This window comes from Chlorocebus sabaeus, chromosome 21 (genome assembly GCF_047675955.1).
Source record: "Chlorocebus sabaeus isolate Y175 chromosome 21, mChlSab1.0.hap1, whole genome shotgun sequence".
Lineage (NCBI taxonomy): Eukaryota > Metazoa > Chordata > Mammalia > Primates > Cercopithecidae > Chlorocebus > Chlorocebus sabaeus.
In genome coordinates, this window is record NC_132924.1 from 115,152,516 (window position 1) to 115,277,785 (window position 125,270).

Below are 125,270 nucleotides of genomic sequence, written 5' to 3' on the forward strand. Positions count from 1 at the left end.
AAAAGTCAAGGACTCTACAGGTGTTGGATGTAAAGCTAGAGTTAATGAGGGACACTGATAAATAGAAACAAATATTCTTTAGATTACGTAAAGAGGATGCTGATAATCAAGGTCATCTTGCAAACAATTTCACATCTTGCAAACAATTTCACAATCACAATGATTATGTATCCTCTTAGATTGGCGGGGCTTTGTGATTTGTTTTAACCCAATTATCTGTGTCTATCTAGATGGCAAGGAAGCTCAGTGTATTGGAACTCCTTCTGATCATCTTCTGCCTAATTGTGGTGGTCATAGATATCCTCTTGCTGCTTCTTGTGTTGGAGGAACCTTCAGGTAAAGGAGACGCTTGTGGGTTGGAAGGCTGGGTAAAGGAAGTCCCCTCTAAATGCCAAAGAGATTATTTTATTCTTTTACTTTTCAATATGCCACTACATTGTGGTATTCAAAATTCACATCCCCAATTAGTTTAAGTTAAACTCCAAAAGATAAGTGTTCTTTTTCTACACTGAAACCCTGAATGGTAGTGATATTTAGGGTCTCCCAAGCCCCATTTGGTGCAATTTTAACAAAATGCAAGATTAGGCTCACCAGATGCCTGCCCTTCAACCCAGAGTCATGAAGTCATACTGCCTTCAATGAGAAAGGACTGTTAAGGTAACAGTGCCTCCAGCCCCATTATATTATGGAAAAGGAAACTAAGGTTACAGGGAGGTTACATTAAGTTGGCTTGGTTATACCAACATACATAGCTATAGTTTCTTCATAGGTGCCTTTGAAACTGTTCTATCTGTCTGTCTGTCTCTCTCGCTCTCTCTCTCAGACACCCGGAAGCATCAAACAGAATGCCTTCTCTTTCATGCACATATTGTACTCTAAATAATAAAATGTATGTAATTCAAAAATGTATTTTCAGTAAAGCTGAATTTGGGCTTTGTTCTGCTTGACAAACTCACTTTACAGATGTGAATTGAGCCTACAGTGAAAAGAAGCTGTCCTGATAGTAGAACCCTACCTGCTCCATCTCTTTTCATCTCTCTCCACAGTAAACATTAAGACACTTTCTAGGGACTATTTATAACTTTGAAAGATGATCTGAAAACCATTGATATAAGCCATTTTGAGCTTATTCCTACTTCTCCCCTCTAAAACATTTTTTAGATTACAAGTCTCATAAGATTGCTATCCAGTGTATATGAATAATTGGTTTCTTTTATTTGACATAAAACTAGATCTTCACACTTGCATTCACCCTAAACCACATTCTGATTTATGCAGAGTAGTTATGCTTTTAACTGTCTTACATACTGAACTTTTCTCTGGGTTTTTTTTTTTCTTTTTTGAAGATATATTTCCATGGGTTGAAAGGGGGGCTATAAAATCAATTTGTTTTTATTGTGGTAAGAACAGTTAACATAACATCTACCCTCTTACTGGATTTTTAAGTGTATAAGACAGTATTGTTATCTATTGAAACGATGTTGTACATCAGATTTCTGGAACTTATTCATCTTGCATAACTGAAATGTTATACATGGGGATTAGCAACTCTGCAATCCCTGTTTCCCCTAACTCCTGACAACCACCATTCTCTTCTTTGCCTCTATGAGTTTGACTATTTTAGATAATTTATTTAAGTGGAATCCCAGAGTATTTGTCCTTTTGTGACTGGCTTAATTCACTTTGCATAATGACCTCAAGGTTCATCCATGTTGTTGCATATTGCAGGAATCCAGTTTTAAGACAAATTTTTACTGAAATATATACATATATACACAAACAAATGTAGAGCCATAAAGATAGTGATAGTGAATATATTTGGGGGCTTTGTTTTGAATCAAAACAAAAGCATTAAAGGACACCTGCTAATGCCCACAGTAACTGTTTCCTCCAAATTCTGATGAAATTCTAGATTTCAGATGGTTCATGGAGTCCATGAGCCAGTCCTACTTCTGCTGTTGTTATGGGGAGAAGATTCCACAAAGTTGATAAAGGCCAAAGTATGAATAGCTAATGTTGAGTGAAGGTGTTTGTTTCCAATGAGGCCAATAATATCTTCCTGATATGTAACCTGAGTCATCTGGTATCTTTAAGCAGCTGTGCCTATATATAAGAGACTAAAGAAAAAACAGTAAGAAAAAAGACTTCCCCAGCTATTTAATCAGGTCTTCTCTGGTAACAACAACAACAAAAATAATGTTGGATCCCTACCTGACAGCATATATAAACATTAACTCAAAATTTATAAAAAACCTAAATATAAGAGCCAAAACTATAAAACTCTAAGAAAGCATAAATAAAAATGTCTGTGACCTTGGATTAGACAACAGCTTCTTAGATGATACCGAAAGCACAGCAACCAAAGAAAAAAATAGGCAAATTGGACTTCATCAAAATTGAAAAAAACTTTGTGCTTTGAAGCACACTTTGAAGAAAACTATCAAGAATGTGAACAACAATCCACAGATTCAGGGAACATATCTGCAGATGACATATCTGATGTTAGGCCCTTATCAGATACATCATTTGCAAATATGTTTCTTTATACATTCTAACATAATACATTGGAATATAAGACAATATATTCTCTTAGGATGTATAAAGAAATACTACAAATCCAAATTTTTTAAAAAAGGTTTCTAAATGAGTAAAACATTTAAATAGACATTTATCCCAAGGAAATCTATAAATGGCCACTAAACCCATGGAAGTATATTCAACATCATTGGTTATTTGGGAAGCGCAAGTCAAAACAATAACATGTCGCTTTCACACCCACTAGGATGACTATAATTAAAAACAGATAAAAACAAGTGTTGCTGAGGTTACAGAGAAACTGGAATTGTTCTACATGGCTAATGGGAATGCAAAATGGTGTGGTTACTTTGGAAAACTTTGTCAGTTCCTCGGAAAGCTAAAGATAGAGTTAACCACATGTCCTAACAATTCCACTTCTAGATATATAACCAAGAGACCTGAAAACATAGTTCACAGAAAAACTTTTGAATGCTCACGGCAGAATTATGTATAATGCTCAAAAAGTAGAAACAACCCAAATGTACATGAACCGATGGATAGATAAACAAAATGTGGTATATCCACACACAAAAAATGTGATTCAGCCATTAAAAGCAATGAAGCACTGATACATACTACAACATGGATTAACCTGCAAAACTGTACGCCAAGTGAAACGAGCCAGGCACAAAAGGCCACAAATTTTAGAATCTTTTTATAGGAAATGTTCAGAATAGGCAAATTCATAGTGATAGAAAATAGATGAGTGTTTACCAGGGACTGGGAGGAACTGGGAGAACATGGGAATAGAAAATAACTGCTAATGTGTATGTCATTTCTTTTTGGGGTGATGAAATTGTTCTGGAATTCGATAGTGGTCATAGGTTGTACAACTTCATAACTAAAAACCATTGACATATACTTTAAGAGGATGAATTTTATGGTATATAAATTGTATCTGTATAAAAAAACAAACAAAGTAGAAATAAACGTGTTTAACCTTGGAGAAGTGTTAAACATCATATGCAAATATAGATACCAGCTTGGAGAAGTGTTAAACATTGTATGCAAATGTAGATACCAGCTACTGGTGATCTGTTGTGTGGAGAATTGACTGAAAGTCTGTAACTTTGCTGGCTTCCTTCCTGGAGCTGTGATTATACTACACATTTTCAACTTTACCCTTTAATTCCTATGCAGATACTTCATTTACTCCAGAGTGCCCAGATATTCCCCACTCGGAAAGGATAGACTGCATACCTGACCAGGAGGTGACCGAGGTGAGAGAAATAAGGTACCTTTTGGTAGCCTATGGGGTGTTATTGAAAAGAGATGAATATGCGAAGTGGGGAAAGGGTGGGGGTGGCATGGCTTCTGGGCCTCTGATTTGTTTGGAGTTCTTTCTTTCTTATCTTATTAAAATAACAATATTAAGATCGTGAGGGAAGCAGGGTTGAGAAAAAGGAAGAGTAGGAAAAGCTAATAAGAATGTTAACCTGTGGATTATAAGTCCAAAGTGGAGGGTGATTACAGGTGCTACTAAAGGTACCTTAGGTGTGATTCCAAGGATTGTGGTAGAAAGGTTAAAAGTTTGTGGGCTAGACTATGTATTCTTTGAGAATAGAGGCCATTAAGCACATACAAATAGAGAAATCCATAGTGATAGAAAATAGATTAGCATTTACCTGAGTCACTGGTTGAGTCACTTACAGAACTCAGGCAACTTGCTACAACAAGCGCCCTCTGGAATTATGTTACTGGCAATAGAGGTCCCAGTGAATATGTACTAAAGAACACAGGTTTTCTCCCTGAGTAGCTTCCATAAACTATCAGCTACTTGAACGCTGATTAGCTGTGGCTTGGGACTTTTTCATAAAGGTTGTATGTATTTATATATTTAAATTTTATTTATTTGCCCCATATTCTAAATTAAATATCTTCTTGAGATATTAATTAGGACAGTATTGAATTTCAGTTAAATTTTAAACAATATTGACATTTTGATAGATTTGAATCTTCTTGTTATAAAAACTTAGAAAGCATCTCCATTTCAGTTCTTTTCATATATACATATAATTCTTTCTTTTCTTTTTTTTGAGACAGAGTCTCACTCTGTCACCAGGCTGGAGTGCAGTGGTGCGGATCTTGGCTCACTGCAACCTCTGCCTCCCAGGTTCAAGCAATTCTTGTGCCTCAGCCTCCTGAGTAGCTGGGATTACAGGCGCCTACCACCATGCCCAGCTAATTTTTGTATTTTTAGTAGAAACGGGGTTTCACCGTGTTGGCCAGGCTGGCCTCGAACTCCTGACCACAGGTGATGCACCGCCTCGGCCACCCAAAATGCTGGGCTTACAGGTGTGAGCCACCGCGCCCGGCCCATGTGTACATATATTTCTTAACTGAGTTTTGTGTTTCTCTTATATGTTTTGTTGCATATGAATTATGATGTTTTCCCTAGGTATTTCACATCCTTTGTTTCTATTGTAAATATAATCCATTATATTTTGTAAGTTGTGCTTCTTTTATTATAATGCTTCTTTTCTTGCTATTACTTTATATTTATTATTTTTACTTTATATTATGTTTATACAGTATATTTATTTCTATTTATTGTATAATTGATCAAGTTAAATCTCCTATTGTTTATAAAAAATGTTTTTGTAGTCCCTTCTCTGGATATTAAGTATAGAATTACATTATAGGAAAATAAGGATAATTTTTCTTTGTATTAATATTATCTTATACATTCATATGTCTAATTGTATTGTCTATTTCTTCCAGAATAATATAATTAAAGTGATGATTGTTGGCAACCCTTATTTTATGCTTGACTTTAATGGAAATTCGTGGTCAAAGTATCAAGCACAAAGTTAGCTACTGGCTTAAGAGAATTGTTTTATTGATATATATTAGCAACCGCCTTTATATTCTTACTTTAACTTTTTTTTAAAAGAAATGGAAAATGGATTTTTTCCAACAATTTTGTATTGAACTTTTCAAACATATGGAAAGACTGAAATAAGTTTACAGTAATACCCATTACCTACCACTTAAATTTCACCGTTAGTATTTTACTTTGCTTTCTCGTATTTATCACTTATCCCACACTCCATTCATCTGTTAAACTATCTGATTTCTATGCATTTGAAAGTAAGTTCTAGAAATCAGTTCACTTTTTCATAAATTTCTCACCATGTATATTATTAGCTACAGTCCAAAGTTTGATTATAGTTATTTATCTTCAGATATTACACTTATATACAACGCACATACAAGGAGTTGTTATTAATACATTTTGCACAATTCTTTGGTGCACATTTGTTGAATTATGGCAAATGACTCTACATGTGTAAGCTACACCATTCTATATCCAAAGATACAGAATGTTACCATCACTACAGAAAGTTATCTTACGACATTTCCCAATAGTTATTCCGACTTGTACCCCTTAACAGGTAATCACCAATGATTTATCTCCACCTTAGTTTAGTTTTGCTTGTTGCAGAACTTCATATGAATGGAATCATATAGTGTAGTGTAAAGTCTCTTTCATTCAGCACATTTTTGAGATTCATCTTTATTGTTGCAAATATTAGATAATTCCTTGTATCATTGAGTGATATTCCATTATATGAGTATGCCATAGTTTAACTGTTCTTCCCTTGGCATATAGTAGGATGGTGTCCACTTCATCCATATTTTCAAATTTGTAAACTTCAAGTTCTATTAAATATGTCTTTTTTTTTTTGGACGGAATCTCGCTCTGTCGCCAGACTGGAGTGCACTGGTGCGATCTTGGCTCACTGCAACCTCTACCTCCCCGGTTCAAGCGATTCTCCTGCCTCAGCCTTCTGAGTAGCTGGAACTACAGGCATGCACCACCATGCCCAGCTAATTTTTGTATTTTTAGTAGAGATGGGGTTTCACCTTATTGGCCAGAATGGTCTCTTGACCTTGTGATCCACCCGCTTTGGCCTCCCAAAGTGCTAGAATTACAGGGGTGAGCCACCGCACCCGACCTCAAAATTAAAATTAATTTTATGAGATTTAGCCTATTGTTAGGGGGGTGTGTGTGTTTGTGTGTGTGTGTGTGTGTGTGTGTGTGTGTGTGTGTGTATATATATATATATGGTTTTTTTTTGTTTTTTTTTTTTGCTGTATCCACCTTATTCTTGATAGTCATTTGTGAGTTTTCATCTAGAGTTTTTTTTTTGAGTCGTGCTGCTATGAACAGCACGACTCAAAAAAATTTACATCAAATTTTTGGGTATCTTTGGGTGAACAGTTGGAAGAATTTTTATTGGCTCTATACCTAAGGATGGAACCTCCAGTCTATAGGATATGTACATGTTAAACTTTAACTGACACTGCAACATCATTTTTCAAAGTATTTGTATCAATTTGCATTTCTTTTAGTAGTATATAGGAGTTCATTTGCTCTACATCCTAATCAACGCTTGGTGTTTTCTCCTTTTTCAATTTAACCATTCTATGGTTTTAATTTTCATGTTTCTCTTGACTAATAAGGTTAAATATCTTTAGAAATGCTTATCGGCTAGTTGGTAATCATATTTATGAAATGTATTTTTAATTTTTTGTCTTTCTTTTCTACTAAACTGTTCATCTTTTTTCTTGCTTTGTAGTAGTTATTTATGTATTCTGGATACAAATCCTTTGTTAGACATATATCTTAGTCTATTATTTGTCTTTTAACTCTCTTAATGGCGACTGTTGATGACAAATAGTTCATAATTTTAAAATAGTTCACTTTATCACTTTTTCAGTGGTTGATTCATTTCATATTCTATTTAGTAATTCTTGCCTACTCCCAGGTCAGAAAAATATATTACTATCTTTCCCTTAAAAGCATTATTGTTTTATCTTTCAAATTTAGATCTTTTATGAATATAGTACTGATTTTTGTATATGGTATCAGTAAAGAGTTCAGACACTTTTTTTTTTGTGAGATGGAGTCTTGCTGTCTACAGGCTGGAGTGCAGTGGTGCGATCTCGGCTCACTGCAACCTCCACTCCCAGGTTCAAGCGATTCTCCCACCTCAGCTTCCTGAGTATCTGGGATTACAAGCACCCGTCATCATGTACAGCTAATTTTTTGTATTTTTAGTAGAGATGGGGGTTTCACCATTTTGGTAAGGCTGGTCTCGAACTCCTGACCTTGTGATTCGCTCACCTCAGCCTCCCAAAGTGCTGTGAGCCACTGCACCTGGCCAAGAAACATTTTTTTTCTTGAATTTTTAATCGATCCGTCACCACTTATTGAACTGACCATTTTTTTCCCTCTGCATTTTAGTGGCAACTTTACTGTAAATTATGTCTTTATAGGTATGGATCTGCTTCTGGAATGCATTTGGTTGAGTTATTAGTTTGTTCTTTTGCCAATACTGTACTGCCTTAATTACTATTGCTTTATGATAGGTCTTAATGTATGGTTACAGAAGTCCTCCAAATCATTCTTACTTTTCCTCAAGATGGCCTAGCTTATTCTTTGCCCTTTAGGTTTCTGAATACATTTTAATTTTAGTGTCTCTCATACCAGCCTGCCAGTTTTCTCACAAAACTTACTAGAAATTTTATTGTGATTGCATAAAATTTACAGGTTAAATTTGGGAAAATTACCATCTTTACAAGGGTGAATATTTCAATTCCTAAACATGGTATTTATCTTTCTATGTACTGAGATTTTAGCTTCGAAATTTTTGATAGAGAGTTTTTGCACATGTTTTTGCTACTTTTTTTCTATTTGATTCTATTCAAGTCTTATTCTTAAATTTTAATTTTCTGTTTCTCTGTTGTTGATATATAGATTTAAAATGGATTTTTGAATACTGATCTTGTAACCAGAAATCTTAAATTTACCTATTATATTGTCCTAGTTTGTAGACGTTTGCTTTTTCTGATATGATAATGTTACCTGCAAATAATAACAGTTGGAAGTTTTTTCCAATGTGCATTCCATTTTCTTCCATGTCTTTTAACTCATAGGTTACAAGATTCTCTTTTCTTTCTAAATTGTCGATATAGTTTGAGACAGTTTATCCGAAAAGCAACATGCAGCTATAGTAGGTTTTAGAAAATGGAACTTCCTGGAGACTGATTTTAACTAAACCTAATAAATAACATTGCAATAAAATACTAATTATAGAAATGGAATTTCCTGGTTTTGGAAGAAGTTGGTTACATATCATTTACAGATTTTAAGCATCTATCAGAGACTCTATTGAAGAAATCCCTGCATCAAATGGAAGTTGTACTAGACAATTTCCAAGTTAATTGTTAATTTTTAAATTATATTAATTAACAATTTCTAATGAAAAATGACATAACATCTATTTGGAAGATAACTGAAGAATACTCAAGTTTGGTGTGACAGAAAGAATAGAGACAGGGAGATTTGTTGTGAATCAACTGCTATATCCCAGGCATCAGTTCATTAGAGTCTGTGTTACTGTAACTCATGCCTGGACTATAGTGGAGACTCACAAATGTCCCTGTCTCCATTCTAAATCCGTGTGGAAGATATGCGGGGACTGAAAGATTGCCTCTGGGGTTTGACTTTGGTGTCTGGGATATTGGTAATGGTTGAAAACTGAAGTAGGGGTGTTAGGGCAGACCGCTTACCTAAATGTTTATTGCTTTTTATAGAGGTCTGTGGACTTTGAAACAATTTATGACAATGGAACTGACCTTTTAAATTACACTGACCCCAGTTTCAGAGGGAGCAGAGGTACTTAGTGTCTGCCTTAGGAAAATCAACTATCCACAGGCCATCCACACCCCCAAATTCTTTCTTCACTGATCCCTCCAGCCCTTTTTATTATCTGAAGAGAAAGACTGAGACAGGAATGTCAATTAGATCTACGGAGAATTAATAAGTACATTTACAAAGATTGTATGGTTATAATGTAATTACTTTGTTTATAATAAGTGTGAAGCACTGACTTAAGTTATATTTACATTGTGGCTTTTCAGGAAAATGACATCAGATGTTAGCATCTAAAATACTTGTCAGCACTATGCCTTTTTCGAATGAGTAGTGTTGTGATATATTCTCATTTTTGGTGTCACAATCTACACTGAACACAGTCCTTTAACAGGAAAGATTCAGACATTATAGTTATATAGAGAATAAAATGAGAAAGTATTAATGCTTCCTATCTCCAAATTAGCCCCCCAGAATCATCCAGAATCAAAGCAATAGCTTAGTGTATATCCTTCTCTTGATCTTTATAAGCTTTTGCATCTATATATTTGTTTTGTTTTAACAAAAATTTGATCATACTATATAGTTTTCCAACTTGCTTTTTAAATTTAAGGCATTTAAATTTACTACATTATATTTTTAAAATAGATTGCTTCCGTTGAGATTACAATATGATTTTCTTTTGTCGGTGTTGTGAATTACATTAAAATATTTCTTAATTTGGAACCATTCTAACTTTTGCTTAATAAGACCTATTCATATATTGTGTATTAATTCTTTTAATATATGAATGAATTCAAATTGCTAATATTTTATTGATATTTTGCATATCTATGTTTTTAAAGTGAAATGGGCCTATATATTTTTGTTTACTTGTTTATTTGGACTGCCCTTTTTTAGTTTGTTACCAGAACATTCTAATTTATAATTACTGCTTTTGTTTTTATTATTTTACACACTTTTTGTGGGTTTATTTTGTACTTTTCTAGTGTCTTGGGTTGTACATTGAGTTGTTCATGATCCATGACATTTGATTTGCTTTTCTTTCCCTCATCTGTCTTCTCCTTTCTCCTTCTGGAGTGTTCTTAGTTGAGTGCTGCTGTCTGAGTCTGTCAGTCACTTCACCTACTCTTTCTTTCATATTTTCCATTTCTTTATTTTTTTATATTATTTTCTGGGATAATTGAAATTTGATTTTTAAAGTTTTTTTCATAACACTTCTCTTTCATTGTTTTCTTTTGTAATTCAGTTCAAATATTAAGGAGCTTTAAATCTTGTTGTTCTAAATCTTAACATTACACATTCCTCATTGTTTTTTTAAACGGAAATGATATGGTTTGACTCTGTGTCCCCACCCAAATCTCACCTTGAATTTTAATACTCCCAATATATCAAGGGTGGGCCCGGTGGAAATAATTGAATCATGGGGCGGTTTCCCCCATACTCTTCTTATGGTAGTGAATAAGGCTCATGAGATCTGATGGTTTTATAAAGGGGAGTTCTCCTGCACAAGCTCTCTTGCCTGTCACCATGTAAGACATCCCATTGTACTTCCTTCATCTTCCACCATGATTGTGAGGCCTCCCCAGCCATTTGGAACTGTGAGTCCATTAAATGTCTTGCCTTTATAAATTACACAGTCTTGGGAATGTCTTTATTAGCAGCATGAGAACTGACTAATACAGTAAATTGGTACCAGGTAGTGGGGTGTTGCTATAAAGATACCTGAAAATGTGGAAGCGACTTTGGAATTGGGTAACAGGCTGAGGTTGAACAGTTTGAAGGGCTCAGAAGAGGACAGGAAGATGTGGGAAAGTTTGGAACTTCCTTGAGACTTGTTGAATGCCTTTAACCAAATGCTGCTTGTCTCAGATGGAGATGAAGAACTTGTTGGGAGCTAGAATAAAGGTGATTCTTGCTATGTTTTATCAAAGAGACTGGTGGCATTTCACCTCTGCCCTAGAGATCTGTGGAACTTTGAACTTGAGAGAGATGATTTAGGATATCTGGCAGAAGAAATTTCTAAGCAGCAAAGTGTTTAAGAGGTAACTTGGGTGCTATTAAAGGCATTCAGCTTATATATTCACAAAGATATGGTTTGGAATTGGAACTTATGTTTAAAAGGAAAGCAGAGCATAAAAGTTCAGAAAATGTGCAGCCTGATGATGCAATAGAAAAGAAAAGCCTATTTTCTGAGGAGAAATTCAAGCCAGCTACAGAAATTTGCATAAGTAACAAGGAGCCAAATATTAATTGCTAAGACAATGGGGAAATGTCTCCAGGGCATGTCAAAGATCTTCACAGCAGCTCCTCCCATCACAGGCAAGGAGGCCCAGGAGGGAAAAATGGTTTCATGGGCTGGGCCCAGGATCCCCCTGCTGTCTGCAGCCTAGGGACTTGGTGTTCTGTGTCCCAGCAGCTCCAGCCATGGCTAAAAGGGGCCAAGGTACAGCTCAGGCCGTGGCTTCAGAGTGTGTAAGCCCCAAGTCTTGGCTGCTTCTACATGGTGTTGAGCCCGTGGGTGCACAGAAGTCAAGAATCGAGGTATAGGACCCTCTACCTAGATTTCAGAGGATTTGTGGAAATGCCTGGATGTCCAGGCACAACTTTTCTGCATGGGTAGAATCCTTATGGAGATCCTCTGCAAGGGCAGTGTGGAAGGGAAATGTGGGGTCAGAGTCCCCACACAGAGTCTCCACTGGGGCTCAGCCTAGTGAAATTGTGAGAAGAGGGCCACTGTCCTCCAACCCCAGAATGGTAGGTCCATTGACAGCTTGCAGTGTGTGCCTGGAAAAGCCACAGACACTCAATGGCAGCTCGTGAAAGCAGCCAGGAAGGTGGCTGTACCTGCAGAGCCACGGACACAGAGCTGCTCAAGGCTGTGGGAGCCCACCTCTCACGTCAGCATGACCTGGATGTGAGAAATGGAGTCAAAGGAGATTATTTCAGAGCTTTAGGCTTTGACTGCCGCGTTGGATTTCAGACTTGCATGGGGCCTGTAACCCCTTCATTTTGATCAATTTCTCCATTTGGAATGGATATATTTACCTAATGCCTGTACCCCATTGTATCTAGGAAGAAACTGATTGCTTTTCATTGTAGAGGTTCATAGGCTAAAGAGACTTGCCTTGTCTCAGATAAGAATTTGTACTTGTATTTTTGGATTAACACTGGAATGAGTTAAAACTTTAAGGGACGGCCGGGCGCGGTGGCTCAAGCCTGTAATCCCAGCACTTTGGGAGGCCGAGACGGGCGGATCACGAGGTCAGGAGATCGAGACCATCCTGGCTAACACGGTGAAACCCCATCTCTACTAAAAAAATACAAAAAACTAGCGGGCGAGGTGGTGGGCCCCTGTAGTCCCAGCTACTCGGGAGGCTGAGGCAGGAGAATGGCGTGAACCCGGGAGGCGGAGCTTGCAGTGAGCTGAGATCCGGCCACTGCACTCCAGCCTGGGCGACAGAGCGAGACTCCGTCTCAAAAAAAAAAAAAAAAAAAAAAAAAACTTTAAGGGACTATTGGAAGGGCATGATTACGTTTTGAAATGTGAGGACATGAGATCTGAGAGGGGCCAGGTGCAGAATGACATGATTTGACTCTGTGTCCCCACCTAAATCTCACCTTGAATTGTAATGGAACTTCAATTGTAGTTGTAATTATAATTGAAATTCAATTGTAGGCCAGGCACGATGACTCACGTCGGTAATCCCAGCACTTTGGGAGGCTGAGGTGGGTGGATCACCTGAAGTCAGGAGTTCAAGACTAGCCTGGCCAACATGGTGAAACCCTGTCTCTACTAAAAATACAAAACTTAGCCAGGTGTGGTGGTGGAAGCCTGTAATCCCAGCTACTTGTGAGACTGAGGCAGTAGAATCACTTGAACTCAGGAGGTGAAGATTGCAGTGAGCCGAGACTGCACCATTGCACTCCAGACTGGGCAACAAGAACGAAACTCTGTCTCAAAAAAAAAAAAAAAAAGAAAGAGATTCAATTGTAATTGAATTTCTGAATTGCCACACTGCATTTTATTTTGCTGTGTTATAAACAGATTTGTAATTTTCTTCTTAAAATCATTTCTGTCATTTCATGTAAGTTTAGTTAGGTGAGGAAGGTGAATGCGTATGTTCTAACACATCGGTCTCAGTTGCCATTTGTTTTATTTATCATAACAAAATAATTTTATGTAAATTAATGTGAAAATTATAAGACCTTTACAAAATAAATCTTGCTAAATAACACCAAAAAATATTTATAATCAAGCCACTCTGAGAAAGAACCACATGTGATTTGTTTTTGCCTTGGACATAGTAGAGACATTGTGAATTTCTATGTTGCCCTCTGTCCTAGTTTTATTTTAATCATCTCTAATTTTCTTAGCTTCCCTTTGCTTACTTTTTGGAAATGCATTTCTTTTTTTGCTGTATTGTTAGCCACTTGCATGACTCTTTCTCATGGGAAAGTCCAAACGTCTTGGTCTGGCTTCCAACCCACTCCTGATAAAAATACTATGTGATTTCCAGCTTCATTCTCATACTCAATGTTTTCAGCACAAGAAATGTGTGGTTTTTCTGAGTCTGTCATGCATTACTGCCTTCTCTACTGGGAATACTGTTCCTCTGTCTAACCTCCCCTAGTGCTTCATGACGGGACTTACCTTTCACTTACCTGGAAGCTCTCCCTACCCCACTCCAAGCCTACTAGGCTGGATACAGTGACTGTGTGTTCCCTCAGCTCCTGGACACACTTGGTGGAGACCTCATATCATCATGCTGTATGTAATTGCTTTTCTAATTGTATGGATTTGCCACTAGACAGTAAGTTTGCTGAGGGCACAGGCTCTGTCTTGTTTATCTGTATTATCAGTTCCACGTCTGGTAGATAATAAATACATATTGGACAGTTGGATAGATGCATGAATAAATAAAGAACAAATAAATTAGTGAATGTAATTATAACCTATCTTAAATTCTCCTTGGAATAAAATGGATTATAAATAAATAGACAGGTAATACTTTCTTTCCCTCAGTTGATATACTGCTAACTCTGTGTCATTGTTACAGGATATCTGCCGATGGCAATATAAGTGCTGCTGGTCACCTGTGGAGGATGCCAATGTCCCTAGGTGCTTCTTCCCCTGTAACTGGGGCTATGAAGCCAGCAATGGCCATACAAATACAAGCACAGGTGAGCACTGCCCTGATGTTGTGCCTGGGAACAACTCCTTATGGCCCAGATACATCAACTGCAAAATAAAATAAAAGGTAAAAGTCAGGCGGGCACGGTGGCTCACGCCTGTAATCCAAGCACTTTGAGAGGCCGACACGGGTGGATCATGAGGTCAGGAGTTCAAGACCAGCCCATCAATGTGATGAAACCCCGTCTCTACTAAAAATACAAAAATTAGCTGAGCGTGGTGGCGGGTGACTGTAATTCCAGCTACTCGGGAGGCAGAGGCAGGAGAATCGTTTGAACCTGGGAGGTGGACGTTGCAGTGAGTTAAGATCACACCTTACACTCCAGCCTGGGCTACAGGGCAAGACTCCGTCTCAAAATAAAAACAAACAAACAAAAAACCCCTAAAAGTTAGTCTCCTTCTCTTTCTCTCTCCATATCTTGCCACCCATAGGATTTACTGCCCAGCTCAAAAGGTTGCCATCCCCATCTCTGTTTGGAAATGATGTCGCCACCACCCTTTTCACAGCTGAATATCAGACATCCAATCGGTTTCATTTTAAGGTTGGTTTGGGAGTGACTGCTAAATACATTTTGAAGAAAGCAGTGTGTCCACATTGGGCTTGAAGTGTGGAAGCAGAAGGTACTTCTCTTCCTCTCTGCAGGAATCTCTGGATGGGATGGGCAGGCTAATTTTTATTTGATGGGGTGCACGTAATTGGGTGATTTCACAAATCAGGAGCCACAATGTCAAGAATTAGAAGCTATTCTCATGGGGTGCTATTTGAGATGGAACATCTTTTATAGCTCTGTCTACAAGGAAGTGGTCTTATCTGCAGTTGTCCCTTCTGCTTTTCTTTTGACAGATCACTGACTATAATAACATACGCTATGAAGTTTCCCATGAAAATATTAGGCCGGTTGATGGGACTGCTGATGCCTCCAATTTGAGCTATTACGTGGAGGTTACTGATAAACCTTTCAGCATCAAAATAATGAGGACAAGCAACAGAAGAGTCTTGTGAGCTTTTCAACCCTCTTGGTGCATCTTTGAACACACAGTTCTGATATTACTCATTCTGATTTACTGTGGGTGGGCAGTTAAATATTTAAGTACAACTAGAGAAAATGTTTGAATATCAGAAAAATATCAAAGAGTTTGCTGTAAAATAACAGTGTTAGCCTATCGTGCTTGTAAAACAGAATACTAAAACGTAATACTAAAATGCTTGCTAAATTATATAATTATATATAACATATAGATATATTTAAATCATATATAAATATATAAATTAATATATTTTAAATATAATATATAACATATGTATTTAATATACAAATATGTCATATTTATACACTGAATATATTTACACATATTTATGTTTATATTAAATATAAATGTTTAATATATATTTAATATACATTAATTTATGTTTAATGTAAATATTTAATGTATTTAATAAACATTAATTTATAGTAATATAAATATTTAATATGTTTAGTAAACATTAATTTATATTTAATATAAATATTTAATATATGTTAATATACATAAATATATTGAATATAAATATATATTTTGCATAATATAATATATTTTTATTTATCTAAATATTTATATAAAATTCAATAATATATATTTATATATTTAAATATATAGTATATTTAATATATTTATCTATTTGTATAATATAATATATTTATATATACACAGAAATATACTTCTGGCTTACATACATTATAAAATAAGGGATTTTATTGTTTTAAATTATTATTCATACTGGAACTCAAACTTCATTTTAAATTATTATTCACTGTGAATTTTGCTATCAAGCAGTGACTGACCAACAGTTTGAGTTTAATTCACAAACTGTACTGGAGTAAATAGAAGTATTAGTGTCAGTAAAACCAGTATTCATATCCTCGTACCGGCAAGTCAACTGTGTTATATATCAGTCAAAATACCTCTTCTTAACAGTATCAGTTTCCTTGACCAAAAAAAGGGACTCAAAATATCCACTTTTGCTAGGGGTAATGAGACGTTGTTTACAAAACACCCAGAGTGGTGGTGCCCGGAATGTAGTAGATGCACATTAAATATGAAGTCAACTCTGCTCTCTTTCCCCAATTGTCCAACCTGAGCTCCTGGCATCCTGCCACTAATGCTGTCTTCCTCTCGAATCAAAGAACCAGAGGTGCCCTAGAAAGGCCTTCAAAGGTAGCGTGAAAATTGATAACACATGAAACAACAGAGGTCTAAGTGTATGTGGAAAGGAAAGATAGCTTCCTAGCAGAGGAAAGTGCTTTTTGGTGATGCTTGCTCTACTTACCCCACGGCCCAGGTTGGACACTAGCATCGGGCCCCTCCAGTTTGCCCAGCAGTACCTGCAACTGTCTTTCCGACTGCCCAGTGCCAATGTGTATGGGCTGGGAGAACATGTGCACCAGCAGTACCGCCACAACATGACCTGGAAGACCTGGCCCATCTTCACCCGGGATGCCACCCCCACCAAGGTGAGGTGACTTTCCTCCTCAGTATCGCCTACAGTAAGGGATACCCTCCTTCCTTTCCTAAAAGTAGCCTACGGGAATACATCTATCTTACTTTGCTCATTTTAGACGTGTTAGTGTTGAGGAATATTTGTTCTTGAGACCTATACATTCAGGAATATTGCAATATTCGAAATAAAAAAAATAAATTAGAAATTTTCTAGCAAATTTGAAATGTAGCATTTTTTAAAACAAATTTCACTTTTAATGGGAAATATAATTTCATGATTATATTAGAACCTAGTATACTTCTGCCAAATTACTATGTCTTGGTTTAATAACTGAGGAAAGGAGGGCTTCAGTAGGAGCCATGCTCAGTAGAACTCAGTGGACTAAAAATGTCTCTTGACAGCTTTCATACTGTTCTAGGTGTTTGCTAGTGAAAGTATGTTTCAGAGACGTCAGCGCTGGCATCACCTGGGAGGTTGTTAGAAATGCAGAATCTCAAGTCATAGCCCAGACCCACTGGATCCAAATCTGCATTTTTACAAGATCCCTCGGTGACTCACATTCATATTAAAGTGGGAGAAGGACTGCTCTAGTTTAGTGCCTCTCAGCTTATCTGGAGTGAAGGACTAGTTTCTTTAAAAAAATTTTAAAAAAATCCAGCATAGGCAATATTTTTGTAAAATACAATTAAAATATATTACTGAAAAAATGAAATAAAAAATCCAAAGACATACCAAAAAAGCCTAAATTTTCAGCTGAACAGACATAAAATATTACCCTTTTCAATTGCTGTGAAAGGATTTCTAAACTTTGACTTTTGGTTTTTGTACTTGTCTTGTGACTGACTGATAACAAAGGATTTGAGGAGGTATTGTTCCGTGGACAATGCTTTGAGTCATGTAGGTTTGTAGAGCATGTCTTGAAGCCTCCATTGTGCTGAGGATATTTCATGGATCTGTGCAAGAGCCGCAAGTTGAAGTATGGTGCAAGGGAGACAGAGAGCTGACATTTTGCAATTCATATTTGGCAGGAGATGAACAAAGCAAGTAGCACATTAACCTGTAGCCTAGCTAACAGCATCTGATACAATGGAGGGAGTAACCTTGCAGAGCAGAGCAAAGACAAAAAACAATAGCCAACACATGTAATAAGTGTTTGGTCAAGGACCCTGGCAAATATTGAAAACTATGAATCGTACTACGTTTGACTTTCTATAGCTGACATTCCTAAATTGTAGTCACAAATTAGATGTATTGCCTTCCACCCTTCCTGTTTTTCTTCCTTTCTTTTCTTTTCTTTTTCTCCTGCTTTTTTCTTTCTTCAAAATGTATTTTAAAAATTTTGTCTGTATGCTATCCAAGTGTGATGCCATTAGTTTTCCTGGCTATAATTTTACATCTAGTCTTGGCTTATTGGTCTTCTCAATTTTGCAAATTATGTTGATTCTTTTTTCCCCTTCTCCTGGTATTTACCATTATCAGTATTATTGCCTTATGCTGTGGCTAAGATGATGATACTGTCACACAGGGAGCTTGTAAAACATTCTCCGTATTCTGATCTCAACTTCTTTTATTCTTAAGGCACTTAGAGTTATACACACACACACACACACACACACACACACACACATTATCTCTTCTTGTATCAGTGCTCATCACAGCTTTGTCACAGATTTAAATATGTTTTCTTTCTCTTTTTATTAGTTTTAAGCTTTTTTTCCACTTAAGTATTATATGTTAACTACAGAAACATTAGAAAATACAACTAGGCATAAAAAATTCAAAATTACTCATAATACCGTCACTTTCTGCTAATATTTTGGTATACATCATAGCAAATATGTTTACAAAATAACTTGATTGAGTTATAATGTATAGGCCATAAAATTCATCTGTTTTAAGTGTGCAATTCAATGACTTTGAGCACATATACTGAGTTGTGCAAGCATCGTCATAATCCAGTTCTATAACTTTGGCATCACCGCACTAGGATCCCTTCTGCCCTTTGAGATTTAAACTCCAGAGCTTGCTTCAGCCCGAGCCAAATACTAACCTACTTTCTGTCCCTATAGATTTGACTTTTCTAGATATTTCATATCAATGAAATCATACAATATATGGTTGTTTGTGTCAGTTTCTTTCCCTTAGCATAACACTTTCAAGGTTTATTTATGTTGTAGTGTGTATGATTATTTTATTATTGTTGAATGGAATTCTATTGTATAGATATACTGTATTCTGTTTATTCATTTTCCAGTTGATAATATCATTTCAATGCCTTTTTGATACAATGTTATACTACATGAAGTGTTGACCAAGTATATGTTATAGATGGCTTTTGAATTTATTTTAGGGTGAATGAAAACTTTCTTAACACATAACACTATTACTGTTCTTCTGTTTTGCTGACAGGACATGATTAATCTGTATGGAGCTCACACATTCTTCTTGTGCCTTGAAGACGCCAGTGGCTCCTCTTTTGGAGTTTTTCTGATGAACAGTAATGCCATGGGTAGGAAGCATCTTTTTGTCTTCTGTAGGTAGGAATATGTTTTAGGATTCTGCTTTTATAAAAACTTACTTTTATGGTGAGATCACTGTTGAACAGAAAGCATTTTGAACCTACAATACTTTTGCTGAAACTGGAACCTGAAAGTAGGTTAACCTGTCTACAAATCCAGGTCATACTTGACATTATTTTCATTGAAAACCACTGCAGGGGTCTTCTTTGATATAATGTTTCCCCTTATAGTCCATAGAAAATAGGATCCACTGATAGATGCATTCCAAAAATACCTGTAGATTTCAACGTATAAATTGTGCTTTCTGCCTGTAGGCAACAAGGTTGTGTTTTGTAGGCTCTTTCTCATAGGCCAGCCACCCTTTCCCCCTCCAAATCTTCCTCCTCCAGCTTCTGGATTAATGGTACTCCAATAAGCATTTTTACTTATTTTTAAATATTTAGTTGTAGTCAAACTCATCTAATAAAATTTTTAAAAGGTTTTTTTGGGTGAAGCCACTCACAAAACCCAGAAGCTTGTATTTGTATGTGGCCAGGTTAAAATAAAATTTGTTCTTCTTTCTCTTAAAAAAAAAACAAACAAACTCAAGTCTTCATTGGTGTCTTACACATTAAATATTTTGACAAACTCCAACAACAATCCTCTCATAAAAAGAACAGTGTGATTTCCATCCCTTTCAAAATGAGACTGAGACTCTTTTAGATAGCTCAGCTATTTATACTGCAGAGAAGAGTCTACTTCCAACCAGAAGATTCTAATAAATCTCATTATAATTTTTTCAGAGGTTACCCTTCAGCCAGCTCCTGCAATCACTTATCGCACGATTGGAGGCATTCTTGACTTCTATGTATTCCTAGGAAACACTCCAGAACAAGTGGTTCAGCAATACTTGGAGGTATGTTTTTGCATTTAGATAGTCCTTATTTACTGCTATTATCTCGTATACTCATTATAAATTAATAAAAGGTATTAGTAAACTATGTGGATTATAAATGCTGGGATAGTCTTTCATCTATTGTTTATTTATTTTGATGACCTTTATTTGGTGCTTTCTGCATTCAAAAGGACACTGTGCAAGGCTTGAGAAATGCAAAATAAGTCAGACACCATCCTGCTTTCAAGTAACTCATGGTCCATTCATGTATCCCACCAATCAGCAAAGCTTATTCATTCAATAAGTTAAAATTCAGTGAAAAGGAGCTACCTAAATAAACTTTGCTAGCTATTCATATTTGACTCAAATTATAGAAAAGGAAGAAACTTGAGGTTGGACACAGTGGCTAACACCTGTACTTCCAGCACTTTGGGAGGCCAATGCAGGTGAATCGCTTGAGGTCAGAAGGGCAAGACCAGCCTGGCCAACATGGCGGAGTTCTGTCTCTACTAAAAATACAAAAATTAGCTGGGCGTGGTGGCATGTGTCCGTAATCTCACTCCTAATCTCATCAGTTCTTATTCCTTTACCCTTTGCACATACCACTATCTGAAATTATATTAGACATTTATTTATTTCCTCTAAGCTCTGTGAGGACAGGACTGTTTGTTCTGTGCCACCATATTCCAAGCGCCCATCTTAGCCCTTGCCACACTGTGAACAAATACTCAGAAAAACACTTATAGAATAATGAATGTCACTGGTTTCCCCCCAAGGTGACACTATTATTGAAACATTTTCTGCAAATTTTATCAGTGTCTGATGTTGGGAATACATTTATGTACTTAGTAAAGAAGGATGTGATTGTGGGATTTCACAAATTATTCTAGCAGATTACTCTCAGCTCTGACATTTTCAGCTCTGGGAACTTCACAGAAAATGAAATGGGGCTAATGCCTCCAGTGTTAGGCATGGGGCTACAGTGTTTATGCTAAAAGTCTACACACTTACTTGCTTATCTTTTCAGCTTGTTGGACGGCCATTCTTGCCTCCCTATTGGAGTCTTGGGTTCCAGCTTAGTCGCAGGGATTATGGTGGCATCAATAAATTGAAAGAAGTTGTAAGCCGAAATCGTTTAGCTGAGATACCATATGTAAGTTGAAACTTCTTTTAGCATGCATTTGACACCAATTCCCATTTTTATTTTTTGCATTAAATTCAATTTATTAGGAAAAATGTAGATAATTCAATAGATTGACAGGCACACTTGCTGGCAGAAATTTGCATGTTAAGTTATGTATCTGAGCATGAAAAGTATACTGTTAATGAAGTCAGATAGATATGGCTTTCAATTTTGGCTTTACCTCTTCCTAGCTCTGTGCAATGTTACGCTACTTAATTAACATGTCTGAGTCTTAGTTTCCACCTTTATAGAGTGAGAATGTAAGACTTGCTTTGGTGGGCTGGTAGTAAGGAATGGGCTGGTAGTAAGTACTGTGCATGTAAAGCATCTAGCACAAAAGGTGAACATCATCAAAGTTAGCTGTTATGATATTAGAGAAAGCAACACTGGAGGTGACATGAGTAACAAGAGATGATGATTATAATGACTTACAGTAAATGAGTTTCTCACGGTGACCTCGTATACTCCTCCCAGATCTGACAAACTCTAATTTTGAAGCTTCATGGTTGCATCAGTGTTTATGATGTTCCATGTCCACCAGTAAGTCAAGATAATTATTAAGTGTGTAATATTTGATCATCTTCTCCAGGAGATGCATAACATGTGGCTAATGAATTTATCAGAACAACTTATTTGGGGTAGCTCTTTGGGATTTTGAAACTTTGATGTAAGAATATAGTGTTGGCCCAGTGTGGTGGCTCACACCTGTAATCTCAGCACTTTGGTAGGCCAAGGTGGGTTGATCACTTGAGGTCAGGATTTTGAGACCAGCCTGGTCAATATGGTGGCACCCCATCTCTATTAAAAATACAAAAAAATTACCCAGGTGTGGTGGCATATGCCTGTAATCCCAGCTACAAAGCAGGCTGAGGCAGGAGAATCACTTGAGCCTGGAGGCAGAGGTTGTAGTGAGCTGAGATCGTGCCACTGCACTCCAGCCTGGGTGACAGAGTGAGGCTCTGTCTCAAAAAAAAAAAAAAAAAAAAAAAAAAAAAAAGAATAGAATGTTAACATCCTAAGGAAGACTGAACATGTGGAAACGGCTTTGGCCTGCTTTCAGGGTTCTTCAATCCCCTCTCAGAGTAGTGATAAGGGCAGGCAGGAGGATCAATTTTTCCTGTGAAAAAAATAGATGGTCAATGTGTTTTGGTGTCAAAGGGGAATTGATTGTGTTTAATTTTACTTCTCCCATATCTACTATCTGCAAACATCCAATTCGAGGAAGAATTTTCTTCCACAGATAGAATCTTTCCCTGTATGTGTTTGTGGAGGACACCTGGGTCCTAAATGACTGCCCAGTATTAGAACAGTTGATGCCACTTTGGGCAACAGACTACAAGCCACATTTTCCTTCAGGCCTGTAAGGTCGAGACTCCTCCTGTATGATACTTGAGGAACACTTAGAAGAACACTTCCTTTGTCTTTGAGGAAAGTGGCAGATTGGGGAAAAAAAGAGCATCTGAAGCCAAAGAGCCTGTCCCCAAAGCCCTCATCAGTCACCCCACCTCCCAGGGCACGTACTTTGGGAAATGTCACTGAACTCCCTCACATTTCAATTTGCTCACTAAGCATAACACCTGCTCCCCATAAGCTGGTACGCAAACACAAGGAAAAATGTGTGCTTGTGAGTTTAGTTGAGTAAGGCTTTATCTTTTTGTCATCGATCTTTGTTAATCATTACTCTAGCACTTTCATAGGGCAAAAGATCATTTTCTCCCCATATGATATATTCTGGCTTGATGCTTGGGTTAAGTTAGTACATGGTTATAACATTAATAATATAATTCATTCAAACAATCATTGAAAGAGCATCTGTTTTATGTCAAGCATCCAAGCTCTCAAGTTGCAGAGATGAACAAGATGTAATTCCTGCTCTTAAGTCCCTCCCAATACCTTATGACATGCACCTGTCAGGACAAGGAGGTAAAACTGCAACCAAACAGCAATCATGTGTTTCAAAGATGGCTTATTTACTCCTAAGAAGTAGCCAAGCCCTGGAAGTTCCAGGATCAGTAGGAAATGTGGTTTCATTTTCAATGGTCAGGAACCAGAGCTGTAACACTTTCCATCAGCACAGTGCTGTTTCCTGGGTTCTGACTGGCCAGAGCTCTCTTTCAGGACGTCCAGTACTCTGACATAGACTACATGGATGGAAAGAAGGATTTCACTGTTGATGAAGTCGCTTACTCTGGTCTCCCAGATTTTGTCAAGGAGTTACATGAAAATGGACAGAAATATGTTATTATTATGGTATGTTCAAACACTTGTTACTTTATTTTTTCTTTCACAGTGCAAAACAATTTATAAAAATAATATTTGTATCATATTTCTTTATTAGAATCCTGGCATCTCCAAAAACTCTAACTACGAGCCCTATAATAATGGAAGCCTAAAGAGAGTGTGGATCTTGGGGAACAATGGCTTTGCTGTTGGGGAGGTAATTTCTTAAGAAAATAAAAATAAATTATGATTGTTTTGGAGAGTTTGTACTTTTGGTACGAAGATGGGTGAAAGGCAAGTTACAATATTGTTACTGTTTTCGTGGCTTTAGAGGTTTCTTTTATTACTATTTTAAACCAGTAGATATAATGATAGAATGATTAAAAATCTGAAGCATTTAAAAAGCTAGCCTTGATCCTCTAATACCATAGATAATTGAGAAGCAATATATAATTAGAAGAAAAATCAGTTCCTAAAGCCCTCCCATCTCCAAATTTCTCTTTCCCAAGACATAAATTCAACTACAAAAATATAGCAAGATGCTCATAGATTAATATGGAACTGATCTCAGCTAATGTATTTTATTTTTTTAATTTTTAATTTTTATTTTTTTTGAGATGGAGTTTCACTTTTGTCACCCTGGCTGGAGTGCAATGGCGTGATCTTGACTCATTGCAACCTCCGACTCCTGGGTTCAAGCGATTCTCCTACCTCAGCCTCCCGAGTAGCTGGGATTAGAGGCACACACCACCAGGCCCGACTAACTTTTGTATTTTTAGTAGAGACGGGGTTTCTCCATGTTGGCCAGGTTGATCTTGAACTCCTGACCTCGGGTGATTCGCCTGCCTCAGCCTCCCAAAGTGCTGGGATGACAGGTGTGAGCCACCGTGCCCGGCCTATGTTTTAAATTTACACAAGACTTATAGATATAGCACGGTTTTGATTCTAAGGTAGCAGACTCAGGCATTGGAATAGGCTGAGCTGGGGCCTATATTCAGGATAACAAAATTTCTGAGAGGACTTTAAATCAAATCACATAGGCAATTTCAATTATATGTAGGGTCAGCCCTAGATAATTGGATTCTGTAAGATTTACTCAAATTGGTGCTTCATCTAGAGAGTTCAGGTGACTGCAGAACTTGTTGCTCCTGAGTGGTTTATTTTGCAGAACTGTCTTTTCAGGATTATGGATGATCCCTTACCAAACTCTGCTCACTTAGTTCCTCTCATTAACTCTTTCGATGCTTGATTCTATTTACTTTTTTTTCATTGATTCTAACTTTTCATAAAGCAGTAGGAAAGTTTTCTTCCTTCTGCACACCAAGTCTTTGCTTTTACTGATTCGTTAGAAGCTAATTTCTAAAATATTAGATAAGCCCATATTTATATACTGCATTTAGAGTCCATAGTCAAATAAAAATAATTTTGCTCACCTAAAATTTTATCCACACGTATGAGTCATTTCAATAGTACTCATGTTTGAGTGATATATAATTAAGAATTTGCATATAATTACAAAGAATGAATTAGATGGTTGACTTCATTGACCAATAAATGGCATGAATCATTTAATCTAAGCTGTTGGCAGAGATAGCAGTAGTGGAGGTGCATAGTGGTGCATGTTTTTTGTTTTGTTTTCTTTTTTTTTTTTTTGAGATGGAGTATTGCTGTCGCCCAGGCTGGAGTGCAGTGGCACAATCTCAGCTCACCGTAACCTCTGCCTCCCAGGTTCAAGCGATTCTCCTGCCTTAGCCTCCCAGGTAGCTGGAATTACAGGCGCCTGCCCCTGTGCTTGGCTGATTTTTGTATTTTTAGTAGAGACAGAATTTCACCATCTTGGCCAGACTGGTCTCGAACTCCTGACCTCATGATCCACCCGCCTTGGCCTCCCAAAGTGTTGGGATTACAGGTGTGAGCCACCGTGCCTGGCCAGTGGTTTGTTTTAAACGCACTTGGTTGAATCAAATTTGCTGGCTTGCTCTAGATTGAATGTTGCTGTAGGTGACTGTTTTGTGACACCACCTGTTTCCTGGGGGGCAAAGTTACATCTACTGGTTAGTTGGTGCCCATCACCTAAAACAAAGAGCCAGGAGCTCAATCCATTTCCTGTGGGTACTTCAAGCTCCCATCTTGAGCTTTGAGAATTATCCACATTTTAAAATATGTATTCATTATGTTCCCAGACTGTAAAGTTATTCCCAAATTATAATCTATAAATATATGGGGAAAATGAACAAAATTTTTTCACAAAAACTGGTATCCTTTTAATTCCGAATTTTCAAAAATTTGGCTATGGTTATATCTTTGTGGTGGAAAATCTTTAAAGCTATTGTTTGATAGACATAGACAGAAAAGGGAGGTAGAAATTAAAAAATGACCTGAGTAAGAAGTGCAAACTTCATTCAACCATTTATACAATAGTGTTTATATGCCAAAAAGATCAACAGGTTATTTATAATCATAATTATTCAAAGTAGACTTTATGTGACCTTTAATTAAGAACACTTGGAAAAAGTTCATTCTCTTGAAAAATATTCTATAGACTTTCTAGTATTTTAAACAATTTGTCTCCCAACTGGGCTGACATAATGAAATTGTACTTTTCAAATTTTCTTTTTGCACAGAAAAGGACTTATGGTGGCTTTTCATCGATTTACTCAGTTGCTTTTCCTTTTATTGTTTCTTCCTCTTGTTCCTTGTATGCATTTTATTGTTTAGTTTCTGTTGGGGGAGTCACACATTTTATTTCTAAAATGACAAGCAAAATGAGGCTCCTAATAGAAGAAATCATTGTCTGTAAAAATGAAAAACCTTCAACCAAGCTGATTGCCACAGCCTTCCTCTTTGTGTCCTAGGGATATCCGGGACCGACAGTCTTTCCCGATTATACCAATCCAGTATGCACTGAGTGGTGGATAGATCAGGTCGCTAAATTTCATGATCGTCTGGAGTTTGATGGAGTGTGGATTGTAAGTTATTATTGCAGACTCAAATTTCATTTGGAAACAGATATGCCAAATTTTCAGATGAGTTTTGACTTTGATGTGTAGTAAAAAATAGTTCGCTTTACATAGTAGTATTAAAAATTATTTTACTTAATGCTGCGTCTATATCCAGTGAATTAGGCTCCTAAGAGCCTTAGGTTCTTATCTTGCATCTTTCATCAACTGGTTATTTCATTTTGATAAAGTTTTTGCTTTCTCCATTAACTGGTTGTCAGTTTAAAAATACTGTTTTATTAAAATGGTATTGTAATTGCTACTATTTGTAGCATTCATTCATAAAAATTTAAATTAATCATTAGATAATAATTTAATGAGGGTCTATATTTTTGTGGAAGAACAGTAGGAATTTCTTCAACAAATGTTCTCTGAGTGCCAATGTGCAAGGCATTGGAGCAGTCATTTTCAGAAGCACTCTGATGACTAAGATATGCAATGATTAAAAAAAATTTGTTTGTTACCAAGATTAGACATACTTATTTTTAATTCATGTAAGAAAATAGATATGATCTTAATTATATTCTCTTATTGTTCCTCACTCAGAGGAATAAAGGATAGGGACAGTTATACAATAGAAATGTTAGTTTATCTTAGGTTCTTAACAATAACAATAAAATCTTTACAATTTGTAGGCAGGGATCAACCTTTGAAACAGTATTTCTGAATTAGCTCATTGAAATCAATTGATGAAAGGTAAAAATGTCGTTTAGAAGTGGAACATACTGTACAAATATGTAACCTAATCCAATAACTCAATTTTGTAAAAGATGAAACAAAGGGTAAGAAAAGTTAGGGAGATTATTTAAAATCCAAAAAGCGGTTAATAAGGGACCCAGATATCCTGGCTCCTAGTTCAGTAAGCATTTCTCAACAGCTAAATGTAGCTCAATCGCATTTTACACTTGGTGTGTTTTGTGTCTTTGAAGGAAATGAATGAAGTTGCTAGCTTACTCCAAGCTTCTAATGACCAGTGTGAATCCAACAACTTGAACTTTCCTCCTTTTCTTCCTAGTAAGTTTTCACCTGTTTGCTGTGACATAGGAATAAGCCATGTTTAAAACACCCTCAGTAACACTCAGTATGGTCAGGAGCAATTTCACTTCCCAGTCCAAGGGGTCTCCTAAACATCTGAACACTCCTCTAGCGATGTCTCTGCAGCAGTGTCGGGTCTCTGATTACCCTTTTGCTGTCATAACTCCAGGGCAAGCGTGTGACAAAGTCTGAGCCTGCCTACCTCCCCTGGTTGCCCTTCCAGTCTAGAGTTCAAAATGCTTTCATCCTGTTCATTTCCCCCAAATCCCTCAGGTGTCAATTTAAAAATCTATGAGAATTTCAGGACACTTTAGGATACAAACTACCTTACATTGAAGCAAACCTGTAATCTTCTTAACTGTTTTCTTTATTCTTTCCTTCCTTCTTTCCTCCTTACCCTCCCTTCCTTCCTTCTTCCATTTTTCTTTTTTCCCTCCCTTCCTCCCTCTTTCTCTGATCATTAACAACAGTTTAAAGCATCAGTGGTGCCTTCAAGGTCCTATTTATAGGTGCCATTTCTAGTCAAGGTCAATTTTCTAGTTTCTGATTTTGAAAGAATATGTGTGGAGGTGGTGGGTGGCGGTGGCAGTATAGAATAGACTATGCTCTGGCAACAAATAAACCCCAGTATCTCAGTGGATTAACACAATGATCGCTTACTTTTTACTCACATCATAGTCGTTTGTTTTTTGCCCACATCATACTCTGGTGAGGGATGGGTAACTTGAATCCAAGTGGTGACTCAGATCTATGTCTGGTTCTTCCATCTCCTCAGAGACCTTTGTTTCTGGCTTCCTGGGTGAGGGAGAGAGAGGGTGGAGAAGATTTTATGGGCAGGCCTAGAAGGGAGGTGTACCCAATTTGCCCATATTTCTTTGCTGGAATCTGGTCACGTAGCCTCAGCTTAACCTCAAGGGAAGGTATAATCTTCTTACATTTCCAGGAAGAGAACGCGGGCATGTTGGGCACCTGAACAGTCAGTGTATTCTGATTTGCCCACTTTACTTATACCCCTGAGACCAAGGTACAGCTGTTTCTTTAACTCCTTTTGGTCACTTAAGGAGTAAATAATTTTTTGGAGGAAGTCTTGACCTCTTGCAAAATCTACTGTTTGCTTTTTCGACTTACTCTTTGTTCTTCTCTGCTCTGTCTGTATTCCCCCATTTTTTTTCCACTCTGGATTAGTTTATCATGTTTTGTTTTTTCTTAATCTCTCAATCCTCTTTTTGGCCAAAACTAACTTTTGTTTTTGATTTTTTTTTTTTTTTGCCCTACAGAAAACCTCAATCCTATCAATTTCTGCTTGCTTCTGGTGGGGACCCCACTCGCTACCCTCAGCATTTTGTCTACTCACATATGACCAGCAACTTTTGCTCATAGCCAGGCAGCCTCTCCCATTTCCAGGATTGCATAGTGCACATTAATTAGCAAGAGAAAGAGCACTGAAGTGGTTGTGAATCTCATGCCACACGCCAAGCTGTGCAAGAAATAGAATTTTCTTCCCATCTTACATTTCTACTTAATTTCCAACTCCAAACCTTGCTTCTGTTATAGTGGGTAGGAAAAACTCAACCTCAATCTTTACTGGTCCCACCACTTTCTGGAATTGCACCTCACACTCAGGTCCTAGGTATGGGCAAGACTTGGTGAAGGAAGGTAGATATGGCCCCAGTGAAGAGTTCACAAGGAGAGGAAGTGGCAGAGAAGACTGGCCCTTTTAGGCTTGAGGAAGGGAAAACGCAAACAATGAGAATTCTCAGAGGCAGGATTTGAGTACGTACACATCAAACTATCAGACTACCCAAATGTCACATCTTATTTTTCTTTTCTTTTCTTTTTGGAGATGTAGTCTCGCTCTGTCGCCCAGTCTGGAGTGCAGTGGTGAGATCTCGGCTCACTGCCACTTCCGCCTCCCCAGCTTAAGCAATTCTCCTGCCTCAGCCTCCCAAGTAGCTGGGATTACAGGCGTGAACCACCATGCCCGGCCCCTATTTTTCTTCTAAGTGTGACTGTATTATAAAAAAGAAAAAGTTCCATTTCTCTGCCTTCATACCTATACATTGTACACTCAATTTCTCTTGATTAAATATATGTAGATAAACATTATATACTTTATACTTAGGCTCACATCCACTGTGTTTACTCTGAGCACGTTTCTCAGTTGCCTCCCCTCACCAGGATTCTTTGTGAGCTTGAGGGAATGCAGATTAATTTTAATAATTCATCTCCTTGGAGGGCTCAGTGTGAGCCCCAGGCAGGACATAGCATTTAGGATAGAATTTAAAATCTGGAATGGATTTGGTCAGGTGGAGATTGGTGGGGAAGGTACTGTAATCAGGAAGAAAATAATTGGGCTGCTATTTTGTTAAAGATGGTTAATGAGGAAGTGCCTCACTAATGAGTATTTCCCTCCAGGAGTTCTGGATCACTTACTTTTTGCAAGAACTCTCTGCATGGACACGGAGTTTCATGGAGGCCTTCACTATGACATCCACAGCTTGTATGGCCACTCCATGGCAAGAACCACAAACTTGTAAGGACTTGGTTTTCACCCTAATTCTAGATATGTGGAGGTGGGAGGTGGAGGTGGAGGGTTTTTCTTCTGTTCTATAAGTAACATATTGTTCAAATAATTTTTGCATTTATAGAAACAGAGAAACTCTGTTTTTAGAGAGTATTTAAGAGTTCCTCTCAAGAACCAAGTTCCTTGGTTTCTGTACAGGATTATTTTTGATTGGCTTATGGCTAAAGAGCTTATTTCAAGGATACCAGCAGGCAATACTATGTAAGGCATTTAGAGTCCTCAGCTAGAAGTCAGCTCTCGCTTGGATTCTTTTACTGAATGCACTAGGATTGCTTGATTTTAGTAAATAAATATACAGGACACCAAATTAAATTTATGTGGGACATTCTCATACTAAAAATTATTCATTGTTTACTCGGAATTTGAATTTACCTGTATTTCCTTTATTTATCTGGAAATGCTACACCATAACCTTCTATTTCCTTCCCAATGTCCTGCTTGTCTACCTCATAATCCTCCCTTCTACCCCAAGACACACATACACACGTGCACACACCATCACCATCACCACTGCCATCATTACCTAACACCATCACCATTATCATAACCACTACCATTACCACCCCTACCACCATTATTGCCATCACCACCACCATCACTACCGCTACTATCACCATCACCACCACCACAGTTATCACCACCATCCCCCACCACCACCACAATCACTACCACCATCACCACCACTCACCATGACCACCATTCACCATCACCATCATAACCAGCACCACTATCACTGCCATCACCACCACCACCATCCCTACACCACCATCACCATCATCACTATCCCCATCACCACCATGACTATCACCATCACCATTACTGCTGTTGCCACCACCACCCATTATGAAAGTCTACCAAGGAGACAAATGTGTTCTTCAAACCATTACATCCTTTATATCTTGTCATGTAGATTGTTTACTTGTGACTTTGTAAACTGAGAAATAGCTCCTCTTCTCACTGTGCAGCTTCTTCTGTGGAAGATGGTATAATACAATCATTATACCTAAGACGGCAAGAAAATTTGGGGCCAGGCTTAAGATTTTAATTTGAATTTGCAGCACAGATGGGGAAACTAAAGTATTAGAAGAGCTGCTGTGGATCCTCCAGTGGCTTTGGAAAGACCATCTTTGTCTTTCTCGGCTTCTCTCCTCCTGTTTTGGTGTTTCTAGAGCACTGTTGTGCTCTAGAAGACAGGGAGACTTTGATAGGCTTATGGGACGTGTTTCAGTCCTTTTCTTCCTTGACTTCTCTTTCTCTGTGGTACTCAAGGCCATAACCACTCCTTTAAACTCAGCTCCTTCAGTCCTTAAGATACTGCTCTGTTGGCTGGGTGTGGTGGCTCACGTCTATAATCCCAGCACTTTGGGGGGCTGAGGTGGGCAGATCACCTGAGGTCAGGAGTTTGAGACCAGCCTGGCCAACATAGTGAAACCTTGTCTCTACTAAAAATGCAAAAATTAGTCGGGTGTGGTGTTGGGTGCCTATAATCCCAGCTATTTTGGAGGCTGAGGCAGGAGGATCATATGAACCCGGGAAGCGGAGGTTGCAGTGAGCCGAGATCACACCATTGCACTCCAGCCTGGGCAACAAGAGTGAAACTCCGTCTCAAAAAAAAAAAAAAAAAAAAAAAAAAAAAGATACTGCTCTTCCTGGTGCCTCTGCTCTCTTTCCAGCTGTTCCCTCTCATCTGTGTGCCTGGATCTTTTCCATCAGCTCTTTCACTGTTGATGATTCTTAGGAGTCCATCCTCTGGCCTCTTCCCTTTACAGTTTATGCCAACACATAGGTAATTTATTTCTTTTCATGGTTTTCACTGTAATTAATTCTAATGATTTTTAAAATCTATAATTCTTCCTGGGGTCTTTCCCCAATTTTTGGACACAAATATCCAAAACCATCTTCTGATGTTGTCTACTTGGATGTTTTGTAGTACCTCAAACACCATTCACCTTGCTCTGTTACCTGTTTTCACCTAATCTTCCCACTGTAGCTGATCATTTTTGAAACTGTTAAATTCTTTTTTTTTCGAGACAGGGTTTCACTTTTGTTGCCCAGGCTGGAGTGCAATGGCGTGATCTCAGCTCACCGAAACCTCCGCCTCCCGGGTTCAAGCATTTTTCCTGCCTCAGTCTCTCCAGTAGCTGGATTACAGGCGTGCACCACCACGCCTAGCTAATTTTATAGTTTTAGTAGAGACAGGGTTTCTCCATGTTGGTCAGGCTAGTCTCAAACTCCCGACCTCAGGTGATCCACCCGCCTCGGCCTCCCAAAGTGCTGGGATTACAGGCATGAGCCCCTGCGCCCGGCTGAAACTCTTCAATTCTGTATCTTGGTTGGTAGCAACAGCATCCCTACATCCCAGACTCCCAAGTGAGAAGCGTGACACCATCCATTATGGCTTCTGTGCCCTCACATGCAATCAGTCCTTGATCTTTGCGATGTTACTTTTGAAACATTTCTGTAATCACCTCCCTTTTTCCCCACGAATACTTCTTAATTAGGTTATCATCATCCCTCACACAAATCATTACACTAGGCCCAGAACTAATCTCCCTGACTTTACCCTTATCTCGCAATAACCTGTCCTCTACCCTTTCTACTTGAAGCATAGTCCAAGGAACAGCTGCATCAGCATCACCAGAAAGCGTTAGCATCTTGGACCTCAACCCTGAACTTAGGAACCAAAACCTGCATTTTATCAAGATCCCTGGGTATATTGAATGTATGTTAAAATTTAAAAAGCACTGCTGTACATTCCTGACAAAGTGACCTTTCTAAAGCACAGTTTGCTCATTTCTCTCCCCAGTGTAAAATTATTTGTGCCTTGCTATTTTTTATACAGTAAAATTCTTAGCATAACCTGTAAGGTACTTTATAATCTAACCCTTTCTTACAATTTTTCTCTCACCTGTGCAGCTTCTTGTTGTTCCCACATCCAAGGGCTGTTCATTCTTCCATGCCTTTCATGTGCTATTTGCCCTGCACGAGATGGCCTTCGTGACCCTGTCCATTTTGCACAATATACTTACCTATAAAACCTCACCTCAGATCTCAATTCTGGAAACTTTCCTGACAGTTCTAGGAAAAGATTATTTCCCATTTTCTGTGCCACATTTGTTCATATTCCAATATGCTTAGTATGCAAAAAACATGGTATCAGGTTTTAGATGCTCATTTTCTCTCTGCTGGACTGTACGTTTTTTGAGGGCAAAGTCACCCCATATCATTAGCTTTATCAATAGTGTGTATACTGAAGACACTTCGTTGGATAAATGCCTGGCCTGAGAGAGAGAAGAAGGGCAGGACCCAGCCCCTGATGACTTCGAGGCAGAGACTGGCTCGGTGTTATTTTCCAGCACTATTTTGTCCTCATGACTTTGCATTATGTTAGATTGTCCAGATGAGAGTTCTTGTCCAGAAAATGTGAAAGTTTGTATTTTGGTTAAAAAAAAAAAAAAAAAAAAAGCTCTAGGAAGGACGACATATATTTCTGATTCATTGTCTTCTCTTTCTTTGTCTTTTCTCTCTCATTCTATTTTTTCCTGAGAAATAAACTGGATAAATAAGACTCAGTTTCCTCATCTCTGAAATGAGAGAGTTGGGTTGGTATTCCCATAGTCTTCTGTTCTGATGTATTTTTATTCTTAGATGCTTCTATGTAAGAATGAGAAGTGGCAAACAGAGTGAATAGTCAGGGTTAGAAAGAAAATGTAAGAAAGGGTTGGAGGAGGGGAAGAAAGTTTCAAATTGCTTTGTTGCCAGTGACTCCATGTGGTAAAAGTGCTATAAAATCAAGAATGGGTTGGTTAATATATTCTAATAGTTATGGTTAATAGTTAAAAGGTAATTGTGATTGAACAAATAGTAGGTGTTTTTCTAATTTCTCTGGCCAGGCATAATGGCCTATGCTCCCAGAGGACAGTGGAGATAAGTGGAACTTGGTCTTTGGGCCTAAGGCAGAAGTAGATCAAAAAATGGATAAGATTTTCATTCAATGGGATCTGGACATCAGAAGAACTAAAGTCATTGGTCTCATAAATATTTGGCTCAACCTTAAATGGAAGCATAGTTTGGGGACAGTGGGTCAAGCAGGAATAAAATTACCCCCACCTCTAGGCTGAAAGCCGAAGGAGACTAGATTCTTTCAGTGATCACAACCTGATTATAAATTGGCCAGACTTGGGGGATAGAAAAAAGAAAACTAAAAGATACAATACAAAAGACAGAGTCCCTGAGTAAGACTGTTCCTTTCAGATGTAAAACAAAACAAAAAACCCCCAGCAGTTATCTAATCTGTTTTACCATAGTAACAGCCTGCTTCTAAATAAACTGTAACCACAGATATCTTCAACCCTGTTTCGGTTTCACTCTCTGTAAGCTAAATGTGTTTCTTTCGTGATTGATGGTTGCAGAGTGTAATAAACCTGCAGCCAGTGGTAATAAAAGCAAAGTGTCAGCCAGTCTACATTAAAGTAGAAGTGGGGATAGGAGTTGAGTGAGTCCTCTCCTCCAACCTACTCCTATTTTTGACAGTAAATTGTCAGAATGAAGCACTTTACTTTCTTAGAGCAGTTCTCCATTTCAAAATTTTCTCCCTTTTGCCATTATAAGCCATTCAGTATTTATAGACTCTCCAAACATCCCTAGGAAAATGAAGTGAGGAGGCCTAAGTGACAGTGATAGTGTCTTGAGGAATTGCCTGGTACCTGGTGATAAAGATTTGCAGAGAGAGGTTTTAGGAAAAGATACACTTGTCTCAGACCATGTATTAGAAAGCAGGAAAGAAGAGCTTGCCTGTGAAGAGCTAGCAGCAATTGCGGCTCAGGTCTTACTGTCCTCTAATTGTATTATTGTTCAATTTTATAACTCTAATGGAAGATGTGGGCTTTTTACCATAGGGAGAAAAACCAAAAGAGGAGAGTCATTTCAGTAAAATGCCTATTCAAAAGGTGTCCAGAATGAAAGCTAAGCAAACAGCCTACATCCAACCATAGGTTACCCCACTGTATGTTCATCTGTGCCCCTGAAGTAATTACCATTCTGAATGCTGTGCTTTTAATTTCTTTGCTTTCATTTCTTTCTTTTTTTTTTTTTTTTTCCTAAGACGGAGCCTTGCTCTGTCGCCCAGGCTGGAGTGCAGTGGAACGATCTCGGCTCACTGCAACCTCTGCCTTTTGGGTTCAAGCGATTCCGCTGCCTCAGCCTTTTAAGTATGAGTAACTGGGGCTACAGGCATACACCACCATGTCCGGCTAACTTCTGTATTTTTAATAGGGACGGGGTTTTACCATGTTGGCTAGGTTGGTCTCGATCTTCTGACCTCGTGATCCACCCGCCTCAGCCTCCCAAAGTGCTGGGATTACAGGCGTGAGCCACTGCCCCGGCCTGCTTTCATTTCTATATCATTTTACACAATATGTAATATTTTATATATAATACAATGAAAATAATATTTTCTATGTTAGTTGTTTTTAACTTTATAGAAAGTATCAGATGTGATCTTTTGAGACTTACTCATTTCAATGACTCTTATTTTGCATAGATTAAAATTTGCTAACATTGAGAATTGCTAAGACTAAGTCTGAAGTTTCAGAGGAACCCAGGGATAAGTTCTGAAGTTTCAGAGGTGTACCAGCTGGTGCATGAACTCTCCTCTCAGTCCAGCAGAGGGTGCAGAGCTCCCATCAGAGCAGGTGCTGTGCTGAACAGGATTATGCATGACAGAAATTCGTGGAACCAAAGGACATTAGAAAGAAGATAGGACAAATGACCCAAATCGTGGTTCCAATGTACTGTCAACCAAAAGGACCAGATCACAACCAGATCCAACGAGATAGAGAAAACAAAATCGGGGGATGGAAGCCTAGAGAAATTGCTGTGGGGGCTGGAATATAGAGGTTTGTACTGTCTTATATGAGATCTGAAACCTTACCCAAAAATAGGAAAGAAGCTCTTAAATAGTGCTAAGTTTATGACACCTGGTTTAGGACACCCTCATGTTGTTTTCTCAGTTTGGTTAGAAAGTCTATTGCTGCTCTTGTTGTAAGGTGAGTCCTAGACAGTCAGTCACAGCCCACCTCACACTCCACTGGCTGTATTCCTTTCCAGAGCCCTGGAGACCGTCTTCATGAATAATAGGAGCTTCATCTTATCCCGTTCAACTTTTGCTGGATCTGGCCAATTTGCTGCTCATTGGCTGGGGGACAATGCGGCCACATGGGATGACCTCCGATGGTCAATCCCCACTATCCTTGAGTTCAACCTGTTTGGCATCCCTATGGTGAGCCTTATTTCCAACCAGGGAACTTTAACCCTTTGTCTGTTGACATTCTTTTAATTAGCAGTCTTAGAGATTATCTGAAAAACCAAGGAGCATGTTCCAAGGTGATATGTATTGGAAAAATCAATTTTTATGTGCTACCTGAGCTGCCTTCTGAAGATAGAATGGTAGTACTTTATCACTGAGTTGTCATCCGTGGAATCTCTGAAGATAGGAAGGAGATAGCATGACTAAAATGTATTAGTATCACAGGAAAATTCCATCAAGAGAGCATTAGTAAATAAGAAAGTATGAAATTGGGAACTGAATATTAAGGAACAGCCTCAACACAAAGACCATTGTTTGCACTATCAGTGAGTCTGTGATGGATTCTATCTTGTTTCTCTCCTGTGGCTGGGAGTGTGCCCTGTGACTCTGGAATCTCCTTAAGCATGGAATGATGTGACTAAGAGGTTCTCCTTTCCCTTATCATATGAGTACTCACTACATGCTTTCACATCTCATTGACCACTGTGCTTGTATGTGTGTTAATTCTACAGGTAGGTGCCAACATCTGTGGTTATACCAACAATGTCACAGAGGAGCTCTGCAGAAGGTGGATGCAGCTTGGAGCATTTTATCCACTACCAAGGAATCACAATGGGCCTGGGTTCAGGGTAAGGTCACCAAGAGAAGTGATGGAAACTTTTTGGATTAGCTAATCTACTGGCTCTTAAAGAGGATTTGAGGAAAATAGTACTACAGGTTGGCACTAACTGCAAAAGAAGGATAAAAAAGTCTTGTATCATAGCCTTAAAAAGCAGGGTATCAATCAAGGTGAGGGTGCATTGGAAGGGGTATGTATATACTGAATGATTTTATTCTTGGAAACTCACCAACAAAGTGAAAAGATTTGTTAAAGTTTCTATGGTGCTGCCATCACTTCTGTTACTACCTTATATAAGATAGGGCAATTGGAATTTGTTGGTATTTTATTTCGATTAATACAAGGGAAATCCCTCATATGTATGGAGGAGCAAGGAGAAAGAATTTAAAGAGGCTTAGGCCAGTGATCTCAAAATTTCTTTCACCTTGTTAAAACATTCTACCTTTCTATGAATAGTTGGAGGACTTACCAACTATTTCTCACGACTCATTCCACCTTTAGGATCTTCCACCCAAAATAGTAGTTTTGATGGGCAAGTACATAGAAGTGGGTTCAAAGTCCCCCCTAAGGAGGTGGTTATGATGATGGCAGAAGCAAGTAGGGTGAGATGTCCTTTCTTTTAGTAAAGTAATTTTAAGTTGAAATATTTTCAATTGAGTGGTTTAACTCTTAATAGGTTCATTAGAATAACTTCCTAATGATCATTTTAGCTCCAGCTCTTGACTTTGTCTTTAACCAAGGAAGGGTTAACAGTCAAACCTTCAAAGTATTTTATCCCTGGGCTATTCTGGCCACTTATGATCTAGAGAGAGATGAATTATTTCTAAATGTCTAAGCAGGTGGCTGGGAGCAGTTGGGTGGGTACTCTTCATGCAGCCATGTCCTGGAAGACTTACATAGATGAAGGCACTCAGATAACCCAGGAAGCTAGGTTTAAACACATGTTTTCTTTTGACTAAACTAGCTCTATTCAATAAAATTATAAGGACAGCCACATATGTCAGTTTAAATTTAAAAAGTACAAAGAGGCTGGGCGCGGTGGCTCACACCTGTAATCCCAGCACTTTGGGAGGCCAAGGTGGGAGGATCACCTAAGGTCGGGAGTTTGAGACCAGCCTGACCAACATGGAGAAACCCTGTCTCTACTAAAAATACAAAATTAGCCGGGTGTGGTGCTGTATGCCTGTAATCCCAGCTACTCGGGAGGCTGAGGCAGGAGTATCTCTTGAACCCGGGAGGCAAAGGTTGCGGTGTGCCAGGATCACGCCATTGACTCCAGCCTGGGCAACAAGAGCAAAATTCTGTCTCAAAAAAAAAAAAGTACGAAGAAACAGGGACGTTATTTTTAAAATACTTTATATAGCTCAATATGTATATGTGTGTGTGTGTGTGTGTGTATGTGTGTATTACATAGCATTATCATTTCAACCTGTGTTTAACACAAAATATTATTAACGAGCTATTTTATATCCTTTTCATTCTACTCGGTCTTCAAAATTTGGCATACATTTTACACTTGTAGCATATCTCAATTTGTATGCTAAGATTTTTTTGTATGCAGTTGAAGTAAAATGCTTTTCTACCAAAGCAATAAAGTTGGTTTAATGGAAAAAAAAGATTATATTGATTCAGTTTTAAGATTTATATTTAAAGTAACTATCATCAAATAAAATGTCAAGTTTACTTCCTCAGTCTCAATAAACACAGTTCAAGCGTTCAGTAGCTTCATGTGGTTTGTGGCCACCATAGTGGGCAGCACAGCTCTGGACTTTCTCAGTTGACAACCAGGGTGATGGAGGCTGTGGAGTGTTATTCTCTTTAATATTTGGCCTCCGAGTTTTCATGAGCCCTACACTGGGTGCATAGAGTGGTCTCATGGAATCATTCTATTTAGAGGGGAGAAATGGGCCTCTTAGGGAGCAAAAGAAAAAAAAATTTGGGTAACTTTATCCAAAACTCATTCTCAGTAACACAGTGTAGGATGACAAGTCAAAAGACGACGTGTATATCTTTCGTATCTTCCAAATTACTTGGGAAATGAACAAAATGAATGCTGACCATTGATGGAAAATTTCCATCTCTGGGTCCAAGGAAAATTAGATTTTTCTTCTAAAGGGTTATTATTTTACTCTTGGATAAAATCTGCTAAAAAACATCTTCATAATTTATTTGCACAATGTATGTCAAAGAACAAATAGCGGTCACTAGTCTTTGGGATAGGGAAAATAAAACAAATGTTGGTGGTGGAAACATTACAGATAAAACTGGACATAAAATGTTAAAATTAAAATTCATACAAGCACATGAAAAGGAAATGGTGGATTACAGACCATGGTGGCAGGCAATGTGGCTTATAAGGCAATGGATTTTTTTTTTAGTAGTTGTACGACTTATATTATTTTCCAAATAAAATATTATGAGAAACCTCAACATATAAAATAAATTGGAACAACCCTGGAGGGAGCAGGTCCCACTTTATCTCCATGGCAACCTCTGTGGGGCTTCCATTTCGCTCTGGGGATGCTGCAAACTGCCCTCAGAGGACAGACATCAACCTTTTTTTTTTTTTTTTTTTTTTTTTAAAGACTGTCTCGTTCTGTTGACAGGCTGGAGTGCAGTAGTGCGATCTCAGCTCACTGCAACCTCCTACTCCCTGGTTCAAGCGATTCTCCTGCCTCAGCCTCCCAGGTAGCTGGGATTACAGGCATGTGCCACCTCACCCAGCTAATTTTTGTATTTTTAGTAGAGACAGGGTTTCACCATGTTGGCCACGATGGTCTCCATCTCCTGACCTCGTGATCTACCTGCCACGGCCTCCCAAAGTGCCGGAATTACAGGCGTGAGCCACCTCATCCGGCTGATAGACACCAAATTTAAACTCTGCCACTTGCTTGCAATTCTCCATTGGGAAAGTCATATAATCCTTGATATTGTTTTCTCATGTATAAAATAAAGGAGTAGGATCAATATCTTTTCAGTTCTAGAAATGCTTTAATGTTCTCCAAGTTGGAGGAAGTGGCTACTTTCATCTGGGAAAGCTTCTTATTGTAAAAGAACTTCTGAACTATGATGGAAAGAAATATTCAGCCCTTCCTTCCCATTTTCTCATAGGACCAGGATCCTGCTGCCTTTGGTGCTGATTCCCTGCTGCTGAGTTCCTCCAGACATTATCTGAACATCCGCTACACCTTGCTGCCCTATCTCTATACCCTTTTCTACCGTGCTCACACCCAGGGAGAGACGGTGGCAAGGCCCCTTGTACATGAGTGAGTTTCCTGATTCTCAAAGACTCCCTTTCTGATTTGTAGTTTCACTTGACTTTCTTTGTGGTAGCAAGCTTAGTTAGGATCTTGTTCCATAATGTGCTGTTGTCCTGTATTGGAGACTTCACCTGCCTTCACTGTGCTCCCTCTTTACTAGGTTCTACCAGGACTCAGCCACGTGGGATGTGCATGAGCAGTTCTTATGGGGACCTGGACTCCTCATCACGCCTGTTTTATATGAAGTATGTTTATAATCTAAACAATGAAAGGGGGTATTGCGCTTGTCCTCGTGGTTCTATAGCTGGATAAGTTGGTTTCTGAGTATCTGTGACTGCATTTATATCAAAATATGAATATAAATGAGAGAGATCATGAAAGTTGGGAAATTTTTTAAAAACTAGTAATCTTGGTCCTACTGCCCCCACCAAACAAAACAATTTTCATGTTGTAAAATTGCCTTAAAATTAAAGCCTAAGTCCTTAGGCGTATATATGGCTGCAGCACTAACGATGGCTTTAAATGCTTCGGGGGGTGTGTGCTGAACATCTGTCTATATTTTCCTTTGTCCAGAGTGGGTGTACTCTTGAATTGGGTTAGGCTGGGCTGCGAAGAGAGAATACCTGTGGAGACGAGAAGGGAGGGAGAGAGGAGTGCTGGGCAAAGGGAAGGTGATGCTCTGAAGTCCAACTATGAAGGACTATGTGTATCCTATTAAGTGTGATTGGAAGCAGGGGTGAGTGGCAAAGTGTGGGGCAAGGATCAGAAGGATGATGCTGATCTGCTTGTAAACATGAAATATCGCCAATGTACCCATATCAAAGGCCCTTTGAGCTGGTGTTTTAGCCACACCATCTGATGACAGGTCTGCTAACCAACCAGTAGCTCTGCTGGGAGACTTTTCTGGGGCCTGGCTGGTTCACTGTCCTCCCAACTGTCAAATTATGTGACTAACTCAGTGAATGGATGTTCTCTGCTTCTCTTAGAAAGTGCAGCAGCGTTGAGCAAAACAAATCATTTTTAGCTCCATTCTGCTTTGGGTAAATTGCTCAACCTTTAAGTGTCTGTGTTTTCCTTTGTAGAATGGGATGATCTCAACCATCTCTCAGGATTGTTCAGATAAGCACATGCAATGATGCTTGGAGGTGTTTTGTAAACTGTAGAGTGGGGTATGCTAATGCTACTCATTGTTTACCTAGGGTGTGGACGAAGTGAAAGCATACATACCTGATGCCACCTGGTATGACTATGAGACAGTAAGTAAGGCAGCCCCGGTTGGCTCAGAGACCTGCCTCTAGCAGAGGGCAATTCTAAAGCAGCAGCAGTCTTGGCAGCTTGCCATAGAATAATAGTACAAGATTTACAGTTAGTTGATTGTGGTCCTTTTTCTGTGAGAAACGCATCTTAATTGGTTCAGGATGGCGCAACAAAACACCTTACACTGGGTAATTTATAAACAATACGAGTTTATTGCTCACTTTTCTGGAGGCTGGAAAGTCCAAGATCGAGGTGCTGGCAGATTCCGTGTCTGGTGAAGGTGCTCTCTGCTTCATTGATGGCACCTCCCTGCTCCTCCCTCATGACTTAATCACCTCACAAAAGGCCCCACCCCTTAATACTATCACTCTGGGTATTAAGTTTCAACATATAAATTTTGGAGGTACACCAGCATTCAGACCATAGCAGAAGGCCTTTCCAAATGTATGATGAAATAATTTGAATAACTGGAGTAAGTTTATGGAAATTCATTATATCAACCTGGCTACTGTGTAGCTATCAGGACTAGGCTTTGCCATTTGGCTGTGATAGCCTAGAAACTGAAGCCCAGGTGTGGAATGACAGCTTGATGTAATGTAAATAAATAAAGGGGGTTGGAGTGTCAGCTCTGCCCTCTACTACCCATATGCTTTCAGCAAGTCACTTCGTTTTAGGGGTCTCTCTTTGTCTCTTCTTTAAAATATGTCAACTGAACGACATGATATCTAAGGCCCCTCCTAGCTGAAACAACTTATTACCTGATCTATTGTTTTTGTTGCTGATTAGGGAGTGGCCATCCCATGGAGGAAGCAGTTGGTGAATATGCTTCTCCCAGGTGATAAGATAGGACTTCATCTGCGAGGGGGCTACATATTTCCCACTCAGAAGCCGAACACAACCACAGAAGCCAGGTAAGCTCCTCACTTTTCTAAGGTATGACTAGAATCTGGTGCTCTAATGGAGCAGGGCATTATGAGAAAGACAAATAGGGATTTTTGTGGATGAGCCAAGGGGTAAGTCACCTATCAGTAATCATCCCCCACTCCTTTCAAAGCTGATCCAAAATTGGCATTTTAGTCCTTATTTAGTAGATGGTAGTCTACTAAGGACATCTGCAGAGTCCTTCACTTTGGGATTGAATCAGGTTATAGGACTAGTCAAGATAATCACTGAGGAGGATTACCCTATGGCCAGAAACTGTCCTTAGGTATATTCCCTACTGTGTGAGAGAATTTGAGCTAAATAGGAGATAAAAGTTATCACGTGGAAGTCAACATTGTTTGGGGGTCAAGAGCTCAGATTCTACAGAACCTGGGTTCAAGCCTTGGTTTGGGCTACATACTGGCTGTGTTTACCTTGGGCAACTTACTTCTCTGTGCTTCTTTCTATTTTTGGTAAACTGTAGATGATGACAGTTTAACTTTGTAGAGTTATTATGAGGGTTAAATGAATTAATATAAATGATAATGTGTGTGGGACACTTGGAAGAGTGCCTGGCACATGCTAAGCACCTAATAAGGCTAATTGTTGATATTGTGTATTGCAACCCAAACAGTTTTCAGTAGGAACTGCCTTTGTCCACCCTTCCCTTTATGTCCACTCACTATCAATCCCTGCTGCCTGCCCACACCCAGCTCCTATGTGTCCACCCAATATCAACATCTACTTAGTTTCTGGTATAGACTCTTGGATTATCTGTCCCTGGGGCATGAAGGTGGCTGGTTTCACATAGTTCCATCTCATCTACATTTACTGAAACTGGGAATTACTCTTTTACAGCCGGAGGAATTCCCTGGGACTCATCATCGCCTTGGACTATAAAAGAGAAGCGAAGGGGGAGCTGTACTGGGATGACGGTGTATCTAAAGGTAGACTTTCTCAAGACACCATTCCTGTGGATCACTGTGGTTCTCCCTGAAAATTAGTCATCACAGACTGCCCAATATGGCACTAGCCCTACTAGCACTGTCGTTTACATCTGTAGCTTAGAATCAATGGGTTAAAATCCATTCTGAAAATTCCATTAGCCAAGCACAATGCATTAAAATAGACTTCAAATGCACAAATTATGTGTTACTGACTCTACCAAGGCAACTGACATTATTGCATTTAGCTTAATTATTCTCTTTCTTGGATATTATTATTAATAACAGATAATACACTTTTTTAACAGCTTTGGAAAATACTGCTTTGGTTTGTGGAAGAAATATCTGATTTGTATAGTGTGTCTTTTCACTCTAAGGTTTCCATGTAAACACCTCAATGAGCTTATGTGGTTATACAAAAATCCTGTCCTACATGGAATTAGTATGTATTGTGTTGACCTTGAGGAACTCATGATCCAGCAGGTTAGATACAATGCATACGTAGATAACTATAATGCAAATCAAAATGTTTTACATGCCAGTGAAATGGTGCCACAGACTGACATGTGAATTTAGAGAAAATGGTCCAGGAAATATTTGCAGATGTTTGAAAAAAAAAAAAAAATGCACAGAACTCAGATGAGCAGAACTAGATGGTTGGTAAAGGAATTCCAGAAGAAATGAAGTGAAGAGCAGGACTTCCCAGCTGCATGGCTTCTCATAGTAACGGGTACTCCTCTTTCTTTTTTAGATGCTGTCACTGAAAAGAAGTATATTCTATATGATTTCTCTGTTACCTCTGTAAGTACTTTTTTTGAGGAACACACAGCGTATGTTCCTTGCTGTGATGGCTCTTTGCGTTTTTAGTTTAATATAGACACATGGTTATGTGCAACAGAGACAGGGTTTTCCTGTCACGATTCCAAAAAGGAATCAAATGAACATGAAAGTGTTTAATGTATGTCAGGCTTACAAGCTGCTACAAAACCGGTATGAGTTCTGTGCAGAACTTATTTTTCCTGGAGGAAAAAAAAAAAAGATTGCCTTTGCATTTTATGTGATGGGTGCTGGCTTCCAAGATGTGCCTTTTTTGACTTTTGCAAGTGTATATGAGGTGTGGGTGGGTTAGTGAGTGGTGTAGCACCTTTTTAAGATTCTTCCATAACAGCTCTCCTTCGTAGCAGGTAAAACTCGGCCTTTGGCACAGGTATCAAGCAGTGATTTTCAAAGGCTGGAAGATACAGAACATCATTTGCCTCATATCTATTTCCCAAGGGGACTGAGGAATAAAAAGCAGCAAGGCTAGCAGAAAATGAGGGAATTCTGACATGGTTTTCTTAGAAGCCTGTTCGTGTATAGGCAGAACTTTCTTTTGAGGCGGTCTCTCTCTCTCTTATTTCTCCTTTCTTTTAAATATATATATATAGATATGTATGTATGTATCTACATCTATATCTATAAAAATGAATCTACTTTGAGATATAGAATATATATACTATTATATATATAAGATATAATATATATCTTAAAGTAACTTTTTTATTTTGAAATAATTAAAGATCCCCATGCAATTGTAAGAACTAGCACAGAGTTCCCACATACCCTTTGCCCAGTTTCTCCTATGGTAACATCGTATAAACCCATAGCACAATCTCACAACCAGAATGCCCGTATTGATGCTGTCGAGATACAGAACATTTCATTAGCACAAAGATCTCTCCTGCTGCCCTTTAATAGTATGTACACTTGCTTCTCTCCCTATCCCTCCTCAGCTCTTGGCAACCAATCATCTGTTCGCCATTTCTATAATTGTATCCTTTCAAGAGTGTTCTGTAAAAAGAATTAAATAGTTTGCAACCTTTGGGATTGGTTTTTTCATTCAGCATAGTTCCCTCAAAACCCATCCAAGTTGTGAGTGACAACGGCTTGCTCCATTTTATTGCTGAGTGGTGTTCCAAGTTATGGATGTACCACCTTTTAAAAATCACTCACTTGCTAAAGAGTGTCTGAGTTGGCTCCAGTTGTGAACTGCTACAAATAAATTAAAATTGCTACTAACACCCATGTATAGGTTTTGGTGTGAACATAAGTATGGGACTTCTAATTTTTTTAAATTATCAAACTGACACTTTTTTCTTCAGTCTTAATTTCTACCTTCTTCTTTGTCATAGCTCAACCATGTCACCTTTGTTCTCTAAATAAATTATTTAATTTTCTGTGCTTCAGTTTCCTCATCTGAAAAATCAGGGTAATTATAGCTTCAACCTCATAGTCTGCTGTGAAAACTGAATGAAATAATACATGTAAAATGCTTAGCATAGTGCCTGGCACATAATACACACTCAAATACTCTTAGCTCTTATCATCATTATTAGTAAAATAAAAGGAAACACTTACTTGGACCCTTTTGGTGTATATGTGTATGTCTTTATCTTTGTGTGCCAACGAGTCTCGTATCTTTTTATTTACTGTGTGAGTACCTATCTTGTCTGCTTGAAAATTCTACAGTGTCAGGGACAAATTTTCTGAGTATTAGAATCAGTAGAGAACCAGCAAACCAAAGGGAGGATGAAATATTGCTTAAAAATTTAAGATTGATAAGAGTCTGAGTGAACGAGTTCCCTAGGGATGATGACCTAGCAACATTTGAAACTACAAAGAAAAGGAAACAGCTTGGATCTCAGAAAATGAGACATTGACCGGTATTTAGGGATAATAAGAGTCTGAAGTACCTGATTTCTAATCCGACTTTTTTTCCCCCCTCCCAGAACCATCTACAAGCAAAGATTATAAATAATAATTATACGGACACTGACAACCTCATGTTTACAGATATCACAATCTTGGGAATGGACAAACAGCCAGCTAATTTTACCGTCTTACTGAATAATGTCGCCACCTCCAGTCCAAGCGTTGTCTACAATGCTTCCACAAAGGTAAGAGATCCTTCCATTCTGCAGAGTCCTTTCCAGAGGCCCTGGCTCTGACAGCCGGCTCTACTTTGCTCTTTTAACTGTGGGCAATCAGACACGACTGACTTGCTGGGAGGTCCAACACATCACAGGGAGGATGCAGGAGAAACATATGCATGCTAAAGAAAGACCTCTCTGCTTTGTTTGTATCAGGGCTCTGTAGAAGATAGTGGGAGTTGGAACCCTGAGAGAAGGAAGTTCTTCTCTGGGCACACTTAAAATGAGACACTCTGATCCCAGCTGTGACATAGTGAATAGATTGTGCAATGGGTATTTACACATTTATCCTCTCATTGAAGGGAGAATCTCTTTGAGAAACAGTTGAAATTTGTCCTTACTGTTCTAGGCTATTTGCCTGCCATTAATAAAATGTGAGTGGAGTAACACAAGGAGAAATCCAGTTTTGCTCTTATTGAATGATTCCCTTACATTGTTAGTTGAATATTTCAAGGTCTGGGAAATTCATTATTTCTTAGATCAGCCCCTTTCCATGTTGACAAGACATATAGCATAAGGTAAGAGTTTGATTTTTAGAGTTAGGCAGAATGGGGCTCCAATCTCAGCTCTGAGGGTATTAGGTGTCTCTGTATCTTTGTTTTCTGTTCTGTAAAATGGAGACAGTCATAACATTGACAGCATGGAACTGCTCTCTAGGGTTGATGGAGATCATGCTTATTAAGTGGTGATCACAGTGCTTGGCTTGTGTGAATGCTCCATAAAGTTTAGCTATTGTTGTTATTACTACTTTTATTAAATTGATAAGCATCACACCCAGAGGACAGTAAGCCTAACAATGACAGTCCTGCCTGTGATCTGCACTCATTAGCATGATGAAAACTCTTCCCATCCCAACACTTCCACAATGACTCCATGAAGTGAGAAAGCCCAGGAATCAGCCAAGTTCCAAATATCTCATGACAAAATGGTTTTGGAGGAAGGAATAGATCCCCTTGTCCTGACTTCCAGACTTGCAGCCAAGAACTCTTTCTGGGTGCCTTTCCCTCCCTTCCTTTGTCACTGTGACTGTCTCTTTCCCCAGGTGTTAACCATCACTGATCTCCAAAGACTGGTACTGGGACAAGAATTCTCTATTAGGTGGAATCTTCCTGTCAGTGACCTGGAGAAGTTCAACTGCTACCCTGACGATCCAACAGCCTCTGAGGAGAGTTGTCGGCAGCGGGGGTGTCTTTGGGAGGTAAATGACCAGAAACAGATTAGGAAGTTGTAAAAACTGTCCCACAGGTAATTAGGTACCTAGAAAACACTTTTCAAATGTCTGTGGCTTGAAGAAAACCAGAACACTGTGCAACACGCCTTTTGCCAACTCTACATAATAGGCCATCAGTATTTTCCCCAGATATCCCAGATCAGAAGAAATTTATTGCCATTTTCATTGCCACTCCAACCATATCATGAAAAACCCAATTTTAAACATAATAATATACATTGGGTATGCATTTTGCATTGCATATTTTAACCGATCTTGTTTTGTCTATTGCAGAACACAAGCAGGAAGCATAAGGTCAGGCTGTTCCTCTCTATTAGAACAATAGGGAAAATGGAAACTAGAAAGAACAAGTGATTTCCTCTAGATTACATGGGAGGCAATAAGGACCCGGGGAGTAGAACCCTGCCTGCCTGGAGGCTCCTGTCTCTAGATCAAACTTTCTGCTGCTCTGTCACTGTTCACTCATTATAGGTCAATGTGTGTGTTTAAAAAATGGATGTGTGCATTTGCGAGGGCTACCATAACAGAGTACCACAGACTGAGTGGCATAGAATGACAGGAATCTATTTGCTCAAAATTCTGGAATCTAGAAGTAGGATCATGGTGTCAGTGGAGCTGGTTCCTTCTGAGGACTTTGAGGGTATTTCTTCGCTTGTAGATGCATCACCCCATTCTCTGTCTTCATAGTCACATGTGTACATGTCTATCTCTGTGTCCAAATTTTCCTTATTAATAAAGATGCCAGTAATACCGGATCAGGGCCTGTCCCAATGACCTCATCTTAATTTGTTCATGGCAGAAACCCTACTTCCAAATAGTCACATTTACAGGTATCAGGGGTTAGGACTTAACATCTATTTTGGGGGACACAGTTCAATCCATAGCCATGGACATGGTATCAGAGACTTAGTCTGTGTTAACCAACTTCTTCAGGAATGACAGCCTCAGTGTTGTATCAGAGGCTGAGCAAGACTTTCTCCTGTTGTTCCAGGACACATCTACTCCTGGAGTGCCCACCTGTTACTATGACACCATCCCTAATTATGCTGCTAGTGACATTCAGTACCTGAGCACCAGCATCACTGCAGACCTTTCCCTCCTGATGGCCTCTGAGTCAGCTGCTGCTGCTGCTGCTGCCTCTGATTCTCTCTCTGCACAGATCAGCCTCCTCCGCCTGAACGTGATCTATCACACAGCAACCATGCTGCAGGTCAAGGTAAGGCCCGTGTTGCAGATTCTGGTTCTCAATATGGAGTTTTAACTTACGGTTCTGTATGGATAGAAGTCATTGAAACAATTAAAACATTTTTTTTTCTTTTCAAGACAGGGTCTCCCACTGTCACCCAGGCTGGAGTGCGGGGGCACAATCTGTAACCTCCACCTCCCTGGCTGAAGCCATCTTCCCACCTCAGCTTCCCAAGTAGCCAGGACTATCGGTGTGAGCCTACACACCTGGCTAATTTTTGTATTTTTTGTAGAGACAGGATTTTGCCATGTTTCCCAGGCTGGTCTCAAATGTCTGACCTCAAGCAATCCACCTCCCTCCACCTCCCAAAGTGCTGGGGTTACAGGCATGAGCCACTGTGCCTGGCTGAAACAGCTTTTTATCCAAATCCCTCATGTTACAGATGAGAGAGCTAAGGCCTGTAGAGAGGGAAAGGTCATAAAGTAGATGGTAGAGCCAGGATGTGACCTTAGATCTATGAGGACCGTTAATTCCCTATAATGATGAGTATTCTAGGTCACAAACATCATCAAAGAATCATCCTTTAGCCCTGAGAAAAATGCATCTGCTTTGTGGCAAACTCATATGAGAGGCATTAACTTAATTGCACTATTAGAATTATTTTCTCTAGCAGTAGTTCTCAAACTGCAGCATGCATCAGAATCACCTTCAAATCATTTTAAAACCCAGATTTCTGGCCTTCACCCCTAGGGTTTCCAATTCAGTAGACCTAGGCTGGGGCCTAGCCTGAGAATTTGAATTTCTTTTTCTTTTTTTGTTTTTTTTGAAATGGAGTTTCGCTCTTGTTGCTCAGGCTGGAGTATAGTGGCGCAATCTCGGCTCACTGCAACCTCTGCCTCCTAGGTTCAAGCAATTCTCCTGCTTCAGCCTCCCAGGTAGCTGGGATTACAGGCACCCGCCTCCACGCCCAGCTAATTTCTTATATTTTTAGTAGAGATGGAGTTTCACCATGTTGGCCAGGCTGGTCTCGAACTCCTGACCTCAGGTTATCCACCCGTCTTGGCCTCCCAAAGTGCCAGGATTACAGGCGTGAGCCACCACGCCCGGCCTCGAGAATCTGTATTTCTAATAAGCTCTCAGGTGAGGCTGGTGCTGCAGGTCAAGAGACCAAACTTTGAGACCTACTGTTATGTGCACTTAAAAAATACATCTATTGGAAATACAGTGTGAACCACACATATTTTCCAGTAGACACATTTTTAAATGTGTATTTGAAAAGCAAAATTAATTTTAATAATATTTTATTTAACCAATGTGCAGGTGTGATCCACCTGTGTGTGATCATGAGGTCAGGAGATCAAGACTGTCCTGGCCAACATGGTGAAACCCTGTCTCTACTAACACACAAAAAAATTAGTCAGGCATGGTTGTGCATGCCTGTAGTTACTAGCTATGCAGGAGGCTGAAGCAGGGGAATCACTTGAACCCAGGAGGTGGAGATTGCAGTGAGCCGAGATCACACCACTGCACTTCAGCCTGGCGACAGAGTGAGAATACATCTAAAAATAATAATAATAAAAAGAAAGAAAGAAAGAAAGAAAGAAAGAAAGAAAGAAAGAAAGAAAGAAAGAAAGAAAGAAAGAAAGAAAGAAAGAGAGAGAGAGAGAGAGAGAGAAAGAAAGAAAGAAAGAAACCTTCACCTAAGCATAAATTTGGGGCTAATAATATGAGGAAGAGTATAGTCACTCATAATGGTGATACTCCTTGTCCTTGCGTAACATTCTTCATTCCTTTTATTCTTCCCACATGTCAGTCCTGTTAGGTAAGTAGGAACAAGGGGTGGATACAGAAAAGAAACTTTAGGAATGGGAAAGCTGTGCAACAGCTGGAAGCTCAAACAGTAAGGAGATCTCAGAGTCCACATGAAAACTCAATTCTCTAATTCCTACCATGCATACACACATACAAATTTACACAGTTCTATGCACATACAGGTCTGCATGCCATGCACTTACAAACATATACGCACACATTCTATTTATGAAATTCTATCCCCTTCTATCACAAGTTCTTTAGAGGAAGAGCCCTCCTTGGCTTTGAATGGGTTTTACTGAGGCATTTTTGAACTTCAGCATCTGTGTGGGGCACAGTGGGCAGGCAGGCCTCACATCCATTTGCTTGGGGATGTTTGATGCCTACTGATATGGTACAAACTGGTCAAAAACGTGGAAACTGAATTATATGGGGTGGCATGAGGGGTTTTAGGTCTGAGACCCTACCAGAAAGTTTTCTTCTCTCTTCTTGCCAGATCTATGACCCCAGTAATAAAAGGTATGAGGTTCCAGTATCACTGAACACCCCTCCCCAACCAGTTGGTGACCCTGAAAACCGTCTGTATGATGTCAGGATTCAGAACAATCCTTTTGGAATCCAGATCCAACGCAAAAACTCCAGCACTGTGATGTAAGCACTACTTATTTGGTTCTAATTAGAGTAGTTCTAGATTTAATTACAGTGGTTACAGTTAATTCAAGTGAAATATTAATCTCAGAGATGCTATGGAAATATGTGTGCATTTGTTAGAGTATATCTATGTTTCTCATGCTTTAATGGGTAATTTGTTTTTGGTTAGTCATTAACAAAAATAATCAAAGTTTAAAGAAATGAAGTATTGTTGGATTTCAGAGAAAGAAAAATACATGTTCTACTTATTGTTCTTAAGTAAAACAGAAAACTCTACTTAATAAGTACAGCAGATAAACTAAGATACAAATGAGTTCCGTATTATGTCTCATTAAGAAATAATAAGAGGCAGGAGAGAGGGGCAAATGTTAAAAAGGAGAAAGAAATAACTTCTTGTAATGTTTGCTTCTGTGGACGCAGAAGCCTTCAAGCCTTTTCGCAATGTTAAGCATAAAAGGAATTGTCATCTCCCATCTCTTGTCCTGCTGCTGAATAGAATGGAGTGAAGGTCTGGGTTTTACCTGGGGCAAGGTTCCCCGTCCCAGTAGAAGCTGTCACCTGTGTGTGCACCTTTGCCTTCCTGTGTATGTCTTTTCTCTTTGGCTATGTGAGTGATTTCCTCTCTGTTGCCCTCTTTGGTAAGAAGTCCTTTGACCAACTCAAGAGAAGTTCTTCTAAGAGTTTCACATTTTTCTGTTGGAAAGTTTGCTTAAACCCTATTTGTTTATTTATATATTTACTCAAGCTGATAAGCCAGGCACTGAGAACTTGAAATAAATAGAAGAATGAATCATGGCCCTTGCTCTCAAGGACCCAGAAAAGGAGATCTCAGTCTGACAAACCACAGAACAGAAATGTGAACGTGGAACTTTGATCCTGAGTCAGGGCCATTGTTATGACCTCTGGGTCATGTCACAGTATTTGAACCTGCAATAATTAAGGAGGCTTTGGAATCAACTAGACATTCCAAACACATTCCAAGTAGCTCTGGCCAGTGGTCTCCAGCTCAGCGTGGTCTGCTTTTGTGTTGCAGTTGGGATTCTCAACTCCCTGGCTTCACCTTCAATGACATGTTTCTCTCCATTTCTACGCGTCTGCCCTCTCAGTACATCTATGGCTTTGGGGAAACTGAGCACACAACTTTCAGAAGAAACATGAACTGGAACACATGGGGGATGTTTGCTCGCGATGAGCCACCTGCGGTAGGGACAATGGAATAAGTTTAGCAATCAGTTTCTCTCAATGTAAATGTCTTTTAATCCTTATGCTTATATATGATACCTTGCTCATCAACTTCATCTTATATTCTGCTCTCAGTTGTAATAGGCCACATGTCACATTCTTTTGTCCCAAAAAGGCATATATATTTCCCTCTGTCAATTATGGACTTTATTTATCTCACAAACTTTTACTTAATATATTCTATGTGTCAGGCACATTGCTAAGTGCTTAGCTACAGATCTAATAAGAAACTCTCTTTGCTCTCCAGAGGCTTATAGGCTAGTGAGAGAAATAGAAGTGGAAATAGTGATAGCACAGTGGAATCACTGGGTTATGTAATAATATATCATTGAATTAAATGATAGTAAATGAGGAAGGCATGGAGTGGGGAAGACACAGCTTTTAACTTGGAGTAGAAGGGAGGGTCAAGGAAGGCCCAACAAAGGACATGACATTGAGCTGAATCTTTAATGATGAGTAAGAGTTTGCTGTTTGGGTTGTGGTATGAAAACAATATCTTGAATTTTCTTTTTGTTTATTACTCTCGTGACTCCCAGTACAAGAAGAATTCCTATGGTGTCCACCCTTACTACATGGCACTGGAGGAGGATGGTAGTGCCCATGGAGTGCTCCTGCTAAATAGCAATGCCATGGGTAAGGCAGAGGCACAGCTCCCGTGCACCACCAGAAACAGCTGTAACCACTCTATTTTGACCTGGATTATCAATAGAAATAGAGACATTCAGGGGGCAAGGGAAATGGAACAAATAAACTGACTTTCCATTTATTCATCTATTTATTCAAGATTTTTTAAGAACTCTGGATCAGGTGTTAAGCGTGGAATTTTGACCAATTATGGCTCCTACTCTGGCATAGCCTATTTTACTGTGAAATTTTGGCTTCTATTCACAGAGTGATAAAAGTAGTTGAGGTTGCACATTACATTTGGGGTCCCTGCAAATACACCTCTGATTCTAATGAATGAGAGATTTTCTAGAGAAGGCAGGTATCAAAGAGAAAGTGTGAAGAAAGCAAATTTTAGAGCAGGTTTTCTATCTGGGTGATTTACACCTCCAAGGATGTGCCTCATGTATGTTGTTTTTCTTACAGATGTGACGTTACAGCCCACCCCTGCCCTGACATACCGCACCACCGGAGGGATTTTGGACTTCTACATTGTTTTGGGACCAACCCCTGAACTTGTAACTCAGCAATACACCGAGGTTAGAAGCCATTCTGTCCATCAATATATTGTCAAATATTTATTGGCTATTACCACATTATTAGCACTGAGATAAGGCAGTTTTTTCTTTTGACCCTTGAGTGTCACTACTAGATTATTACTGCCTTTGCTGAAATCATATTTTAGTATTATGGTTCTATAAAGCCATATTAATATCCCATGTGTCCCTCACTTGCTAAACAGCTTATCTAAGAATTGCTAATCAGTAACAACCAGCAAATCTCAGGTTTCCCAGAATGAAAACTCTGGAATATAAAAAAACTCCAATTACAATGTTTCTATCATTCTGCATGTCCGTAGTTGCTCCACATTTATTGTACTTTCTTATCTTTCTTGGGTGAGGCCTCTTAGACAGTACTTAGCAGAAACACTCAAGTTGATTCAAGTATAAGTCAACCACCTTTTTTCTTCCCTAAGAAGTCCATCTGGATGCATTTTTCTTTTTATTCTAGTTGATCGGTCGGCCAGCAATGATTCCATACTGGGCCTTGGGATTCCAGTTGAGTCGCTATGGATACGAGAATGATGCTGAAATCTCCAGTTTGTATGATGCAATGGTGGCAGCCCAGATTCCCTATGTATGAAACCCTCACTCAGCCCGAGGTGTAATCAGTTACAGGAATTTGCGGCTAATTTTATATTAGAAGTGCTATGATGTTCTCATCAAAGATAACTTGATATATCCAGGCTGAATTTTTTTCTTTGTATATACTGTAATACTATATAATTATCAAACAGAAATTAGAAAATAGGAAAATTACAGGATGAAAAAAATCCATTGATATACCTTACCAAAGTAATCAACATTAATAACATGCTGGTTTATTCTTTTCCAAATTTTGGCTTATGCACAAGTCTCTGTTTTACCAAACAAGTTTCACCTGGGGTCATATGGCAATGCAGGTGATTATCCCTTTGGGCTAAAAAGAAGCAACCTCTTTTTTTTTTTTTTTTTTTTTTTTTTACTAAATATTAACCACTTTAGTTATTATTCAATTATCATGGTTTGAGCAAGTTTTATGTGCAGAAACCTGGGTTGGTACTGCATAGAGAAATCTAGACATTCAAGAAAGCTATAAAATAATGTAGTTCTTGTATGTTGGTGTAAGGAAGGGGTTCAGTTTCCATTCTACATATGGCTAGCCAGTTTTCCCAGCAACATTTATTGAATAGGGAGTCCTTTCCCCATTGCTTGTTTTTGTCAGTTTTGTAGAAGATCAGATAGTTGTAGGTGTATGGTCTTGTTTCTGGGTTCTCTATTATTTGCCATTGGTTTATGTGTCTGTTCTTGTACCAATACCATGCTATTTTGGTTACTGTAGCCCTGTAGCATAGTTTGAAGTGGGATTGTCTCATGTCTCCAGCTTTGTTCTTTTTGCTTAGGATTTCCTTGGCTATTCGGGCTCATTTTTGGTTACATATATGAATTTTTAAATAATTTTCTCTAGTTCTGTGAAGAATGTCAATGGTAGTTTAATGGGAATAGAATTGAATCTATAAATTGCTCTGGGCAGTATGGTCATTTTAACAATACTGATTCTTCCTATCTATGAGCATGTTTTTCCATTTGTTTGTGTCATCTCTGATTTCTTTGAACAGTGGTTTGTAGTTCTCCTTGTAGAGATCTTTCACCTCCCTGGTTAGCTGTATTCCTAGGTATTTTATTTGTGGCAATTAGGAATTGGAGTTCATTTGTGGTTTGGCTCTAGGCTGTACTGTTGGTGGTGCATAGAAATGGTAGAGTTTTTTGTACATTGATTTTGTATCCTGAGACTTTGCTGAAGTTGCTTATCAGCTTAAGAAAGTTTTGGGCTGAGATGATGGAGTTTTATATATAGGATCTTGTCTATATGACAAGATCTAGTATCTAGATACAAGATCATGTCATCTGCAGATATGAATAGCTTGACTTCCTCTTTTCCTATCTGAATGCCCTTTGTTTTTTTTTTTTTCTCTCTGTCTCTGTTTTTTTTTTTTTTGAAACAGAGTCTCCCTCTGCTGCCTAGGCTGGAGTGCCGTGGTGCGATCTCGGCTCACTGCAACCTCCACCTCCTGGGTTCAAGTGATTCTCCTGGCTCAGCCTCCTGAGTAGCTGGGACTACAGGCACAGGCCACCATGCTCAGCTAATTTTTTTTTATATTTTTAGTAGAGACGGGGTTTCACCATGTTGGCCAGGCTGATCTCGAACTCTTGACCTCAGGTGATCCACCTGCCTCGGCCTCCCAAAGTGCTGGGATTACAGGCCACCGTGCCTGACCCTTTTATTTATTTCTCTTGCCTGATTGCCCTGGTCAGAACTTCCAATACTACGCTGAATAGGAGTGGTGAGAGAGAAAACCTTGTCTTGTGCTGGTTTTCAAGGGGAATGCTTTCAGCTTTTGCTCATTCAGTATGATATTGGCTGTGGGTTTGTCATCTATGGCTCTTATTATTATGAGATATGTTCCTTTAGTACCTAGTTTATTGAGAGTTTTCAATCAGCCATATTTACTGTAGAAAAAAAACCAGATATACAATCCTGTTTGTTTCCTAGGAAAGTCCCAGTTTCTACCCTTGAACATTTCAATTAGAACTTTGTTTGATAGACTGAGTTTGAGATTTGAAGAGTAAGAAAGACATGAATTGAGGAAAGGAAAGGGGATAGAGTTCCAACTGGGGAAACAGAAGGAGAAGGATGGGCACAGGTGAACTGCATGCAGGCATCAGAAAGCAATTTCAATTTGCATAACTGAAAAGTCAGCAGAGGGAAGTAATGAGATGAGGAATGAAGAGGGGCCTAGACTGGGGCAGGCAGGTAGCAGGACCAGGGGCCTGGCAGAGCAGTTAGTGTGACCTGCAGGGCACCTTCTGCAGAGTTCTAAGCACCTTGCTGCTTCTTTCTGCAGGACGTCCAGCATGTAGACATCGATTACATGAACCGGAAGCTGGATTTCACCCTCAGTGCCAACTTTCAAAACCTCAGTCTTCTGATTGAGCAAATGAAGAAAAATGGCATGAGATTTATTCTCATTTTGGTAGGTATTGAGACAGATTAGATCCTACTTTATGTTTCCATATTCATGGTTTAAAAATAGCACCATTGTGGGAAACTGGATGAAGGGTACAAGAAATGTTCCTGTACTGTGTACTTTTTTTTTGTTTTGCAACTTCTTGTGGTGAATCTATAATTATTATTTTTAATTTAAAAGCAAACGAAAGAAAGAAATGAAAAGGGGCTTTTAAAATATGATACATTATAATGTTTATTTTCCATAACTGTCACTGGAATATAATTATTGTTCTCTTGGTAGAGTTAGAACAACTGTGGGCTGAAGCACTGAAGATAGGAAAAAAAAGGGGCATCTCACTGTTTCAGGCTATGTCTCAGGAAAAATAGCTGTATCTTAGTCTCATCTTTACCTCAGGGGGTTCAAAAATCTCTTACGTTGTATCATCACTCAGAAATGGTAAGGCTCAGGTGACATTTCTTCTTGAACTTACAATTGAGTTAAGATCCAGAATACCAATTTATTATATTACTAGGAAGCTGCGTCTTGATAAATGCAGAGGTAATTACCTGCAAATGATTCTCCCTTCTAGCTTCCAAAAAATTACAGCATTATTTGGTGACTTTTGTTCACTTACTAATTCATGTATTTATTGAACACAATATTTGAAAACCACTCTTCTACAAGTTGTGTATGCATGTGTGAGGGTGCATGCATAGTCTAAATTAGCAAGACGGTGCCCTTTTTCTTACAAAGTTTTTATTCTAATGGAGGGAGAGAGCCAATACACATTTGAAAAGATAATTTCAGACAGTAGTGATTTATATGACAATTGTGAAACAGCATAATATTATAGAGAATAATTGGGGCAGGTATGGGATGGAGTGAACAGGGGAAGCTACTTTAGATAGACACATTGGGACACAGAGGGCAATAAAGAAGTTTCATATTTTTGAGGAATATTGCTGTTATACTCTGGAAACACAATAAATTGGCTCTCTCTGCTTGAAGATTAAGTCTTATTAACCTGGTTTATCTCCAGGAGTTGTTTCCAAACACTAGCAAAAGTTTTTCTCAAGAATTGTATGGAGAAACACCAATACATTCTTTTACTTCTCAACTCTCTTTGTAAAAATAGATTTCTATGTCATTGGAAAAAAATCACTTATGTCATATTTAAATTCCTATAGGGGTTTTTAACATCTTATTTATTTGTTTATTTAAATAATTCAGGGTTAAAGTTTTTTTAACTTTTATTTTAGATTCAGTATGTACATATATAGGTTTGTCGCAAATGTGTATTATGTAATGCTGAGGTTTGGAGTATGTATTAGTCTGTTTTCATGCTGCCAGTAAAGACATACCTGAGACTGGGCAATTTACAAAGGAAAGATGTTTAATGGACTCACAGTTCCACATGGCTGGAGAGGTCTCACAATCATGGCAGAAGGTAAAAGTCATGTCTCTCATGGTGGCAGACAAGAGAAGAGAGTTTGTGCAGGGAAACTCCCCTTTTTAAAACCATCAGATGTCGTGAGACTTATTCACTGTCATGAGAACAGCAGGGAAGGACCTGCCCCCATGATTCAATTACCTCCTACCAGGTCCCTCTTACAACACATGAGAATTCAAGATGAAATTTAGGTGGGGACAGACCCAAACCATATCAGAGTATGATGGAACCCATCACCCAGGTAGTGAACATAGTACCAAACAGGTAGTTTATCAACCCTTGCCCCACTCCCTCCCTCTCCTCTCTTGTAGTTTCTGGTGTCTCTTATTCCCACCTTTATGTCTATGTGTACACAATACTTAGCTCTCACTTATAAGTGAGAACATGTGGTATTTGCATTTCTGTTCCTGCATTAATTCACATAGAATAATGGCCTACAGCTATATCCATGCTGTTGCAAATAACATAATTTCATTCTTTTTATGGCTGTGTACTATTCCATGATATATATTTACCATATTTTCTTTATCCAATCTACCATTGATGGGCTCCTGGGTTAACTTCATGTCTCTACTCTTGTGAATAATGCTGTGATAAACATACAAGTACATATGTTTTTTGAGCGATTAATTTATTTTCCTTAGGGTATATACCTAGTACTGGGGTTGCTGGGTGGTATGTTAGATCAATTCTTAGTCATTTGAGAAATCTCCAAATTGCCTTCCAATGTGGATGAACTAATTTACGTTCCCACCAACAGTGTGTTAAGTGTTCTCTTTTCTCCACAGCCCCACCAACATCTATTTTTTGACTTTCCAACAAAAGCCATTCTGACTCAAGTGAGATGGTATTTCATTGTGGTTTGATTTGCATTTCTGTATTAGTTATGCTCAGCATTTTTTCATATGTTTGTTAGCCACTTGTATGTTTTCTTTTGAGAAGTGTCTGTTCATGTCCTTTGCCTACTTTTTAATGGGATTGTTTGTTTTCGACTTGTTGATTTAAGTTCCATATATATTCTGGATTTTAGGCCTTTGTCAGAATCATAACTTGCTAATATTTCCTCCCATTTGGTAGGTTACCTCATTACTCTGTTGACAGTTTCTCTTGCTGTGCAGAAGCTGTTTATTTTAATTAGATCCATTGTCAATTTTTGTTTTCATTGCAATTGCTTTTGAGGACTTAGTCATAAATTATTTGCTAAGGCCAATGTCAAGAAGAACATTTCCTAGATTTTCTTCTAGGATTTTTGTAGTTTGAGGTCTTACATTTAAGTCTTTAATCTATCTTGAGTTAATTTTTGTATACAGTGAAAGGTAGGAGTCCAATACCATTCTTTTGCATATGGTGAACCAGTTATCCCAGCACCATTTATTAATAAAATATTCTTTCCTTCTTACTCATTTTTGTCAAACTTTCTGAAGATCAGATAATAATTGTAGGTGTTTGATAGTATACTTTGAGGTTGGGTAATGTGATATCTCTAGCTTTGTTCTTCTTGCTTAGAATTGCTTTGGCTATTCAGGCTCTTTTTTGGTTCCATGTGAATGTTAGAATAGTTTTTCTAATTATGCAAAAAATGACATTTGTAGTTTAATAGATATAGCATTGAATCTATGAATTGCTTTGGGAAGTGTGGCCATTTTAATGATATTAATTCTTCCAGTCCGTGAGCATGAAATGTTTTTTCATTTGTCTGTGTCATCTCTGATTTCCTTCAACAGTGTTTTGCACTTCTTGTAAAGGTCTTTCACCTGCTTGGTTAGATGTATTCCTAGGTATTTTATCCTTTCTGTTGTTGTAAATGGGATTGCATTCTTGATGAACTGTAAAACATTCTTGTTTTTATAGTTCTTCTAGGTGTGAAGCTGGATCGTTAATTTGAGGTCTTTCTAACTTGAGATTTCTAATTTGAGATTTCTCAGCTTGAACATTATTGATGTATAGAAATGCTACTAATTTTTGTTTCTTGAAAACAAAATTTTGTTTCTTGAAACTTTACTGAAGCTGTTTATCAGTTCTAGGAGCCTGTTGGCAAAGTGTTTAGGGTTTTCTAGATATGGAATGATGTCATCTGTGAAGAGAGACAGTTTGACTTCTTCTTTTCCTATGTGGATGCGTTTTATTTTTTTCTCTTGCCTGATTGCTCTGGCAAGGACTTTCAGTACTATGTTAAATAGGAGTGATGAGAGGGGGCATCCTTGTCATGTTCCAGTTCTCAAGAAGAATGCCTCCAGCTTTTTCCCATTCAGTATGATGTTGGCTGTGGGTTTGTCAGAGATAGCTCTTATTTTGAGGTACTTCCCTTTGATGCCTAATTTCTTGAGGGTTTTATCATGAAGGAAAGTTGGATTTTATCAAAAGCTCTTTCTACATCTATTGAAGCTATCATATGGCTTTTGTTTTTAATTCTGTTTATATGGTGAATCACATTTATTGATTTGCCTATGTTGACCCAACCTTGCATCCCAGTGTTATGGGGAAAAGCCCACTTGAACATGATCAGTTAACTTTTTGATGTGCTCCTGTGTTTCGTTTGTTAATCTTTTGTTGAGGATTTTTGCATCTGTGTTCATCAGGGATATCAGCCTGAAGTTTTCTTTTTTTATTGTCTCTGGCAGATACTGGTATCAGGATGATGCTGGTTTTGTAGAATCACTTAGGGATGCATCCCTCCTCAAGTTTTTGGAATTTCAGTAGGATTGGTACCAGCTCTATGTACATTTAGTAGGATTTTACTGTGAATTCATTTGGTTAAGGACTTTTTTTATGGTTGCTGGGCTTTTTATTGCTGATACAATTTTAGAATTTATTATTGGTCTGTTTAGGGTTTTATTTCCTTTCTGGTTCAATCTTGGGAGGTTGTGTGTTTCTAGGAATTTATTCATTTCCTCTAGATTTCCTAGTTTGTGTGCATGGAGATGTTCATAAAAATCTTTAAAGATGTTCTGTATATCTGTGGGACTGGTTGTAATGTCATCTTTGTCATTTATGATTATACTTATTTGTATCTTCTCTCTTTTTTTCTTAATCTAGCTGGTGGCCTATAATCTTGTTTATCCTTTCCAAAAAGCAACTTTTGCTTTTGTTGGTCTCTTGTATGAATTTTTGAGTCTTAATTTTGTTTAACTCTGCTCTGCTTTTGATCATTTATTTTCTTCTGCTGTCTTTGGGGTAAGTTTGTTCCTGTTTTTATTGTTCTTCTAGTTGTGAAGTTGGATTGTTCATTTGAGATCTTTCTAACTTCTTGATGTAGGCATTTATGGCTATAAACTTTCCTAGTGTGTCTTAGGGATGATCATCTTGCATAATATTTCATAAGGATGCTCTGAATTTCTTAAATTCACATGTTGACCTCTCTAGCAAGATTGGGGAAATTATCATGGACGATATCTTCAAATATGCTTTCCAAATAATTTTTTGTTTCCCCTTCTCTCTTAGGAATGTGAATGAGTCATAGATTTGGCCTCTTTTATTTTTATTTTTATTTTTTAGAGACGGAGTCTCACTCTGTCGCCTAGGCTGGAGTGCAGTGGCGTAATCTCGGCTCACTGCAAGCTCCACCTCCTGGGTTCATGCTATTCTCCTGCCTCAGCCTCCCAACTCCCGAGTAGCTGGGACTACAGGTGCCCGCCACCATGCCTGGCTAATTTTTTGTGTTTTTAGTAGAGACAGGGTTTCACCATGTTAGCCAGGATGATCTCGATCTCCTGACCTCGTGATCCGCCCGTCTCAGCCTCCCAAAGTGCTGGGATTACAGGCGTGACCCACCGCACCCAGCCAGATTTGGCCTCTTTACATAATTCTATATGTCTCAGAGGTTTTGTTCATTTTTTAAAATTATTAAAAATATTTTTTTTTCTGACTGAGTTGTTTACAGGGACTGGTCTTTGAGTACTGAGATTCTTTCCTCAGCTTGGTCTATTCTGTTGTTAATACTTGCAATTGTGTTATAATTTTTTGTTTTAATTCCAGAAGTTGAGTTTAGGAAGTTCAGTTTAGCTATTCAGTTAAAATGGCTCTGTTATCTTTCACCTCTTGGATCATTTTACTGGCTTCTTTGGATTGAGTTTCAACATTCTCCTGAATCTTGTTCAGTGTCCTTGTCATCCAGGTTTTGAATTCTATATCTGTCACTTAGGCCACTTCTATCTGGTTATGAACCGTTGCTGGGGAGCTAGTGAAATTGTTTGGTGGTCAGAAGATACTCTGACTTTTTGAATTGCTAGGATTCTTGTGCTGATTCTTTCTCATCTGAGAGGGCAGATGTTCCTTTATCTTTTTGAAGTTGCTGTCTTCTGGATATGGCTTTTTGCCTTTATAGTCTTTATTTTCCTTGAGGGTTTGACTGTGGTGTATGTTGAATATAGTTGATTGCCTTCATTTCTGGGTGCTTTCAGAGGCCCAGGGCTCTTTCAGAGATCTTTATCTGTGGCTGAATTCCTGCATTGGGTTTCACAGGCAGTGTATACTAAAATAATTTTTGTTTGGTGGTGTAATTTAGGCTACAATACAGTAGATGGTATTTAAGAGTAAGGACCAGAAAATAGCCTCTTACTCAGCTGCAGGCCTCTTTCATATTTCAGCACATTTGCAATAGTGCTATGGGGTGAGGGAGATAGGAGATCCAGAGATGGCCCCCTTGCCAAGTCGATTTTTGGCACTTGAGGGAGCCCCCTCTAATCACTGATGTCACGCCTATGTTTCCTTAGCCCCAAGGGAATCCCTGACAGGCTATGCTCTTCCCTCTTAGGGGCAGCCTGAGCCAAAGTTCAGGTCACCATGAGACCTGCAGCTCTCTGTTTGTCCTCTGTACTTGGCAGAGTCGGAGTGGGTTGTGGGGTATGTCTGGGGGTGATCTGTTGATGCAGTGGGTCAAGGGCAGAAGATTCCCAGGCACTGCAGTGTTGCTGTAGGGGTGCAGCTGATATGGTGCCATGATCCAGTATTTTCTGCACAGCAGATGGCTTTGGGGACTTCTCAGCTTGCTCTCCCCCGACTCAGTCTCATTCCAATATCTGCCCCAGTAGCTGCCCTGACAATCTAGTTTTGTCCCAAGCCTTTTGCACCCAGATTGTTGGTCTGTTAGATGTTCTGGGCTGTGGAGCTCCCTTGGGCAGAGGCTGTGGCTGGTAAATAGGTTACATGCCTCCCAGACCAGTCTTGCAGAGGGAGGCATGCCCAACTCCCACACCAGCACACAAGCCCATACCTCACTCTCATCAGTGTTCTGGGAGTGGGGCTTCTCCTCTGCTCAAGCCTCAGCCACAGATCTTGCAGTGGGATAATTAAGGAATCAGAGAGACTGAGGGATTGAGGAGGAATTATTTAATTATTTAGGTGCACTGACCCAGTCAGATTAACATCCAAAGGACTGAGCCCCAAACAAAGAGTCAAGCTACCTTTTAAGCATTTTGTGGGGCAGAGAGAGATCTCTGCAGGGAGAAGCATATTACGGAAGTGAGAAACAAAGACAGTTATTCAATTAAGACATGCATTACATTATTTCTTACTTTTCAAGGAACAACATGTTTTACAACTTGATATTATCTGTCTAGTGACTTTGCATCTGCACAGCTAGAGAAACAGGGTCTTCACAATGCCTGGGAAAAGGAGAGATAAGGCTCACTAGCCACAGAAAAACAGACAGTTAATTTTAAAGGACTCCAGCCCTTTCTCTTCTTCAGGGGAAATTGGATTTTCTTACATACCACTGAGTTTTTGCTTACACAGTCTTTAATTTCTTTTAATTCCTGTTCCAATCTCAGCTAGATAATCCTGATTTGTGTGCTTAAACTCTGGTGGGTTGGGACTGAGCCTGCAGCTTTGTTTTCTGGCCTTAGGGTCAAGCACTGGCTCTGCTAGGGGTCAGAGTACTTCCAGGCCACCAGCAAAGAACTCAGGTAGGGCAGCAGAGGCTGTGCTGTGTGCATTCTCTTTTGGGAGCAGCCAAGCAGTGGCCTTGGAAGGGGCTGGCAGACAGGGGTGGCATGCAGATCAGATGCACCCTGGTTCTGTAAGAAAGACAATACTGCTGTCTCCCAGCTCAGCTGTCAGCAGGGGCTAGAGCCATTCAGAGCAAGATCGAGAACGTTTGCACATGGGTCCCGATGGTCGTGTTTTGCTGCAGATGCCCTGTCTGGTCTCTGCACAGGCTTGAACTCTTCCTCTGCCTACTCTCTAGGCAGTTTCTCTTGCCATTTCAAATGTCTGTGGTGTTTGTGGCGTCTGTCGTAGCTAGGATCCTGGATGTCTGCAGTGGGAGTGTCCCTTCACTCACCCCTTCCTTAGGACCTGTTCAGTTCTAGGAGTGTCCTGGCACTCAGCAACTCTGCGTGGGATTTCCAGCTTTCTCCCTCTTACACCTCAGTGTTTGCATTGCTTCTCTATAGACTGTCAGTGTTTTCTTTCAAAAGCTCTGTTTGAAGTGTGATGGTTTACTCGATATTTTGGTTTTTCTCAGTGGGAGACGTGCTTCCCAGTTGCATCTAGCTGGCCATATTGTTCCCTTTCCTCTCATTTTATTACTTACAGCTTTGGGTGGTAACTTTGTAATATAGAAAGGCTTCTTCATTTGTTGACACAGATTCGTATACCCTTTGAAAGAGATTACCCCGCATAGGGGTTTTATATCTTACGTTGAGTACTCATGGCACCATCTCTTTTCAATTGGCTATGGTAATATATGCAGTAAGACATAAGACAAATTATCATTGATTTTTATTTTAATTCATTTTATTTTTGGTATTGCGATTCACCATTTCCTTCTGCACTATGAACTAGTAGGAGAGAAATTTTCTTAGAGATGTTTTCCTCACATTTGCTGTTTGAAATTCTTTTACTGCAGGACCCAGCCATTTCTGGCAATGAGACACAGTATCTCCCATTCATTAGAGGACAGGAAAATAACGTGTTCATCAAATGGCCTGACACCAGTGACATTGTCTGGGGGAAGGTAAGGCTTGGGGAATGTGCTTATAGTTAATTAACATCACAATGTCTTGAAATAAAACAGCTCTTGATACATGTTGGAAAATATATTGGACAATCAATAAATTACGAATGAGTAGAAATCTGTCTGATGCTGATTAGCTCAATAAGCATTAATAAGACCAAAGTTACAAATCTTATCCTCTATTATTATTGAGCACTGTCTATTGCCTGAAAATACTCTGATGTCCCCACTCTTTATTTATTCCACACGGTCACTTAATAAACATTAAGAATCCCTTTTAGAATGACACTGAAATCTGTGTCTCTCAGCCACCTACATGCAAAGCATGCATTCATCTTTGACCTATTGTGCTTAATCTGCCTTCATATCTAAATGAATCATTAAATCCTATAGATTCTCCTCTTTCTCTTGTTTCCTTTAATTCATCTTTATGGCTTCAGTCTTCATCTTCATATGTCTGATTTATACCAATAGCATTTTAGGTGGATTTCAGGTGATAGTAGCTTTTAGCCTAGATTCAAATTCTGTTCCTTAATTATACTATGCTACTTCCTACTGCTCTGAGTGTATTCCATGCTCACATTTTTTTTTTTTTTTTTTTTGAGATTGAGTCTCGCTCTGTTACCCAAGCTGGAGTGCAGTGGTGTGATCTTGACTCACTGCAACCTCCTCTTCCCAGGTTCAAGCCACTCTCCTGCCTCAGCTTCCTGAGTAGCTGGGATTACATGTGTGCGCCAACACTTCCCAATTAATTTTTGTATTTTTAGTAGCAATGGAGTTTTGCCATGTTGACCAGGCTGGTCTCAAACTCATGACTTAAGGTGATCCACCTGCCTCGGCCTCACAAATTGCTGGGATTACAGGCGTGAGCCACTGCGCCTAGCCCCATGCTCACTTTGAATATTACCTTCTCAGCTTACCCAGATAATATCTTCACTTCAGGATCAACTCAAATCTTAACTCATTAGAAGCAGCTAGTAACTATTTTAGTTTTTCCTATTTTCCCTTGTCTGTAATATTGCCTTCAGTATAGCATACAGTGTAGCATTTATGTGCTATCTGTGACCTCTTAGGAAACAAGTAGTATTTCTTACTTAAATCTCAGTAAATACAGATCCTGGAAGAGTGCTTGTCATACAGGAAGTACTCAGTAAGTGTCTGTTGATTGAATCAATTAATCAGTGTGTGTATAGTTAATGTCCTGGTAATTACAGATAAAATTGGTTGATGCTATGGATTTTTTTAATGCTACATATACTTGGAGTCCCCTATAAGTCATGATAGTGATTAAAAGTATTGAGATGAGGTTTATGGGTTGTGAATGGAAATCAATCTTATTTCTTTAGAGTCACACTTCACACTTACTGTGAATTTTGTTATAGGTCTATGACAAGGAGATGAGAGATCTGAGAAATCACTTGAAAGTTGGTTGTTCAGAGGATATGTTTAAAAGAAATTCAGTTAATTATTAAATTCAAAAATAGAATTTTGAAAACATGTGGAGTGAATCAAGAGACCCAGCCTACTTTCACCTAATGTAATTTTGTAGATTCTGCCTTTACAGTTTAATTTATGGCAAAGATTCCCAAGCGTTTTATGGAGATGCAAGTCATCAGAGTCTAACACATGAAATATCTCATAGTCTGTATGCAATAATCTTTAAAGGTTTTAATTGCCCTTCTTTTTCTCTAGGTTTGGCCAGATCTGCCTAATATAATTGTAGATGGATCCCTTGACCATGCAACTCAGGTTGAGGTACAGTTGTTTATAGATTTTTGTCAACATTGCCCTAAACATCTGGATGTTTATGTTTTTATCCTGATGAATAAGTAGCTAACCCTTGAGTTAAGTAGCCCTAACTTGAGGGTGCTTATCCACTGTTAGTTTCTTGGCAGAAAGAGATCCTCGAGTGGAAGGCTCAACAAACAGTGAACATGGAAATGTGTAGAAGGAAATCATCAATGAAATCCTCTCATAAGTGTGCTTTTAATGGGCAGTGATTTGTTTGAACTTTATGTCGCTTGAAAAATAATGAACCAAAGTCTTGCATTTTCTCACTAGAGGGGAATCCATTATGAACAGACTGAATTTTAATAAATTATCTGCATACAAAAGAAAATACAAGTCAGTTGAATGAAGGAAAGTTGTTCATCTCAGTCTGGTCATCTAGCATCCCCTCTACTCTGGAGTTTACTTGTCCCTGGATGACAGTCCTCCTTCATCTCATTTGACTGGTTAAAAAAAGCTTTTGTTCCCCTTCCCATGTCCAAGTGATCTCATTGGGAGAGTGTAAGTGTCCAGGAAATTATCCATTTCTTCTAGGTTTTCTAGTTTATTTACATAGAGGTGTTTATAGTATTCTCCGGTGGTAGTTTGTATTTCTATGGGGTCGGTGGTGATATCCCCTTTATCATTTTTTATTGCTTCTATTTGATTCTTCTCTCTTTTCTTCTTTATTAGTCTTGCTAGTGGTCTATCAATTTTGTTGATCTTTTCAAAAAACCAGCTCCTGGATTCATTGATTTTTTGGAAGGTTTTTTGTGTCTCTATCTCCTTCAGTTCTGCTCTGATCTTAGTTATTTCTTGCCTTCTGCTAGCTTTTGAATGTGTTTGCCCTGGGGGGAGGCGGGAGGAATGGCATTGGGAGTTATAACTGATGTAAATGACGAGTTGATGGGTGCTGATGAGTTGATGGGTGCAGCACACCAACATGGCACATGTATACATATGTAACAAACCTGCACGTTGTGCACATGTACCCTAGAACTTAAAGTATAATAATAATAAAAAAATTTAAAAAATGATTTTCTAAGTAAAGCCAGTGTCTTTCTGAAGACGAACTATAATGAAGCATAGAAATATCCAGAAAAAGTAGCCTATAGAATATGTATCTTTTCTGCAATTTCAAGTGGTATGTATGTTGAGAATTAAACTGGCCTGCAAAAAAAAAAAAAAAAAAAAAAAAAAAAAAAGAAAAAGCAAAAGCTTTTGCTACATTCACTGATTTTTAAGTAAAAAAAAAAAAAAGAGAGAGAAAAAGTATTTGCATCTCTAAAGTTCACTTGTTTAGACATTGCTAATTTTCCAGTCTTGTGATTACATGTCCAGTTATAAAACAAATCCTGTATTTGAAAGGGATTTTAATCTAACCTTCTTCTAAGAAAATTAAGAATGAAATCAGCCTTCCCCAATCTCTGCTTCTGTTGTAAACTCTGCAACAGCAGCAGATCTGAGATTAGAGCAGAGACTGATCTGGGCAGGCACAAATTCCTGTTCATCTCCCATTTGTGGTCCCCTGGATAGGCTGAGACCCCAATTATGACAGTGTGTGTTATTCTTACAGCTCTACAAGGCCTACGTTGCCTTTCCTGACTTCTTTCGTAATAGCACAGCTGCATGGTGGAAGAAAGAGATAGAAGAGCTCTATGCAAACCCTCGAGAACCAGAGAAGAGCCTGAAGTTTGATGGATTGTGGATTGTAAGTGCACCGTTGGTTGTCTTTTTTTTTTTGGAAATATTAGCAAGTCAAAACATGGGGAGGAGAGACTAGCAAAGCAGAGACGTGGGACTGAAGAGATGAGAGGGAGAAATGCTGTTACAGAATCTAGGTGCTGGGACCAAGAGAAGCAGAGACCATTGCTGATCTGCCCAGGGACATGTTGTCTGGTGGAAGTGGGAGCCCACAGAAGAGATTGCTACTGCTGGAGATGCCAGAGCAAAAGAGAGAGGGAGAAATCACCTCCCATCTCCAGTCTCTTGCCAATATCCCCCATTGGCCAAATCTACCTGAAAGCTTTTGGTAAAGGAGTCTTACAGGGCAGAACTGGGAGTGGGTAAGGCATGGAGCTGAGAGCAAGTAGGCATTCACCATAGTACCGGGGCAGACAACTCTGAGGGAATGGCTTAAAGGGCCTGTTCAGACGTTTGTTGTAAATGCCAGTTGGCCTTAAAAGCAGGACTTCCTGAGATGTCCCTGGGATATATGTCCAAGGGCAACTCTATCTATGTTTTCTTCTGTCCTGATTTCCTTCCCCACTGTCCAGTGGCCTGAAATCTTAAGCAAGCTCTAGGCCAGCTCTGAAGGGCTGTTCAACGCTGGGTCAGGCTGGAAGAAGTTTGTGATTCAGTGGACAAAAGTCCACTGAAACTCCTGGGGCCTTCCTGGCCATCTGCACCTTTGGGATAGTTAGGCACAGAGTAGACATGTGAAAGGACACAAATTAACTCAAACAGGCAAATCAGACAGTGAAGAGGTGTGGGCAGCTTTGAGAATAAGATATACTGAGAACTCTGGGGTCATATTTGTTTTTCCAGTGGAGGGAAAGCTATAGCTGGGTAATTCAAAGTAGTGAATAGTTCCTCAAGTACTTTTATTTGTCTTTAATATGTCCTATTTAAAATAGTCTGGCATTCAAAAATTTAACTGTTCCATTGTCTAAGTGTGAAGCGAGCATTCCCTTAGGAGCCCCTACTCCTTGCATTTAAGTAATAAATTCCCCAAAGCACGTTTTTATTTCCAAACTTGTTTCTGAGTTATGTACAGCTTTTCAGAAATATATTTATGGCAGAAAGTGAGATAACTCTCCTCATGTTTGGCCTATGCCAATATCAGAATTAGTCCAAGCGACTGGACTAAGGTAAAATAGACGAAGATAATAGTAACCTCTGGCCACAGATTAAAAAGTGAATAATCCATGCACAGAAAAACAAAGATGGGCTACCTCTGTTGGGGATTTGTGTCAAGAGATTTCCTTAGATCCTGGATCCAGCATTACCTCACTATTTTTGCCACTATAAAACAATCCTTGTAAGTTTTAAAATGCCAGGTAAGCAAGAAGGAGTTTAGCACTCCACTTTGGACGATATACATTTTTAGAGTCCATTTGGGTCAATGCCAGGAATTAAACTACACATTTTTAGAGACCATTTAGGTCAATGCCAGGGATTAAACACAGTGAACTAAACCACCAGCTGAGGTGAGGGCTTCAAAAGTCATCTCCCTGAGGTAGTGTCCTCTACAACCAAAGCCATCCTGCCCCTGACATGATGGGATCTTTTTTTGTTAACTCATTTCAGGATATGAATGAGCCATCAAACTTTGTGGATGGATCTGTCAGGGGCTGCAGCGATGAAATGCTAAATAACCCACCCTATATGCCATGTATGTAAAATAATTACTTCATCAACTTACTTCCCTACTCAAAGACTCTAAAAGTTTTCCTTTTACTGTCAAAGTGAAGCCTAATGTTGAAGACAGAAAGCATTCTCCAACATGCCATGAAATCCCAAGTAAGATAACCTTGAATAAGTGCAGATAAAGGAATTACTAATCAAGCAAGAAATAATGACATGATGTGGTGTGAAAGAAACCATACAATGTGTGGTACATTTGATTCCATTGATAACTATGAATGGATTGATATAATTTTAAATAAACCCTAACACACACACACACACACACACACACACACACACACACACACACACAGAGATGTTCTTTTTTTTGGAGATGGTGTCTCACTCTGTCGCCCAGGCTGGAATGCAGTGGTGCAATCTTGGCTCACTGCAACCTCCGCCTCCTGGGTTCAAGCAATTCTCCTGTCGCAGCCTCCTGAGTAGCTGGGACTATAGGCGCACACTGCCACACCCAGCTAATTTTTTGTATTTTAATAGAGACGAGGTTTCACCGTGTTGCCAGGCTGGTCTCGAACTCCTGTGCTCAGGCAATCCGCCCACCTTGTCCTCCCAAAGTGCTAGGATTACAGAGATGTTCTTTGGATTAGAGAATTAAAACCTAGTTTCTGAAGTCTCTCTGCCCATGTAAATAGACATTTGATGAAGCATATTTCTTGGTCATCTTGTGGTACAAACAAAAATAAAATGTTGGGATCAAAAGGATCTCAGAAAGTTGAATCTCCTCATGTTACAGAGAAACAAGGAAGGAAATGACTCACTTCCTAAAAGTAAGGTACCATGGCTGAGGTGAGAGGATTGTTTAAGACCAGGAGTTTGAGTCTTGAGACTAGCCTGGTCAACATAGTGAGACCCCCCTACCCCCGCCACACACAAACACCCAAAAACAGAAAAACAGCAACAACAAAAGACACTATACCAGTAATCTCGGGACAGAATCTAGAATTCAAGTTTCTTGATGTCTACATCACTGTTATGCTGCCCATTGCTCACTCACTCATTCATTTATTCATTCATTCATTGCCTCCTTCATTAATTTAATGCAGAGGGTGTTTAACTTGCAATGGTCTGACTTACGATTTTCAACCTTACAACCATGAGAAAGTGACATACATTCAGTAGAAACGAGCTTTGAGAACCCAAATAGCCATTCTATTTTTCACTTTCACTACAGCGTTCAGTAAATTACAAGAGATATTCAACATTTTGTTTTAATACAGGCCTTGTATTAGATAATTTTGCCCATCTTAGGCTAATGTAAGTGTCTGAGCACATTTAAAGTAGGTTAGGTCCACTCAATGCATTTTCAAGTTACAATATTTTCAACTTGTGATGAGTTCATGGGGATGTAATCACGTTGTCAGTTGAGGATCATCTGTACTTATGTATCAAGCAAATGCTGTCAAATCAGAAAGATCTAGAGACACAAATACAAAAAAATGATTGAAATAAGATTTATTCCCTGGAGAACATTACCATCTAGTGGAAGAAACAGTCCTAACAATGAAGGAGTTTATTATGTTGGCAAAAGGGCTGTGACAACACTCTATACATTAAATCAGAGTTGGTGCAAAAAGAAGGGGAGCTGCTTTTCCCAGCTCCATATTTTATCCTTACCCTTCATTAGTTATAAAGACACAGAACGTTGTTTTCTATAGACTAAAAGTGATAAAACTGGGCCTGTTACTTGTAACAAAGTTGTTGACTGAAATAAAGAAATGCCAAAATGATGGGCATTTCTGGTGAATGTGCAAATTATGTTGTTTAGGAAATAACTCGACATTTCCCTTCAGATTTGGAATCTAGGGACAAGGGCCTGAACAGCAAGACCCTGTGCATGGAGAGTCAGCAGATCCTGCCAGACGGCTCCTCCGTGAAGCACTACAACGTGCACAGCCTGTACGGGTGGTCCCAGACCAGACCCACATACGAGTGAGTCTTTTTGTCACGGCAGCCAAGATAGTTTTCCACATTGTCCCTTTTGCCATTTCATATTTGCATTGTGCGTGTATCTATGTGATCCCAGTTAAATGGGTTAATGTCAAAATTTCAGGCATGGTTGCCCAACCAACCACCTCTGAGCGCATTTATCAAGTAGGTTACTAAATTTACCTATTTAAAGTGAGCAATTAGGTAGTGTTTAGTATATTCATAGAGTTGTGCAACTATCACAAAAATTACATTTCAGAACATTTTTAGAACACCAAAAGGAAAACCTTTGCCCATTAGCAATCACTTCCAGCTTGTTCCTACCTCCTGAGCCCTAACCATTGCTCATCTATTTTCTGTCTACGTAGCTTGCCTATTCTGGACATTTCATAAAATTGAATCACACAATGTGTGCTCTTTTGTATCTGGCTGCTTTCATTTGGCATAATGTTTTCAAGGATCATCTATGTTGTAGCATGTATCAGTACTTGATTTCTTGTTACTGATTAATAATATTTCATTGTATAGATATACCATATTTTGCTTGTCTATCTACCAATGAGTGAACATCTAAGTTATTTCCTTTTTTTGGCTATTATGAGTAGTGATTATGTGAATATTTATGTGCAAGATTTGGAGCAGACATGTTTTCTTTGTTTTGAGTATGTACCTAAGAGTAGAACTTCTGTGTCATATAGGAACTGTATTTTTAATATTTTGAAGAAATATCAAGCTGTTTTCTAAAGAGGCTGTACCATTTAAGTTCTTTTTTTTTTTTTTTTTTTTTGGTGGAGTCTTGCTCTGTCGCCCAGGCGGGAGTGCAATGGTGTGATTTCGGTTCACTGCAACCTCTACCTCCTGGGTTCAAGTGATTCTCCAGCCTCAGACTCCTGAATAGCTGGGATTACAAGCATGCACCACCATGTCTGGCTAATTTTTGTGTTTTTCAGTAGAGACGGGGTTTTGCCATGTTGGCCAGGCTGGTCTCGAGCTCCTGACCCCAGGTGATCCACCCGCCTCGGCCTCCCAGAGGCTGGGATTACAGGCATGAGCCATTGTGCCTAGCCTACCATTTTACATTCTTACCTGCATGTATGATAAAACGTATAAGGGTTGCAATTCCTCCACATCCTTGCCAAGACCTGGTGGTATTCAACTTTTAAAATTACAGTCATTCTAATGGGGGTAAAGTGATGTCTAATTGTTGTTTTCACTTTATTTCACTAATACTAATGTTATTGAGCATCTTTTCATATGCTATTGGCTATTTGTATATATTCAAATATCTATTCAAATCCTTTGCTCATTTTTGATAGAATCTTTATTATTATTATTATTGCGTTGTAGTCAGGCATGGTGGCTCACACCTGTAATCTCAGTACTTTGGGAGGCCGAAGTGGGAGTATTGCTTGAGTCCAGGAGTTTGAGGGCAGCTTGGGCAACATAATGAGACCCTGTCTCTACAAAAAACAAACAAGCCAGGCAGAATGGTGCATGCCTGTAGTCCCAGCTACTTGAGAGGCTAAGGTAGGAGGATCTCTTGAGCCTAGGAGTTTGAGGCTGCAGTGATGGCACTGCACTTCAGCCTGGGCAACAAAGTAAGACTATCTCTAAAGAAAAAAAAATTACTGGATCATAAAAATTCTTTAAATATTCTAAATTCAAGCTTCTCATGAGATAGTTTGAAGATATTTTCTCTCATTCTGTAGACTTTTCACTTCCATAATCATGCCTTTTGGAGCACATTTTTAAAAGTTTTCATAAAGTCTTATTTATTCATTTACTTATTTATTTGTCATTTGTGCTTTTGGTGTCATATTCAAGGAACTATTGCCTAATTCAAGGTCATGAAGATTTACTCCTGTGTCTTGTTCTAAGACCTTTATAGTTGTGGGTATTACACTGAGATCTGTCGTCCATTTTAAGTTTATTTTTGTGTATGGTGTGAGTAGTGGTTCAATTTTATTCTTTCCTTCATTTTATTGTCTTGGCATCTTGTCAAAAATCAATTTGACAATAAATGAGAAGGCTTATTTCTGCATTCTCAATTCTATTTCATTGATCTCCCTCTATGTATCTATCCTTATGCCAGTACCACACTGTCTTAACTGATGAAGTGTGACTCTTCCAATTTTGTTTTTTTAAGATTGTTTTAGCTACTATGGGTCCCTTGCATTTGATATGAATTTTGTAATCACTTTGTCAGTTTTGACAAAATAGCAAGCTTCTCTGAAGAGAAAGATGGCGATGGGATGCGGATGTGTGAAAAGCAAATTTCCCTGAAGAGACAGGAGGGGATGGTGCATGGGAAAGATGAACTTTTGGTAGGAACTCTATCAAGTTTTCACATCTTCTTATTGCTGCTTTCTTTGCCATGCAAGCCCCTTCTTTGCCAAAAGAAAATTTCTACTCTTCTTTTAAGCAACATTCAAACGTCACTTCTTCTATGAAGACTTTCTGTCTTCTATGTCTAATATGAAGACAGGGATTTTGATAGGTTTTACATTGAGTCTATAGATCAGTTTGGGGAGTATTACCATCTTAACAATATTAAGTCTCTTTTGATTCATTAGCATGAGATGTTTTTCCACTTATTTAGATCTTTAATTTTTTCAACAATTATTTTTAGTTTTCAACGTATATGTTTTTGGCCATTATTTCTATAAATATTTATCTGTCCCTTTTGTCTTTTCTTTTATCCTTCTGAGATTTTGCCATTTTCCAATGTCATTGGGAAATTTCAGACTTGTTCTTTAGTTCTTCCCAGGGCAGAGTGTGATCTTTTCTGTTCAACTGCCCATTTCTGCTCAAGTGTCTAAGCTCTCTGCCTTCTGTCCGCAGAGCTTACAAGAACCTCATACTATTTGATTTTGGGCTATCAACAGGTGATAGATCATGTTGCCCCTGGGTGTTCCACACTCAGGGGCAACATGGTCTTCCGAACAGAAATTCTTCTTCCCTTTCCCACTTTCTTTACATCTTCATCTTTCAGTTGCTCTTTCACAGTCTTGCTTTCTACACCTAGCTTGAGGCTTTTCCAACCAAGGAAAAACTAGTTCTTCAGGAAAACATCCATGTCTATATATGAAATACACACAAAACAAATAGATGTTTTGTACCCTCAGAAATAACCTTACCTCAGAAGAGTACAAGGACGAACAAGTCACAGTCCCTGCTTTCAAGGACCTCATTGTCTGATTACAGGAGTCAAACGTAAGAGGGAAAATCAATTAACTCTACTGGGATGATCCAGAAAGTCTGGATACATTCTGGATTCAGATGGCCCCCAAATCTATGTTCCCAACCCAGATCTCTCTTGGGCTTCAAACCTAGAATTGCCCATAGATGTCTCATTTATGATGTCCCATAGGCACTTCAAACCTAATACTTAAAATATTGAACTATTTGTCTCTCCCTTAAATCTGTCCTCCTGCAGTCTTGTCTGTCTTCCTTCCTTCCTTCCTTCCTTCCTTCCTTCCTTCCTTCCTTCCTTTCTTTCTTTCTTTCTTTCTTTCTTTCTTTCTTTCTTTCTTTCTTTCTTTCTTTCTTTCTTTCTTTCTTTCTTTCTTTCTTTCTTTCTTTCTTTCTTTCTCTCTCTCTCTCTCTCTCTCTCTCTTTCTTTCTTTCTTTCTTTCTTTCTTTCTTTCTTTCTTTCTTTCTTTCTTTCTTTCTTTTTTAAGATAGAGTCTCACTCTGTCACCCAGGCTGGAGTGCAGCGGCCTGATCTTGACTCACTGCAACCTCCACCTCCCTGGGTTCAAGCAATTTTCCTGCCTCAGCCTCCCTAGTAGCTGCGATTAGAGGTGCATACCACCATGCCCGGCTAATTTTGTATTTTTATTAGAGACAGGGTTTTGCCATGTTGGACAGGCTAGTCTCGAACTACTGACTTCAGGTGATCCGCCCGCCTTGGCCTCCCAAAGTGCTGGGATTGTAGGCGTGAGCCACTGTGCACGGCCTCTCCAGCATTCTTTATTTTAGTGAAAGGAACCAAGTTTAGTCATTTAGGTCATCCTAGATTCTCCTTCTTTTCCTGCTTTCAGTTGGTGACTCAGTTCTTTACATCAGTCACTACTCTATCTTCCTGCCTTATTCTAAGTCTTCATTACCTTTCATCTAGACTATGATAAAAATCTAAGTGATCCTTACCTCCATTTCTTTATCACACGTACATACATATGCATTCTTCCAATTTGTGTATGGTTAAATCTATACCTTTTACTTCATTATGTTTTGTCCATTGTTTTTATTTGAAATTCCTTTCTCTTGTAGAAATCAGGTGGTTTATGTATTCTTTCAGTTTTAATAGAACGTGTGTGTGTGTGTGTGTGCGCGCGCGTATTTCCATTTATTTTTGGATTTGTTTAGGTGTGAAAAATTGGAAGTGACCCGAATGGATTAGTTTCCACAACAGTAGTCAGCTACTTTTCCTGACATCATTTATTGACTAATTCATCTGTGTCTGTTGATCTGTGATGCTTTTTTAAAGCAAATACTTGGATTGTATACATACTAGGATCTATTAATAGACTTTCTCTTTTGTTCAGTTGATTTTTCCCTCACACAGTTGTTGTTATTTTCTTTTTTTTTTTTTTTTTTTTTGAGGCGGAGTCTCGCTCTGTGGCCCAGGCTGGAGTGCAGTGGCCAGATCTCAGCTCACTGCAAGCTCCGCCTCCCAGATTTACGCCATTCTCCTGCCTCAGCCTCCCGAGTAGCTGGGACTACAGGCGCCCGCCACCTCGCCCGGCTAGTTTTTTGTATTTTTTAGTAGAGACGGGGTTTCACTGTGTTAGCCAGGATGGTCTCGATCTCCTGACCTCGTGATCCGCCCGTCTCGGCCTCCCAAAGTGCTGGGATTACAGGCTTGAGCCACCGCGCCCGGCCTGTTGTTGTTATTTTCTAAGGGCATGTGCAGATGATCTATCTTCCACTGAAAGATAAACATCTTTTATGTATATTTGCCTCTGTGTGCAAAACATGTCTGCTTTTTGAGGTCTAGAAAAGCAGAGTGAATATTTCCAAAATGCTGTAGCTTTTATTTGGGTCCCAGATCTGCCTCCTTATTCTTTTTTCCTCTTTCCCCTCCTGCCATATGACTACAGACATGCGTGCGCCACCCTGCCCAGCTAATTTTATTTTATTTTTTGTAGAGATAGGGTCTCAATGTGTTGCCTAGGCTGGTCTTGAACTTCTGGTCTCAAGCAGTCCTCTGCCTTGGCCTCCCAAGGTGTTGGGATTACGTGTGTGAGTTACTGTGCCTGGCCTCCTCTTTACTCTTTTTTTTTTTTTTTTTTTTTTTTTGATACAGAGTCTTGCTCTGTCACCTAGGCTGAAGGGCAGTGGCATGATCTCGGCTCACTGTAACCTCCACATCCCCAGGTTCAAATGATTCTCCTACTTCAGCCTGCTGGGTAGCTGGGATTACAGGTGTGCACACCACACCCAGCTAATTTTGTTTGTTTGTTTGTTTGTTTTGTATTTTTAGTAGAGACAGGGTTTCACCATGTTGGCCAGGCTGGTCTTGAACTCCTGACCTCAAGCGATCCACCCACCTCGACCTCCCAAAATGCTGGGATTATAGGCATGAGCCACCACACCCGACCCTCTTTACTCTTTAAATGACCTTTGATAAGCATTTTGAAGATTGTCTTATTTTGTCCAGCTCACTATTTTCAGGTGAATGCCTTTCTAACTTCTCTGAACCGTAGCTTCCTAACAGTAAAAGGAGTGTAAAGACACCTTTTCATGATGTTATGAGACACCACATAGGAAAGTGACCAGTATAATACTAGGACAGAGGAATTGTTCCATAAATAGCTATATTTCCCCTTACTCCCAATGCTTTCTCTTACTCCAGGGAGATAGTTAATTAATCAGATTTTTCAAAAATGAAACACACATTCTAGGTGCAGATATACCTCTAGTCTTGCTGTGGAGTTTGCTGGGATCTTTAGCATGGCTTTTAGACAATAGATTCTTTCTGGGAAGAAGTTATCTGACTCGGACCAAAGTACCCTCACCACCTCATGCTCCAAGCTGCAGTTACTTTCTGTAAAGGAGTTCGTTTCTTCAATTCACCTCCTTGTTCCCCTCCCACCAGAGCTGTGCAGGAGGTGACAGGACAGCGAGGGGTCGTCATCACCCGCTCCACATTTCCCTCTTCTGGACGCTGGGGAGGACACTGGCTGGGAGACAATACAGCTGCGTGGGACCAGCTGGGGAAATCTGTCATTGGTGCGTGGGCTCAATCCCAGGGGCCTGTGCTGGCAGGGAGGGCACTGGAGTTTGTGCTGTTCAGCAGCACTGGTTATGTCTGTATCATCATCTAGGTGGGTGGTAAAATTAACAAGAACTGAGTTCTCTCTGGGCATAGATTTTAATTTACACCCATCTTTTAATATTTTCATCATGAATGGTCCAGGGCTTTCTAATGGGGTAAGGAAAAATCAGGCCAAGGCTTCACTCTCCTCCCAAAGTTCTCCTTCATCTAACACAGCTGTGTCTTCTCCTTGCAGGCATGATGGAGTTCAGTCTCTTTGGAATACCTTATGTAAGTCACATTCAGACCATTACTAATTGCCCAGTCAGATTTTAGTGAGTCAGCGCCTCATGATATTCCCACCTCATGCTCTCATTGTGCATCTTCTCAGACAGGAGCAGATATCTGTGGGTTCTTTGGAGATGCTGAATATGAGATGTGTGTTCGCTGGATGCAGCTGGGGGCATTTTATCCATTTTCCAGAAACCACAACAACATCGGGACAAGGGTGAGGCAGCAGTTCGTGCTCCATGTGTTACATACCCTCAAATCATAACTTCTTTTTAACCCCCAGGAGTATTGTACTCATTTCCTGATAAAAATCAGAGAACATCACCAGAATCTTAATTTCTTGGAAAATCCACAGAGTTCAGAACTCTGGAATTATCAGTAATTTTTAGAAATATACCCTTTCTCATCTCCTGGAGAATTAGCACCCATGAGGAAAAGTTTTTATAGTTCCCCATGTGGCTAAAATAAAAGAAGCTCCCTTTGCTTTTAAGAATATTGAATTTGTATTTTACTCAAACTCATCCAAGATATGTTGGTGCTACACAGAAACCTCTCCCTCTACACATGTAGAGGGCCAGAGCTGGACCTATTCCAGGGACTTAGGAATCAGTGATAAAGAGGAGAAAGCAAGAAATTCTAATTTTGTGGGGTGACAGAGAAGGGGAAAAGGGTAGGCCAGGAATGAAGGGATAAGTGGCTTGTAACCTACATATTGAATAAATGCCCATTGATTCTTTTCTGATGCCACTGGGATGGAATGGAGAAAAGGTAATCCACTATATGCTCCTTTATCCCTACAGAGACAAGATCCTGTGGCCTGGAATTCAACCTTTGAGATGTTATCCAGAAAAGTCCTAGAGACCAGATACACCCTGCTTCCTTATCTCTATACTCTGATGCATAAAGCTCACGTTGAGGGCAGCACTGTTGTCCGACCCCTTCTCCATGAGTGAGTACAGTCTCTTTCCCCGAGCAGCAGGTTTAGGCATGTCTTGCAAATAATCCTCTGTAGCAGTCATAAGAGGATAGGTGAATTTTCCCCGTTTATTTTTTAAGGTTTACGGATGACAGGACAACATGGGATATAGACCGTCAGTTCATGTTGGGTCCTGCTATCTTAATCAGCCCTGTGTTGGAAACTGTGAGTTCTTCACTGTAGATCAGAAACCCTTCAATCACATGATCTGAAATCATGGGAAAAGCATTTTAAAGATCATCTGGTTTTGTCCAGCGCACTATTTTCAGGCGAATGCCTTTCTAGAACGTCTACAGGAGATCTTCTTCTTTTTTAAAAGATCTCTCTGTTAATGAAACCTTAACTACACTGACTGATTTCTCATTTTAAAATTTTGTCATATACTTTTTAAAAATACATTTTTTTCTGTAGTTTTGAGGAATAATTTTTCAGGATTTTTCTTAATAAAATCCCTCAAATTATTGCAATCACTAATAAAATTTTCATTTTTTGTCTTAATTCTACAGAGTGTTTTGAAAATGAAAATGAAACATTTTTATTGAAATACTCATAATGACATGTCAATCTTATGTTTCAGAGCACATTTGAGATCTCTGCTTATTTTCCGAGAGCCCGTTGGTATGACTATAGCACGGTAAGAACTAATATATTTGCGAAGAACCAGGTTGGTCTATGCAGCAGGGTAGAGAGGTGGAGAAGTCGATAGAGCCTTCTATTTCCAAGCACATATTTTCTAAGGCAATAATTTTGACCTTTTTAGCCTTGGCAAGGCTTGTTTAAATGAAAGCATGTATAAGAGCGTAGATGAAATCTGAGCACCTATATCTCATTGAAGCTCCCCCCTCACCCTTGCCCTTGCCTCTCAACTTTTCTGGAGAAGCAGTCTAGATTTTCAGTCTTAAGCAAAAATGAAAGATTAGAGATTTTCTCTTTAGGTTTGCAGTCTTTTGCTGACTTTCTAACATGCTTGCCAGGAAAGGAAGGACTTGTGATTAAACATGCTCTCATTTAATATATTTATCGCCCATCATTTTTTGCCTGTATTCTCCTTTCTAGGGAACTAGCAGCCAATCGACAGGTCAGAGGAAAATCCTGAAGGCTCCCCTTGACCACATAAACCTTCATGTCAGAGGAGGCTACATCCTGCCCTGGCAAGAGCCTGCAATGAACACTCACTCCAGGTGAGGAGAAGAGGTGATATCTCACAGTCTCTTGCTATACCCTAATGAGGAAACCTTACAGGAGGCTGTCCCACCTTCACCAGGGATATGTGGATTAGAAACTAAATTGCCAAACAGCTTTACTGGTCAGATCCTGTGAGTGCTGTCTGAGTGGGACCTGGAAGAAGATGAGTTCATAAAGTTAGTCTTAGGGATATATACATATATATATACACACACACACACACACACACACACACATATATATAATACACACACACACACACACACACACGTATTTTTTGTCTGTAGTGCTGTATCAAAGGCAAAAATTTTCCTGAAGGCAGAAAAATGTTTCTCTTTCCACACTATTAAAAAGGAATAGGGAATGTTAATGAGCTCTTTGCCTTGCGATCGAACAAGGACTAGGTAGGATTGAGTCCTTGTCCTATCCAAGGACTTAGTGCTCATTCCTAGGTCTACTTTGGTCAACTGAGGAAAGATAAGTTTGTGTGTGTTGTGTGTGTACACACACATATATAAATTACACATATACTATGTAAAAATTTATAAAATCATTGATTAAACAGAACATGTCACATCAAGAAAGGCACATAAAAACATTAACAACTCAAAAGGAGAGAAGTTAACTTTCAGCCTGTGGTGTAATGCATGGTTTATATGAAAGAGGGCTTTGAACTGGATCTTGCATAATGAATGAGATTTGAATGTACAAAGGGGAAAGAGAGATCCTGGTCAGATTAAGGTACTGAAGGTGAAAAATGGGTTGGGTTTGGGAACAGTAAACTATCCAGTTTAACTGCAGCACAGATGAAGGAAGCGATAAAATAAGTAAAACTCCAGCAGGTTAGGATCAGATCCTGGGGGATGGTGAATGGCAAGCCAACTACTTTGCATTTTATTCTGTGGCAACCTGGAAGTTACTGAGGATTCTCTTTTCAGGGATTTTCTTCCTATGAAATTAATAGTTCATTATATTACTTCTGTGTATATTTGATTTTTGGAAATTGAAGCTAAATCAAATGTTTTATTAAATTTTAAATGTTTTCCATTAACTTTTAGGTGTCTTATATTTTATCTATTTTACCTGTTTTTAGAACTTTATATGCATATTTAATACATTTCTTTTATTTCTAGATAAGTAATGTTTTAACCCAGTCTGTTCTTTATTCTTATAACCTACAATCTAGAGAAAAATAACTCATCTTTTTTTTTTTTGGTAGTCGACAGAATTTTATGGGATTGACTGTTGCTTTGGATGACAATGGGAAAGCTGAAGGCCAGGTGTTCTGGGATGATGGACAAAGCATTGGTGAGTATAAACTTTCCAGGGTCCCTGTACATCACTGAGAAAAATCATACCATAGAGGCTCGGCATATAATTAGCATGAACCGAAAACCTCTCTCTGCCTATTGTCAATAAGGCAATAACATTTGGAGAATTTTTCCAACTTTTGTCTGCTCATTTATATTATACTATAGTTAGTATAGATGGGGTACAGTCCCTACCTTTGTAGGTCCAGGAACTTGCTGTTATGCAATCAGTGAGGGATGATCTATCTCTGTATAACTGTCTCGCTCTTGATTTAAAAAAGGTGTGGATGCAAATATCACGCTGATTGTTAATTCATTCTCATGAATTAACATGACTCTATTATTTGGGTCAGCCATATATACCAGGCACCCTGTTCCTCACAAATAGGCCTGCTCAGGAGACAATTTAGAGGTTAGAAAATTTCTTGGTGACTGGTAAATTGGGAATTAAGTATTGCTCAAAGGATACTTACATCAATGAAATATTACTTTGTGTGCTTCCTTTCCTCACTAGAGGTAGGATATGTTAGTTCTACTTTAGATAAGTGAGATTTGTCATTATAATCAGAACACCCTATAACTCCGAGTTTTCTATAGAAATATGGACACACTGTTACCAGCTGACTCTCACTTTTCACTACTTATTACTGTGGACCAGAACCTTCTAATCTTGCAACATACCACATTTTCTGAAATTATAGCTTATTTTTCACTACTAATACTTCTAGAAATTCCTTCTCTTTCAGGTTCCTTCACTATAAAGATAAGAAATTCTCATTAAAGGAGTAGATATTCTTTGTAACACATGTTAAAGATAGAAAATTAGAAAAAAATACAAGCATTTTTAATATTTTTGCTGTACTGACTTTGGCTTTTATATTAAGAAAATGCTTAATTTTTAATATGGCTGAAAATGTTCTGCATATTTAATTTGTGAATCCTGTTTATTTTCCTCTAACATAATGACAGAAACATGTGTGAATGTTATTATTTACTTCTTATAAATACCATTATGATGATCATATTCTATTGAGAGGATATGTACAGGATGGTTTTGATTTTCATTGTCATAAATAACATCCTTTCTCTTTCTTTTTTTTTTTGAGTCTCACTCTTTCGTTCAGGCTACAGTGGTATGATCTCAGCTCACTGCAACCTCCTCCTCCCTAATTCAAGTGATTCTCCTGGCTCAGCCTCCCAGAGTAGCTGGCATTTCAGATGTGTGGCACAAACCCACTAATTTTTGTATTTTTAGTAGAGATGGGTTTTCGCCATGTTGGTCAGGCTGGTCTCGAACTCTTGGCCTCAAGTGATTCACCTGCCTCGGCCTCCCAAAGTGCTGAGATTACAGGTGTCAGCCACTGTTCCCAGCCCATAAATAACATCCTTGAGTGTTAACCATTGTTTCCATTTTAGAATATGTCCATAGAGTAGATTCCTGGAAGTGATATTAGTATCTTTTAATTACCTTTAAAAGAGTTGTGATTTATACAAATAAAATGTGTCCATTTTAAGAATACAGTGAAGTTTTGACAAATGTGTACAGTTGTACAGCCACTACCACAATAAAGATGTGAAATATTTTTATAACCCCAAAAGTTCTCCTTTTATAGTCAGCCTGTGGATTCATCCAACTGTGGTTTGAAAATGCAGTTAGCCTACAATAGTTGCATCTATACTGACCATGTACAGACATGTTTTTCTTGTTATTATTTTGTAAACAATACAGAATACCATGATTTATATATGTTTACATTGGATCAGGCATTATAAGTACCCTGGAGATTATTTAAAGTACACGGGAGGATGTGTTTAAGTTATATGCAAATATTACACCACAAAATAACTTACATTCAAATAATAATGTCAGATTCATTTTAATGGTCAAAAAATGAAACCACTGAAATATTCATCAATAAGTACATTGGTCAGTAGTCATGGAATATTACCATGGAAGACACCATGGATTATTATTAGGAATAAAAAGTAATTAATTCCTTTTACATGCAACAGCATGAATGAATGTAAAAAGCATTTTGCTAAGTTAAAGATGTTAAAAATACAAAAAATAGTACATATTGTATGATTCTATTTACATAAAATCTAGAAAATACAAATCTAATTTATAGTGACAGAAAGCGAAACAGTAGTTGCCAGATCCTGGAAGGAAGGATCAGGAGTGGGGAAAAGCTGGCTAGAAAGAAGTACAGCTGTCCTTGGGTATCCACAGGGGGTTGGTTCCAGGACCCCTGTGGATATCAAATTCCACAGATGCTCAACTTCCTTATATAAAATGGTAAATTTTTATAATTTCAACTTTTATTTTAGATACAGGAGGTACATGTGCAGAATTGTTACATGGACATATTGTATGATGCTGAGGTTTGGGGTATGGATCACGTCACCCAGGCAGTGAGCATAGTAACTAATGGGTAGTTTTTCAACTCATGCCCCCCTTCCTTGTTACCCACTCTAATAGCCTGCAGTGTCTATTGTTCTTGTCTTTATGTCCATGTGTACTCAATGTTTAGCTCCCACTTAAAAGTAAGAAAATGCATTATTTGGTTTTCTTTTTCTGTGTTAATTTTCTTAAGGTTGTGACCTCCAGCTGCATCCATGCTGCTGCATAGGACATGATTTCATTCTTTTTTATGGCTGTGTAGTGTTCCATGGTGTATATGTACTACTTTTTCTTTATCTAATCCTTTGTTGATAGGCACCTGTGTTGATTCCATGTCTTTGCAATTGACTAGTGCTGCGAGGAACATAAGAGTGCATGGGTCCTTTTGGTAGAATGATTTATTTTCCTTTGGGTACATACCAAGTAATGAGGTTGCTGGGTTGAATGGTAGTCCTGTTTTAATTTCTTTGATAGATCTCCAGACTACTTTCCTCAGTGGCTAAACTAATTTACATTTCCTCCAACAGTGTTTAAGCATTTCCTTTTCTCTGCAGCCTTGCTAGCATAAGTTATTATTTGACTTTTTAATGATAGAGGGTTTGATTTGCATTTCTCTAATGATTGGTGATGATAAGCATTTTTTCATGTTTATTTGCCACTTACATGTCTTCTTTAGAGAAATGTCTGTTCATGTCTTTTGGCTGTTTTTCAATGGGGTTATTTGACTTTTGCTTCTTGATTTAAGTTTCTTATAGAATCTGGAGGTTAGACCTTTGTTGGATGCATAGCTTGTGAATACTCTCTCCTATTCTGTAGGTTTTCTACTCTGTTGATAGCTTTTTTCACTGTGAAGAAGCTCTTTAGTTTAATTAAGTTCAACCTGTCAATTTTTGTTTTTGTTGTAATTGCTTTTGGGGACTTAGCCAAAATTTTTTGCTAAGACCAATGTCGAGAAATCAGACAAGACACAAATAAATGGAAAGAAACATTCCATGCTCATGGATTCGAAGAATCAAAGCAATATACAGATTCAACACTATTCTTATCAAACTAGCAACATCATTTTTCACAGAATTAGAAAAAAACTATTTGAAAACTCCTATGGAACCAGAAAAAGAGCCCAAATAGCCAAAGCCATCCTAAGCAAAAGAAACAAAGACGGAGGTATCACACTACTCAACATCAAGCTATACTAGAAGGCTACAGTAACCAAAACAGCATGCATAGTACTGTTATAAAAACAGACACATAGCAATAGAACAGTATAGAAAATCCAGAAGTAAAGCCACATAACTACAACCATCTGATGTTTGACAAAGTTGACAAAAACAAGCAGTGGAGAAAGACTCTGTATTCAATAAATGGTGCTGGGACAACTGGCTAGCCATGTGCAGAAGAATGAAACTGAACCCTTACCTTTCACTGTATAAAAAAATTAACTAGAGATGGATTAAAGATTTAAATGTAAGAACTCAAACTATATAAATCCTAGAAGAAAATACTCTTCATGTTCTTCTTTTTCTTTGGTTATTTTAGCTCTTTTGTATTTCACACAGGTTTTTAAATCAACTTATCAATTTTTAACAACAAGACCACCTTCTAGAATTTTGACTGGGATTGCTTTTATTCTTAAGACCAATTTTTGAATATTTGTCATCTCTTTTTTCCCCTATCTCTTTCTCTCATCTACTTACCTACTTATCTACCTATCTATCTCTATATATTACCATTTACTTAGATCTTCTTTAATTACTCTTAGCAATGTTTTATAATTTTCGGTGTATGGATCTTGTACGTATTTTGTTAAATATGTCCTAAGTATTTTAAGTTTTTGATGGTATTTTAAATAATATTTTAAATTTCTCCTAACAGTTTATGGATAATATATTATAATCCTATATTCACCTAATATGATATATGAGAGATATTTTTCAAATGGTTTTATTATCCATTTATGAGTGAAAACTTGCTAAAGAAAACATATGAAGGAATTAAACAACTTCTCTCTTCAAAGCTCAGTTTAGTCTTTGGACTTTCTTTTTAACATAATCTGATAGGAAACTCCAGGAGAGGCATGTGGTATTCTGAAATTAAATAGATCTAGGTTTGAATACCATCTCAGTAACTTTCTGGTTGTATGTCTTCTGGAAAATTACTTTCATTTTGTTATCTCCATTTCTTCTTTATTATCTACAACATACACCTATGTTGTAATTTTATGAGGATAAAATGATTTAACATACATAAAACATTCCTGGCACATGAGTTCTGAATAAAATGTGTCATTTATATGTAAAGTAAATAAAACTCTATTCTAAACATTTAATCTGAGATACTTTACATTAATATTAGCATGTCTAACTTATGAAAACAAAATGAAAATAAAATAAAATTAGTGTGGTTAGTAAGATAATAAGACAATAAGGCACCCAAAAGTCAAAAAGAGGAGGTTGACCAGCCATCCTGGATTTCAAAGCTGTGGCAGGACTTGAGCCTTATAAGGGCATAATATACTACAGTGCCAATTTTTAAATTTAAGAACTGTATTTATTAAATGCACTTTAATATTCTTGTCTCTTGGTAAAGTACATTTTTTTTTTCAAATTAAGCCTTTGTGAAAGATGAACGTTTAATCAAGGGTTTGCTAGGTGGCGAAGGAATGATAATAAAAGGAGTCAGTGCCCATGATGAGACATTCAACACTTCGGTACCTCAGTGACATTCTTGCCAATGGGACTGCAGACTATTTTATGTTGTCAGATCATGACAAGTACTTGGTGTATATCCATTCATCAATTGATGCACATTTGGATTGTTTCCACTTTTTGGCAATTGTAAATAATGCTGCTATGAACATCTGAGTATAAGTTCTTGAATAGACACACTTTTAAAAACTCTCTTGTGTACTATACATACCTGGGAGTGAAATTTCTGGCTTATATGGTAACTCTGTGTTTAACTGTTGATGAAATATCCAGCTGTTTTCTATAGAGGCAGCACCATTTTACATCCCAATCAGCAGTGTATGAGGGTTCTGATTTATATTCTTCCTTATCAACATTTATTATCTATCTTTTTGATTATAGTCATTCTAGTGGGTGAAAAGCTGTAGTTTATTGTGGTTTTGATTAATTTATATTTCCCTGATAACTAATGTTGTTGAACATCTTTACATGTACCTATTATCCATGTGTACATTTTCTACAGAGAAATGATTTTTCATATGCTTTTCACATTGTAAAATTAAAGTGTCTTTATTATTGAATCATAAACAGTCTTTATAGAATTTAGATAAAAGTCTCTCATCTGATGCATGATTTTCAAATATTTTCTCTTGTTTAGCAGGTGCCTCTTTTGAGGCATAAACTTTTAAATTTTGATGAAGTCTAATTTATCTATTTTTTTCCATTTGTTTAATGTGCTTTTGGTGTTATATCTAAGAAACCATTGCCCATTACAAAGTCCCAAGGATTTGCTACTAGGTTTTCTTCTAAGAGTTTTATAATTTTAGCTCTTACATTTAACTCTTTGGTTCTTTTTGAGTTAATTTTTGTATATGGTGTGAGACAGGGGTCTAACTTCTTTCTTTTGTGTGTGGATTCCAATTTTCCCAGAACCATTTGTGAAAAGACTATTATTTTCTCATTGAATTATTTTGGAATTTTTGTTAAAAATAAATAGACCATTACTGTGAGGATTTATTTCTGAATTTTCAGTTCTATTGTAGTAATCTACATGTCTATTCTTATGTCAGCACTGCATTGTCTTGATTACAGTAGATTTGTAGTACGTTTTAAAATCAGGAAGCATGAGTTCTTCAATTTTGTTCGTTTTCAAAAATGGGCCTCATTTTAAAGCAGGTTTTCGCAACCTCAGCAATATTGACGCTTTGGGCTAAATAATTATTTTGTGATGGTGGCTGGGCTGGTTATTACAGCTGTTTAGCAGCATCTCTGCCCTCTCCCCACTTGATGTCAAAAGCAAAGTTATCTTCGAGATAACTACATGATCTCTAAATATTGTAAAATGTCCCCAGAGAGGCAAATTTACTGCTGGTTGAGGATCAATGTTTTAAGAGAACATAGAAAGTCCTTTGATACAGGTTTAACAGATTAGAACTAGATGAGTGATGTCATTGCAGGTTAATAACATCGCAATTAGTATGCAAAATCAACCCTCTATGAGCAATATGTTTCGAAAATGTAAACAAATAAAGCCATTTCCTACAAAATTTTAACTTTCTGTTACAGTATATTTTAGTCTTAAGGTTAAAAGTTAATAGTACCTGAAACTTTCAAACTTTTAAATTTTTACGGAATTTTTATTGCTTTTAAAAATCAGACAGGCTTAAAAATTCAAATTTAAACTACTAAGATACAGTGTAAGTGTAAGTGTAACTTAAATGTTCTGTTAACAGACTTGGAACCATTTATTTAACTTTTCCTCACATAAGGTGATATAATGGCTAGTTCAAGGATAATCTTAAAAAAACATGTTGACAGAATCCTATTCTTTACAAGTTTTTATTAACTGCTAGAAAAGGTTGTAGTGTTTGCCCAAGTTACATTTTCTAGCCAAGACTAAATTTTAAAATATGGGTTGTATAATTGCTTCCATAGAAGTGGAGGTAATTTAGAATACTTAGAGAGTGAGTTGGTTTGGGAGAGAATATGTTGGAATACTGACAAGAGTTGGAATGTTGAGAAGGCCCAAGAACAGAACATGAAGTGAAACTGACTTTTAAGAAACAAGGAGTTATAGGAACCATATGGGAAGAAGATATAAAGGAAGGAGTATTTCAAAGGAGAGGTGTGTGGTCAAAGTGACCTAAAAATCCTGAACAATATTAGGAGATATTTAGATTTTATATACTATGTCACTGGCGACTTAGAAAGGGTCAGATTCCATGGAAAAAGGAAACACAGGAGCTAGAGTTTAGGAGATGTAAGATTGAATTATGAATTGGGTACACAGACATAACAAGCAAAGGCTACATTTATTTATTCATTTATTTTTATTTATTTTTATTTTTTGAGATGCTGTCTCACTCTGTCTCCCAGGCTGGAGTGCAGTGGCACGATCTTGGCTCTCTGCACGTTCCGCCTGCTGGGTTCATGCCATTCTCCCACATCAGCATCCTGAGTAGCTGGGACTACAGGCGCCCACCACTACACCTGGCTAACTTTGTTTTTGTATTTTTAGTAGAGATGGGGTTTCACCATGTTGGCCAGGATGGTCTTGATCTCCTAACCTCGTGATCTTCCTGCCTTGGCCTCCCAAAGTGCTGGGATTACAGGCGTGAGCCACCATGCCCAACCCAGCAAAGGCTACCTTTTTAAGATGTATGGTAATAAAAAGGAGATGTGGTAGTAGCTTGATATAAATAGAATTAAGTAAAAGTGTTACCAGAACAGAGTACTCTGGAGCATAAATGTAGCTTGAAAAAGCAGAGAAGGTATAGGGAAGAACTGATGGAGTAAATTCTACAGAGGCAGAAGTGCTTGGAATCTGGAGCACTGTGGGAGGATGAGCTAAGAGTAGGGAGAGAAGAATGGTGAAGGTGAAGATTGATTATGACTTTGATGACAGTGAGCAATCAATTTTAAGTACTTATTCTGCACAAGAAGAATGTTATGTGCCTTATTGCCATTAAGTGGGTACTATTATCTCCATTCAATAGATAATAAAATGTTAAGTAACTTGTCTGAGGTTGCACAACTATTAAGTACAAGAGTTGGGATTTCAATACATGTCTACCTGACTTGGAAGCCTAAATTCCTAACCACCTGCCTCTGCTTTATCATCACAGTCTTTAACATCATAGGTATGTGAACTCCTATGACTACATGCTTGCTGTCTTGTGCAGAATAACCAAACAGTAGTCTCCACACTTCAGCTAATCTATCCTTAGTTCAACCCAGAGTCTCTTGCATTTGTAATCTTCTGACCTCCCCAGCAAGGTACCCATTTCTGTTTGCACATCCCCATACTAACATGCAGTGAAATGGTCTCTTAGTCACTATCTTCAGTACTCCTCAGAGAGGTGACAATCATCAGTAACTGTGACCCCACAGAGGTATTTTCTGACCATGCTCAACATTACTTGCTGCAATTGAAGCAGTTAGTAGTTGTTTATTCTTTTCTTTTCCTCGTTTGCAGATACCTATGAAAATGGAAATTATTTTTTGGCAAACTTTATAGCAGCTCAGGTAAGACTAATTTACTACATTTTATAAATCTTTTCCCAGTTGTCTACAGATTAAACATTACAGTCAACTGTGTAAATGTAATATCCCACATCTTAATAGAAGGTTCTTCTTGCCTTTACTTTTATAATCCAGGTCTGTTGTCCTTAAAATAAGGAAGAAACGATCCTTATTTTGGCAGTTTTCCAGCATACCATCTCTATGAAAAGAAACTTGGAATTCATACAATGCTGGGGAAAAAATGGGGCCTTAAATGTATAACATGTTTCCCAAAGATGAGAAATTTACTGGCTGATAAATTTTGAAAGGAAAATGCTATATAAGTTATTAATTATGCAATAATGCATGAAAGACCTCAAAACCTTAGTGGCATCTAACAATAAGCACTTACTTGGCTCATGAGCTTGCAGGGCTCAGAGGATCTGGGCCTGGTTTTGGCTGATCTTTGCCAGCTCACATACATCTCCAGTCAGTCTTGGTTCTATTGGGCTGTTTAGATAATCTTGGCTGTGTATTCACATATCTGGGGAGGTCAGCTGACTCTCATACAGCTTATCGTGGCCTTGTGGGAAGGTCTAGGCATGGCTTCTTCATAATTATGGAAGAGGGCTAAAATAAAAAAATAAAAGTGGAGATCCCTTAATTCTTTTTATTTTTTATTTTTTTGTATTGAGTAGACTAATTTCCCATTACCAAAGCAAAATCACATGGTCGAGCCCAGAGACAGAGGAGGGACAGAATGCCTCAACTGGAGTGGGAAGGCGTTGCAAAATTGCATGGAAAGGGGTATGGATTTGTAAGGGGTGAATAATTCATAACAGTGATGCAATCAATGCACCTTGCATGTTAAATGATCCCATGGATAATCTATATAATTTTAATTAGAGTATGAGGAGGATCATTCTAGGTCAAACCTGGATTCTGCTTCTCTATTTTTACCTAGTCACTTTAACCTAGGAGTAGTATAGCAGAAATCTATTTTTTTTCTATAACAGTGATTCACATATTTGAAGATGTCTCTCAGTTATTCCTTTTGTCTTCTTAGAATTATACATCACCAGGCTAATTTCATATTTCCTCTGTTTCCTGCTTATAGTGGTCTCCAGATCTGATCATTCTGTTTAGACTCCAGTTAACTTAGATTTCTTTTAAAACACCAGAATTGAGAGCATATTTTAGAGCTGTTCTATCCAGTATGATAGCCCCCTGTAGCCAAAGGAAGCTATGAGGGACAGTGCTATCCGGCCCAGATACTACGCTTTTCCCATGGTCTTTGCAACCCACAGACCAGGAGATTCCCTCAGGTGCCTACACCACTAGGACCCTGGGTTTCAAGCACAAAACTGGGTGGCCGTTTGGGCAGACACCAAGCTAGCTGCAGGAGTTTGTTTTTTTTTGTTTTTTTTTTTTGTTTGTTTTGTTTGTTTGTTTTTTTCATACCCCAGTGGTGCCTGGAACACCAATGAGACAGAACCATTCACTCCCCTGGAAAACCAGGGAGCCGAGTGGTCTTGCTCAGTGGATCCAAACCCCACAGAGCCCAGCAAGCTAAGATCCACAGGCTTGAAGTTCTCCCTGCCAGCACAGCAGTCTGAAGTCGACGTGGGAAGCTTGAACTTGGTGGAGGGAGAGGCATCTGCCATTACCGAGGCTTGAGTGGGTGGTTTTTCCCTCATGGTGTAAACGAAGCCACCAGGAAGTTTGAACTGGGCAGAGCCCACCACAGCTCCACAAAGCCACTGTAGCCAGACTGCCTTTCTAGATTCCTCCTCTCTGGGCAGGGCATCTCTGAAAGAAAGGCAGCAGCCCCAGTCAGGGTCTTGTAGATAAAACTCTCATCTCTCTGGGACAGAGCACCTGGGGGAAGGGGCTGCTCTGCACACAGCTTCAGCAGACTTAAACCATCCTGCCTGCCAGCTCTGAAGAGAACAGTGGATCTCCCAGCACAGTGCTGGAGCTCTGCTAAGGGACAGACTGCCGTCTCAATGGGATCCCTGACCCCCATGCCTCCTGACAGGGAGACACTTCCTAGCAGGGGTCGACAGACACCTCATACAGGAGAGCTCCAGCTGGCATCTGGTAGGTGCCCCTCTGGAATGAAGCTTCCAGAGGAAGGAGCAGGCAGCAATCTTAACTGTTCTGCAGTCTCCACTGGTGATACCCAGGCAAACAGGGTCTGGAGTGGACTTCCAGCAAACTCCAGCAGACCTGCAGAAGAGAGGCCTGACTGTTAGAAGGAAAACTAACAAACAGAAAGCAATAGTATCAACATCAACAAAAAGGATGATCATGCAAAAAAATCCATCTGAAGGTCACCAATAGCAAAGACCAAAGGTAGATAAATCCACAAAGATGAGGAAAAACCAGCTCAAAAAGCCTGAAAATTCCAAAAACCATAATGCCCCTTCTCCAAAGGATCACAACTCCTTGCCAGCAAGGGAACAAAACTTGAGAGAGAATGAATTTGACAAATTGACAGAAGTAGGCTTCAGAAGGTGGGTAATAACAAACTCCTCTGAGCTAAAGGAGCATGTTCTCACCCAATGCAAGGAAGTTAAGAATCTTGATAAAAGGTTAGAGGAATTGCTAACTAGAATAACCAGTTTAGAGAAGAACCTAAATGACCTAATGGAGCTGAAAAATGTAGCATGAGAACTTCATGAAGCATACACAAGTATCAATCACTGAATAGATCAAGCAAAAGAAAGGATATCAGAGATTGAAGATCAACTTAATGAAATAAAGCGTGAAGACAAAATTAGGAAAAAAAAAGAATGAAAAGGAACAAATAAAGCCTCCAAGAAATATGGTACTATGTGAAAAGACCAAACCTATGTTTGATTGGTGTAGCTGGAAGTGACGAGGAGAATGGAACCAAGTTGGAAAACACACTTCAGGATATTATCCAGGAGAACTTTTCCAACCTAGCAAGACAGGCCAACATTCAAATTCAGGAAATACAGAGAACACCACAAAAAATACTCCTTGAGAAGAGCAACCCCACGACACATAATTGTCAGATTCACGAAGGTTGAAATGAAGGAAAAAATTAAGGTCAGCTAGAAAGGTTGGGTTGCCCATAAAGGGAAGCCCATCAGACTAACAGCAGATCTCCTTGCAGAAACCTCACAAGCCAGAAGAGAATGGGGGCCAATATTCCACATTCTTAAAGAAAAGAATTTTCAACCCAGAATTTCAAATCCAGCCAAACTAAGCTTCATAAGTGAAGGAGAAATAAAATCCTTTACAGACAAGCAAATGCTGAGGGATTTTGTCACCACCAGGCCTGCCTTACAAGAGCTTCTGAAGAAAGCACTAAACATGGAAAAGAGAAAAACAATACCAGACCATTGACACTATGAAGAAACTGCATCAACTAATGGACAAAATAACCAGTTAGCATCATAATGGCAGGATCAAATTCACAAATAACAGCATTAACCTTAAATTTAGATGGGCTAAATGCTCTGATTAAAAGGCACAGACTGGCAAATTGGATAAAGAGCCAAGACCCACTGGTGTGCTGTATTCAGGAGACCCATCTCATGTGCAAAGACACACATAGGCTCAAAATAAAGGGATGCAGGAAGATTTACCGATCAAATGGGAAGCGCAAAAAAAAAAAAAAAAAAAAAAGCAGGGATTGCAATTTTAGTGTCTGGTAAAACAGACTTTAAACCAACAAATAACAAAAAAGACAAAGAAGGCCATTACGTAATGGTAAATGGATCAATGCAACAACAAGAGCTAACTATCCTAAATATATATGCACCCAATACAGAAGCACCCAGTTCCATAAAGTAAGTCCTTAGAGACCTACAAAGAGACTTAGACTCCCACACAATAATAGTGGGATATTTTAATACCCCACTGTCAATATTAGACAGATCAACAAGGCAGAAAATTAGCAAGGATATTCAGGACTTGAACTCAGCTCTGGACCAAGCAGATGTAATAGACATCTACAGAACTCTCCACCCTAAATTAACAGAATATACTTTCTTCTCAGCACCACATAGCACTTATTCGAAAATCAACCACAGAATTGGAAGTAATACACTCCTCAGAAAATGAAAAAGAACAGAAATCATAACAAGGAGTCTCTCAGACTGCAGTGCAATCAAATTAGAACTCAGGATTAAGAAACTCACTCAAAACCACAGAACTACAGGGAAACTCAACAGCCTGCTCCTGGATGACTACTGAATAAATAATGAAATTAAAGCAGAAATAAATAAGTTATTTGAAACCAATGAAAACAAAGACACAACATACCAAAATCTCTGGGAGTTTTTAGAAGGAGTTTTTAGAGGGAAATTTATAGCACTAAATGCCCAAAGGAGAAAACAGGAAAGATCTAAAATCAACACCCTAGCATCACAGTTAAAAGAACTAGAGAAGCAAGGGCAAACAAATTCAAAAGCTAGCAGATGAGAAAAATTAACTAAGATCGAGCAGAACTGAAGGAGAGAGAGACATGAAAAACTCTTCAAAAAAATCAATGACTTCAGGAGCTTGTTTTTTGAAATGATTAACAGAATAGTTAGACTGCTAGCCAGACTAATAAAGAAGAAAAGAGAGATGAATCAAATAGACACAATAAAAAATGGTAAAGGGGAGATCACCACTGATCCCACAGATATACAAGCCGCCATCAGAGAATACTATAAACACCTCTATGCAAATAAACTAGAAAATCTAGAAGAAATGGATAAATTCCTGGACACATACACCCTCTCAAGGCAAAAACAGGAAAAAGTTGAATCCTTGAGTAGACCAAAAACAAGGTCTGAAATTGAGGCACTAGGACCAAACAGATCACAGCCAAATTCTACCAGAAGTACAAAGAGGAACTGGTACCATTCCTTCTGAAACTATTCCAAACAAGAGGGACTCCTCCCTAACTCATTTTATGAGGTCAGCATCATCCTGATACCAAAACCTGGCAGAGACAAAACAAAAAAAGAAAATTTCAGGCCAATATCCCTGATGAACATCGATGCGAAAATCCTCAATAAAATACTGGCAAACCAAATCCAGCAGCACATCAAAAAGCCACAGTCAAGTTGGCTTCATCCTTGGGATGAAAGGCTGGTTCAGCATATGCAAATCAATAATTGTAATCCATCACATAAACAGAACCAATGACAAAAACCACATGATTATCTCAATAGATTCAGAAAAGGTCTTTGATAAAATTCAACACCCCTTCATGCTAAAAACACTCAATAAACTAGGTATTGATGGAACAGATCTCAAAATAATAAGAGCTATTTATGACAAACCCATAGCCAATATCATACTGAATGGAAAAAGGCTGGGAGCATTCCCTTTGAAAACCAGTACCAGACAAGGATACCCTCTCTCACCACTCCTATTCAACATAATATTGGAAGTTCTGGTCAGGGCAATCAGGCAAGAGAAAGAAATAAAGCTTATTCGAATAGGAAGAGAGGAAGTCAAATTATCTCTGTTTGCAGATGACATGACTGTGTATTTAGAAAACCCCATTGTCTCAGCCGAAAATCTCGTTAAGCTGATAAGCAACTTCAGCAAAGTCTCAGGATAAAGTATCAATGTGCAAAAATCACAAGCATTCTGATACACCAATAATAGACAGACAGCCAAATCATGAGCAAACTCCCACTCACAATTGCTACAAAGAGAGGAAGATACCTAGGAATACAACTTACAAGGTATGTGAAGGACCTCTTCAAGGAGAACTACAAACCACTACTCAAGGATATAAGAGAGGACACAAGCAAATGGAAAAACATTCCATGTTCATGGATAGGAAGAATCAATGTCGTGAAAATGGTCATACTGCCCAATGCAAATCACAACCACAATGAGATATCATCTCACGCCAGTTAGAATGGCCATCATTAAAAAGTCAGGAAACAACAGACACTGGAGAGGAGGTGGAGAAATAGGAACACTTTTACACTGTCATTGGGAGTGTAAATTAGGTCAACCATTGTGGAAGACAGTGTGGCAATTCCTCAAGGATCTAGAACCAGAAATATCATTTGACCCAGCAATCCCATTACTGGGTATATACCCAAAGGATTATAAATCATTCTACTGTAAAGAAACACGCACATGTCTGTTTATTGCAGCACTGTTCACAATAGCAAAGACTTGGAACCAACCCAAATGCCCATCAGTGTTAGACTGGATGAAGAAAATGTGGCACATATATACCATGGAATACTATGCAGCCATAAAAAAAGAATGAGTTCATGTCCTTTTCAGGGACATGGGTGAAGCTGGAAACCATCACACTCAGCAAACTAATACAGGAACAGAAAACCAAACACTGCGTGTTCTCACTGAGAAGTGGGAGTTGAATAATGAGAACATATAGGCACAGGGAGGAGAACTTCATACACCAGGGCAAGGGGGCAAGGAGAGGGCTAGCATCAGGAGAAATCCCTAATGTAGATGACGGGTTGATGGATGCAGCAAACCACCATGGCACCTGTATACCTATGTAACAAACCTGCACGTTCTGCACATGTATCCCAGAACTTAAAGTATAATTTAAAAAAAAAAATTTGGCTGGGCACGGTGGCTCATGCCTGTAATGCCAACACTTTGGGAGGCCAAGGCAGGAGGATCACCTGAGGTTGGGAGTTTGAGACCAGACTGACCAACATGGAGAAACCCTGTCTGTATTCAAAATGCAAAAATTAGTCAGGCATGGTGGCGCATGCCTGTAATCCCCACTACTCGGGAGGCTGAGGTGGGAGAATCGCTTGAACCTGGGAGGCAGAGGTTGCGGTGAACCAAGATCATGCCATTGCACTCCAGCCTGGATAGAAAGAGTGAAACTCTGTCTCAAAAAAAAAAAAAAAAAAAATCTCATGAATAATTTTATATTGAAAAATTTCATAATAATAACGTTTTGGCTATATAATATAAATAAAATATATTTTGAAATTAATTTACCCTTTTTCTTTTCACTTTTTTAAAAAGTGTGACTACTAGAAAATATTCAGTTACATATATAGTTTACCTTACATTTCTACAAGATGAGATAGACTTCCATATTGCCTACTACCTCTTTTTAGCTATATTCTATATTTTTTCTGCTGTTAGTGCCTTGCGTTATTTTTTAACACATGTATCAGATGTTTGGCACATATAAATCTCATGGTCAGCTAAGACCTTCAAATTCTTCTCATAGACATGATTATCAGGTCATATTGTTCCGTCCTGCATTTGGGCCTCTCTGAAACTAACTGCCAGACTTTGTATAAATTTAATTGTATACTAATTAAATTTGTGTATTCTCTGCTCTTAAATCAAGAGTAGTTGGGTTGAAGACTGTACATATTTTTTCCTCTCAAGTATTATTTTAATGAATATTATTTTAATGATCTGGAAATCCTGAATTTTAGTTCGATTTCTACTGTTACTATTCAAATTAGGAATGACACCCTGTTTAATCTGAGTTTTAAAAAAAAATTGTAAAACATTAGATTGCCCTTTAATAACATCTAATTTCAAAATTCCATTTTTCTGATAAATGAATTCGTATTTCTGTGACGTTTGATAAATTTTTTCCTTAAGAATAAGGGGCCTGAAATGAAAGAAAGCGCCCAACTTTCCCTGGGGGATAACTATTATCAACGGTTTCCTGGTTGGTAAACCAGCTTGTAGAGGTGGGAGATAATTTGTAACATTTGCTAATTTCTGTAGTGTAGCTGCTCCCACCATCTTAACCAACTTCAAGAATCATCTGGCTTGCAAAATTCTAGGAAATTTAAAAATCAACTCTCTCAAATCAATAAGAACTAGCTTTAGTACACCCATTTATTTTGAGCTATAAATTTTTTCCTTGATTCTGCCTGCCCGGTAGCAAAAGTCTTATTCATCCTTCATAATACCAGTTGAACGTTTCTTTTTTCTCTTCCTACTACAGCCATAATAATTGAGAAATGCATAGCTTCACTCTGCTACAACGATCTCCTTGATTATTGCATGTAATCTTCAAAATCTTTCCTTACATACCTAACTGGCCTCATGTCTCTGTTTACTCAGCACCAGCTATGGTTGCCCTTGCACTCCTCAATGAATGTGGCTTTGTTCAACGTGTCCCCGTATCCCTATTTCCTGTCTCATAATAAATCCTTCCCATACTTCCAGGAGTTCTGAAGTTACATGTCCTTCCTAAGTTCTCTCTTGACCCTCTTCCTCCCGTGTAATTTTTCCTTTCTCTTCACATCCATGAAAAATATCCACTATGATTTTCATCTGGGCCTTCATCATGTGCCACCTCATAATTTATGTCATATTATTTTAACCCTTGTATTGATACTTAAACAATTCATGATTTGGTTAACTTCCTGTTTCTTGCACACTGTTCTCAGTTTAGGGACTGTTTGCACACTTCTTTGTTCACTCTAAATTAACTCATGCAGTAGTATGTACAGGGGCACCTTGCACTTCCAACTTTACCTATGTTATCTAGCTTTGTCGCTTTGGACTACTCACTTCATTTTCCAGAGCTTCAGTTTCCTTATCTCTAAGATAGCAATAATGATATTTTCTTTTCAAAATGGTTATAAGAGTACTTATAATATAGGGGAAATAACTTTCATAATGCTGGTACAATAAACTTATTTTTGGCATTACCAAATTTATTATAGCAAATACTCAAGAAGTATGTCTTCATGAAGTGTGTAGAGAGTAGAATTATAATAACCAGAGGCTGAGAAGGGGTGGGAGCCATAAAGAGAGGTTGGTTAGTGGGAACAAAGAAACAGTTAAATAGCAGGAGTGAGTTCTTGTGTTTGGTAACACAGTAGGGTGATGATAGTTAACAACAATTTATTGTAAATTTCAAAATAGCTAGAAGAGAAGATTTGAAATGTTTCCAATGCAAAGAAATGATGAATATGGCTGGGCATGGTGGCTCCAGCCCGTAATTCCAGCACTTTCGTAGGCTGAGGTGGGTGGATCACGAGGTCAGGGATTGGAGACCAGCCTGGCCGACATAGTGAAACCCCATCTCTATTAAAAATACAAAAATTAGCCGGGTGTGGTGGCACGCACCTATAGTCCCAGCTGCTTGGGAGGCTGAGGCAGGAGAATCGCTTGAACCCAGGAGGCAGAGGTTGCAGTGAGCCCAGACCACACCACTGCACTCCGGCCTGGGTGACAGAGTGAGACTCCGTCTCAAAAAAAACCAACCAACAAACAAAGAAATGATGAATATTTGAGGTAATGGATATCCTAAATACCCTGATTTGATCACTACACATTGTATACATGTATCAAAATATCACATGTTCTCCATAAATATGTATAATTATTATGTATCAATAAAAATGTAAATACATAAATAGAAATAGCAAACTGATAGAAGAAAAGTAAATTTAGGTTTGTTGTTAATATTTTAATATGGACCATAGTCTATCAACAATATGTTATTTTTTTCTCTTTATGAATTCTTTATAGAACATCCTGCAAATCCAGACCATACACAATAAGTATTTGAGTGACTCGAATCCACTAAAAGTTGGATATATTAGAATCTGGGGTGTGAACTCTACTTATGTGACACAAGTCAGTTTCACCTATGACAACCAACAATTTATGGAGACAAATTTCATGAGTGACCCTTATAATCAGGTAGGTCTGAAAGGAATATTAGCATATCATAAGTAAATTTTATCGTTCTGCAAAATTATCACCAATAATTTTGCTAACAATTAAAATTATTATCATTGTTATATTCTCGTGTATTAGAAGGTTATAAATATGTGCAATAGATATGTTCCTGAAAAGTTGCAAATGTTGAATCATATTGTAAAATGTGCAACATTAATGGTCTTTCCGGTATAGCCTAGGGGTCATTGATCACTGACCTGATGAGATCCTCTCCATGTTTTTACCAAAGAGACTGTGCTGTGTTTTGATAGATTAGTCTTCCACATTAGCAAAATAAAACTTATTTCTGCTGCAAAGGCTAAAACAAAGGTGATTCCCTAAAGCTGTTGAAGGTTTCCCCCATGCTTCCTGCAGTTATTCATGTCCCTGATCAAACTGATGGATCTTACAGGTGGATGAAAATTGGCAGTAAACTGTGGTAATCGTCAAATGAATACATCCCACCTGTGGTATAAGAGAAAAGGCTGATAAAACAGGGGGACATAAATAGCAGGCCATACTGGAGGATTCTAGAACCTAAAACAGAATTTTGGAAGATGAAATGCCAATAGTTACCAAAGGCAACCACAAAGAAAAAAGTATCTCATTTTTAGAACATAAGACATCATAAACACAGAACCAGCAACCCATAGGGGATGGTTTAGAAAAGTGAAAATGGGGCCGGGCGCGGTGGCTCAAGCCTGTAATCCCAGCACTTTGGGAGGCCGAGACGGGCGGATCACGAGGTCAGGAGATCGAGGCCATCCTGGCTAACACGGTGAAACCCCGTCTCTACTAAAAATACAAAAAAACTAGCCGGGCGAGGCGGCGGGTGCCTGTAGTCCCACCTACTCGGGAGGCTGAGGCAGGAGAACGGCGTAAACCCGGGAGGCGGAGCTTGCAGTGAGCTGAGATCCGGCCACTGTACTCCAGCCTGGGCGGCAGACCGAGACTCCGTCTCAAAAAAAAAAAAAAAAAAAAAAAAAAAGAAAAGTGAAAATGGATAACCATAGTTCTTGTGTTCTGAAAACTGAAATGGGTGCCCTGATGGTATTTGGACTTCGGAAAATGGCCCCTCTGAGCACTCAAATAGATCTTCTCCCTCTAGCCTCTTCTGGGTACTTACCTTAAAGCATTTTACCTGGACTATTGAGTTCAAAACCACTCTTTGCAAGTAATTCCTTCTAGTTAAGATTGTGCACAAAATCCTTGAATACCTTCTTTTTAAAAACTCTATGGCATATCTGATGCCTAGTATGTGCCAGACACGATACTGTCTGGAGTGAGGAAAACATGAAACCAGCTTGCTGTCAAGAGGACTAAAACCCAATGGCAAAGCAAAGAGATTTTAATAAATGTTGGTTTTAATCACAGCTACAAATATTTGTAAACAATAAATGAAGTGAAAAGAAAAGATTTCCAGCATAGGGATTATGCACACAGAGCATCTCTCTGTAACATCTGACCAAAATCAATGTGACCTAACCTAAAAAGGAATGTTTATATCCTATTGCTGGATGTAAACATTTTTTGTTAAATTGTAATTTAAGAGGTGACCTACATGTGAGGTTTAAGTTCCAAAATATGCATTTATATCTCTTCTTTTCTGGCAGACACTAACTATTCAATTGACTAACAAGACTATCAACCTGGAAAAGTTAACTGAGGTTATTTGGATTGATGGTGATCCTGTACTTCCCACTACAACTGAGACAAGCACCATCCCAATGAGTTCTCATCCTTCGCCATCTACTACCAATGCCACCAGTTCTGAGACAATCACCAGTTCTGCCAGTGCAAATACCACCACTGGCACTACTGCTACTGTTCCCATCACAACCACATCTTTCCCAGCAAGTACTATTGGTGTTACAACTGATGCTACTGTTCCCAATACGACTGCCCCTTTCCCGACAAATGCTACTGCTAGCACTAATGCTACTGTTCCTATCACAACCACACCTTTGGCAACAAGTACTACTGGTGTTACAACTAGTACTACTGTTCCTGATACAACGGCTCCTTTCCCTACAAGTACTACTACTGCTAGCACTAATGCTACTGTTCCTATCACAACCACACCTTTGGCAACAAGTACTACTGGTGTTACAACTAGTACTACTGTTCCTGATACAACTGCTCCTTTCCCTACAAGTACTACTACTGCTAGCACTAATGCTACTGTTCCCATCACAACCACACCTTTGGCAACAAGTACTACTGGTGTTACAACTAGTACTACTGTTCCTGATACAACGGCTCCTTTCCCTACAAGTACTACTACTGCTAGCACTAATGCTACTGTTCCCATCACAACCACACCTTTGGCAACAAGTACTACTGGTGTTACAACTAGTACTACTGTTCCTGATACAACTGCTCCTTTCCCTACAAGTACTACTACTGCTAGCACTAATGCTACTGTTCCCATCACAACCACACCTTTGGCAACAAGTACTGCTGGTGTTACAACTAGTACTACTGTTCCTGATACAACTGCTCCTTTCCCTACAAGTTCTACTACTGCTAGCACTAATGCTACTGTTCCTATCACAACCACACCTTTGGCAACAAGTACTACTGGTGTTACAACTAGTACTACTGTTCCTGATACATTGGCTCCTTTCCCTACAAGTACTACTACTGCTAGCACTAATGCTACTGTTCCTATCACAACCACACCTTTGGCAACAAGTACTATTGGTGTTACAACTAGTACTACTGTTCCTGATACAACTGCTCCTTTCCCTACAAGTACTACTACTGCTAGCACTAATGCTACTGTTGCTATCACAACCACACCTTTGGCAACAAGTACTACTGGTGTTACAACTAGTACTACTGTTCCTGATACAACTGTTCCTTTCCCTACAAGTACTACTACTGCTAGCACTAATGCTATTGTTCCTATCACAACCACACCCTTCCCAACAAGTACTACTGGTGTTACAACTAGTACTACTGTTCCTGATACATCAGCTCCTTTCCCTACAAGTACTACTACTGCTAGCACTAATGCTACTGTTCCTATCACAACCACACCTTTTGCAACAAGTACTACTGGTGTTACAACTAGTACTACTGTTCCTGATACAACGGCTCCTTTCCCTACAAGTACTACTACTGCTAGCACTAATGCTACTGTTCCCATCACAACCACACCTTTCCCAACAAGTACTATTGGTGTTACAACTAGTACTACTGTTCCTGATACGACTGCCCCTTTCCTGACAAATATTACTACTGCTAGCACTAATGCTACTGTTCCTATCACAACCACACCTTTGGCAACAAGTACTACTGGTGTTACAACTAGTACTACTGTTCCTGATACAACGGCTCCTTTCCCTACAAGGACTACTACTGCTAGCACTAATGCTACTGTTCCTATCACAACCACACCTTTGGCAACAAGTACTGCTGGTGTTACAACTAGTACTACTGTTCCTGATACGACTGCTCCTTTCCCTACAAGTACTACTACTGCTAGCACTAATGCTACTGTTCCTATCACAACCACACTTTTTGAAACAAGTACTACTGGTGTTACAACTAGTACTATTGTTCCTGATACAACGGCTCCTTTCCCTACAAGTACTACTACTGCTAGCACTAATGCTACTGTTCCTATCACAACTACACCTTTGGCAACAAGTACTGCTGGTGTTACAACTAGTACTACTGTTCCTGATACAACTGCTCCTTTCCCTACAAGTACTACTACTGCTAGCACTAATGCTACTGTTCCTATCACAACCACACTTTTTGAAACAAGTACTACTGGTGTTACAACTAGTACTATTGTTCCTGATACAACTGCTCCTTTCCCTACAAGTACTACTACTGCTAGCACTAATGCTACTGTTCCCATCACAACCACACCTTTCCCAACAAGTACTATTGGTGTTACAACTAGTACTACTGTTCCTGATACGACTGCCCCTTTCCTGACAAATATTACTACTGCTAGCACTAATGCTACTGTTCCTATCACAACCACACCTTTGGCAACAAGTACTGCTGGTGTTACAACTAGTACTACTGTTCCTGATACAACTGCTCCTTTCCCTACAAGTACTACTACTCCTAGCACTAATGCTACTGTTCCTATCACAACCACACTTTTTGAAACAAGTACTACTGGTGTTACAACTAGTACTACTGTTCCTGATACAACGGCTCCTTTCCCTACAAGTACTACTACTGCTAGCACTAATGCTACTGTTCCCATCACAACCACACTTTTTGAAACAAGTACTACTGGTGTTACAACTAGTACTACTGTTCCTGATACGACTGCTCCTTTCCCTACAAGAACTACTACTCCTAGCACTAATGCTACTGTTCCTATCACAACCACACCTTTCCCAACAAGTACTACTGGTGTTACAACTAGTACTACTGTTCCTGATACAACTGCTCCTTTCCCTACAATTACTACTACTGCTAGCACTAATGCTACTGTTCCTATCACAACCACACTTTTTGAAACAAGTACTACTGGTGTTACAACTAGTACTACTGTTCCTGATACGACTGCTCCTTTCCCTACAAGTACTACTACTCCTAGCACTAATGCTACTGTTCCCATCACAACCACACCTTTCCCAACAAGTACTATTGGTGTTACAACTAGTACTACTGTTCCTGATATGACTGCCCCTTTCCTGACAAATATTACTACTGCTAGCACTAATGCTACTGTTCCTATCACAACCACACCTTTGGCAACAAGTACTACTGGTGTTACAACTAGTACTACTGTTCCTGATACGACTGCTCCTTTCCCTACAAGTACTACTACTCCTAGCACTAATGCTACTGTTCCCATCACAACTACACCTTTCCCAACAAGTACTATTGGTGCTACAACTAATGCTACTGTTCCTGATACAACTGCCCCTTTCCCAACAAATACTACTGCTAGCACTAATGCTACTGTTCCTATCACAACCACACCTTTTGCAACAAGTACTACTGGTGTTACAACTAGTACTACTGTTCCTGATACAACTGCTCCTTTCCCTACAAGTACTACTACTGCTAGCACTAATGCTACTGTTCCCATCACAACTACACCTTTCCCAACAAGTACTATTGGTGCTACAACTAATGCTACTGTTCCTGATACAACTGCCCCTTTCCCAAAAAATACTACTGCTAGCACTAATGCTACTGTTCCTGTCACAACCACACCTTTCCCAACAAGTACTATTGGTGTTACAACTAATGCTACTGTTCCCAATACAACTGTCCCTTTCCTGACAAATATTGCTACTGCTAGCACTAATGCTACTGTTCCTATCACAACCACACCTTTTGCAACAAGTACTATTGGTGTTACAACTAGTACTACTGTTCCTGATACAACTGCTCCTTTCCCTACAAGTACTACTGGTGCTAGCACTAGGGCTAGTGTTCCTATTACAACCACACCTTTCCCTACAAATACTGCAGATGCTAACACTAATAATACTGTTCCTAATACCACTATGCCTTCTCCTACAGGTAGTACTACTGTGAGTACTATTGCTACCATTCCCATTTCAGTGACTCCTTCTCTGACAAGTACTGCTGATGCCACCATTAGTACTACTGTACTTATTGCCACTACTCCTTCTCTAACAAGTACTACTGATGTTAGCACTAGTACTACTATTAATGATATAAGTACTCCTTTTCAAACAAATACTACTAATGCTAGCACTAGTACTAATGTTGCTAATATAACTGCTACCTCTCATACAAGTACTGATGATACTGTTCCTAATAATACTGTTCCAATTACAGCTATTCCTTCTTTTGCAAATACTGGTGTTGACACTACTAGCAACAGTTTTTCTATTATGACCACTTCTTTCTCTGAAAGTAGTAATGCTATGGACTCTACTGTTATTATGGTAACCACTTCTCCTACAAGTGCTGATGTTGCTAGCACAAATAATGATGCTTCTGTGACAAATTCTCTTTTAGCTACAATGTCTGCTGGTAATACAACTAGTAATAGTATTTCCATAACAACTACTTCTTTTGGTAATAGTGTTCCTATTATGACTACTCCTTCTCCAAGTACTGATGCTACTACTGCAAGTAATAATACTATTCCTGGCATGACTACTTATTACCAAACTTCTCCTACCACTCCTACCCATACTCTTACTCCTATTTTGAACATGTTTCCAACAAGTAATACATTCACTACTGATAAAATTACTAATTTTACTACCCCTACAAATGCAAACACCATGATTTTCAACACTCTTGATACAAAAAGTACCATGATAATAGATGCTATGGTCACTACTACCAGCACCAAAGATAATATCATAAGTCCAGATACAACAGTTACTTCCACAGACAAATTCACCACACACATCACACAGTTCACTACTCCCCATTCTACTACTACTACAACACTGGCCTTAAGCCACACATCATTAGCTCCTACAAATCATTCTAATCTAGGCACCATGGATATTACTGATGCAGATAACTCCAGCAGTGTTACAGGTAACACTACACACATTTCCGTTTCAAATATCACAACAGTCTCAGACACAATAACAGCTACTGGTCTAGATTCACAGACTCCCCACATGGTAACAAATTCTGTGGCTAGTTATTTACCTATTACTGCAACTAGTGCTACCAAAGATACTACAAGTATTACAAAATATGCTTTAAATACTACCACTCCTGATAGTACAGTACATACCTCTGCTACTGCACCTACTTATATTACAAATGCCATAAATGCTACTCAAGTTCCATGATTACTACTCAAGGCAGGGTAGTTACCTCGTATAACTCCTTCAAACAACTATTACAGATATAGAAAATCAGTTATGAGATACTCTATCTTATGCTACTTAAGTTTTCACAAATGTTAGTACTCTAGCCATAAAAGACACAGCTACTCCAAACACTGTCGTCATTGTAGACATGTTTAGGACGGCTTACAAACCTTGTAGATTTCACCAAAGAAGCTGTGGGTACTTATTTTGCAGCCATAATATGTACTCTTATTCTTTTAAATTATAGTTATTATCCCTATAACTTCATCAGTTAAACTACAGGTGTTTTATATATCCTATATATCCTTACTACAGATTTCACAGGTAACTTTGGTAACTCAGATAACACCACATTAGGCTCTGTAAATACTATTGCCTTAGATGTAGTTATTGAAGTAGCCCAACTTGTTTCTTGGTCACATGGCATAATACCATAACTGAGAGCACTGGTGATACTCCTGGCACTCAAATGGTTTCTATACCAACAGTTATTGATATTAAAAAAACGCACTTTATTTTCCTATGGACTTTTCCAAATGCCATATCTACCAATAGAGTCATTTGCATTACACATACTAATAGTATTATTGCTTCTGAAGAGATCCTAGCTGTAGCTACAGATACAGAAAATGCTACCATTGAAGCTCTTGTGTAACCTTACTTCAGGCACTGAAATAATTTAAATTATAAATATTACATGTGGGTTTGACTATCATAGAAAATAAAATTATTATAGATCCTAAAACATAAATTCCTGAACGTTGTAACCATTATTTCATAGGTACTACTAATACTCTTACTACAGATTTTATAAGTACTTCCACTTGTAGACAGTGGAGTATTCTCAGAAACTTAGAATTAATCTAAATTATGAGATAGTCTTAAAGCCTCACTGTTACCACCAATGACTGGCTCTGATTCTAGTATAAATCAGAAATTACCCAGACAGAGGTGAGAACGTAAATATACAGCATAAGGAAAACAGCCTCCACATTGGAATCAGAGTTCATAATCTTATTTGCATTTTCTTCTATTAAAACAAGCTTTTCCCTTATAATTTCACTGTTCAGACTCTCCTTCATTGTGTTAGGGTTTTCAGTCTATTCCTGGTTTTTCATATCCAAATTCATCGTTCATCCTTGATCCATTCTTTTCTTAGATCACTCAGACCCCATGAGCAGACCCATGGTCATTACCAAATCTGGTCAGTTGGATACTATTGTAGGTTTAACCCTAGGACAGTGTTCTCAAAGTTTAGTTCAGGGATCCATGGGGTTCCCCAAGACTTTCTGGGGCACACAGGTTCTTCAAATCTACTTTCATAATGATACTAAGTTATTTGTTTTTTCAGTTTTATTGTCTCATTAGTGTATAGTGGCACTGTCCAGATACTCTATGCCATATTGTGTCATAATAGATGAATATAGAAACAGAAAAAAGAATCTAGCTGTCCTCTGTTAAGCTAGACATTAAACAGATTTACAAAATGTAAAATAATGCCATTCTTCTCACTAATTTTTTTTTGCTTTGGAAAATATAGTTATTTTTCATTAAAAACATATTTATGTTATCACAAAGTGAATATGTTATTGTTTATGAATGAAAAATAAATATTTAAAAAATATTTTACAAATGACTCAATTTTGATTTCTAATGCAGTAAATATTAGCAGATATAACCCACATAAATAAAGCACAGTGCCCTCACCAAATTTGAATGTAAAGGGATTCTGAGGCTAAAGAGTTTGAGAACAACTTCCTTTAAGTGGGCAGAAACATTGTATTTCCACTCTCGTGTCCTTGTCAAGTGTAGTATCAACTTCCCCAGCATATAGGTACTCCAGCATCTGTGACTTACTCCACATGAATATCTTCCACTGTCTACAGACACATCTGCCCAGCTTTTTGATCTGCCAGCCCAGCTGTACTATTGTCCAGACGATTTGATGGTGCTCCAGATGAGGGGCACAGGTTCATCAGTCAGCAACATTTGCCTTTTGGAATCTACCCACAAGCTACAGTCCTCTGAACAAAGTTGATAGACCTTATTCTTGTATATACATGACTCTTAAATTGACCTTCCAACTCAAAACAAAACTCAAAATTCTATGGGCTTGGTCACAGACTCCCTCACTTTTAACTTTACTGAGGGAAACTTAGTGCGTTTGTCTTGTTGGCACCACAAACTCTGATATAGGACAAAGTGCTCTGTGTGCTAAGGCACCGTGAGATTCTGCTGCCAGCCCACCATACCAGTGCTCATTCACTGACCAACAACTTCTCTTGAAGCAGCTGGGATTTGGAAAACTGAAGATGAATCTGCTTGAACAAGCGTAGTTCTGAAGCTACCAAAGTCCAACCTCTTAAACACGTAAATGGAACATAATTGAAATCATGGAATTTTGAAAAGGTAAGAAATACTCTGAATATACAAAAGTCTGGACTTTGGTCAGATGTTTGAAGAGACTTGAGAATTGAAACTCAGGAGTCAATGTACAAGTAGTGGTCCTGGAACCAGGTTCAGAAAACATGACAGCAGTGTTGGCACACTAATACTACCATTGGCAACATTAGCAAAACCTGTGCGTGGACTCTGATTTACAAGGTCTAAAGAAACTCCTAAGCTCCATAATGACTGGCCCCACTGGGTCACCCACATATGTGATATTAATTTTGTACTAATGATTATAACTCATTTTCTAAGTATAAAGAAATTTACTTTTCTACACTTCTGGTACTTGACACATTCCTACCTTCACCATTACCATGGACATCATTATTATTACACCTAAAATTTTTAGTTATTAATTTAAACTTCATTTTCTGGTATTCCAAGCATCACTATGTAAACACTATTCATATTGACTATTTAAGAGATGCCACACATAGTGCATGGTTAATTTTTCAGTGAGGAATACAGATGACAGATGTTTTGAATTAACAGGAAACTCACTGGGAGTCTAGAGGTATTTAGGAATATGTCAAGGAGTAGGGGAAGCTGGGAGGTACCCTATAGCACAAAAGAAAGAGTCATGGAAAGTCTTTCAGTTGGGGAATGAGTTGGACAAAGAGACTGACTTTATATAGTATGATTAGGAGATATAAAATAATCCACTATTTCTACAGGAGGAGCATTGTGAGAAGAGACAAGATTTAAAATATATCAATTTCCATCACCAAACTTCAGTGTGTATGAGATTAGACATTCAAATGAGGGTTGAAAGAGTATTCATGCCAGTAAAGGAACTTATAGGGCTAGAGCACGCTTTGGTTTTCACATCCCCTTCCCCATGGGGAGTGGAGTGGTGCTCTGTGTGAAGGGCACTGCAGAAGAACTGCTCATGGAGATTAACAGTGCCTGTGAGGAGCTGGGACTGGCATCTCACTCAAAGCTGGGCACTCGCTGAACTGCAGGATCTCTTGCCCCTCACTCCCACCAGGTGATACAGTGGAACATGGGCAAGGTTTTCAGAAACCTCATCATGCATCTCCCAGAGTGTGGAAGCCAATGAAATCACAAAGAATGGCGCTAGGAGAATTCCAAAGGTGGCAGGGATTGGAGACCCTGCAGTAGTGGATGTGGAGCCAGGGAAGTAGTGGTGCAACCTGGACTCAACAGTGTTCAATGGACAAGGAAGCTGAAGCTCCTCAGATGGGTGTGAGGAGACGGCTGGACTAGGGCTGTCATGAAGCAATCTGTCCAGTGGAGAAGAGACTCAAGTGATGAGAGATCGTGGATGGACTTCCAAGAATAGAAACTAAGTTTGTAGTGGGGAGAGGTCAAAGTAGGTCATGCAGATTGCATCTCACCTCACGTTAGATGCTGCACCAGGAGTCTCTGAAAAATTCACTAATGTGCCTATGAGAAGAAATCAACACTGGGGTCCTCTCACACTGAGGGTACCCAAGGATGCCTTGCCATAGCAATCCATCACATGGGAACCTTTGTCTTTTCCTTTAATTTCCATTGGTTGTGAAGGATACCCGGAAACAGTCAAGGAAGAGGAGAAGGAGAATATGGAAGTGTGAAAGCATAGACCATAATCCCCTTCCTCACTGCTGGAGGTGGTCTCTGGGGAAGCAGAAAACTTGACATGGATGTGAAAATGACATACCGATTTAGATGATACAAATTCTTGAAAACTTCCAAATGACCAGAAAGTGATGAGGTCTGTTGACTGGATAAGAAAAGAATTTCAACTTAGCATTGAGGAAGAGGGGCTAAGATTAAGAAAAAATGAAAAGCCTGAGAATACAGAAAAGACATACACTGCCTCATTTCACATTGCACTTACCTGTTAGAATGATGGGTGAACATTCATCCTTAACATTGTAATGCTTTATAAATCACTTATTCCGAGGAAAAGTGGAGAATCACTTGGAGTACAAAAGTTAGATCTGGGACCCAAAGGAAGTTTAAGGTTTTCTCACGTTAGCCAATCTCTGATGGCTTCAGAGAAGGTGGCTTTGGAAATTTTTTACTATGTAATTGAGAAAAGTTTGGCTCAAGAGAAGAAGTAAAGGGGTCTGTACAATCTATGGGCCTTGTTACATAAAAACAGCCCCTTATATTTGCACCATAATCCATCGTTTGCAAAGGGCCTCCCACAAATGTTTTAGTTAGTTCCACTCCTGCTGTGAGGCAGAGAGGGAAGGAATCCTTACACTTTTTTTTTCTCAGAAGCAGAAAGGAAGACTTAGAAAGGTTGAATGACTGCTTCAAGAACACAGTTTCTTAATACACAGTAGAGCTTGGCCTTCTGATTCACTTCCTATTACCCATCTGTTTCAGGGTTCCATCTCCTAAGGAAAGTCCATCTTTGCCATGATGTGATGAAATAAAATAAACAAAAACTCACTTCTAGAACCAAAAAAGTCTTATAAGAGAGTCCTGATATTATTCCTATTTATTTATGTGACCTGGATCAACTTACCTGAATTATCTGAGCCTTATTTAATTCCTTCATTGGTAAAATGGAAGGATTGAGGGAGTGCCTAAGAAAATACCTAGTATAGCAAGAACTCATAATTTGGTACTCTTTTTGGTATATCAAAACATCCTGTAACTTTGAATATATACAATTTCATTTGTCAATTATACCTCAATAGAGCAGGAAAAAAAAAAAAAAGAGCTGACCACTCTGTTCCTTACTGCTAATACACCAAGATGATATGTCTGACTTCCTAGGTCCTTTCTCCCAAATTCTTCCCTTTTTGATAATAATTTTAAAATGAACAATAAATAGATAAGTTGTGTTGAGGTTGCCAGGTTGCCAATGTGTTAGAAACATTGAGTGGAACTTATGAAAAGTAACCCCTTATGAAAGTTGTAAGATTCAAAATGGAGTCACTTGTGCCAAACCCTGGCAAAATAGAGTCAGGGAAGGTCCTGGAGAGAGGGCTCTCATACATGATTTGACTGATAACAGGAACTATCACAGGACATTTTTCCAAACTGAAGCTTTTTACATGAGTCACACCAAGACAGCTAGCTGCTTACACAAGAATACTTGCCTGACACACTGTCTTACAAACCTAATTCCTGCAACGGCCCTGCAGTAACTCCCAAATTACAAATCCCGCCTAGCAACTACAGACTGTTGCTGATCAGAACTCGCCAACTCTCGTAAGACACTGCTAGTGCCAATGAACTTTCTTTCAAAACAACTTGCATAACCTTCTCTTTCCTCAATAAAACTCTAATGTTTTCCTTTGTTCTCTGGATGTAGCAGAGGCCACCCTGTTGTGCCTGTATCCCAAATTGCAATTATGTTTTCACATCTTATTTCCAAATAAAAGTTCTGTGCTTTGGGAACATCTCTACATTTTTTCTTGTAAGTTGACACCCTTTAACTCTGCCCTTGCTTTCCTTCTTACCCTCTTTTGCTGGATGGAAATATGGAGTCAGACAGCAGCAATAGTTGATTCTAGATGTCCACAACACCCTGGAGGGCAAGGCCAAGAGCAGCTCTGCCTGCAGAAAGTAGGTGTGGGCAGAGTAGCTCTGTCACGTGCCTCCACACAGGCGTGAAGCTTGACATGGAACATGGTCACCATATGCCATTTGCTCCTCCCTCTAATTCAATGACTTCTCAACAAATACCACAATTTTAATATATTTATTATTCATTTTTAAATTTACTTTTACTTAAATTAGTAATGCATAGGCAGTTTTTGTAGAGGAAGATTCTTATTTATTGACTGTCTATAAAAAGAAAATTATAGTCTTTCTCAATCAAAGGAAAACCCAAATTTTTGAGGGTAAGTTATGCAAAGAGCCTCTTCAGGGTGCATGTGTTTGGACATAGAGGTGGCATTAGAGGGAGAACTGACAGACCTTGTGGTTCTAAATCTTCCCCTGGGAGGTTAATTGCTCCTTAGTGGTCACTTACTGATAAATTTCACCTCCATATGCTGACATCAGGCAGAAGTGGAGTGCTGATGCAGGACAAGCAAGCCCATAGATTGGGGCTTAGCCAGAGAGGGTTCTTGGCTTTGCTCAGGAAATAATTCAAGGGCAAGTAGGTGGTGCTGAACAGGAACTTTTACTGAAGTGGCAGTGTATAGCAACAGCAGAGGCATTGCTTCTTGTGGAACAGGGCTATCTGTAGGCAGTGTACCCAGAGTAGCAGCTCAGAGGCAGTTCTGCAGCCTCATTTATACCTACTTTTAATTACATGTAAATTAAGGGGCAGGTCATTCAGAAGTTTCTAGAAAAGAGGTGGTAACTTCCAGGTCGTTGCCATGGAAAGGGTTGTAACTTCTGATTGTTGCCATGGCAGTGGTAAACTGGGAAGAGGTCGAGTGACATGGCATTGGTGGAAGCGTCTCAGGGAGAGGTGCTTTTGCCTCTTCCCTATTTCAGCTAGTCTTCAAACTGATCTGGAGTTCAAGCCCTCCCTCACTGCTGCTTCCAATACTCTGTCCAATATAGATTGTTATCTTTCTCTTATTTTAGAATGCAGTTGAGATAAGGTGGAACCACTGAACATTTTAGGAAAGCATACTAGACAGGAAACAGAGAATAAGAATTATGATCATTTTCTCTGTAAAATAAGAATCCATCCTTTCTTACTGAGTTCTCAGAGAAAGGATGTCTGAGTTATGTCTGTCTGTTAATTAGTCCATTTTTCTCTTTCTTAGCTCCTGACTTTCTTCTTCTTCCAGAGGGGAGTCCCAACAAGATCACAATTAGTTATTTGAATAAAAGGGCATTTTCTTAAATCTACTAAAGATTTAATCTACTAAATTTAATCTACTAAAGACCCTGTGCTAAGCCTTTTAATTCTATAGACATGTGAAATAGAAGAACAAAACTGTTGTTCAGAGGATTAAACAACTGGTCTGATACTGTTTATCAGGTTAAGTGTTGGAGAAATGATTGCAATGAGGTCTGCCCGCCTGTAAATAGCATTATAATTTCAAACTTCCCCTGAGGAAGAACCCTTGGGGTTCCTAAAAGCTGCTTTAGGGTGAGGGAAGGTCAAACTCTTCCTTCCCAGTTGTATCAGAGTTGCTTTGTTTTTTTGTGTTTTCTCTTCTGTATTTTTGCATAAGATTTTATTTGAAGAAAGGATATCATTGCTTTAAAAAAAATGAGGAAAACCAATTCTGAACAATGACGTACTTTCTTTAATTTCTGCTGTGTGAGTTAGACAGTATTTCGTGGGCTAGCTCAGGAACCTAACCCACATGCTTTATAAGTAGGAAGCATATTACCTATAAATCAACTTTCAGAACACAATCTCCATGTAATCTAAGAACTTTATGTAAGGATACAAAGATGGCCAAATTGAAGAAATCCTTAAAGCAAATGTTGGGAGATCAGGAGAAGGGAATGAAAGCCTCTTCCTCATGATGGCGGGAGATATCCGGTTCTCAGGAGAGGGAAGACTACAGAGCTTGTCTGGGACCCAGGCTGCCTTGGCCTCTAGGACTTGCCCCATATGTTGTGCAAAGGATAGACTGAAGGAACAGCTCCACTGTTTTTGAATAACCTGTTTACTACGACCTGTTACTCTTCTGTCATGGCAGCCCACAGAAGAATGGGATTTTCTTTTTTCCCATTACACGATGTTTTCCGTTTAATGGGATTATAATATGAGCTATGCATTTAAAGGTAGTACTCTCCATTTTTTCCAAGTCTTTGGTTTTTTAAAATTTTTATTCATTTATTTAAAAATATAATTTCAATTTCATTTTAGATTCATGGTGTGCATGTGCAGACTTGTTAACTTTGTATATCATGTGATGCTGAGGTTTGGTGTATGACTGATCCCACCACACAAGTAGTAAGCATAGTACCCAACAGTTTTCCAAATCTCATCTCCCTTCTTCCCTCCCCAGTCTAGCAGTCCCCATTGTCTGTTGTTGCCATTTTAGGTCCCACTTATAAGTGAGAATATGTGGCATTTGCTTTTCTGTTCCTGCATTAATTTGCTTAGAATTATTGCCACCAGCTTCATCCATGTTTCTGCAAAGGACATGATTGCATCCTTTTTATGGCTTAGTATTCCACAGTGTATATGTACTGCATTTTCTTTATTTTTGAGCTTGTCATTTGTGGTTGTGTAGGGAATTAATCACATTGTATGGGGAATGATGTCTTAGGCAGAAGTCAGCTTCATAGCTATCATTTACATTATTTGGTGGCATTGTACTAAATGTATTACATGTGTTATCCAAGTAAATATGCAAAACAATACTATTAGAAATATAAAGAAATACTATTTTATTTCCATCTTATAAATGAGGAAATTGAAGCTTATATAAGTTAAATAATTAGCTTAAGATGGCAAGTTCGTAAGTAGCAGAGGTGAGATTTGAACACTTGCCATCTGACGGCAGAGCCAGAATTATTAAATGCTATGCCACAGAGTTTTCCCTTATGTCTGGGAAAATTCCATAAAAACCAAGTCCAATCAAGTGAAAAGATCCCTGGATTTGTATTCAGCAGACTGAGAGTCAACATTCAACTCTGCTTTTAGGCATCCTCTGACTGGAAAAGTCACTTGCTAGTGATAATCTTATCTCTTGTGGTCACAGCCCCTCTTCCTCATCTCTTATTTCTTCCCTATTTCTTTTTAGCAGAGTACCTAGCTCTCCAGAAAACCTGGATTCCCATGTATTTGAAGGGGTTCTTAGTTCTCTTCACGCCACAACTTCTATCCTCTATTCCTAGTTTTGTATTAAAATTAAGTAATTATTATGTCATTGTTGACTGATTGAAACAGAGAAAACGGATAAAGAATACATTTTAAATCACAGGAGAGTACCTGGTCTTGGAAGTAAATAGACATCTGGAAAGGGAGCTGAAGGTATGGAACGAATTGTGTCTCCACAAGTTAGGATAAAAGAACATAGGCAGCTTCGTGCCTGGATATAAGGAAGAGAGTGAAGAGGTCACCAATGGGCAGGGATGGACTGCCTCTGTGGAGATAGAAGAGGTAAAAGCAAATTAGCAGCTTCCTGCTTTTTTTTTTTTTTTTTTTTTTTTTTTTTTTTGTTACAGAGTTTTGCCATCACCCAGGCTGGAGTGCAGTGGCACCATCTCAGCTTGCTGTAACATCCACCTCCAAGGTTCAAGCGCTTCTCCTGCCTCAGCCTCCTGAGTAGCTGGGATTACAGGCATGTGCCACACATCCAGTTAATTTTTGTAATTTTAGTAGAGACGGGGTTTTCACCATGTTGGTCAGGCTGATCTCGAACTCCTGACCTCAGGTGATCTGCCTGCCTTGGCTTCCCAAAGTGCTGGGATTACAGGCATGAACCTCTGCACCCGGCCAGCAGCTTGCTACTTCTGAGTCCTGAGTTCAGCTGGCTCAGATGCCAGATCCCAATACGTGCAGTAGACTCCACGTATTGTGGACTTGCACTAAGAGCACCACCTGTGGGGGCTGTTGCTTCAGGTGGACACTTTTTTTCCTTTCTTTCCTCAATTCCCACATCTGGAGGATGAGGTAAACATCTGAACTACAATAAAGTACATGGAAATGCATTTTCTGTCTGTAAAACGCTGCACAAAGGTTTATTATTATTTATTATTGTTATTCTATAATTCCCTGAGTGTTCTGATGTCTATTTCAGTCTTTTTTTTTTTTTCTTCTTCCTTTTTCTTCCCCTTGGATCTTCTGAAAGCAGAGAAGTTTCTCTTTAGTGTTGGTGAAACAGGAGAGTTCCCTGATTCCCCCCGCAGGACATGTGACAAGGGTGTGGCGTGCTTGGTCACCCCGCAGCTCAACCCCCTATAGGGGGAGCATGCAGATGGGCAGGTGCGGAGACCAGCATGAGCGCTTCAGGGCTCCAGCCCCAGGGCAGTGTCTAGGGGTGAGTGTCTGAGACTCCTGAAGCCCAGGTGAACGTGTCTTACTAAGCTCTTGTAGATATGCTGTCTGCAGATGTCTTGTGTATTAATCAGCTTAGTGGATCCTCTGCCTTGTTGCAAGAGCAGGGGCCAGTGTGACAACCTTCTGCATCTCAAGTTCTTACCCAGTGTATTGGAAGAATCAGATCACACGTGGGCTTGAAGGATGAGTGCAAGATTTTATTGAGTGGTGGAGATGAAACTATTCTCCATTTCAGTCAGTCAACAATGGCACGTAATTACTTAATTTTAATACAACACTAGGAATAGAGGATAGGAGTTGTGGTGTCAAGAGAACTAAGAACCCCTTCAAATATATGGGAATCTAGGTTTTCTGGAGAGCTAGGTACTCTGCTAAAAAGAAACAAGAAATAAGAGACGTAGAAGGGGGTCTGTGACCACAAGAGAGAAATAAGATTGTCTCTAGCCAGTGACTTCCCACAGTCAGAGGACTTCTAAAAGCAGAGTTGAATGTTGACTCTCAGTCTGCTGAATATAAGTCCAGGGATCTTTTCACTTGATTGGATTTGGAGTCCAGGGATCTTTTCACTTGATTGGATTTGGTTTTTATGGAATTTTCCCAGACAAAAGGGAAAACTCTGTGGCATAGCATCTCACGAGATGAATGGGGAGCCAGAGAAGGGGGATGGAGTGGGAAGGTGGTCTTCCCCTGAGTTGGGCCACCCAGCAGTGGGAGAAAGACTCTCCTCCAATACTGCCCCCAGCTGAACTCCCCTAGGTATCCCCACCTCCTTTTTCTTCTCTCTTTCTCTACCTCTTGTTCTGTCATTGCTGTTCTACTGGTTCCAACATTCAGCAGCTTGTTTGCATGTGCCCACTAAGGTCTAGGGTTTATATGTGGGCAGGACGGTGGCAAAACAGAATTGCCTGTCCTTACTTAGAGCCATGGGTCTTCAGACTTGAGGGTGGGGACCTTTCCGGGGAACCACCCTCTTCTACCCAGCATTTCCGCCTCCTGTCTGTATCACTGGTGCTTTATAATAAGGCTGCTATGAGTCCTTTTTTCAAACTGAAGCTTTGTGAAGGAAAGCTATCTCCAGAGGTGTCTCTAGTGTGTCTCAAACTGTGATTGTGGGTAAAATGGGCTTTTATTTGAACTTGAACAAAATGTTTCACTGCTAAATTAAATAATGCTCATCTTTCCACACTTTATAAAATAGTTCGTGGATACAGTTATCCCAATTTTATAATATTTTTCAATTTTTTTTTCCTTAAGCCTCTTATGTTTGCTGCTATTCATTTGTTGCCTTGTAGAAGCTCTGGCTAAGCACAAACTGTATGAACAAATAACAGGCAAGAAAGATTTTGAAACAGTCAGTAGAGTGCATATTGAATGTATCAGTGTGGTTGACCATTATTTTATGTGGCGATATACAAGTAAAATTTTCTTTGGTTTGTGTGATTAAATTGAACATAGTGTTTAATCATATTCTTTCTTTCTTTTTTGAGACAGAGCCTTGCTCTGTCACCCAGGCTGGAGTGCAGAGGTGCAATCTCGGCTCACTGCAACCTCCGCCTCCTGGGTTCAAGAAAGTCTCTTGCCTCAGCCTCCTGAGTAGCTGGGATTACAGCGTGGCTAATTTTTGTATTTTTACTAGAGACGGGATTTCAGCATGTTGGTCAGGCTGGTCTCGAACTCCTGACCTTGTGATCCTCACACCTTGGCCTCCCAAAGTGCTGGGATTACAGGTGAATAATCTTGTACGATTACACTGCCACTGTGCCCGGCCATAATGTTCTTCTAGGAACACTGTTATTTGATGGTGATCCACAGAATAAATGTGATCATTATTGCTTAGAGAGACCTTGGCTTGTCTCCTGTTCTGGCAGTGAGATATTGAGTTTCACAGTGTTTTTCCAAAGCCGACTGTGTCCAGCCTCAGCTGAGGTATACACAGGATGCTAATTGTCCCTCAACTTGTCTGCACATGATTCTATTTATACTCACTTGTGTTTTGTCAGAATATGATATTAATATTGAAATATTTGTTGAAATAAGTTATAAACATTTTATAATCTATAAAAATAATTCACATTTGAAGTAGAATAATATTAAGATATAACATCTTGGTATTTTTCAATGTATTATATTTAACATTCAATTTTTAATATTCAAATTATTATTCATCCATTACTCAATCTCACCCTGTTTATAAAGTTGTATAATTTTACAACCACAGGGAATATTATAGATGACTTTACACAACTACTTAATTTTACTGCTGTGGAAAGTAAGGTTCATAGTGATTAAATGATTAAGCAATTTGCGAATGTATTATGGCAATTCATAGTCTATTGATCTTTCTACCACATGGTCCCCAGCTCTGTTTAAAAATATTTCTGAGAGCTTAAAGAAGTCAGCTCCTCCTCTGCACCAGACACTGACCTGTGGCCAAGAGAGTCTTGTCCAAGCCAAGCAGTGGTGGCCAAGAGAGTCTTGTCCTTGGAGAAAATACATTCTATTAGGGTAGGCTAACAATAAATAGGTAAACAATTACATAATGATAAGATTTCAGGACTCCACTGACAGCGTGAATGTGTGCATGGACACTGGCTATCCACACCTCCCCTTCACTTTGCCATGGCCACCAGTGTAATCATGCACACAGAGGCCAGCAGCCCCTGCCACAGGTGCCAGTGCAAGCACACACATCGACAACCCTGTCTCCACCTGTGACTCACTGCTGGCGTGAGCCTGTGCAGGAATGTCACAGCCCCGCTTCTGCCAGTACCCGCCTGCCCCAGCCAACATGCATGCATCCCACTGTGCTGCCACGGCTGCCAGCATAACCCATCGGAGTATTGTGGCCAGTGGACCAGGAATACCTCGGCCCCCTCAGCACAGTGGGTTCCTAGCCTTGAGGGGCCAGAGAAGAAAGCTGGGGTCCTGGAACCAGCTCCCCAGAGTTAGAGCACACGGCTCAGGTGTGCTGAGCTGAGCCTTGGGACCCAAAAATCTTCCAGAAACAACCCCAGTGAACTGAACCCATGTTATACCACAATCAAACCCCCAAGGGCATCAAAGAAAATAAAAGCAAGCAAACAAACAAAAAACCATCCAAAGTAGAGCTCCATCAAAGATTGAAGAAACATCAGCCCACACAGATGAGAAAGAACCAGTGCAAGATGTCCGGCAACTCAAACAGCCAGAGTGTCTTCTTACCTGCAAATAACTGTACTAGTTCCTCAGTAATGGTTATTCACTAGGCTGAAATGGCTGAAATGTCAGAAATAGAATTCGGAATATGAATAGTAATGAAGGTCATCAATATCCACGAAGAAGTCAAAACCTAATCCAAGGAATCTAAGGAATCCAATGAAACAATACAGGAGACAAAAGACAAAATGGCCATTTAAAGCAAGAACTAAACTGATCTGATAGAGCTGAAAAACTCGCTTCGAGAATTGCAGATACCATCACAAGTACTAATAGCAGCATTGACCAAGCTGAGGAAAGAGTCTCAGAGCTTGAAGAATGGATTGCCAAAATAGTCAGATAAAAAGGAAAAACAATAAAGAAGAATGAACAAAACCTCCAAGAATTATGGGATTACGTAAAATATGAAATCTATGACTCATTGGTGTGCCTGGAAGAGAAAGAGAAAAAGCAAGCAACTTGGAAAACATATTGAGAATATTGTCCATGAAAATTTCCCCAACCTCACTAGACAGGTCAACATTCAAATTCAGGAAATGCAGAGAACCCCTGTGAGATATTATACAAGACAGCCATTCCAAAGACACATAATCATCAGATTCTCCAAGGTTGAAATGTAAGAAAAAATGTTAAAGGCAGCTAGAGAGAAGGGACAGGTAATCTACAAAGGGAACTCAATTATGCTAAGAACAGACATTTCAGCAGAAACCCTACCAACCAGAAGAGATTGGGGGCCTATGGTCAAGTATTCTTAAAGAGAAGAAATTCCAACCAAGGATTTCATATCCAGCAAAACTAAGCTTCATATACAAAAGATAAATAAGTTCCTTTTCAGACAAGCAAATGCTAAGGAAATTAGTTACCACCAGACCTGCCTTACAAGAGGTCCTTAGAGAAGTGCCAAATACGGAAAGGAAAGACCATTACTGGCCAAGAAGACTTAACTATCTTAAGTATATATACACCCAACATTGGAGCACCCAGATTCATAAAACAACTACTTGCTTAATGATTTATTTCTTCTATGAAGCATATGATGACGCCATCAGCTGTGAATCAGAGATGTAGACGCCATCAGCTGTGAATCAGAGATGTAGGGAGGTGGTTGTTGGAAGCTTAAGAAAGAAGGTGAAATAGCCATCCTGGAAAGAAGAAACATTAAAAGACAAGGGACCTACCTACACAAGGATTGAAAGCTGTGTTGTAAGCCAGTTTGTTGCAAACACGCATGAGTACTGCTTCTTCCGAAACAGTCAGTTACATGGGTACAACTGAAGGAAAAAAGATAGATAGAAAATTTGGCCACAATTGAGATATTACTATGCAAATATGACGGAAAGAGAGAGAGGGTTAATAAAGGTAAGGATGTTTGTAAGGAAGCAGTTATAGTTCTGGCCCATGGAATCTGGCCTGGGAAAGAAGGGAAGTTAGTACAATAAAAGACTGAGTTCAAGAAACTGAGAGGCTGGTATGCTGGACAGAACCACTCTGTGAATATCGATATTTCCAAAAAGACACAAGAGGAGTGGTGGTAGAAGAGACAGTTGGTTGTAGTCATCAATGGATGACTGGTGTGACTTGCAGAGGACATTGGATGACAACAACAAGCAGCTGTGGAGGGTAGTAAAGTTCTTAGTACAGACTTTTCAAAGGAGCTGGGGTTTGAGAGAAGAAGAGAAATTGGAAAGGGGAGCAGAGGGGTTTAAGAGAAGGTGTGGGATGGGGTTAGACTGGGGTTTTGCAGAAGAGTGTGTGGATGAGGGCCCTTAGGACGGTGAGTTACCCCAGAGGATTATATTGTGGATGGTGATTTGGCATATGGGGCTATGAGCAAGATAGTAATGGTACTGTGATTGGAGAGTAAGCGTGATTTTCCCATGGCTTGAGGGTTTTCTAGATCACATTAGGCAGTGGAAAACCTCAGAAAAGGTGATTATAATCCAGCTGAGGATTAATTTATTTGAGGAAAAGATGCTTAAAAAATTCCAGGGGATTACTTTCACCCAATATTAGATTTTTACGGTGTGATAATTACAAGAGTAATACAAGCTATTCTAATTTCAGATTAGACTGGACATTATATTTTTCTTCCTGGCAGGTTATAACTTATGATTACAACAATTCCTGTGACCTGTATGAAGATATGTATTTCTAATTTCAGCTTGAGAGAAATTTAGTCTTTTATTGGATGATTTAAGTAGATGATTAGTTAGAGGGAAAATTGATAATATAGAGGACAGTGTGTGTTATAAGATGCAACAGAAACTTTCCCCCAATATATGCCCAGATAAAAGTACACCAGAATAGGAACAGAGTTTAGGGTATGTGTAGTTTAAAATGTCCACCCATAAAACAGTTTCGTCCACACCATATATTTCCAATCTCATCAGCACGTGATTTATACATCCTCAAAAGGCTGCCCATTAAATTTTGGGGCAGTATTTATTTTAAAAACATTTTTGTTGGTACTGAGATAAATTCTGGCTTCCCAGAGGTTTACCCATAAGCTTTAATTTTTCATCTTAAACCATCTCTCTGATACTGTTTCACTTTTTAGATAATGGCTACTATTTTCTTACCAATCATCCAGGTTAAAACTCCTCATTCCTCTAAAACATCTGTCTCACAACATGTAGCTAAAAAAGAATATATATAATATATAATTTATAAATAAATATTTATATATATTTAAAATTTATAAATGCATATATATATAATTTGAATTCCACCATCTTGTGGTTTTTTAAATAATTATCTATAAAATCCTATTTAGGTATTTTGCAGCCTTAGGCCTTGGATGTTACTACTTGTTATGTCAGACAGCTTGACAGCTGAAATTAGTCCAAGGGTCCAGGGGTATACTATAGCCTGGAGATGGAAAGTTCTGTGCTCAGAATAAAAATTGGTCAAGAATTCTTGCTTGGGAAAGCATGCAGGTGTTGTTTAGAAACAACAGTTTTCTAATTTTTTTTCCAGGTTACTCTTTCTCTGCCTTGTTTCTGTTTTTGCTACGTTCTCCTTTTTTTATTATGTTTTTGTATCAATCCTGTACTGGTTTCTTTGTTTTAATTAATATTTCATTTTTGAATAAGCTTAAACTTGGAGAAAAATTGCAAGTCTGGTAACAAATCCCAGTATTCTCTTTATCTGTATTTCCCAGTTATCACCTGTAAATTATAAATTGTTCACTATATTTACTTTATCACTTTTCTCTGTTTTTCTCTCTTCCTTTCCCCCCATCTATCTCACAAACATTTGATAGTTTGTATACAATATGCTTCATTATCACAAAAATACTTTAGTGTGTATTTCCTAAAAAGACAAGAACATATTCTCACATAACTACAACATAACCATCCAAACCAGGAAACTAACATGCATAAAACACCACTATAGAATGCACAGACCCCAGTCACATTTCACCAATTGCACCAATAATGTCCTATGTAGGAAGCACAAACAACAACAGCAACACAAAAGAAATTAGTCCAGGAGCACAATTGCGTGTTGCATTTAATTGTTTCATTGTTTTATTTTGCTTGTTTTTTTACTCTCCTCTATTCTGGAACTATTCCTTAGTTTCTTTTTTTCTTTCATGATTTTGACATTCGAAGATTACAAGTCAGTTATTTGTAGAATATCCCTCATACTTGGGGGTTACCTAATATGTCCTCATGATTGCACTGAGGTTATGCATTTTTGAGGAAAATAACACAGGCATGATGTTGAGCCCATCTCAGTCTTCCCTATCGGAGCCACACAGTGTCCATCTGTCCATCATTGCTGAGGTTCTGTGGGGTTACTTGGTTGAAGTGGTGTCTTCCAGGTTTCTAAAGCTACTATTTTTTCTCAGCATAATTAATAAATATATTGTGAGAAGATACTTTGAAGCTATGCAGCTATCCCATTTGTTAGTTTTGGCATCCATTGATGATTCCTGCCTGAATCAATTATTACTCTGAATTTTGTTAAACAGTGATTTTATATCTTCTTATTCCTTCTGCATTTGCTATTTTGCATGGGAAGAACTTGTCTTTCTTTGCTATTTATTTATTGAGTAATGTTTGGTAATAGCTACTTTCTAAGGCCTCTAAATGTGCCCCTTCTCTGAGATCCCCACATAGTCTCACAATCTAGCAACTAAAACTCTAACGACAGGAAATCAGGGGTCTTCCAGGATTTATTTC

General features: G+C 38.8%; 1 protein-coding gene across 1 annotated transcript; it reads left to right on the forward strand.

Moving 5' to 3' along the window:
* The first annotated feature begins 230 nt into the window (after positions 1–230).
* MGAM2 (maltase-glucoamylase 2 (putative)) lies at positions 231–107,942 on the forward strand. Its single transcript, XM_073009421.1, has 49 exons — positions 231–336; positions 3,718–3,797; positions 14,299–14,422; positions 14,865–14,974; positions 15,277–15,431; positions 16,753–16,924; positions 19,321–19,420; positions 20,213–20,325; positions 21,332–21,457; positions 23,606–23,737; positions 23,826–23,924; positions 26,563–26,676; positions 27,636–27,720; positions 30,157–30,274; positions 36,434–36,605; positions 37,145–37,261; positions 40,363–40,517; positions 40,672–40,756; positions 41,711–41,767; positions 42,555–42,679; positions 43,548–43,636; positions 44,385–44,434; positions 46,402–46,569; positions 47,645–47,800; positions 48,825–49,049; positions 51,328–51,482; positions 52,516–52,684; positions 53,261–53,357; positions 53,814–53,926; positions 54,399–54,524; positions 56,833–56,961; positions 65,235–65,342; positions 67,035–67,097; positions 68,686–68,820; positions 70,419–70,503; positions 72,329–72,467; positions 78,565–78,698; positions 78,980–79,014; positions 79,115–79,231; positions 79,815–79,963; positions 80,071–80,155; positions 80,568–80,624; positions 81,047–81,171; positions 82,395–82,483; positions 91,046–91,095; positions 100,558–100,731; positions 102,363–102,600; positions 103,801–104,250; positions 106,042–107,942. Exons 1-49 carry the CDS (start codon positions 231–233, stop codon positions 107,520–107,522), a joined length of 7,536 nt encoding a protein of 2,511 aa, XP_072865522.1. The 3' UTR covers positions 107,523–107,942.
* Positions 107,943–125,270: the final 17,328 nt, after the last annotated feature.

Excerpts from the sequence above, each read along its gene's own strand:
- MGAM2 (XM_073009421.1), top strand. The coding sequence starts at position 231 with ATGGCAAGGAAGCTCAGTGTATTGGAACTCCTTCTGATCATCTTCTGC. Across the intron at positions 41,768-42,554 it reads CCTGGTATGACTATGAGACA|GGAGTGGCCATCCCATGGAG; the intron begins GTAAGTAAGGCA and ends GTTGCTGATTAG. Across the intron at positions 53,927-54,398 it reads TAACTCAGCAATACACCGAG|TTGATCGGTCGGCCAGCAAT; the intron begins GTTAGAAGCCAT and ends TTTTTATTCTAG.